At 42.1% G+C, this 144179-nt stretch overlaps 1 protein-coding gene across 1 annotated transcript; it reads right to left on the bottom strand.

The window, feature by feature from the left end:
• Nucleotides 1–97577: 97577 nt before the first annotated feature.
• Nucleotides 97578–99047, bottom strand: LOC142427515 (lysine-specific demethylase 4D-like). Its single transcript, XM_075532752.1, is given in 1 exon segment — nt 97578–99047. A coding segment is annotated over 1 exon segment (1470 nt).
• Nucleotides 99048–144179: the final 45132 nt, after the last annotated feature.

The raw sequence follows: 144179 nt of genomic DNA, 5'->3' as shown, positions 1-144179 counted from the left end.
AAGTGAGGTAAGGGTCTTGCTTCATTTTTCTGCAGGTAGATATCCATTTTTTCTGGTACCATTTATTAAAGATGGCATCTGCTTCCCATTTAATATTTTTTGGGACCTTATCAAAGATCAGTTGCTTGTATGCTGATGTTTTTACTTCTGGGTTTTTGGCTCTTTTCCATTGTTCTGAATATCTGTCATTATGCTAGTACCTCTCTGTTTTGACTACAGTGGCTGTAAAGTATGTGTAAAGTTAAGGTAGAGCAAGCCCTCCGAATAGCCTGATTTAAATACTTCCCCTTTCCTCTGTAAAGAATGCAGCCTAAACCCTGTGGAACATCTTTACTGTCTTTGAGCCAGATTTTTTTTACCAGTATTTTACTGTGGCATATATCTTAATATCAAAATCTATATAAATGCCTATATCTGTAGATTATACTTCCTTGAGCTTGTGCCCTTTCTGAAACTTTTTCCAAGTGCAGTGGACTTAGTGGTTAAAATCCTAATGTAGTTGACTGACACACTGAGGGAAACCAAGGAGGGTATTTGCAAAGTCACTATATAGCCAGAGCTTTCCTTCTGCGTGAGATCACTGGTATGTGATGTCACATGACTACCTGTGGAGAGTTTCCCATCTTGACTGAATTGAAGGCTTTTAAATTTTGTAGATTTATGTCAAGAAAACTTAGAAACACAGGTAAAAGTTTGTTACCCACACTCATTACAGCTACATGATAACTATCCTACAAGAAAGCATTAATGAGACACGGGCTCTTCATTTAAAAAAAAACTTTTTTATGATTTCAAACTTTAGAGTAAATTGTATTCCATTGAATTCATACATTGATTGCAATTCTCAAGACATACCAGCATTCTTCCCACTTCAGCCCTCCTTGTGTTTTTATATTAGTCCTCCTTCTTTCCTATTCCTTCTTGCTTTCAAAAGTTCTGATCCATAAGCAAAAGCTCTCCTTTTGATTTAGTATGGTTGATTTTTCTAAGGAGTGCATACCTCTCAGATGTAATTTTTCCCCTCTGAGCCTGTATATTGTTGGGCTGAAACCTGAGTCAGAGGAGTGAGTACAGTTCCAAGAGTGAAGAGTCACTAGAGGCCATAATCTGGGGATTCCAAGTCTACATCAGACCAGTAAGCCTGATCTATTTTATGATTTTGGTTTGTTCCACTTTCTTCTCCCACTCGAATCAGGACCCTCTTTTGTGATCCCTTTAGAGTAATTAGCAGTAGAAGCTGGGCACCATCTAGTTCTTATTGTCTCAGGGTTGTGGTGGTTGATGGTCCATTCATGCTCAGGATGAATTGTCCCACACACCTTCTATTTTCTTTATTTTTAATTTATTGTACTTCTGTGCTGTCACCTGGGGGAGGGGGAGGTAACAAAGAGAATGCAAGTGTGGCAGGCACAACTGGCAAGTAGGTGGGCACTCTACTGGTTGGAACATCTGTGATCCAGAAACAGGTTCAGCTCTCTTTCAGGCACTGAAAGCTGGAAGAGCATACACTCTGCGGAAGTCTGGAAGGTCATTTGCCCCCAAAATGGTGGGCCATGTCAGTAGAGGGACAGCAACACAGAACATGGGTACCCATATGGTAAGTCCCAACTGTCCTTTCCCACACTTGGCCCAGGCCAAACTCCAGCACCTCTTCATTTGTTTTGAAAGCGTTGTTAAACTAACTCCAATGAAAGGTTTCTTGTTGAAAATTTCTCATGTTTAACAAGATCTGACATCCAATATAAGATGTTCCACATTTAATTCATGCAAAGGGCTTCTTTCCTGTGTGAAATCTCTGATGTGCTGTAAAGCATTGCGTCTGGCTGAAAGCTTTACCACACTCACCACATACATAGGGTTTTTCTCCTGTGAATTTGTAGATGAATTTGAGATTTCCTTTAAGAATGAAGCTTTTGCCACATTCACTACATATATGGGGTTTCCCTCCAGTATGAGTTCGCTGATGAACAGTGAGAGAAGTCTTCTGGATAAAGCCTTTGCCACACTCACCACATACATAGGGGTTTTCTTCTGTGAATTTGTAGATGAGTTTTGAGATTTCCCTTACAAATGAAGCTTTTGCCACATTCACTACATTTATGTGGCTTCTCTCCAGTATGAGTTCGCTGATGAACAGTGAGAGAAGTCTTCTGGATAAAGGCTTTTCCACAGTCACCACATACATGGGGTTTCTCTCCAGTATGAGTTCGCTGATGAACAGTGAGAGCAGTCTTCGTGATAAAGGCTTTTCCACATTCATCACACACATGGGGTTTCTCTCCAGTATGAGTTCGCTGATGAACAGTGAGATCGTTCTTCATTAAAAAGGCTTTGCCACATTCACCACATACATGGGGTTTCTCTCCAGTATGAGTTCGCTGATGAACAGTGAGAGCATGCTTCCTGATAAAGGCTTTTCCACATTCACCACATACATGGGGTTTCTCCCCAGTATGAGTTCGCTGATGAACAGTGAGAGAAGACTTCTGGATAAAGCCTTTGCCACATTCACCACATACATGGGGTTTCTCTCCAGTATGAGTTCGCTGATGAACAGTGAGACCATCCTTCCTGAGAAAGGTTTTTCCACATTGACCACATACAAAGGATTTCTCTCCAGTATGAGTTCGCTGATGAACAGTAAGTTTACTCTTCCGGATAAAAGCTTTTCCACATTCAACACATACATGGGGTTTCTCTCCAGTATGAGTTTGCTGATGAACAATGAGAGCAGTCTTCGTGATAAAGGCTTTCCCACATTCACCACATACATAGGGTTTCTCTCCAGTATGAGTTCGCTGATGAACAGTGAGAGAAGTCTTCTGGATAAAGCCTTTTCCACATTCACCACATACATGGAGTTTCTCTCCAGTATGAGTTCGCTGATGACCAGTGAGAACATCCTTCCTGAGAAAGGCTTTTCCACATTCACCACATACATGGGATTTCTCACCAGTGTGAGTTCGCTGATGAACGGCAAGCTTATTCTTCCTGATAAAAGCTTTTCCACATTCACCACATATGTGGGGTTTTTCTCCAGTATGAGTTCGCTGGTGATCAGTAAGAGCAGTCTTCCTGATAGAGACTTTTCCACATTCACCACATATGTGGGGTTTCTCTCCAGTATGAGTTTGCTGATGAGCATTGAGATCACTCTTCCTGGTGAAGCCTTTCCCACATTCACTGCATATATAAGACATTCCTGCCACATGAGATTCCTGATGTTCCTTGAGGTATGACCCACTTTTGAAAGTTTTCCCACATTGCAAACATTTATATAGCTTTTGTCTTTCATGACTTTTTTGATAATGTTCATTGAGTTTGAACAGTTTCTTGAATTTTTGCCCACACTGACTGCATTCATAGGTCTTACCTAGTATATCAATAATCTGGTGCTCATAGAGCACAGAGTCCTCGATGAAGGTTGTTCCACATTTATTACCTGTGTGTGGTTTATCAATTTCATCAGACTCCTGATGTTGAATGCATTGTGACTTCATGAGCCTGGGTGGTTCACACTCAGGGAATTTCATTTCAGTAGAAAATCGCTCTTGTTCAATGTGGAGAAAAGTTTTCTCATCTTTACTGAGCACAACTGACTTCTGTATTTTGTTGCTTCTGTTCTGATTTAATTCTAGAATGATTAAATCTGATTTTACAATTTTTTCATCTAATCCAAACATCTCATAAGTTTTCTTTGGAGGAAAATTATTTTTATGCTGAGGATATGTATTAAATATAGAGCATTGTTCTATTCTGTCCATGCGTCTTTCACATTGCAAGTGCTCAAGCAAATGATCATCATCTTTCTGGATTTCTATAAAAGAACAGAACATTAACTCTTTTCAACATCTTGGTTTACAATGGACCCCTTAAAATACGCATTGATACAAAGTAGATCTTTAGTGACAATCCTCTTTTATGAATATAAATAAAACACTATCCTTAATGTTTATTGCCCATTGAATGAAATACAATCATGTAAACAATTCAAATGATAAAAAATAGTTTTTATAGAAATCAAGTTGGATATGAAAGTGATGAATAGACACAGATTTGATATTTGCTTAAAGAAGTACATGAAAACATAAAACAAACATAACAGAAGGAAGACATTGAGACCAATAGACCACAGGAGTGATAAGACTTGCTAATTCCAGTGATTAGAGGTTAGATGTATTCATTTCATCCATCTTTACTGAAAGACAACTAAGTACTAGACAAAGTTGGAAATGTAAAACATGCCAAATGTTCTACTTGGGAGAAAACCATTTTTTACAGGTATATATGAAAGGGACTAGGGTACAGAAACACATTCTTTATGTTAATGGAGCCTGTATTCTAGCTCACAGCTCTCATCTTACAGTGTTGTCCTTGGTGGCGTGTAGGTGGCTATGATGCCAGAAGCACTGCCACCCAGTGTTTAAAATACAAACAGGATCACCCATGGTGTACAGGTCTTAGTGGAATCTCCAGAAACAAGGACTGGGAGGAAGACCTGGTGATCAACTTCTGGAACATGAACTCCTCAGGTTTAATGGCAATGAAGTAACACTGAGGAAGTACTAAATCCTTAAAGTACAGTCAACAGTAATGATGTGGATGGAGGAAGAGCTTTGGGGACCTTCAATGCTTGACATGGCATGATTAAAAATGAGAAAAAATAGCTGCTAACATCCTCTAATCATTGGAAAATGGCACACATGCAATATTATCATGAAAAATTTGCAAGTTGTCAAAACAAAACGGAACGGTAAAAAATTGATAGTGTATGCATTATTCAACTGTAATAGACTGATACTGGCTATTTTTAATTAGGTAATCAAGTGGTTTATAAGGCTGAGATTGACAAATTCAAGAAGATTGGCATCATATTCATTATCCAAAAGCACACTTCAGTGTCTTCCCTGATGTATAATCTTGTCAGTGGTAGGCTAATATTCATATGCCTGCAAGCAAGACCAGTTAGTACAAGTGTTATTTAGTTTTGTGCGCCAATTAAAGCAAATATAGAAGCATTCACTAAGTTGGAGAAGAGTCCCAATCACATTCTCTTAATTAAAAATCATGGCCACAATATCCTCTCATTATAGTGCTACCTTAATGATACCTCATACAAGCACAGGGCTAATTACTATCTGCCAGCAGCTTTAACTACAAAAGCAGACATGTTGTTATTGTTCTCCCCGCTCAGGAGACAGTTACTCCACTCCACCTACCCTCAGCACTGGTCTTAAGTTGGTCATCCAATTATTTCAGGGAACCCCAAGGTAAAGATCCTGCCTACCTTGTTAGGTAGGTAGGTGTCTGCCTGTGCATGTGGGGGGGGGGTGGTGTAGCAGGGGGAGCTGCATGCCATGAGATTATATAAATTGGAGAAAGAATGCAAAGCCTTTTTATTTTTGCTCTTCAATTACACAACTCTCCTTTAGGAACCATCCAGAGGGCATTTAAGAGACAAAGTGATAGTTGATTCCTTTAGTGACAGCAACAAAGAGAACCTAATTGCTTTTAAAGCTAGGCATCTTTCAGCTGAGTAGCAAGAAGTCAGGCGCCTGAAGCAGCTGTACACTAACATCTTCCTGGAGGGCAGTTGTGGGGAAAACTCTATCTGGAGATTGCGCATTAGCAATTCTACCTTTGGAGCTTGTGGAGGTTTTCTTCCAACACTAGTACTGGTCTTCCAAGCCCTGTGGTCAGAAGTATAGAGATAAGGCTGCTCACACTTTCATCTAGGTTCTGTTTTCCACAATAAAGAAATTGATGGGAGAGGGGATAAAGGAGAGCTGATATCAAGGAATTCAAGAAGAAAATGTTTTCAAACTGTGGTAGCAATTGTACAGTACTGCTCCATGTAATTGAACTATGGGATGTAATGATATCTGTAAGAGCACCCCCAAAAATATATTTTTAAAATATGTATTGAAAATTTCACATGAATTTTTCAGCCTGACATTGATCAATCATACAATGATGTACACTGATGAATGTAAAATTTGGGGAAAGTATCAGTAGTTGGAAAATGTGACCTTAGTAATAGAAATGACATGCAAGTTTACTGATAAAATTTTGGTACTAATGATGAATTCATAGCAAATTCCTTATTAAACACCAGAAATGGAAACTACATATATGGATCTTTCGGAATGGAACAAATGGAAATCATATCAACCACATCTATAGAAAGAAATGGTGGAGAAGCTCATTAGTCAAAACACGCCTAGGGGTTAACTGTGGAACAGATCATAAATCGCTAAAATCCAAGTAGAAGCTAGCCAAAGTAGCTAGAGCACAAGCTTAGAGACTATGTAAAGAATAAACTTGAGGAATAAAAAATTGACTGAGGACTAATGACAGAGACCAGATGGGATGTGGGATGACATGAAAGCCAACTTACACATGGAAATCAAAAGGCTACTCAAAATACAGAAAAGAAAAGAGAGCAATATTGAATATACTATGCATTGTTTGAGTAACAGCAATAAAATCTATTGGAATATACTGCAAAAATATTCTTTAGAAGCAGCAACGGACATCGTTCGTGTATTGGAACCTGTTAAGAAATAGTGGGTCTAAGGAAGGCACACTGTAAACTAAGGAATACACAGCAGACATGTGCGTAATGAAGAAAGCAAGAATATAAGATGCTAAAAATGCCCTTTCCACCTAGAAAATGATTGGAGGAACAGAAAACTTCAAATAAAAATCTTCCAGGTAAAAAAATATTGAAGGTACAGTGCTAAAGTATGTTCTAAGCTGATAACAATTTTCTTGCTAGGAAGATGATTTTAGATACCTAAAAATAACAGAAGTCATAAATGTGTTTCACCAAAAGGAGTAAAATATGGAGAAACATGTCTGTTAAAGAATTCCAACAGAGAAAGCAATTTGGCCATCTCTCTAAGAAAACAGAATAACTTATGTCACCTGCATGAAGAAAACTTTAAAGGAACAGGACAACAAACAAGAAAATGGACACCAAAACCTTTAGAGAAACTCCGAGGGGGGAAGTTAAGGAAGCCCAAAGGAGACCTGCTTATGGTGGGGGCTCAAGATCCAAGATGGTGCTGCACAATACAAATGGCAATCCACTCTTACTCAGTAGGGGATGAATGTGCTGAATTCAGAGGACAGTTATAAATTAAGAGTTCTCTGTTTGGAGAGAGGCTTGCAAGATAGATTTTCATAGTAAAGTGGAAACATAAAAGAAGGGAATATTTCAGAATGTTAAAGAAAATTATGGCAGCAAACATATAATAGTGTAAAACAAGAAAATAGAAATCTAATCTCATAAGAGCTACAGGTGCACTTCCCTCAACATCTAAGACAAGTGAACTCTCACATTCAAAGTAGCACACACTTTTATGCAATTTTGGACACGTATCATAGATATGAGGCCTTCTCCTTGTTGAATCAACTACCCCAGCCAACTCCCCTTAAGGTATTTTGACCATGCATCTGAAAAAATTCCACTATAGCTTGCTTCTACTACCAAACACAGTTCTCTTGTTCCAACTGAGAGAAAGCTTCTGGGGTGACAACTAGATAACCTGTTTATGAGAAATTACAGACTCTTAGACACCAACATTAACGTAACGTTTGTAAAGCCTGTAGAATTTTGTATTTCTAGGAAAATAATGTTCAAAGGAACAAAGTAAATAGTGTTCTCTCAAGGGTAAAAGACCTAACCCACTAACCTAGGATGAGACAATGCAATGAGAATCGACCTCTTTGAGAATACCACAAACACCGCAAAGTTTTTAACACATAAGACAGGAAAAGCCAGTGACGAGGTCAATGACTTGAGAATTCTCCTCACCAATGGAAACCAGGTTGCGATAGTTCTCCAACATCACATCCTGATATAGGGTCTTCTGAGCAGGGTTCAGGAGCTGCCATTCCTCCCGGGTGAACTTTACAGCCACATCGTTGAATGTCAGTGGTTCCTGTAGTAAGAGGAGTCTACTAAATGAAGTATTTTCCATTTGAAAATTTAAAAAAACTCTTACAGTAAAGAAAACAAAACAGTAATAAAAACTACAGTGGTAGTTCATTCCATAATGTGCCATTAACCAAGGACAGGGTAGAAAATATCTGACCTTATTTCTTCATTCGCGACCATCGGCCCAGAAAACTAGCCCTATTTTCAGAAAGAGCTCCAGTGTTCTGAGAAATAAATGTTTTCAAATACGCATTCTCCAGGTCAAATAATGTGACCCCCACAATAGCTAGCTCTCCATTAAGGAGCAGACTTAAAGGAGCTCTCATAGTAGATGAATCATTTCTGTGCCTGGCTACTTCACTGTGCTTGAAAGTTATCTGGAGGTCAGAGCAATCAGGTTCTAGAGCCAGCCCAACATAAATGTAGCAAATGCCTGGGGAGGGCACAGGGCCGGTTTGAAGTCAACTAACACTAGGTCAAGATGGTAACTCAGCATCTTGCTTGTTTACAATTTTACCCGCTTATGATATGACCCATTAACTATGTACATGCTACCTGCATGACATGAACGCCTTATGGAAAGATGTGTAAGCTCCATTATATATCCCCATTGGAAAATATATTCACTCTCTCAGTCCTGACATGGGAAGAGAGCCCCTGTGTCCGGCTGTCTGCTCTCTGTCTTTTAATATTTGCCACAATTGCAATGTCACTCCTGAGGATCACTTTTGGAGTGTTGGGGACCCTAGTGCCCGAAAATAATGCACCCACTCATAAAATTAGAATTTTGAGGTCCAGTAACATTATCTGAATGTTCTAGAAATAGCTCAGCTTTACACTCACACAAAGTAGATAAACACCTATTTGTTATAAAATGGAATTAGGGTTTCTACCGGCATCACCATTATAAGAGGCTCGGTACCTTCAGTGACAAGAAGTATTAGGAACAGTGCAGATGGGGGAGGTCAAACATACCTCAACTCTCCAACATTTCTTGTCAACTCTAAAACAAGTCAGTCCTTCCACACCACTCTAACTTCTGGGTTTGATAATCTGTTGCTGTGGTCACACAACACTCAATAGATCAAACTGGTCTATTAATGAACAAGGTACAACTCGGGATCAGGAACAAGAAGCTATAACTCAGAACCAAGATCAGAATGTTCACAGACATTATCTCCCTTCCTGAGTGCAGAACAACTTTCTAAGCTCTTAATGGCCACCTTAGGACAAGGTCCTCTTGACAACCTTAAGACAAATTCTCCTCAGCCACCTTTGGACAGAATTACCTTTACGTTAATTGCTAGGTCCTCTTGAACCTGCCATCTTTCACCACATGCTCTCCAAGGGGCCCTCGTAGTTCTGTTGGGTGGACCTCTGGAGCCCTCCTAACCTTGCCTAGGCAGGGAAGGTGCTAGGTTGACCCAAGAAGCCATCATATCAAGAGGGAGAGAGAGAACTGCCTGCAGGCATGGTTTGAGAAGAGACAGTAAGAAATTAGCCTGTCATCTGAACTGTTGATTTGGTTTTGTTAGCCCCTGCAGCCACACAGTCCAGAATGAACCCACGGATTAGGGATTTGCAGCTTCCAGAAATTCATGAGCCATTTCTTTGAATGACAACTCTGAGCCACCTGTGTGAACTTACTTGAGAGCTTGCTCCACTCCATGAGCCAACAGCGTGCTGTCTGACCTTCCCAATTGGGTTCCTCAGCCCCTGCAACCTATTATGTGACCAGATTCAACAACTTCACCTTGTGGACTACTGTCCTGGTGATCTGGTTCATCAGCCTTTGCAAACACATCAATGAGGAGAACCCTTCAGACCAGCGGTTCTCAATCTATGGGTCTCAACCCCTTTGGGGGTCGAATGACACTTTCACAGGGCTTGCCTAAGATCATCAGAAAAGACATATTTCCAATGGTCTTAGGAACCAAGATACCGCTCCTCTATCTGTATCCAGGAAGTCCACCCACATGCAGATACGCCCATATTCTAGTACCGGGCGTGAAGACTATTACCCATGCTATACATGCTTCAAAACAAAATTTCATTTTTTTGTCATTAGAAAGAAATATTTCACAATATATAATTACATATTGTTTTCTGATTACTCACTATGTTTTAATTATGGTCAATTTGTAACAATGAAAACACATCCTGCTTACATTATGATTCCTAACAGTAGCAAAATTACTACAAATTAGGAACGAGAATAATTTTATGATTGGGGGTCACAACGTTAGGAACTGTATTAAAAGGTGCGGCATTAGAAAGGTTGAGAACCACTGCTCCAGAGTGATACCTGACCTATGGACTTGGGACTCACCAGCTTCCACATCTTGAAGAGTTATTGACTTGATGGCTGTTTACTTTTGTGAGATACAGCAGGGCAGATCATGGACATCCTGAAGCTCTACCTCATAGTGAAGGTCTACTGCTGGTCCTGCAAAATGAACTGTAAGATTCTTGCATCAAGAGCTGTCCAATGAAGATGACGACCAGGGCAAAGGGGACACAGTGACAGGTCCACACAGAGCTTTCCAGCCAAGATCGCAGAACAGGCCGGCAAGATCAAGAGGACAGTATCACTAAGGAGCTGATATAGATGAATTGAAAAAGATGGAACCAAGAAATGAGCTTATATTCAGAAGGCACAATGTCTGAGAGGGACAGAGAGAACAAGCCTGCTCTGAAGAAGAGCAAATCTGCCTACATGTTTCCTTAATATGAATCCCAATGTGTACCCTATTGATTCTGTTAGCAAGTTATATTTTGTTACTTAATAAAACTTGTACCTGTGATTCTGGACTATAATTTCTATGTGGCCACTGAAAAAAAATGAATGATCTGAGAAGGAGAGAACTGTAAAAATAACTGCTGTCAGAACTGGAAAACCATTGGAGGGTAGATTTATGTTTAAGTTCTGCCTCATATGAATCAGGGCTAATGCTGATGGTTGGTTCTCTCTCCTACATCTATAATTAGAGGAAGTGAGAAGCCATCAACCATTTTTAAATTAGTATTGCTACAAGGCCCATTTCAGATGCATTAAAGAGAATGCTGCAGTTTGGGAGATTATTCAACACCACCTTCAGAAAGAAACATTACGGAAACTTACTCAGACAAAAAACCCATGGAATAATGGACTCTCCTAAAGAAGTGATCTTATTTCTCCTTAAAAACTGAGCATAGTGTTAAATTTGAATGATTCTCATGGGTTGGCCATAGAATAATGAATTATTAGTTGAAAGCTAATATCATCCAAAGAATCCTTAGTGATGTATTATGTTCAATGTCAGTAGTTTAGTGTTATTCCTGTGATCAACATATTCTTAATCTTCTCCATCTCAATGTTGAAGTCAGAGTCAAAGTTTATCTCTAACTTCTGCTATTTCAAATTTCCACTTTCCAAGGAACCAAATCAGTATTATACAGGCTTCTGCACTTCCAGTAGGAAATACAAAAAAGAAGAAAATGCAGCAGAATTACCTGAGCCTTGGTCATTTTCTTTGGTCCTTATAACACGGCCAGCAACTGGGATGCTCTATGCTTGTCTTAACTCTATCAGCTCCAATGATGCTCACAAATTTCAGTCTCTCATGAGGACATCCCAGAAATAATAATACCCAAACCAGGCACTTCTTCCTTCTTCCTCTAAGCTGCTGGTTGGTGAAAATCTGCAAGCTGCTACAATGCGAGAAATTTAGTTCCAGATGCTGTAAGGGTTCCTGTCCATCTTCTTAACACAGTCCCCAATACTGTTAACGGTCTCCTTATTGAGTGACAGAAAGCATGTTAATACCATGAGCAATAAAAGTGAAAACTCAATTTTCAGATCTGAGTAAAAGATGACTTTACAATAAATAGGGATTGGATAATCAAATATACATGTCAAAAAGAAGAAACAATAAATCTGGACCACTACCTCAAAGCACACAGAGTATTAATTCCTTACTGTGTGACTCTCAAGGAGAATGACAAATCAATGAACCTTTATGATGATTATGTTAATTAAAGCATCTGGAAAATTTGAAATGAGCTATATAATGAACTATTATAAACTGAAGATTATTTTGCTGGAGGAACTGTAAATTGTACAATCACTTTAGAAACACTTTAAAAATCACCATCAAGTAGAGTTACACATATAAGCACCCGATAGGACAAAGGAGAACGGTTCTACAGTGTTTCCAAGACTACAGAGCCACGACAGGCAGCTAATGGGTTAGCAGTCCAACACTTACCACTTGTCAAAACCACAGCTCCATATTAAACACATATATCACCTATTAGTTTGAAATTTAAATATGTATATATGAAGTAAGAAGTATACATCCCCCATAGTGAGTGCACTTTTGAACTCCAAGACAAATAACATTTTTAATGTAGCATTATTTACAATAACCCAATGCACTTAGTTTGCCTGTACGCCTTTCTAGCGATGGCCGCATACCTCCTTCCAAATGTTTAGGTGGGTGTGTCGTTCGACAATGTGAATGAGGAAAAGGAGATCTGGTGGCATAGTGGTTACTGTTGGGCTTCTAACAGCAAGGTCAGCAGTTGGAAACCACCAATTTCTCCTAGAAAGAAAGATGGGGCTTTCCCCTTTCTCGAGTGACATGGCTTTCTAGTCCACTAAAGAGTGACACTCTTGGAAACCCACATGGGGCAGTTGTACCCTGTCATATAGGTTTGCTATGAGTCAGTGTTAACTTGATGGCAGTGAGTTTGGTTTTTTGGTTTAAGAGAATTGTGAAAATTGCCAAACAATAGATTGGTACCCTTGAGACTTGGAGTTATGCAAATAAGCTGCCTGACAACCTAACCTGGAGCTGAGTCACACTGGACATCCTGTTAGGTTTAACTGAGACATTTCTGAGACACAAATTGGGATCTCACTACCATCCAAAAAAAAAAGAGAGAGAGAGCCAGGAGTAGGGGCCTTTGGATCCCAGATTCTTGCATTGAAACTCTTCAATGTAGAAGACAGAGAGCTGTGCCACAAGAGAAGAAGTGATGGGGAGAAGCAGCAACACAGACATGGTGGCAGCAGAACCAAGAGACTGAGACAGAGCAGTGCAATTCCCAGGCCACAGAACAAGAGAGCTGAGTGCCTCTGGGCAGGAGGTTAATACATGAAGTGGTATACATCTGAGTATTTATCTGGGGAACCAGATCTGCCAACCTACACAGAGTTCCATGAGGCTAAGGGACAGAGTGGGCACTTATCTGCAGAACTAAAAGACCTTTGAAACACTTGCCCATTCAGGACAGAAGCCAAAGGGCTGCAGGGCCTGACTTTAGCTGCAGGTATGGCTGTCAAGATGCTGTCCCAAAGTAGAAGTGTATCTTGAGTCATTTAGGATCCAAATTGTGTGTTAGGGTACAAAAGTTACCCCTATGCCAAATATAACTTAAGGAGAACATTTATTGAACTTTAAGAGAAAACAAAAGACAAACACACACCGTATGGATAAGTGAGACCATTAGCACGAGGTCAAAATAACAACTGAGTATTCACAGCCTGGGCCCTGGGTAACAGGGCAGAGAAGAAAAGGCATGTCCCAGATCATGACTGGTGGCAGATCAATACATCACAGGTACAGGTGGGACTTCAGCAGCAGGAAAGGGACCATAATTAGGACGTGCACCTTATTCAATAGAAGAGCTTACAAGACTGGTCCAGGACCTTCATACACAAGCAATCAAGGCAAGACTCATGACAATGTCCCTTGTTCCGTCCTCAGTAAGGTGACCTCCATCAAGCATACACCTAGGCAGGCCCATGGAGAGGGCTGGCTGCAAAAGAGTGCAGGCAATCTACTTTCTCATGCATTCTCCCGGAGGGGGAGATGCTCTGTATCATTGGTTAATGATCAGAGAGAATTTAATGGCGGCTTAATCAAAGTGGGGACGCAGCAAATGGACACTGAGGTATCACTGTCGTCAGTAACCCAAACCTAAAACCCCACTCACTGCCATCGAGTGGATTCCGATTACAGCGCCCCTTTAGGAGAAGTTGGAACTGCCCCAGGTGGGTTCCCGAAAGTGTAACTCTTTACAAGGGTAGAAACCCTGCTTTTCTGTCCAGGTGTGACTTGTAATTCCGAACTGCTGACCTTGCAGTTAGCAGCCCAATCTGTAACCACTTAGGCCACCACTTTTTGCAAATTGGAGGGCTCAGAACTTAAGAAGCTCTAATACAATTATAAACGGTTGTCCATCCAGTGAATTCTGTCATTCAGGGAGAGGCGCAAAGCCCTCTGGCCCTGACGGGCAGGGCACCCCGGGTGATTGTGTGTGGGCGCTCTCCCCGTCGGACCCCAGAAAGCATGGCTCCCGCCTGCTGCACTCCGCCCCCCCCCCCCTCCCCCCGCCAGCTCCTCTGCCCGGCCTTGCCCTCAGGAGCCCGGGTCCTGACGCCGCACGTCCGCGCGTCGCTCGCCCTGTTTCAGAGGCAGACACGCACTTGTTCTCCTCACTCACCGTCGTCCCGACAACTTACACTACTTCCCAAAGGCTCCACCGCGCCGCCGGTGCGCAGGATCCTCCTCAAACTCCCGCCGCAACTCCCGGCGCGACGGGGACGCTGTGCGTGACTATGGCGGCCGCCAAAGGCCAAAATACACGCCAGATGCTGGCGACACGCACTTCCGGCCCCGCCCTTCACAGACTTGGTGGAGGGCGCCATGCTTAGATACTTGCTGTACAAGAGGAAAGAGTGAGTGAGTGAGTGAGTGAGTGAGTGAGTGAGTGAGTGAGTGAGTGAGTGAGTAAGTGAGTGTGTGTGTCCCACTTGTTCTAATTTCATACACCTTATTTGCAGGGCCTTACCCATTCTTTGGTTGGGAAGGACAAAGCAGTGGACAGAAAGGCCATATAAAAGCAATCCATCACTCCACTCTGGTTCATGAGGTTAGTCACTCACTTTCAAATACATATATATTTTTTCTGCTGTGAAATATCAACTAGTTTTGGAATTTTATTGTTTGGGATCATTTAAATGATGTTTTCACTGACTTTCATATATTTTTTCAATATATATATGTACATATATATACACACTATACTTTACATTTCTCATTATACAGTCATAGCTATAAAACAGGAAGTCTTGGTCATTATCTCTGATGTTCAATTTGGTAGGGTGGTAACACATGTCTAGCTAACACATGAAATGTGATCAATATAAATAAAAAACTGGATTGTAAATTTTAAGGTTTGTTTTTTGAATCGTCACAAAGTAGTGCCATCAAGTTATTGCTAATTTATTTATGAATTAAAAACTCATAAAAATGTAAGGAATGTTTAATAACCTGTGGGGAGATATGCGTTTATGGTGTAGTTTAATTATTTGAGTAATTCACAGTGGAATAGATTTGCAATCAGCATAAAGGTGAGTACTATAAGCTGGAGGTCAGATATACCACTACCGTTCTCCAACTCCTTCACCATTTCTAAACCCATCAGTTCTCTGTGCTTCACTCCCTGCTCAGCTGGGTTTGACAAATCCATACACTAGCTGCACAGACTCACACCACACTCACAGGTATGTAGTTAATTGGAGGTTGGAAACAGGTTATACATTGGGATGAAAATTAATTTGAAATCAGGGGCTCGAGTGGGAAAAGAATACTTTGAAAATGATGATGGTGGCATATGTGTAAATGTGCTTGACACATGTGAGGAACATATGGATTGTGATAAGAGATGTAAGAGCCCCCGAAAAAGGTATTTTTTAAAGAAAAATAATCATTTGAAAGTAACAAGATACAAATTGTATGTAGTTGGCTAACCAGGGGAGCTTTCAAAGCAGATAAACCTTGGAACAAAAATATTCCCTGTTGATACAATTCTTGATCAGAGCATTGGACAGTTCTCTACCAGTGGGGTCTCTGCTGCTCACTGGTCTAACTCCAGGTCAGTACAGAAGTTCTGCATTCGGTCTCTGCACTAGCAACCTCTCTACTGCTATGTGACCTAGCTCACAGGCAGTGGATAGCAGGTTTCTCAGCCCTTTCCTGATATCTACATTGGGTAGCTCAGGTGCCAGAATCCCTGCCATCAGATTCTCTGCTACTAACTGACCTGGAAGATCTTCTAGTCAGACCTCTCCACTGTACTGCCACTTGACTCACTACCTTCCTGCAATCACGGGATCACATCTTAAACAATTAAGTTTACAGACACGGTATCACATTTGTGACCATTCTACTTACACATGGCTCTGCATTATGGTCAACGTACTTCCCAGCCAGTATGCTTTCTGTCATCCAAATGACTCAACCACAACCATCACCCATTTGTTGTTGTTACCTGCCATCCAGTTGGTTACAACCCCATAGGGAACTGTACACAACAGAACAAAACACAGCACGGTCCTGCGCTTTCTTTACAATTGTTCCCATGCTTCAGCCCATTGTTGTAGACACTGTCAGTCCAGTTCCTTGAAGGCCTTCTTCTTTCCATACCCCTTCACTTCACTCCAAGTTAGTTTGTCCTTTGAGCAATCCCAGGTTCTTTCAACTGTCTTCTTCAGGACCACAGTTCAAATGGATAGATTTTTTTGGTCTTACTTTTTCAACGCCAAACTTTTAAAACTCACATGCAAATCATTTTTCAGGCACTAAGTTAAAATTTCACTTTTGGGCACTGAAGGTTGTCAGTTCTCAGCAGAACTCTAGGTCTCTTGGCAAAGCAGAGCTGTGGTCTAAAGATGCTTTTGCTCTGTGTTCTCCTGTGCCAAGTGACAGTTCCCTAAGGTGGGAGATTCAGATATCTGACCTGGGTCTACAGGGATGGTTGTAACTGCAAGTGATTGACAGAGACCAATTATCTTTATTTACAGGAGTGCAGCCTCAGCAGTCGAGAACAGGACTGGTGAAGCCCTCCCAGAAGCAGTCCCTCACCTGCACTGTCTCAGTTTTCTCCATCACCAGAATTTCCTGCTGGAACTGGATCTGCCAGACCTCAAAAAAGGGACTGCAGTGGATGTGAGTGATATGCTATGGTGTAGTACAAGTTATAACCCATCCTTCCAAAGCCAGAGACACACTAGGAATCAGTTCTTCCTGCAGTTGAACTCCATAAACACTCAGGACACGGCCATGGGTTACTGTGCAAGGAGCACAGTGAGGGGATGTCAGTGTGAGCTCAGACACAAACCTCCCCTGCAGGGGAGACATGGGCAGCAGGGGGCACACAGGACCCACTGAGCACAGACGTGTTAGAATGAGCACTTCCTCTCTTAGCTCTCAGCATCCCCCGGATAGTTTTTCTCTAAATTTCTCCTCACTGCAGGCTTAATAGGAGAAACTAGCATTCTCTGTTTGTAGTCCAAATATTAAAAGTGACCCCGACCCTTCACTGGCATCCCATATGATCAATTTTCCTTCTTGGCATACAGATTATCATGGTTATTATCATTTATCTGTTCGTCAAAACTTGTTGAAGGGTCAGGTGTCTGACTGCTTTGCTCCCTCTGCAATGTGAGTAGTGACTGGCTGATTTTCTATGTCTGAGATAATTACTGTGGGGACACCTGGGGCTGAACTTGTGACATGTCATTAGTGATGCTTGCTACTCATTGTCTCGGTTTATGCAGACACAAGTGTTCCAGGCAGAGAGAGATCTCTAACATAGGAAACAGGGGAACTGGAATGACCCGTCTGGTTGGAGGTGTCATTTTTGAGATTACTCTTTGGAGCATAATGAAGCAAACATTCAATGGAAGGAAACTTTAATTTTAAAAATAGCAAATTTGCCACAAGAGGAAGAAATTGCAGACTAACATCTCAGAATGCTCTTTAGAATTGAGAATAGTGGGACTTCTCACATATTTTGAACCTGCGATCAGAGAATCCAGTTCCTAGAGAAGGACATCCTGCTTGACAGAGTGTCAGCAAAATAGGGGAAAATGCTTAATTAGATATACAGAGAGTGGCTACAAAATTGTTCTCTAGGAATAAGTGGGGACAGTCCAAGATGTGGCAGTTTATGTTTTTTTTCTGATGTACATAGAACCATGATGATCAAAGCTGACACCAAAGCACCCAACAACATCTCTGATGAAGTGTGGTGCAGAATGTTTAGATTAATGCTGTTTAGTCAAGTAATTACCTAAATTAAGAATATATTATAGTTTTTTACATTCACAAAGTGTTAAATTATTTAATGTTTAACATTCAGTACACATACCACTCCTTATTCAGTTTACCTGTATGGCTATTAATCAGGAAAACAATGTGCAATACATACATAATAAATGTGATATACAAATGAATACAATTGGGGACTCCACTATCATCCACAGTTTCCTGCAAAACAGAATCTCACCATTTAGACAAATGCAGTCCCTCCTCCTCTTACTTTCCAGGCATCTTTGGGAAATGATTCACTAGACCTTACTCTCAGGTATCTCTGGGTGAGTGTGAATCACCTGTTATATGGTGAGCAGAATAGAGTGTAATCCTTCACAGAGGGACTCCACATAGACCAATGGAGTAAATCTGTCCGCCAACACCTGAATCTCAAATCATCACAACTGACTCCTAATTCTATTGCTGGATTCTTGTTCTTGAGCCAGGAACACTGATTAATCTCAGGACTTGGCTTCTGATCTTAAGTACCGACTCTGCCTCTAGCACACTACAACCCTAAGCTAAGCACTGAACTTAACACACTGAAAAACTCATGCTGCTAATTACGTGTGTGGATCTGTTTCCTCTCGCAGATTTTACCTAAATGTAAGGGACTGCGAGAGGTAGACACGCAAAATTAGGAAACACCAACACATCCTCTGTTTTCAGTTAACTTTTACAAATGGTTCATGAAATTTGGCAAAATGAAGGGATATATAAATGTTTAAATATGACATAAAGCATTATGACCAAGGTCTATCACAGGACTCTTGTGGTCCTCAGCTCTACCGTGTCCTACACTCAAGGAGCCTTCTCTGCTGTTAAACAAATGCAGGGATGTGTTGCCAAATAACCAAGGTGACCAAGAGCTCAATTGTACTTACTCACTAAGTTGTAGGTCACAATTTCACCTGGTTTCTCCCTCAAAGATGTAGTGAAACCGTGTTTAATGAAACAAATAAATAACTGGTTATTCTACCTTTGATCCCCTCCATTCCCTCTTTCCCAGGGACCCTTATGTCACTAGAGATCAAGGTGGTATCAAATTAAAAGTTCCTTTATTGGAACCATGATCTCCATTTTTCATAACATTGGACTTTTTCCTCAGACTTAAGGGCTGTGAGGAAGATGTAGTACACCCTTCTGACCCTAAATTATTTGGTTCTGTGACTACTTGAGTTTCCAGTAACCTTACAAGACATACTTCAAGTAGGAGCTGTAGCTTCACCCCTTAAGTGTAAAGATGTTCATCCCAGGGACATCCTGTGGGTCCAGTGCCAGGAGCTCCCTCTCAGCGCACACTGGGCTCTCCACTCATGGAGAAGTAAGTCCTCAAAGAATCACTTGTGATAACAATAGGCCAACCCAGTGCTGACTTAATCGGTTAAATCCTGACCAGGCCCCCTGGGTACACGGATATCTAAATATACCCTGGAATGAAAGTGAGACCCGGATGTGGACAAATCAGCAACCAAGAAGCCATTAGTGGAGGTTTCAGAGTCAGCGTGTTAGCACAGGCTGAATATCTTTGAGCTCAACTCTGGGGCTTCTGGAGGCAAGAGGCTATGTTCCTCCCTGAGCCTGTGTTACATACCTACTAGCTGAGGGTACCTGGCCTGGAATAGGTCCCCATGCCCAGGTTCCAGGTACTTTTACCTTCCAGGAAGCACAAAACAAACATCCAAGCAAGGATGATCCACTGTCTTTCCACACACAGCCTGATCTGAAATCCAAATCTGCCCCAATTTCAGCACCTTGAATTATCTGCGTCCAGGTTCACCTGGATCCTGAGCAGGAGCTGGAAATAAAGGAGGGAATGTGAGAGGCGGATTAAAGGGTAATCACCTGTAATTACTTCAGCATCATTATTAAATTGACGTAATTTATACTCTAGGAGTCTTCCTCATTGGAATATCCATCCTTTGGTGAGTCCAGAAAATCAGGGGTTCTGAACCTTCCTAAGGCCATGATCCTTTAATACGGTGCCTCATGTTGTGGTGATGCCCAAACATAAAATTATTTTAATTACTACTTCATAGGTATCATTTTGCTACTGTTATGCATGAGGAGAACCATGTGAAAGGGTCGTTTGACCCCTAAAGGGGTCGCGGCCCACAGGTTGAGAACCGCTGGTCCAGATGAAAACAGAATAAACCCGGGGTGGATTGGGTGAAGTTGCTGTGGGAGGTGTTTTTAGGAAACACATGGCAGTTCTGGGAACACCTTGCACACACAGACACACATGCACACAGGTGAACACATGAAAATATTAGCAAACAAGACACTGGGTAGGGCAAGATATGACAAAATAATAATTTATAAATTATCGAGGGCTCACGAGGGAGGGGGAGCAGGGAGAGAGGGGAAAAAAAAGGACTTGATGCAAAGGGCTTAAGTGGAGAGCAAATGCTTTGAAAATGACAAGCAAGCACAACGGTTTGTTTGAAGATCTCCAAGCAACTTTGGCTACAGACCTAGGAAGAGACAAGGGTCTTTTCCTGGAATTATATGGTATGTGAAATGTATTTCAATAAATATTTTAAAGTTAAAAAAAGATATGAAAATTATAATTTATCAAGGTTCATGAGGGAAGAAGAGTGGGAGAGGGAGGGGAAAATGAGGAGCTGATATCAAGGGCTCAAGTAGAAAGAATACACTTTGAAAATGATGATGGCAGCATATGTACAAATGTGCTTGACAATGGGTGAATGTACAGATTATGATAAGAGCCATAAGAGCCCCTAATAAAAGTATTTAATAAAAAATAAAACATTAGTATCGTAAAGCATAATACCTAGATTTGGAGAGCAAAATCAACTCCTCAAACATGGGAGACTTCCTCTAGTTTTGGAAGATGCCCTGGAACCATCCCGATGTGTTATGCAAATTCACAAACAGCATTGACTTCTCTGGAGGATGCAGAGAGCTTCAGCATCTATAGAACTTCTAAGGCTAACTCCGTACCTTCAAATGCTTGGAGTGCAGAGGCCTTGTGAAAGTACAACATACCTGCAGGGAAGGAGCGAGGCTCAGGAGCCACTGTCATATCCAGCTGAAGGGAACAATTAAAGGCAGGTTCTGAGGGGGCTGGGTGGGTTTTCCTTTTTGGTATGTGGCATTCCCTTTTCCAAAATGTAATTTAAAACAGAATTTGACAAGGGATGCTTGTGTCAATTTAAATATCGAATTCTACAGGGAATATTTAACTGGTTTAATAAAAGAATGAGGACCACACTAAAAGCGGTGAAGATGGGGCCCGCATTTTTAGGGAGTGTCTCTAACTGTGGTTGACATTTACATTAAGCCATTTCTTTCTCATCACAACCCTATAGGACAGAGTAGGACTGCTCTTGGAGGATTCTGATTCTGTAAACCTTCATGGGAGTGGAGAGCATTCTCTTTCACCTGCAGAGCCATTGTTGATTTAGAATGACTGACCTAGCATTTAGCAGTCCACTGCATAATATACCCCACATGCAGGGCTCTCCAAGATATCTAGAACATCCTTATCTAATCTTGGAGTAACTGTCTTAGAAGTCATTCAACACCACTTATGGCTATATAAGTAAAAGGTATGCAAATAGACCCCTCTCCTGCGGATGAAAACCATCCCAGTCCCAACTCTGAAGCTCTTGGAGAGGTGCTCCAGCTCTGGAATTCCCAAGTGCCCCCATTCAGGACTGAACACATCTAGTCACCATGGAATCTGCATTGAGCTCAATTTTCATTTTTAGAATTTCAAATGGTACTTTGATGGAGAGCAAGTGTGTATGTGGGGGCGTGAGTGAGAGCCAGTGAATATATTATGATTTTCATGATCAGGATGTTTGTGTGTTTGCAGGTGTCCATTGTGAGGTGTACCTATGTAATCTGAGGGAGACGAGGCAGCCTGAGGCTTCTCTGAGACTCTACCCTGCAGTCTCTGCATTCCCTTTCTGTATGTATAATATTTACTGGGTCTGCCAAGCTCCAGCGAAGGGACGGAAGTGGGTTTCGTACATTAATACTGTTGGTAGGACATGCCACACAGACTCTCTGAAGGGCCAATTCACCATCTCCAGAGACAATGGTAAGAACATACTATATCTTCAAATGGACAACCTGAAATTCAAGGACACAGCTGGGTATTTCTGTGCACAAGACGCACAGTGTTGTAGTTACATAATCTGGTATAAATGTGGGACTTGAGAGGATAAAGACTGAAGGGGTGGAGTCTAGTCTGTCAATCGGAGCATGGCCAATGAGGCTTCTGTGTGGGCATGGTCTTCTGTGAATTCTGGGGAATCCAATATTCCTTTCTTGGAGGTAGAAGACACTCTCTATACTCCCTAGGAGACTCCCTTCTGACAAGGCTGACTCCCTGTGAGACATCCCTGAGAAGAAGCCACATGGACCTACCCCGATGCAGCCCTGGGTGCTGGAGAATCCATGTAGAGACCCCTGCCAGCACTTAGAAGTTTACAGTGCTACTGGATCCAAAGACTTTCTACCCACTGGCCTGTGATCATCTTGCATTTGGGATCATGGCATGTATTTCATGAGTCTGAAGAGGACTATATAGATTGGATAACTGGACTAATACTGGAGTTACAGTCTTGGACCTGACTGGGGTGAGATGCTCTCTTAATGTACAATTGCCCTTTATATAAAAATCTCTCTTATACACAATATGCGTATGTCTATGGATTTGTTTCTCTAGTTTACCCAGACCAACACACACAGTGAGGGGAAATCAGAGTTAACCCAGACATGAACGTACCCTAGTAGAAGAGGTTAGGTTGCAGGGTCCCTCAGGACCCACAGAGCACAGGACCCAGACCCAAGAGCAGGTGCAGGTGGAGCTGACCACTGGCTTCCTGTTGTGTCTGGGGATTCTTCTCCTTCTCAGCACCCCTCAGGGAATCGGTGCATCTCCTCACTTCTTTCTGAAACACTCACCCAATCTCCCTGTGATGGTAGGATGATTTTGAACTTAGCTTCTGTTCTGTTCCCCCCTCTAATTCCCCCCAAATGTCCCGTATTAATTGGAAATTCCTACATCTAGGATGAATTCTCTTCACATCATCTGCTTCCTCAAACACTTTACACGATGCTTTCAATACCCTTCCTGTGTTCCCTCCTACCTCGGGATAACAGGCCTTGCTGTGCACAGGATCTCACTTTATTATATTTATATATATTTAAGACAAAATAATATAAGAACTTAACAACAGTAGCCAAATCCTAGATCAAGTCACCTGTCTCCATTCATCCAGATATTTTCTTCTCTGAGTTCATTCGTTTTATTAATTCACAGCTCCTGTCTGCCCTTTTCCCCACAGACTAATTTGAAAGTCAGTTTTTTCTACAAATGCAGTCTGTTGTTTGTTTAATTTAGTAGTTTTGAATATTGATACAAGCGTGCGAAAAGAGAGACAAAACACCTTTTATGCTTAGGGTCAATGTGCCTCCACATAACTCACCTTCCTTCCTTCCCTATGTCCCCTTGTCCATGGGCTGTACAAGTCCTATTCTGTACAGGGCACCCACAGCTTCCCTATGAGTTCTGTGGGTGGCTATGCCTCCATGTATTATTGAGATCAGAGTATCCTTCTCTAGAGATGTGCACAGGGATGGATTTTCCCTCAACTGGCACTGTGGCTGCTGTAGTTATGATTGCATATTTCTGAGTCAGACACACACAGAGGGAAAGGCTGTGGAACCAAGACACAAACACCCATGCAGGGAGAGGGTGGGGCTCAGGGATCACTCAAAGCCCACAGATAACAGGGGTCTTTGCGGGTAAAATGCAGAGGAGCCTAAGCAGGATTAAATTCTCAACCTATTTACTCTACCTGCACAGAAAACGTCTCTGCCACAGACCTCCACATTCTTGTAGCTCAGTGTCTGTATGTTCTTGTATGTACTTTATATGTTTGTTTATGTGTGTGCTAATATACATGAACTACTATGTGATATACTATGTGATAGAATTTGTAGTCTGTTCTGCATTTATTTTATTATTATAATTCTAGTATATTTTAGTGTGTCTTTGTGTTTTTTTAAGTAAATGCATGTGTATTTATTAATCTGAGGATATTGTATGAAGAATTGTTAGTTCTACTATATGTGCTCATTTGTTCATAGTATGCATATGTATGTTAATATGGCTATTAGAATACAAATGTCATTATGTGAGTTTCCTGTTAGCGTGTGTTCACATTTCGCCTGTATGTGAGTATGTGATTGATAATATATATGCATTAATATGTGTGTATTTGCTGCAGATATTTTATCCACTCAAACAGGAAGATTCTGGAAAAGACAGATAGGTGCAGGGGCTACAACTTAAGGCTAAAATATAAGAACAATTGTGAGATTGCCTCAGGAATGGGTGGTGTTTCATTTTGTTGTATTTGGGATCACTATAAGTCATAATTGACTCATCAGCTAACAATATTTTATCCTATGTTTTCTCTGGGGACCTTAATAAAGAAATATCCTTAGTGTTTTCCAATTTATTTTACAATTCACAATGTAAATTCTCAGGTGTTCCCTTTGAGAACACCACAGACACTGCAAAGATTTTAACACATAAGACAGGAAGAGCCAATGACGAGGCCAATGACTTCAGAATTCTCCTCACCAATGGAAACCCGGTTGTGATAGTTCTCCAACATCACATTCTGATATAGAGCCTTCTGAGCAGGGTTCAGGAGCTGCCATTCCTCCCAGGTGAACTTTACAGTCACATCATTGAATGTCAGTGATTCCTGTAGTAAGAGGAGTCAATTTAATGGCGTATTTTACACTTGAAGATTTAAAAAATATATTTTATAGTAAAGAAAACAAAACAGTAATAAAAACTATTGTGATAGTGCATTCCATGTGTGGTAAACTTAACTAGGTGGTGACTCCAATTGCAGCTGCTGTCCCAGATGTGATTACATTGCTTGAGCAAATTAATACTTCTCCTGGTACATGGTATGCAGCTATTGATCTGGCTAATGCCTTCTTCTCAATACCAGTCTCAAAGGACCACCAGAAGCAGCTTGCGTTCACCTGGCAGGGGCAACAATATACTTTCACAACTCTCCCCCACAGGTACATCAACTCTTCTGCCCTGTGCCATAATTTAGTCTGAAGGGACCTTGACCATCTGTCAATTCCACAAAATGTCACACTGATCCATTACATTGATGACATTATGGTGATTGGACCCACTAAGCAGGATGGATCAAAGACTCTAGATTCATTGGTACAATATATGCGTACAAGGGGTTGGGAAATTAACCCAACAAAGATTCACATCAGTAAAATTTCTAGGGGTCCAGTGGTGTGGGGCATGTCAAGATATTCCTACTAAAGTGAAGGATAAGCTATTACATTTAGCTCCCCCAACGACTAAAAAGGAGGCACAATGCCTAGTGGGCCTCTTTGGACTTTGGAGGCAACATATTCCTCACTTGGGTGTTCTACTTTGACCTATTTATCAAGTGACATGAAAAGCCTCCATGTTTGAGTGGGGCCCAGAACAAGAGAAGGCTCTTCAACAAGTTCAGGCTGCTGTGCAAGCTGCTTTGCCACTGGGACCATATGATTTAGCTGATCCAATGGTGCTAGAGGTGTCAGTTGTAGATAAAGATGCAGTGTGGAGTCTTTGGCAGACCCCTATGGTGAATTACAGCGTAGACCATTGGGATTTTGGAGTAAAGTCTTGCCATCCTCTGCAAACAACTACTCCCCCCCCCTTTGAAAAAGAGCTGTTGGCCTGTTACTGAGCCTTGGTGGAGACTGAACGCCTCACCATGGGCCACCAAGTCACCATGAGGCCTGAATTACCTATCATGAACAGGGTATTGTCTGACCCACATAATCATAAAGTTGGACGTGCGCAGCAACACTCCCTTGTCAAATGGAAGTGGTATATATGAGATTGGGCCAAAGCAGGACAGGAAGGAACAAGTTGCATGAAGAAGTGCCCCAAATGCCCACAGTCTCTACTCCTGTCACATTGCCTCCTTTCTCTCAGTCTGCACCTATGGCCTCCTGGGGAGTTCCTTACCATACTTTAAGTGAAGACCAAAAATGTCATGCTTGGTTTACAGATGGCTCTGCACGATATGCAGGTGCCACTCATAAGTGGACAGCAGCAGTACTACAGCCCCTTTCTGGGATCTCCCTAAAGGACAGTGGTGAAGGGAAATCTTCCCAATGGGCAGAACTTTGAACAGTGCACCTGGCCGTTCAGTTTGCATATAAGGAAAAATGGCAAGATGTGAGACTGTATACAGATTCATGGGCTGTGGCTAATGGCTTGGCTGGATGGTCAGGGAATTGGAAGGACCATGATTGGAAAATTGGTGACAAGGAGGTGTGGGAAAGAGGTATGTGGATAGACCTCTCTGAATGGGCCAAGAAAGTAAAGTTAATTGTATCTCACGTGAACGCTCACCAAAGGATTACCTCTGAAGAGTAGGACTTCAATAATCAAGTGGATAAGATGACATGCGCTGTAGAGATTGGTCCTCCTCTTTCCTCTACTACTCCTGTTATCGCCCAATGGGCACATGAACAAAGTGGACATGGTGGCAGAGATGGAGGTTATGCATGGGCACAGCACCATGGACTTCCACTCACCAAGGCTGACTTGGCCACTGCCACTGCTGAGTGTCCCATTTGCCCGCAACAGAAACCAACATTAAGTCCAAGATATGGGACAATTCCTGGGGGAGATCAACCAGCAACTTGGTGGCAGGTTGATTACATAGAACCACTTCCATCATGGAGGGGACAGCATTTTGTTCTTACTGGAATAGACACCTACTCTGGATATGGATTTGCCTTCCCTGCACGTGATGCTTCTGCCAAAACTACTATTCGTGGACTTACACAATGCCTCATCCACCGGCATGGCATCCCACATAGCATTGCTTCAGGTCAAGGAACTCACTTTACAGCAAATACATTGCGGCAATGGGCCCACTCACACGGAATCCACGGGTCGTATCATGTTTCTCATCATCCTGAAGCTACCGGCTTGATAGAATGATGGAATGGGCTCCTAAAGACACAATTACGGTGCCAACTAGTTGGCAACAACTTGCGGGGCTGGAGCAATGTTCTCCAGGAAGCTGTACATGCTCTAAACCAATGGCCAATCTATGGTGCTGTGCCTCCAAGAGCCAGAATTCATGGGTCCAGGAACCAAGGGTTGGAAACTGGAGTGGCACCACTCACTATTACTCCTAGTGATCCTCTTGCAGCATTTTTGCTTCCTGTCCCGGCAACTCTGTGTTCCTCAGGCCTGGAGGTCCTGGTCCTGAAGAAAGGAACTCTCCCACCTGGAAACACAGCATGGATTCCACTGAACTGGCAGCTGAGAATGTCCCCTGGGCACTTTCGACTTCTCATGCTTTTGGATCAACAGGGCAGGAAGAGTGTCACCGTACTTAGTGGTGTGATTGATCCTGACTACCAAGGAGAAATTGGACTGGTACTACATAATGGAGGTAAAGAAGAATATGTCTGGAATCCAGGAGATCCCATAGGCCGACTCTGAGTGTTACCATGCTCTGTTATTAAAGTAAATGGTAAGTTACAGCAAACCAATCCTAACAGGACTTATAATGACCCAGACTCCTCAGGAATGAAGGTCTGGGTCACCCAACCAGGCCAAAATCCACAGCCAGCTGAGGTGCTTGCTGAGGGCAATGGTAATGCAGAATGGGTAGCAGTAAAAGGTACTTCTACCTATCAATTACGACCACATGATCAATTGCAAAAGCGAGGCTTGTAATTGTCAATGTATTTTCTTTGTATGTGATTATTGCATATATTTCCTTTGTTCAAGTATGATATATCAGATATAATTTGACTCAGTGTGTTTTATTTACATGTATGATAGATGATTGATGATAAGTATAAGTGTGATTTCATTAATATCTGGAAATTATATACGTATGAATGGGTAAAGAGTTGTATACAGGTGCCAGGTTGGCAAGGGGTGGATTGCGATAGTTTATCGTGCCAGCCTGGCTGATAAACACAAGTAGGATTAATTGAAGGTCAGAGGGATAAGTGGCTCTGTGAGCCTCACCTTGCTTGTTCTGTGCCTCAGTTTAAAGGGTACACTACCTGTGGGATGCCTAGCCTGTGGGCTGTGTTGCTGTAAGTTGAGGTCCCTTTAAGCCCACACGATTGGAATGTTCGTCTCTGGAGCTGGGGACCGACAGTTGATGACAGTTGGGGACCTGCCCTGCTGTTTGCTGCCTGGGTATATATAGCCCAGCTCTCTCTACAGAAAGGGACTGGCAACTGGCGGCTCTCAATCCTTAAGGGACTGCTAGTGTCTTACTGCTTTATAATTTAACTGTTAATTTCTTGTATTATCTATCTGTATATAACTTAATGGTTCATTTCTTGTATTACATATCTATCTTTATAAATATATTTATATATATTTACTAGCAATCTGGTTTGTCTCTCTAGAGAACCCTGTCTAACACATGCTCTCCAAGGGGCCCCTCCTAGTTCTGTTGGGTGGATTCCTGGATCCCTTCTAACCTTGCCTAGGCAGGGAAGGTGCTAGGTTGGCCCAAGAAGCCATCATAAGAAGAGGGAGAGAGAGAATGCCTGCAGGCATGGTTTGAGAAGGGACAGTGAGACATTGGCCTGTCATCTGACCTGTTGATTTGGTTTTGTTAGCCTCTGCAGCCACATGGTTCAGGATGACCCAATGGATTAGGGATTTTCCAGCTTCCAAAAATTTATGAGCCATTTCCTTGAACAACTGCAAGCCACTGTGTGACCTGCCTTGAGAGATACTTCCACTCTATGAGTCAACAGCTTGCTCTCTGACCTTCCCATTTGGATTCCTCAGCTCCTGCAACTTATTATCTGACCATATTAAGCAATTTCACTTTGTGAGTCAGTGGACTGTTGTCTGATCTGATGATCTGGTTCATCAGCCTTTGCAAACACATTAATGAGGTGAACCCTTCAGACTGACCCCTGACCTCTATACGGATTTGGGACTCACCAGCTTCCACATCTTGAGGAGGTATTTATTTACTTGATAGCTATTTAGTTTTATGAGATGCTGCAGAGCAAATCATGGAACATCTTGAACCTCTACCTCCTAGGTACTTGTCTACTACTGGTCCTGCAAAATGAACTTTAACATTTATGATTCAAGAACTAAACCAATGGAGATAATGACCAGGGCAGAAGGGACAGAGTGACAGAGCTAGTGGTTATAAGTCCAGAAAAGACTTTTCAGCCAAGATAGTGGGACAGGAAAGCAAGATAAAGAGGAGGATATCCCCCAAGGAGATGAGAGGAGGCTATGCAGATGGAACTATGAATAAGCCTAACTTCAGGGGGCAAAATGTTTGAGAGGGACTGAGAGAAGAGGCCTTCCCTGAAGAAGATCAAATTAGCCTACGCGGATTTTAAACATGAATCCCAATGTACAGCCTATTGATTCTGATACAAAATTATATGCTGGTACTTAATAAAACTTATACCTGTGACTCTGGACTGTAAGTTGTACATGACCACGACAAAGAAATTAATGAGCTGAATAGGAGAGGCCTGTGGGAATAATAACTGGTGCCATGACTGAAAAGTATTGGAGAGTACAGGTATGCTTAAGCTCTACCTCATATGAATCAGACCTGATGTTGACGGTTGAATCTGTTTCCTGCATCTATAGTTAGAGGAGGTGAGAAGCTGTCAACCATTTTTAAACCACTATTGGCTGAGGTTAAAAATTTGCGTTTTAAATTTTATATGCACTAATGAAAATGCTGCTGTTTGGGAGATTATGTAACACATCACCTTCAGAAAGAAGCATTAAAGAAATTTAATCAAACAAAAATCCCATGGAATACTGAACTCTTCTTATGAAATGATCTTATTTCCCCGTAAAAACTAGGCATAACATATAATTTGAATGATTGTCATGGGTTGGCCACAAAATAATGAATTAAGAATTGGATGATAATGTCATCCAAAGAATCCTCAAGGACGCAATGTAAAAAGTTTAGTTTTAATCCTATGATCAGTATATTACGAATCTTCTCCAGCCCAATGTGGAAATTAGTGTCAAAGTGTATCTCTAACTTCTACTATTTCAAATTTCCACATTTCCAATGCACTGCATCAGTATTATGCAGGCTTATACAATTCCAGTAGGAAATACAGAAGAGGATAAAACACATCAGAATCACCTGAGCATTGGTCATTTTTTTGGTCCTTAGGACATTGCCAACAACTGGGGTACTCTATGTTTGTCTTATCTGGATCAGCTCTAATGATGTTCACAAATTTCAATCTCTTATGAGGATATCCCAGAAATAATAATACCCAAACCAGGCACTTCTTCTTCCTTCCTGTATGCCGCTGCTGGTGATGCACAATCTGTAGGCTGATGGGAGAATACATTGTGAGTAACACACAACCTGTAGGTCTAGATGCGGTTACAGTTCTGTTCCTCTTCTTACACAAAGTCCCCAATACTGTTAATGGTGCCCTTATTGAGTGATGGAAAACATGCTTTTAACACGAGCAATAAAATCTAAAACTCTTAATTTTCAGACACGTGAGTAAAAGATGGCTTTCAAATAAATAGATTAGACACTCAAATATACATTGCACAACGTCAAATAAGCTATCAAAAAGAAGAAACAAAAAAGCCAGATCCCTACCTCACCGCATACAGAACTATCAATTCCATACGGTGTGATTCTCAAGAATAATGATAAATCAGTGAACCTTGAAGATGGTTATGTTAATTAAGACAGCTGGAAACATTATAAATGGGCTATATGAAAAGCTATTGTAAACTGAAGATTACTTTCTAGATGGAACTATAAATCATAAAATCACTTCAGAAACACTGTAAAACTCACTATCAAGTATAGTTAGATGCGTAAGCTGCTGATAGGACACAGGAGAACTTCCCTACAGAGTTTCGAAGACTGTAAAGCCATGACAACCAGTTAATTGGTTTGTACCTCTGACCTGGAGATTAGCAGTCCAACTCTAAACACATGTCAAAACCAGGGCTCCATATAAACACATATATCATCTATCAGACTGAAATTTATATGGAGATTTTGGAAAGAAGTAAGAAGTATACATCACCCATAGTGAGTGCACTTTTGAATCCAAAGATAAATAATGTTTTAAATGTAGTATTATTTGTTGTAACCTAATGCAGTTTGATAGTTGACCTAGGCAGGCCCATGGTGAGGAATTGGCTGGAAAGGAGTGCAGGCAATCTATTTCTAAGGCATTCTCCCTGAGGGGAAAAAGATCTCCATCTTTGGTTAATTATCAGAAAGGATTCAATGGAGACCTAATCAAAGTGGGGTTGCAGCAAACAGACACTGAGTTATCACTGTAATCAGCAACCCAAACCTAAAACCCAACTCACTGCCATCGAGTGGATTCCAATTACAGCAACCTTTTAGGAGAAGGTGGAACTGCCTGCCCCTTGTGGGTTTCTGAGACTGTAACTCTTTATAAGAGTAGATACCCTGTCTTTCTCCCCAGGTGTTACTTGTAATTCTGAACTGCTTACCTTGTAGGTAGCAGCCCTATCTGTATCCACTAAGCAGCCACCAGGCCTTTTGCAAATTGATTACTTATCCAGTGAATTCTATCATTCAGGGAGATGCGAAAAGATCTAGGACCCTGATGGGCAGGACAGCCTGGGCCCTTGTACACTGGCACTCTCCTGGGGTCAGATCCCAGGAAGCATGGATCCCTCTCCAGCTCTGCCCCCCTAGAGCCCCAGGGTTGCTAAACTTGTTTGGAGTCAGGTGAATGGACTTGGTTCACAACCCAGTCAGAAGTTGAAATCTTTTCTTGTGATGCTTCAATGTACAAGACAATAGTAACAGATTTCTAACTCCCTAGACTGGACTGTATTTCTCTGTGGCAAATCTTTTTTGAAAAGCAGACAATGTTGAGAAAGGCATGACAGGTTCTTGGCCTGTACTTCTCGTGCTAAATAGTGACCACCCCCAACCCCTAGGATCAAAATCATGTTCTAAACTGAGGGAGTCTGGATTAAAAACAAAACCCACTCTACATTTACAGAGCAATTTTACTAATTTCTCAAATATCATGATCAACTTTAGATCCACATTTATATATTCAATATTTATTTTCAGCATAAAGTGGAAGTTTTAAAGGCCTCAAAACTCGCAAACTCTATAAAAGGTAAACATATTTTCACCAGGATTCTAACTGGAAAAAAAGGTTTATTTTACGAAGAACGTTCTTTTTCAGCCTGCATTGCACCTCAGACCATAACCCTTGACTTATTTGGCTACTGTGATCATGTTGAATAATGCTCATAAATGCCATTCAGACAATGCTGAGCTTTTCATCAAGTTTAACCTGCTCCAATCCCCTTGCCTCCTGGGTACTCTTCAGAATATCTATTGTATGTGAAGAAATGCCTATGGTTGGGTAGCCCATTTATGCACAGTAGATTGTGGTAACTAGAGAAACTTGCTGTAGAGGTGGACAATGAGACAGAGGGACACCAATTGGACAAGACAGAGATATCCTAACCAAGAAAACCAGCCAGGGGAATCCTTATCTGCTCCTCTCTTAAGTTCTTGGGTTTATGGTTGTCCAATTTTAAAGCCTTTGTGAAAACTGAAGCCTACACTAAAGGAATGGCAAGGGATAGGTAGATTGGTGATGCCATGAGCCAAAGTGATGGCAGAAGCTTAAAAATACAAGATGTATCCAGGAAAGAGATGACTTATCAACATGTCTGTGCCTAGATTCTGGACTCCAATCATTCTAGGTAATGCTGACAGATAGCAAACAACACAAACTGTAGGAGAGGGGTTATTGGTTTTGGTTTAAGGATAGCCAATCCATAGTCTTGGTCTACTAGGGAGAAGGGGAAAAACTAGTGCCAAGGCTTGATCATGTAAAACATGCTCCACCAGGAACATAGTTTGGCAAGAAAACAAAATGAATGTGCTGGGAAGAGGCTATGCTGTGATTAAATAGGGAGGCAGTAGCCTGAGTGGCTAGTTGGACATTATTGGCACTGCCCTTTTGCAACCCCCGGGGTGTCTCTGAAGGGAGAGATGTGTGAGGTTGCAGTTATAGGATAAAGGGTGTAGACTAGTGTTCCTCTGAAACTAATCAGCAAGTCAGGCCACTAGAGAAAAACACAATTTGTTTAATGCCCAGTCATCAAGCATACCTTAAATATAAGGCTCACCATACCACCAAGTCTTAAGAACAGGTTTCAACTCAGGGGTGTTATTTTCGTCGGTTACAGAGAACAGTTGACTTCCAGACCCCTCCGTGAGCAACAATCTTAATCTAAGCTTGACTAAGTTCTAACTCCTTCCAGAAAACTGTTAGTCTATGCAAAACATACAAACAACAGAATGGTGATAGTCATTCTGTCACCAGTCAAGAGATCAATAGATACATTGTATTGGATGAATAAACCTTATTTGGCTTTATAGAGTGTTGAAGAGCAGGGATCTTACTTTAAGGAGTAGGTTCACCTCACCCAAACCACTGTATTGTCAAAGGCCTCATATATGGAAGTTGATCACTGAATAAGGAAGACTGAAGAAGAATAGGTTTGACTGAATTGTAGTGATGGCCAAGAATACTGAAATAACATTGTTCTCCAAAAGCACAAACAAGTCTGTCTTCGAATAAATGAGCTCAGAATGCTAGTTAGAGGTAAAGAGAGTGAGAGCCCATATTACATACTTTGGACAGTGTTGTCAGAAGGGAGCAGTCCCTGGAGAAGGAGAGTATGTCCGGTAAAGTAGAGGGGCAGTGAAAAATAGGAACCCCTCAACTAAATGGGTTGACACAGTGACGGCAACAATGGGTTCATCCTAAATTGAGAGTCTGTTAAAGGAGAACGCAGTGTTTCCTTCTGTTGTGTACTGGGTCCCTGCTATGTGGAATCAACTCAATGACACCTAACATTGACAACCTCAGAGACCACTAATCAATACACAAGACAGGCACAAAATACTAGTGTGATAGTTATATTTACAAAAGTTATTTCCATGATAACAGATGCCACACCTTTCATGTGAAGTTTGCCGCAACATAAACTCTCTTATTAAAAAGAAAGAATGGGTTTCCTTCGCTATAAAAAAATAGAACAAGGTGATGATAAAATCATTGAGGAATTCCTGTCCCTTATTGATTTACACCATTCTCCTGGAGGTGGGCTGAAAGAAATTCTCTAAGATCCACCCAGCATGTCTTATGGCAGAGTATTTCCCATCTTGGGCCCAAGTGTGAGGGTAGCACACAGTCTCTCAGGTGTGAGTGACTATTTGTCCATCAAGAGTACTGTAAATCATTTATACCTCTACGCACGTGGTTCTCAACACGTTGGTCACAACCCCTTTGGGGGTTGAACGACCCTTTCACAGGGGACGCCTAAGACCATCGGAAAACACATATTTCTGATGGTCGTAGGAACAGAGACCTTATCCATCTCCAGGCAGGTCTGCCAACATGCAGGTACACCCACATGAATCCCTGACGTGAAGACTGTTACCCATGCTACAACAGGCTTCAAGACAAATTTTCATTTATTTATAATTAGAAATATTTCACAATATATAATTACATGTTGTTTTTGTGATTAATCACTAGGCTTTATTTATGCTCAATTTGTAACAATAGAAATACATTCTGCATATGAGATATTTACATTAGGATTCATAACAGTAGAAAAATTATTGTCATGAAGTAGCAACAAAAATAATTTTATGGTTGGGGGGGTCACCACAACATAAGGAACTGTATTAAAGGGTCACAGCATTAGGAATTTTGAGAAACACTGTTCTACACTGAGGGGTCAGCTGCAAGACGTGAGGATTCCTCCAGAACAAGTGATCTATGAGTTGAGTGGGTTTCAAGATTCTCAGAGGGTCCAGAATCAACTGAATCACAATTAAATTCCATGAGAAACTTCAAGGCTAAATCTAAAATAGATTAAAGACCAGAGGATTCACACAGTATGGATAAACTCTTTTTTTCCTTAAGTTCAAGTTATTGGGTGAAAACATAACAATAGTTGTAAGAGTACACTTACTAACATTTTCTATGAGACCAGGAATAAACTGTTAACAAGGTCAGATAATGATACTTCAAGAAAACTGTAGACCAATATTTGTAATGGATCCACATGAAGAAGTGCTTGAAAATATTGGGAACTGAGTCAGAAAACACACTGAAATAATTATATACCATGATTAATTGGAATCTTCCCCAGAGTTTATTTAACATAAGAAAATAAGCTCTGTAATATAGCAATTAATGCAAAAAAGGATTAACTATCTAAATAGACACATTAAAAGTACTAAAAAAAAATCAGAGGTTTTCATGTTAAAAAAAAACACCTCTGCAAATCTAACAAGAAAAAATATAGTTCAATATGTGAATATGATAAGACACATTCTTATTTTAAAAAAATGAAAATGTCATACTTAGAGGAAAGAGAAAAACATCACCTCATCTCAGAAAAGGACAAACATAAATGTGCACTTTCACTACTGATATTAAAAATTGACTGTATGTTCTAACTAGAGCAATCAAAATGCGATTTATTAAGGAAGAAAAGAGACTTCCAAAATGAAATTGCCTCTAATCATAAATTAATGTTCATATCCATAAAATATTCAAAATATGCCATAAATAGCTAATAAATATAAAAACGTTGTAGGCTACATTTCAACACACCAAAATAACTTTTGAAACTTAACCCAATAACTATTAATTTTTAATCAACAACTCCCAAACCATTAACCCTTATACCTTAAGACGCTAAGCATCCTTACAGCACACTGATAATATCCTAAAACACCGAACCCCTAACCACCTGAAAAGCTCTTTACATCCACAATGTCTATTTGCATCCTGAGCATTCCCTGATACCCACAGCCAAGTGGGAAAAAAATTGGATTTCCTTAAGAAATGCTAACACCATACACCAGGGGTCCTCAAACTAGGCCCGCGGGCCACATATGGCCTGCCGAGGATATTTAACAGGCCCGCCAGTTGTTTTTGCTGCCGCTGCCTGTCCTGCTTAGCAGCTGACCCGTCCAGTGTGCATATGAATTTGTTCATAGTTAAAAAAAAAACAACAAACCTATAGTCTGGACCTCCAACGGCCTGAGGGACAGTGAACGGTCCCCCTGCATAAAAAGTTTGAAGACCCCTGCCATACACGCTCAAACTAACCTAATTCAATTATCCCAATTGCTTGAATCAGGAACACAATTTTGAATATATTCTATAACTTTAATGTTAACTTTATGACACAATGTCTCAATATCAGAAACCACCTTCCAAAACTATACTGTTTAAACCCTAACTCAATATCTTTATACCATAACACATAAGCCCCTAAGCAACTCCAAACATAAGCTGTAGACACAACACATTCTAAACATAAAGCCCTTTAATCCGTCCACCAACATCTGACTCTCCACTCATGACACTTAAATTCTAGTTCTATCCTTTGACTGTTGTTCTTGAACCGGGCACATTAATCCCATGACCTAGATTCCAATCATAAGTACAGACTCTGACTCTAGCACTCTACAACCCTACACTGAACCCAAATCTAACCCATCAAGAAACCCACATTGCTAATTATGTATGTGGAACTGTCTGCTCTCTCAGACTTTACCTAAATGTAAGGAACTAAGGTAGGTAGACAGGCAAAACCAGGAATCACAGCAAATTTTCAGTAAACTTTTAAGGCATTTGCATCTGATTCATGGAAGGTGGCAAAATAAAGTGGTTCATACATGTTTGTATATGAATATTCTATATACATGAAATGAAAAGCTCATTAGCAATAAGTACACATGGGAATCCCCACACTGGAAAAATAAATGGATCATGAAGAAACACTAGTAAAAAAGTAAAACAAAAGGGGCAATAGTTAGAAGAAATGCAAATGAGGACTTTCAGGTTTATGACCAATATGTGAAGAGCCCAACGTCACCATTCCAATCCCCAAGAAAAAAAGGTGACCAGATTGAACTCAGAATACTGAGGTCACAGGGCATGGTTTTGTTCTGTTGTGCATTAAAAAAAAAAAAACTCTCATTGAGTCAATTCTGACTTATAAAGTCTCTACAGGGCAGAGTACAAAAGAACCTGTGTGTTTCTGAAACTGCAACTCTTTAAGGGACTAGAAAACGTCACCAGTTAATGGTTTTGAATTGCTGAATGTGTGGTTAGCAATCCATCACAAAACCCGCTACATCCCCATGGGTTCATTGTGTTCTTATAAACTGGAGAAAACTAGATGGCAGCTAACCACAAGGAAGGTATTCTTTTCAATGTCTCTAATTAATTGATCTAGTTAGGACCCAGACCAAACATCGGTCCTCAAAAGAGGGGGTAGGTACACATAGGTAGGTACGCTCTCAGTTGATCGCTACTGTGAAATCATTCTATGTCCCTGCCTATGGGACCATTTTGTTTAGTGGTGGCTTTCACCCTATGCCCTCAATAGTCTAATTAATTGAATTCATTGAAAACTGTGATTTGAAGGATGTGATGGGATTAACTAAGAGACAGACCAAAAGAATTTGTTCCAGGAGAAAATACCTTCGGAAGTTATCCATTAAAAATCTTACGGAGTATAGATTTACTCTGAAACCACAATGGTCACCATACAGAATCAAATGGTGGGCCAAATGATCGCTAATTATTGAATTATTATCTAATTTAAATACAAGGAGCTCATAGGTAGCGAATCTTTCATGCCATCAATGCACAAGTGGGTTTCAAAAAGATCATGGAAAAATGGAATAAATATAGTGAAATTTATCCATGATCCTTTTGAATCCTCTGCATGTCTGTCCCTAATAAATAATGCTAAAGAGTGTAGTATTATTGTTAAACAGAATAATGTAATAAATCTTTTATAATTCCTCAATTATACATCTTAAAAATCTTTAAGAAACCTGTTCATTTTCCATAAAAACTCAGAAAGAATACTAAGAAATTTACATAGAGTATCTTTCTTGAAGATCTATTAAAATTGGTATTAATTCTATTCTCTAGCTATGGTAAAGAGACCAGTTAGGTTACAGTATATCTGTACAATTCACAAAGAAACTTGTGAGAGCTGAAAATTAACAAAATGGCTTAATTTTTCTGAGTCCTGCAAATTTTGCATATTCCAAAAGGTGGTTTCTCATGTTATAGTTAAAAATCCAACCTCATTATATAGTTTTGAGTTTTCCTTCTTTGAAAGAATGCCAGGTCCCATAGGTTCTGGCATGTGTGCACGTGCACGAATGTGTGCCTGGCTTAGTTTTTGATGTCCTTGAACATTATAATGGTTACCATGGATAGGTGTTCATGGAGAGATTCAAAGTTTCTGTCTACTCAGAGTCTCCGGGAAGAAAGCCTGGCTGATGCATTTTGAGAAACCAGCCACTGAAACCCCTCTGCAACATCCCGGAGCTCTGACACACATGGAGTCTGAAGGAGTTGGTGTGGGTTTGATGGCATCTATTTGGCCGGGTTAATTTCTAGGGGTGTGGGAGAATCCTGGCTTCATTTGCTACCCTCAAGGCTGTCAGTTAAACTCCACCAGCAGATCTTTAAAGGAAAAACGAGGCTGGTGGTTCCTGTACAGATTTTGAATATCAGAAACCTACATAGGAACACTATAAGTGAGAATTGACGTTGTGGCAGTGAGTTTACTTTTTGGGGTTAAGGACAATGAAGGTTTGTAGGTGGCACAAACAGCTTGAGCTAGACTGTTCCACTGAGGGTTGATGGGTTAAATTCATCCAGCATTGCTGTGGAAGAGAGGACTGGAGATCTGTTTCCCCAAATGATACTCCAGAAACGCTATGGTATTGTTCTACTACATAACACATGAGGTTGCTCTGAGATGGAATTAACATGACATGACACCTAACCAAAGGTAAAACAAACATGATGAAAGCATATTCATATCTATGGACACACATTGGTTTTATGTTGAAAACATGACTAAATCAGAAACACAAAAACAATTTTCATTAAGAATCACCATGCCCATAGTGAAAAACATGTAAGCCTACTGAGAATTTGGCATATCTAAATTACTTAGTGAACTAGTCCTACTGCTACAGTAAATGTATGGCAGCACCACGAAATGTAAGCAGTTGTATCCCATGATGTGGCAATCTGGTCACATATTAATTGTAGCCCAGAAACCACAAGGAAGAATTTAAGGTCCTATGGCATCACAGAGTGCACCTGAGAACTATAAAGCAGTGAAGAAAGCAAGCCTTTTATCAAGAATACTTGGATAAAAGGTTAGAAAAATTAAGTATGCCCATGCAGTGGGAGATAGAAAATGGTAACTTTATTTTAAATAAGATGATATCTTACTCTATATAAGAATTATATATCTGAATGTTACCTTGTATTAGGAATAATTGTGACCCACTTTTTAAAAATGAGGAGCTAACCTTAGTAGGACACAGTTCTTACACAGTCAAATCAAACAAATTGAAGAAGAAACAGCTAACAAATGAAATCATCAAAAGGATTACATGAATTTGCATAATTAGAATTGGGTTCTATGAAACATTGTATCCACTAGGATAACTGATAAATGAGCACTTTAAATACTGTCACGGTGAAAATAACTCAAAACAACCAAAAAACTGCTTACCTTGAAGTCATGTGTCACTGAAAGATAATATTAATGCACAAAACCAAAATTCACTGCCATCGAGTCAATTCTGACTGATAGTGATGTTATAGGGCAGGATAGAACTGCTTCCTAGATTTTCAAAACTGAACCTCTTTAGTTGGAGAAACGTTATTCTTTCTCCAGCTTGATACACGAAGGAACCTGAAAACAAATAAAATATTTGCTGGATTCTGCAAATCAAAAGGATGATAAAGGAAACCAAAATTCCCTATTAATAAAATGAGTGGACATTAAATCTGGGCCAGCAATGCTCTATGAGTCACGAGGGAAGATAAGGGGGTGGTGGCATGGGTAGAAGAGCGCAGTGATAAAGAGATGAGCCATTAACACAACCAATGTCTGAGCTGAGGTGCTCTTCACACTCCAAGTGGAAAGGTACAGCATCAGCAGAGATAAAACCCAGGAGCTGTAGTAGAGATTTAAGTCAGCACCCCAAGTTAGTAAAGGGCTGTGGAAGGCAGTGCATGCCTAAAGTCCATTTGAAGGGTATCCCCAGGGATTAAATCCTCCACCAAACTATTGCTGATAATTAATAAGTGTTCTCCTTAAATTCTATTTGAGATTGGAGTACCTTTTGCAGTCCGAAACAGAGCACAAGCTAGTTTCCGATGGGCAGACATGACTAAGGAAGCACATGCAGTCAAGATCTGTTTTGGAGTAAAAAGGAGACCCCATTTTAAACATAGTTCAAAAAGAATATTAGTTAAACCATAAGAGAGAAAGACAAAGTAAAGACACAAATCATCTATCTGGATGAGGGAAGCCACTAACAGGAGGTGGAAATGGCTTCCCAGGTTCACATTTGAAATGTGAATTAAAGGGTGTGTAGGGGTGGGGCAGGGCATATGAAACTGCCACGAAAGCATGATTGGTGGTCAATGAATACATCACAATGACAGACTCTTCTATCCTTAGATAGCAGGCTTACAAGATGGGTCCAGGGCCTCCTGACCAATGCAGTAAGGGCAAGGCTGATAGGACATGGCTCCTGTCTAGGAGACCCCTATACCGTTTGGTGACCTCCATCAAGGACACACATGCAGGCAAACATCCAAGAGACACTGCCCCTCCCTGGGCTGCCTGGAGAGGTGAAGGTAATCCACTCTCCCAAGCCCTCTGCCTGAGGGCCAGATTACCTACAGCCTTGCTTCCTGGGCAGAACGAACTCAATGGAGGTTTACTCTATGCGAGGACTTAAAGTGTGCGGGGTTTGGGGCTGTGACTGCTATGGCACCCTTTTGCAAAGCAAGGTGCTGGGAAGTTAAACTCTAATACAGACCGCAGTCATCATGGGGTGGCCTGATGACTGCAAGGCTGGCCGCTCCTTTCGGTAAAGGCCACTTGCTCTCATGCCTGACACCTGACATGGAGGGAACGACACCAGACAAGAACCTACCCCCAATCGGGCCTTTCTGGCTTGAGGGGTGAGGGTGCATGAGGGGTTCTGGGCAGGATAAAGGAGACAGAGTATTCCCATGCGTGAATGCTCAGAGAACTGTACCCAGCTCAGAAAGGATTTAAATGGAAACGCCCCAGGGGATCATGGCATCCTGGAACAGGGGCGGACAGGGTGCGGGAATTGTAATGTCCTCAGGAACCAAGACACAGCTGGGGATGTCACCCTGCAGGGGTCTCCACTCATGGAATCCACATGGAAACATAGAGACTCACCTACACTTGTGGGAAGCTCACTCTGAACCTTCTCAGTCAGAGGAAGTAGGTTCAATAGGAAATTGCATCACCTAGGTAGGGGTTGGGATGGAGTCTGTCCTAAGGGGTGTGACTTGGAGGAGATAGGGAGGGAGGGGCCGAGACGTGAGCTTCAGTTCCTGGAGTGGCAACTGATTCATTCTTAGTTGCATAGTCTGGAAGCCCTGCTGAAACCTGTTCATTTTGGGTGACCCTGCCTGCATTTGAAACACAACAACACACAAGCCATGACTGAAAGGTAAGCTGACAGAAAGTGGTGGGTGGAGAGCAGGCATCTCAACTGGGAATATCCCTAGGAGACACTCTCATTGTATGGATTACAGAGACATACCTGACAGCACCTGATGCCATCTGCTCCACTTGACCGTGCCTCTCCTGGCACCATATGACTTTCTCATGAACTCCTCCAATCACGCAAGTCAAAGAGGCCTAAGCCTAGTAGACTCAAGAGCCACAACAGAAAGACCCTATACAAAACTTGATCCTCAGACACTGATTTCAGGCTCTGCTCCCTATGCTAGACCACCCAGACTCCAGCCTCCTTTTCCCAGGTGCATGCTCAGGTTAGCATCTAGATTAGAGATTCCTGAAAATGCCACAGTTGTCTTCTGCTCCTCCTTGTCCCCTCCCCCTCGGTCTCCATCTCCTCATTGCTAAAGACATATACCCCCCCCCCATCTGTGGGTTCTGTATTACTCTTTTGATGAAACCTTTCTGTGTGCGTAAGTGTCTTACTTCCAGCAAGTTCCAGTCATCTCATTGTCCTTCACCAACAGTGTTTCCTTTAATACATTTGTTGTGTTGAGGTCTCTCCCTTCCGTTTCCATATTATTGAGTGTTTTTATCAGGAATGGGTGTTGGATATTGTCATATATCTTTTCTGAATCTATTAACATGATCAGAGGGCTCTTATTCTTTTTCCTGTTTATGTAGTCGGTTACATTAATATTTTTCTAATGTTGAAACATCCCAGCATCCCTGGTAATAATCCTACTCATTAAAGGTGAAATATGAACTCAAGGTGCTCTCTAACTCAATCCATCCCATTTCCACAAATCTGTACATAAACTGTTAGGGTTTATGATGTAATCATTCTCCTCAAATAATTAGAGTCATGTAATCATCAAATTTGTTACTGTGTTGTTAAAACACCAATATAATATATCCCATTGTAGAGTGTGTTTTTAAATGCTTTTACCTTACATTCTCTGCAGTTGTAAAATTGTGTATTAAAATAAAAAAATAAAGTTCTCATGCAGATCTACAGTTGTTCAATATTGTCCATAACTCATGATTAATCTTGCAGTTATATATTTTAAAACCATGATTATATGGTTTCAACAACTGTTCTGAATTATTATTACATTCATGCTTATTTTTAAAAGAAATACTCAACATTTTATTACTTATTGTACTTAGAGCCAGTGTATAATGGAAATTGTTATACTTTGGTGTCATTAAGTGAGTTCTAAATCATAGTGACCCTGTGTACCACAGGAAGAAACACTGGTCTGTCCTATGCCATCTTCTTAATTGTTCGTATATTTGAGCCCGTTGTTCCAGCCTTTGTCAATCTAAAAAGTTTTCTTCTTGTTTGCTGCCCCTCTACTTTACCAAGCACCAGTTTCAATGTGATGTTACTATTGTATTTACCTCCAGTTTTCAAATACACAAACACACTAAGGTTTTACGTATATGAATAAGAACATATACTTAAAATAACAATAAAGTCAGACCTGTCATATGAATTCTAGACTCATAGAACCATAGAGAGCAGAGTAAAAGCTCCTTAGGCTTTTGTTTTTTTCCATTTTATAGAACATACTGTTTCATCTTTACCATAGCAGGTAGTGTTCTTATAAACAAGAGTCCAAAACTAGACCGATGATGTAGTGTTTTTTTTTCTCAGTCTCAGACATGCATAAGCACCACATGGAAGTTAAAGTGTACTTCAATATCTTAAGAGATGAAAAAAATATTCAGTTTGTACAACAGAAAAGGGGGTAAAGGGAGACTTTGGACAGGGAAAGATATGACAAAATAATAATTTATAAATTATTGAAGGCTCATGAGGCAAGGGGGAGCGTAGAGGCAGGGGAAAAAAAAGAAGACCTGATGCAAAGGGCTTAAGTGGAGAGCAAATGCTTTGAAAATGATGAGGGCAAAGAATGTACAGATGTGCTTTACACAATTGATGTATGGATTGTGATAAGAGTTGTTGAGTCCCTAATAATATTTTTAAAAAGAAAAAAAGAAAATATTCAGTTTGTTTTGTGTAACATTAAAATGTGTTGCGGTGGTAGAAGTATATTGCTTATTCTTTTATGTGGCCCTGAGCACACCTTTTACCATGTGGATATTCAGTGTCCCATAGGGAAGTTGGTGCCTTTAGCTCAGTCAGTGATGTCTGTGAGGTATGTGACTTTGATCATACATCTGATAATAATCTATCCGTTTGTCAGGATAAGAATCTGAGTGTTTGCGGTTTTTTGCCCACTAAGACCTCCATATTTTATTATTTCCAATTCACCGCAATCCCTTCCTGTATGGTCAGTGTAATGAAGAACAAACTTTCAAATAATGTTGGTGGGAATGATGACATATTAATCTCTGCCGTATCAAGTAAGATTCTTATTTTCCTGAATGTCTATGCAGCTTAATGAAGCCTTAACTCCTGCCTGCTTTTTCACTTATGTGTTACCGGATCACACCCATGACTACTCTCCTCCCATTCCTGGTCACGCTGAGACGGGCCGGAAGTGGCGGTGTCCTAACCGGAAGTGAGGTTCCTACCGTGGGTCCTACTTGCTGTGCCTGGGGCGTGGAGCCAGAGAAGCGCCTGCAGCCTAAGCACTGTGTAGTGGGCACGCCCAGGTGAGGGGTCGCGCGGTGACCAGTTTGGGGTGACCCTGGTGCACACAGCAGCCTGGCTGGGTGCAAGCGCCCTGCTTCCCCCTCCCCCGCTCCGTCAGCGCCCCTCGCGTGGTGAGATGTGGGAGGGTGTCCCAGGGGCTACTTCCATCCCCCAGTTTTGGGATTGGTTGGGGTTCCTGGGGAGAATTCCTGTTGGAGAAAGGAGGATCCCAGACTGGGGCTTTAGGCGTCGGGGTTCCCGATTCATTGCGGGAACTTTGCGTGTCTCCCCCCTCCATTGTTTCCTTTCACACAGCGGTGGCTCCTCCCTGAAACTCCTAGAACGTCTTCCGCTCACAGGTGAGCCCCGGGTCTGTGGCTTCTCTCACCACGAAGTGACTGCTGTTCAGGAAGCGAGTGGCTGCAGCTGGAGCACAAAACGTTATGGCTTCCTCCGGAGGTTTGCCCAGTCTGGTCCCCTGGGCGGTTCCGTCTCCGGGAACGGGGAAGGGGAGGGGGAGGGGAGCACCAGGTAGTCCGGAAACGCCCTGGCTCATTCTTGACAGCCGGGAGGGCGGCAGTGGGGAGCGTGCTCAGTCATGAGGGTGTTGAAGTGATAATCCAGCGCACCAACCGCGCATTGAGGTATGATTGGCATTCCCAGGTTGCTGGGGTTAAGTCCAGGACTGGGACCTCAAGGGAGGTGACCCAGGTTGGTGGCTACCAGTCAACGGTATGGCAGGTGGTAAGTAAAAGGAGAAAGAGACAGGCCCAGCTGTACAAAGATGGGGTCCAGTGAGCAGGAACTCAGCCAAAAAGAGGGCCAGTCTTTCTTTGGGAATGCATATAAGTCTCCAAAGAAGGGCAAGACCCCTCAAGTACGGAAGATCCCCCATTCCCACATACACTCTTCAAAAATTTTGCCTGTTATTTCTTTAATTTTTACAAAACCCTGTTTGTTTTTAACAGTAGAAAGAAGCTGGAGGAAAGCTTCTTAGTGGAGGACAGACAGCTGGAGGGGAGGTTTCTTTAACAGGGACAGGAGAAACTTGCCATCAGTAATTAATTGCTTTTCATGCAGAGAAAGTAGCCAGTAGAAGACATCCAGGCAATTGAACTGGATCCATTATTTCTGCAAATGTGCTAGTGTGGGGGAGTGTGGGAGCTGCTCCTGGTTATTGCCCAAAGGGATATTTCTGTTGCCTCTGAAGAAGTAGCTTGGCCAATGTTTAGATTTATGCCGACTCCATTTTAACTGTGTATTCCCACCTGGAGTCATTTTATCCCTGTTCTAATGAAAATTCCCTGAGTGTGTTGCTTGGTTTGTAGGGTACTTTTGGTTTGGTTTTAGTTTTCAATAAGCACTTTTAGGAAAATTTCTAGCTTTACCGAAGCCATGAGCCAGATCCGGGAGTTGAAGGAGGCTATAGAGTTGCTCAAGGAGACCATCCAGGTGGGGTGTGCCTCTGCCAGTGAGGGACTGAGGGGCTGGCCTGGTGCTCCACACTACTCCTTGAACACATACATGCTGGCATGACAAGAGGCAGCGCTCCCATGAAAACTCACTGGCAGCGATTCTGACCCAGTGACCCTATGGACAGGGTAGAACTTCCCGTGGGGGTTTCCCAGACTGTAACTCTTCACAGGAGTAGGAAGCCTCATCTTTTTCCAGCCAGTGGTTTCCAGCTGATGGCTTTGTGGTTAGAAGTCCAGCATGTAACCCATCAGACACCGGGACACCTGGTCTCTACTGTAGTCTTAATTCTCCACCCAATCTAGCTGTTCTAGGAAAACTCATCCCCATGCCACATGGGACTTCCTACAGTCCCCTGGCCAGGGGGATGTTCTGTTCAAGTCCCTGCCTGAGTTTGGAGGGTGATTCATTTGCAGAGAACAGCTCTTGTTCATTCTGTGAAGGTTCACACTGTACTTTCTAGATCCCAGCTCCTGTGTAGAGACAAAAGCCCTCCAGCATGTCTGTGTAGGCTGATAGGCACCTACCTTCAGAATTGAGATCAAATTCTAGTGCTTCTATTCATTAGCTGATTTCCTTGGGAAAGTCTTTGAGCCTCTAGTGGTTCGTCTCTGAAGTGGGACAGATATTTGTGGGTTAAGCGACTCAGTGCAGGTCTGGCATGCCGTCAGTGGCTGCTGATGTGATCTGTGCCTCAGAGAGACATGCACACACATCCTAATGATGCTGGACCAATTGGAAAGGAGGCCACGGGACACTTACAGCTGAGGATGAAAGTCCAGGAACATTGCTGGGGCCTGTCCTCCCTTTCAAATGCCTCAGGGGCACAGGCATTTGAAAGGACACGAAGAAAGAGCTGGACACAGGCCAGCCAGGTCCTGGTGCTAACCGGCCTTCCAGAACTCATCCTAGTTCTTGATCAGCACAGGGAACCTTTGGCGGGAGTTGAGCAGAGCAGTGACATGGCCATGGCAGCATGAGGTATATCACTGGGGCTTCAGTGTGGAGCCTGGTGCAGGGACTTGGAGAAAGGGTGCAGGTGTGGCTGCAGGAAGAGTGGGTCAGAGGTTGGGATATTTCAGAAAGGAGGTGTGGCTGTGACATAGGGATTGTGGTGGGGGCTGACGGGAAATATCGGAGCTATTGTGCGTTGGGGCAGATGATAGAGGGGGGTGGCTGGCAGGATTTGGTAGCATACAGGGTCAAGAAATAAAGCTGATCCTCAGCTTTGTGATGTAGGCAAAGTTTGGGGGCCTCCTGGATGAGGATCAGGAGGCAGGATGTGGCCATCTTATGCAGGCATTTGCATTCCTTACCTGAGTCAGGACCCCAGGAATAACTTGCTACGTTGACTGGCAGTTACTGAACTGGCTGGGTCTTTTCCCTCTGTTTTGCAGCAAGGGCCAACCTGATAAGCTCTCCCGAGATGTCCAAGCAGCCAGACTACAACCCGGGGAAAATTGAGAACAAAGCAGAACCCGCTGTAGACCTGCTTCTCAATTACCTGCAAGGTGAGGCTGGTTGCAAGGGGGTGTGGGGTGTCGGGGCTGGGGAGTGGGCGAGGGTTCTGCTGGCTCCTGAACAACTACAGGTGTTGACAGCTGTGCCTTGAGTGAGTATGGGACCTGGGGGACACCACTCACCCCAGTGGACCATGTCATTCCAGCTTTCAAGAAGGCCCTGGACCTGGTTATGCAGGTGCAAAAGCAGACCAACAAAGGAACCAGAAGCAAGAAAAAGCCCCAGTGATGACTCTAACAAATCTGCAAAGAATGGAAGTTTCCCACAAAATTTTTGAAGCCCCCTTGTACCTATCTCACAACTTTTTCCTCTTCAGTATTTACAGGTTTAAGCCTTATTGACAGCTATTATAAAAATCTGTTTGCAAGCTAACATTCCATGATCCTTGTAGTTTTTCCATCACCTCTACCCTCCACCCCCCACTTTCTGCTTACTGACCCTGTTCACTACCAGTAAACTTTGCTATCTCACTCGGGGGAAGTTCTGTTCCAGCCCCTGCCTGAGTGTGGAGGGGGATTCCTGTCCAGAGACCTGCTCTTGTTCATTCCGTGAAGATTCACACTGTACTTTCTAGATCCCAGCTCCTGTGTAGAGGCAAAAGCCCTCCAGCATGTCTGTGTAGGCTGATAGGCCCTACCGTCCGAATTGAGATCAAATTCTAGTGCTTCTATTCATTAGCTGATTTCCTTGGGAAAGTCTTTGAGCCTCATTGAGCCCCTAGTGATTCGTCTCTAAAGTGGGCCAGATGTTTGTGGATTAAGTGACTCAGTGCAGGTTTGGCAGGCAGTCAGTGGCTGCTGATGTGATCCGTGCTGCAGAGACATGCACACACATCCTAATGATGCTAGACTGAGTGGAAGTGAGGACATGGGACACTTACAGCTGAGGGTGAAGGTCAAGGAAAATTGTGGGGGCCTGTCCTCCCTTTCAAATGCCTCAGGGACACAGGCATTTGAAAGGACAAGAAGAAGGAGCTGGGCACAGGTCAGCCAGGTCCTGGTGCTAACCGGCCTCCCAGAACTCATATCCGGCTTCCTGATGAGGGCAGGGAACCTTGGGAGGGAGTTGAGTGGAGCAGTGACATGGACAGGGCAATATTAGGTATATCACTGGGGCTTCAGTGTGGAGCCTGGTGCAGGTACTTGGAGAAAGGATATAGGTGTGGATGCAGGGAGAGCAGTGGGGATGTTGTGGGGATAGTTCAAGAATGTGGCTGTGCATAGGGATTGTAGTGGAGGCTGATGGGTGATATCAGAGACATTTTGGGTTGGGGCAGATGGGGGTGGAGGTGGCTGGCAGGACTTGGTAGCATATAAGGTGAAAAAATGATGAAATTTTAATACTGTGTCTTCCTGAGGTACCCTTTGAAATTATCTGTTCAACTCTATAACTCCATCATTTCTTCCATTTGCAATGAGCAATTTCAATGTCTCTTCTGATATCCACTTTGATTTTTTTCTTGCTTTTCTGTCTTTAATGACCTTTTGCTTCCTTCACATATGATGTTCTTTATATCGCCCCTCCCCTCCCCCAGGTCATTAGTGTTCATTTCATTAAGTCTCTTCTTTAAACGTTACCTAAATTCAGATTGGATAGCCTCAAAATATTATTTTAGCTCTTGTAGACTTGTTTTAATATTTTTCAGTTTCAATTTACAGAAATTTCAGAGTAAATCTATAGTAGAGTTATGTAGTTTATGTTTAGCATACTTTTATCTTTAGAGTAGTGACTAACTTCTTGACTAATTTTTAATTTGTGGAGTTTTAGTTGCTGACATAACATTTATATAGTCTGAATATTAGATTATTAGCTATCTCATGAATAGTTACAGATGTAGGTTGCCTTTTTCAAATTCTTGATTGTGTCCAATTATAAGGGACTTTAATTTTGATGAAGTTCAACTTATGTTGAACTTGGGCTGCTTATGTTTAAGATGTCATAATTGCTTAAAATGCAAGATATCTTAAGAACCCATTCCCTTATCCAGGGTCACAGACATTTATGTATATGTTTTCTATTAAGGGTTTTAGGATTTGGCTCTTACATTTAGGTCTTAAGATCTATTTTGAGTTAGTGTTTGCATATGGTGCAAGGTGGGAGTCAAAACCCATTCTTTTTTCCTGTAATCTAGTTGTTTCGACAGCATTTGCTGAAATCACAGGAACTTCTCTGTGCACTCTTTTTGAATCATTTAGCTATGTATGTATGAGGTTGAATTTTTAGACTCTCAATTATATTACATCAGTACGTCTGCCTTTATGTCAGTACTACACAGTATAATTACTATAACTTTTGAGTAAGTTTTCATATCAGGCAATGAGCATTCTCCACCTAGATTTTATTGTTTCTCAAGATTATTTTGGCTATACTAAAACTGTCACATGTCCATAGAAATTTTAGAATCAGCTTGTCATTTTCTGGAAAAGCAAACCTTGAGAGGAATGAGGTTGAATCTGTAGATGAGTTGTAGAATATTGCCTCTGGATAACAATCAGTCTATCAAGCCATGAAAACATCAGCTTTGTACATGGCTCATTATTTGCTCAGGTGTCAGTTGAAATGTTTAGCCTTCTCACATCTTATGCAAAGTTCACTCCTCTGCTCCACTATAGTACATTATTTATAAACTTGACATTTATTAGTCTAAATAGTTTGTCTTGCTCAGTAGAGTTTATGCTTCAAGTAAGTCTTTTATTATAAAGATTCTCTGGGGCCAAACACAATGCCTACTAAAAAGAATTGTTCTTAATTTTTGTTGGCCCCAGTCTGTGCTGAGAGTGGGTGGATGGAGTGTTGTGGAGCAGAAATACCGCAAGAAATGTGCTTGAGGGAAGGGGGTTTTCGGCACCCCCATAGAAGCATGCAATTAATGGATGATGGTTCCGGAGGGGTCCGGTCCCCCAGAGCATCTCTCTGCTGGGAGAGCAACTTTCTGGAGAGGTCTCAGATACACCAGAAAATTTTTCTGGCAGGTCCCGGACTCAGAGAATCGTTCTCTTTTGGTCTGGACCCCAAACAGCATCATTCTGGCAGGGTCATGGATCCCTCAGAGCATCATTCCAGCAGGATCCCAGAACCCCAAAACATCATTCCACCGATGCTTCCAGTGCTTCATCAATTTGTTGAAACTTTTGAAATTGAATTCAGTCAATGCTTGGCAACTGGTTTTGGCGAATTCCGTCAGTGCAGCTTGAATGTCTTCCATTAGTACTATTGGTGCTTGTTTATATGCTTCCCCTTGAAATGGTGGAATGCCAACTAGTTCTTCTTGGGAGAGTAATGTGTATTCTTTCCATCTTCACTTGATGCTTCCTGGATCGTTCAATATTTTCCCCATAGAATATTTCAATATAGCTCCTTAAAGCTTGGATTTGTTTTCTTCAGTTAATTGAAGATGTAGTGCATATGTTCTTTCATTTTGGTTTTCTCACTCTAGGTATCTGCACATTTCATTGTAATACTTCTCCAGATCCTTTCTGAAAGTTTCTGTTCAGCTCTTTGGCTTCATTTCATATGAAGTGCCTTAGCTACTCCATGATTGAAAGCACTTTTCAGAGTCTCTTCTGACATCCAGTTTGATCCTTTCTTTCCTGTCTCTTCAATGATCTTTTGCTTTCTTCATGTTCTCGGTGATATCCCATAGCTCATCAGGTGTCCTTTCCTTGTTTAGTGAGTCAAATCTGCTCCTGACACCTTAATATTCAGGTGGGATAAACTCAAGGTTGTATTTAGCTCCTGTGGGCTTGTTTTAATTTTCTTCAGCTTGAATGTGAACTTAGCTATGAGCAGTTGATGGCATGTTACACAGTTGACTCCCGGACTGAGTTTAGCTGCTGACATTTAGCTTCTCCATCTTCTCTTCCCACTGTTGTAGACAGTTGGATTCCTGTGTATGCCCACTCCAGGTATTTGCTATGAAGAAATTGTTAGTCTTGTAAAATTGTATCGTGATCTCCAGATTTATTTCTATCACCAAGACCATATTTTCCAATTATTGTTTCTTCCTCTTTGTTTCCAACTTTTGAATTCCAATCGCCAATAATTATCCATGAATTCAGATTGTGTTTGATCAATTGCAGACTGAAGATGATGGTAAAATTCATCACTTTCTTCATCAGCTGTAGTGGTTGGTGCATCAATTTAAATAACCGTATTGACTGGATTATCTTGTATGCAGATAGATAGTATTTTATCACAATAGCGTTGTACTTCAAGTAGATCTTGAAATGTTCTTTAGGAAGATGAATGTGATTCCTCTTGAATGTGTCATTCCCAACATAGCAAACTGTTTGACTGTCTGATTCAAAATGGCAGATATCAGTCTGTTTCAGCTCACTAATACCTAGCACATTGATCTTCATGAGTTCCATGTAATATTTTATGAGTTCTGTTTTTTCTGTATTAGTACTTCATAATTCTGAGTTTCAATGATTAGATCATTGTCACTCCTTCCTATTTTGAGACATCCACTATCAGCAAATGAAGGTCTCAACGGACTTACTCCATCCACGTCATTATGATCAACTCTGCTTTGAGCTGGCAGCTCTTCCCTGACCATATTTTGAGTGCCTTCTGTCCTGAGAAAGAGCCCTGGTGGCGTAGTAGTTATGCATTGGTCTATGAACTACTAATTAGCATTTCAAAACCACCACAGTTCCTTGGGAGAAAGACAGGGCTTTCTACTCCCTTAAAGAGTTACAGTCCAGGGCGTGATGCCCCAACAGACTGGACTGGGAAACGCTCCTAAGGGCCAGCAAATGATCCCTGAACTAACTACAAGCTTTTCTCTTGTGAACTGTTTTGTTCTGTTCTTTGTCAGTGGTTTGTTTTTGTTGTTTTGTTGTCTGGTTGTACACTGTTGCTTTGTTTTCCTCTGTCTAGTTTTCGTGCATGTTAGTGACTCCACAGGTCTGTCTGAATAGGACAGGCTGGATGAACTATCTGGAGGAAAAACAACGGGACCGACAGTTCTGGGGGGACTTGGGGTGGGGGGGTAGGGGGGGTAAGGAAGTGGTGTTAACAAACCCAGGGACAAGGGAAAAACATGGGACCCCAAATGGTAGAGAAGGGGGAGTGACAGGCCTGGTGGGAAATGATCAAGGGTAAGGTTGCTTAGAGAAGAGGTATACTCTAGCCCAGGTGGCGATGAAGCATGGTAGTAGGGCAGGAGGAAAGTCAAGTGAGATGGAGGAAAGAGCTAGGAGTCAAAGGGCATTCATGGAGGTCTAGACAAAGACATGTACATGCAAATATATATAGGAGGATGGAGAAATAGATCTATGTGTCTATATTTATAGGTCAAGTATTAAGGTGGCGGAAGGACCTTGGGCCTCTACTCAAACACTCCCTCAATGCATGAATACCTTCTTTTATTAAATTGGAACTCCATGATGCTCACTCTCCCGACACAACGGCTGGAGCCAAAGTGGGTGAACAAGTAAATGTGGTGAAGAAAGCTGATGGTGCCCGGCTATCAAAAGAGATATTGACTGGGGTCTTAAAGGCTTGAAGATAAACAAGCGGCCATCTAGCTCAGAAGCAAATAAGCCCACATGGAAGAAGCACACCGGCCAGTGCGATCACGAGGTGCCCAAGGGACCAGGTATAAGGCATCATGCAAAAAAAAAAGATATAAGTGTGTGTATGTATGTGTATATATGTGTATATGTATATATGTATGTGTATATATGTATATATATCATATTAAATGAAGGGGGAAGTGCAGAGTGGAGACCCAAGGCCCAAGTGTCGACCAATGGAGATCCCCTCATAGAGGGGTTTAGGAGAGGAGATGGGTTAATTAGTGTGTGAGGTAGTATCGATGAAGAACACAGCTTTCCCCCAGATCCTGGATGCTTCCTCCCCCCAACTACCATGATCCGAATTCTACCTTGCAGGGCTGGATAGGACAGAGTCTGTACACTGGTGCATATGAGGGTTGGAGGTACAGGGAATCCAGGGTGGATGATACCTTCAGGACCAAGGGTGTGAGGGACGATGCTGGGAGAGTGGAGGGTGAGTGGGTTGGAAAGGGGGAACTGATTACAAGGATCCACATGTGACCTCTTCCCTGGTAGAGGGCCAGCAGAGAAGGGGGGAAGGGAGACTCCGGATAGGGCAAGATATGACAAAATAACGATGTATAAATTCCCAAGGGCATATGAGGGAGGGGGGAATGGGGAGGGAGGGGGAAAAAAAGAGGACCTGATGCAAGGGGCTTAAGTGGAGAGCAAATGCTTTGAGAATGATTGGGGCAGGGAATGTATGGATGTGCTTTATACAATTGATGTATGTATATGTATGGATTGTGGTAAGAGTTGTATGAGTCCCTAATAAAATGTAAAAGAAGAAAAAAAAAAAGAGTTACAGTCTGGGAAACACAGAGGGACATTTCTATCCTGTCCTGTAGGGTCACTAAGAGTTGACATCAAGTGACTGGCAATGAGTTGAGTTCTGAACTGAGGTCTTATTTTTGGCACTATATATGACAGAGTTCTCTTGCTATTCGTGAGGTTGCAGTGACTAATTCTCCACAAGTGGACAGCTTACTTCTTCTTCATATGGACTGCTTTCAGGAATCACCTAGCTCTCACGTTAGAAGTTTAATTGATTTGGACTGTGGTATGGTCCACTGGGTTTTTTTTTAAAGCTCCGTTATAAGTGATTATACTGGTTAACCAGGCTTGAGAACCACTCCAATATGAGTCAGTTCTCCCAACCCCAATATTCACCAAAATCAAAGAGAACATATCACATGCACCCAAATATTCAAACAGGAGACGGCATTACCTCCCTTAGAAGCCCACTCTGGTGGCTAAATGGTCTCATTTCCAGACTCCCCCCGACCCACCCACATACAAAAAAGTATTTCATAAGCCCCTTCTTTGCCAAAATGACCTTTGTTGGATCATTTCTCTATATTTGAATAGAGACCAAGATCATTCACCTTCTTATTTGTTAGACGTCCAGGAAACACAAGACTTCTGTTACAATTCCTGGAGATAGCTCTCACAGAGGCAAGAATGAAACATTGTGCATGTGTTCCCATGTTTTAAAGACTGTGTATCAGGACACGATGACACACTTAGCACTGCAATTTCAGACTACAGTACATTATTCCATTAAAAATAAAAAACCACAATCATATTGTGTCAGTCTGGGTACATTGGAGAAACAAGTTCACAGAAACATGTATAAGAGAGTTTTATTTAAAAGGTAAATGCACATCAAGAAAACATCCCAACCCAGTGCTGCCCAAGCCAACAAGTCCAATATTAGCCCTACGTCGACACCAATCCCTAAAATCCTCCTCCATCTCACAAAACACACGCAATAACGCTGACTGCAGGAGGAAAGCAGAATCAGTGAGCTAGTAAGCATCTCGGCGCTGGCAGGGGTCTCCACATGGCTTCTTCAGCACACAGGGCTGCATCAGGGTAGATATATGTGGTTTCTTCTCGGGGATGTCTTTCAGAAATGAGACTTGCCAGTTGAAGAAGGGAACTGGCTAAGGCAACTGCATCCTGGTCCAACCATCAGAAAGCAAGAAACCCGAGAATTAGAATGGTGAGGCTCACCGAGCCATTTATCCCTCCGTGCTTCAATTAACCCCACATGTGTCAGCCAGGTTATCTCATGCCAACTAGAAATTTTTCAGAAGCAATTTTTATGTGAGGTAAAACCTTGTGGACACCAGCAAGGGATTCTTTTTTTATAACTTAACTATCAATAAAATAAGTCAAAACCTATATGCTTTTCCTAAGACAGGATTTCAAAAGAAGAATGAAGCATATGTGGGAACTGGCCACGTGTTAGGAGAGCTTGAAAGGGACAGAATGCTTTAATCATAACAGTAAGGACACTTAGGTGAACTTGCCCGGACTTACACAGTCAATAAGTACCAAGGCTGAGATTTCATCCTCATTGTGACTCCAGATAAACCAACCTTGCCGCTGATACCTGCAGGAGTGGGAGTTAAAACCACACCACCATCAGCAAGTCAGTTCTAACTATCTGGACCCTGTAAGACAGACTTAGAAGTGACCCCTGGTGTTTCCGGAGCTTGCAAGTCAGTGTTCCCCAAAGTGAGTAAAAGCATTCCTCTGAGGTGGAGGTTGGGGTCACTGGAATGATGTAGGGAGGTTGCAACAGCAGATACCTACACTTTATCCCAGGTTATGGGCGATACTACATAAGTTTTCTATTACCAGAGAAGTGCTGAGTGATTATTCTTTTTCTGTAAAGGGCTAATTAGCCAAACAAGTTTGTGAACCTATGAAATTCTTTTTGTCAAAAGATAGTCTCATTGTTCTCCCACAGAGCAGCTGGTGGCATTGAACTTGTGACCTTGTGCTTATCAGCCCAATATACTACACCATCTGGGTTCCTTAAGTAGCAGCTAGTTAGCCCAAAGTCAAACAACCAATTGCCGTCCAGGGGATTCCAAATCTCAGAGACCCACGTGTGAGAGAGGAAAGATACCCTTCTTGGGGTTTTCAATGGTCAATATATTTTTGAAGTACGATGCCAGGACTTTCTTCACGGTGGTGTTGCTTGTGAATTTAAACTGTCAGTCTCTTGATCAGTCACGGGCATGGACTGTTCCATCCAAGGACTTGAGTTAGGAGAAAAATAAGAACAAAACTCAAACAACTCACTGCCCTGGACTCAAGGCTGACTCACAGCAACCCTTTAGGACAGGCTAGAACTTCCCCTGTGGGTTTCTGGGACTGTGATTATTCACTGGATTAGAAAGCCTCGTCTTTCTCCTGAGGAGCAGCTGATGATTTTGAACTGCTGACCTGTAGTTAGCAGCACAACACAGAGCCACTCTGCCACCAAGGATAATTAGGATGATTATGAGGTAAGCGAGAGCCTGGCAATTTTCAGGGAATTTAAGAGATCATTGTGACTGGAGCTTTGATTCTGAGATGGAGAGGGAAGACTTTGACATAAAATGGTTTTCTCTTTCAAATGAATGTTCTAGTTATAACATGGGAAGTAGGTCATGGGAAGCCAGAGTATGTGTGGAGGACTCTCTGATGGCACTACATTAAGTAGTTCTCAGCCGCTAACTGAAAGCAGTGCTGTGGAAGAAAGACCTGGCCATTCGTTCCTGCAGAGACAATAGCCTGAGAAACCCTGTGGGGCAGCTTTGCCCTGCCACATTGGCTCTACCGTGAGTTGGAATCTGACTGATGCACTACATCAAGACTGTGCATGGAGGAGAGGTAATAGCTTGAGCTTTTACTTTGTGTTTTAACTGTTTTATTGATATATAATTCACATATCATACACACACACTCCTTTATTGTACTCATATTTTTAGCTCCCTATTTCCCCCAAACCTCCCTGTCATGGTGTGAATAACCAGCATTCCAAATGTATGATGAAGTTTTGAACACAAGGATGTGTCTCATTGTACCCTAGAACAGCTAAAGACATAGAGTCTCCATAATTCTATGTCTCCATTTATTTATGTTTTCTCTGTTTCTTCTACTTATGTCTTGTCTGGTGCAGACCAACTACTGCACTGTTCTCAGAGTCCTAGTTATCAGAGTTCTGTGGTAAAAGTGTTTTTAATAGGTTATATGACTAAGGAAAAACCTGATCCCGTTGAGTACACCTGTCCCCCTGGGATGTTATTCCCCAAGCCTCACTGGCCTTCCTGAGGGCAGGCAAGCTAGGACGCAGCCAGGAAGGTGGTTTCCTGGCTTGTTTACCATCAGCATGGAGGCAGCCACTGGAAAAGCAGAGCGAGGCTCACAGTGTGTGATGTGAATGGCCAATAGGTCAGTCACAGAGAAATCATGAAGAGGGATATTTCCACACTCAGCGCCCCAAACATGTTACTCCTGTGTAACCCTGTAAATTCCACATGTTGCCTAATGAACCAAGCCAAAGGATATGAGACATGTTTAAATTTACATATACAGCATGCATTGCCTAAAATTAAACCGTAGTTTATTTCCTGCATTCTGTTTGTTTAGTGGTTTACGTATATGTTTCTAACTACAGGGTTGACAGTCCACATCAACCAGTCATTTCTTTGGATAAAGATGAGGCTTCCTACTCTTTTAAGGATTTACTGGTTGGGAGCCTGGGGGAGTATGTCTGAAACAAACACACAAAAGTGCTCCACAATCTGCCTTATCTATTTAAATTAGGTTATGCAGTCAACTTGATTTGGACAGTCTGTCCCCAACTAAAACAGTAAAAAAAAACAGAGAACAAATATTTATTTAATAGTAGAACTCAGGATGACATTGTTCATCAAAATCTCTCTCCCTGAGCAACACGGCTGGGGTGTTTATAGACAGTGCTTACGGATGATGATGCTCTAGCAAGCCAACTTGAAATGGAGTTTTTGTATTCAGGTTTTTCTCCTTGTTCGTAAGGGTCTATCCACATCCCAGCTAAAAAAGTTAGCAACTTTGTCCTTCAAATAGAAGCGGGCTTAAGTTTTTATTTCAAAGGAGGAGTAGCACCGGTGCGTCAACACATCGTGTACTCTTTAACAAATTTTCAAATTTGAAATGAGAAAAGGGAAGTGCATGAAGCCCCAGTGAGGTCCTGTGATGTGTTGCAGCATCAGGAGTACATGCTGCGGACGGCAAATTAAGAAACGGGTACTTTGTATTCTTGCATTAACTTATAATAAGCTGCTATTAAATTGAGTTTAACTTAGGGATTGAATTCTGAGGCCTACGTTTGTGGAAGTCTGAGGTTTGCACAAGTTGTTGTTGTTAGTTGCTTGTGATAGTTCAGGTTTATTGTGCTAACCTGGCTGATAAATACATGGGATTAATTTAAGGGCAGAGAGATAAATGGCTTGGTGAGCCTCGCCTTTCTTATTCTCTGGTCTCTTGTTCTCTGATGGTCTGACCAGTGTTTGGCTGCCTTAGCTAGTTCTTTGCCTCAGCTAGCAAAGCTCACTTCCTGGGAGACATCCCTGAGGAGAAGCCACATGGACCTGCCAAGATGCAGACCTGGGTCTAGAGAACAGCGTGGAGACTCCTGCCAGGGCTGAGATGCTTAAACACTCACTGATTTGACTTTCCTCCTGCATTTGGCATTATTGCATATGTTTTGTGAGTTTGAGGAGGACTTTGTAGATCTGTGTTGGATATATGGGCTAATGTCAGATTTATGGGTTTGGACTGGCCTGGGTTGGGATGGTTTCTTAATGTACACGTAACTCTTACATAAAACTCTCTCTTATATACATATGAATTTCTGTGGATTTGTTTCTCTAATCTACCCAGACCAACACAGTGCTCTCCTGTCAGGTCTGAATCCCTGACCTTATGCTCAGAGATTGAAACACTGCCAAGTCCTGCATCATCCTGAACATTGTGGCTCAGTCTGAGCCTATTGTTGTAGCCAATGTGTCCATTCATCTTCTTGAGAATTTTACTGTTTGAGTTGCTGTACATTTCCATCCATGTTGTCCTTTCCCAGGGACTCTCTCTCCTGATAACATGTCCAAGATACATGAGACAAAGTCTGTGCCATCCTTGAACCCAAAGAGCATCTGGCTGTACTTTTGTCAAGGCAGATTGGTTTGTTCTTCTGGCAATCCATAGTACTAGCAGCACCCTTTCCTAGTACCTTCATTCAAATGAGCATAATGAGACCACCAAATTCAGTTTGAATCTCACATACTGTCAGCCTCAATTGCTTATTTCTGACCACTCACCTGCAATGTCAAAAAAGGTAATGTAAAGGAACTCTGAAGAGTGTTGGCAAGCCTCTTCTGGATAGGAGAGGAGAGACTTACTCACTTTAGCACTTTCTCAGGAGCTTACGTATCCTGGATTTCCTTTGACAAGTATGGGAGTATTAGGCTAATATTTTGTGAATCACACCTGGAAAACAGAGGGCTGTTATCCAATCTTGTAAGGTTTTAAAATGTCATTGCTGTCCCTATCCTAATCATGGTCCTTCTCTTCCTCCTGAAGTCAGAACTGAGGCTGTGTTTACTCAATCTTTCACCAGCCATGATTTTGTGAATCTCGCCCCCCCCCCCCACCTTATTTTTCCCCGGTGAAGAGGACAAAAGAGCTCTCTTCAAACAAGGATGGGCGTCTACAAGAGATGCAGGCCAGATTCCAAATTTTTTTAGTTGTATATGATTACTGTTTATTTTGAACTGACTTTTAAAATCAGCAAAGCTCAGGAAATCTTCAGGCATCCTTCTTCCTTCTTCCCAGTGACTCTCAGAACAGCTGTGAGGGAGAGCATTCATTCTCACCCCCAATATTTAAAAACAAACAAATAAGACACTTTTAAATTACTCAGTCTTTACAAAGTGACTTCAATATTTCCTTGTCTATTTGAGACAAAAGTAATAAAGATCAAATAAGTGGAATTTTCTTGTATGTTCCAGGATCTTCTTGAAGTCATATCTGAAAATGTCCTTCACTGCAGTACTCTGCATCCTTACAATTATCATTGTCCATTCCAGAACTGCTTGGTTCATCAATAAACCCTTTGATTATTAACTCAGATTTCATTTTGGTCTTTGGAAGGAGGAGGAGAAAAAGGAAATACTATGTACATTTCTTGAGAAATGATGTCTACCAATCACTTCCAAATTCCTTAAAAAAAAGAGAGATAGAAAAAACAAACAATTCTTAACAATAGACTCACTATCTCTGGGAAACGTTATCTTTATGCCTTCAATAACTAATCTTTTGTGGCAAGATTCTATTTGTTGTAAGTATAATAAATATATAGAATCTGACAACAGAATAAGAACAACCAAGTGGTGTTTACAAACACAGGGACAAGGGAACAACATGGGACCCAAAATGGTAGTGAGGGGGTGGGGGAGTGACAGGCCTGGTGGGGAATGATCAAGGGTAGGGTTATGTAGAGAAGAGGTATAGCTGTAGGTCAGGTGGGGACGGAGCATGGTAGAACAGGAGGAAAGTCAAGGGAGATGGAGGAAAGAGCTAGGAGTCAAGGAGCACTTATGGAGGTCTAAACAAAGACATGTACATGCAAATATATGTATGAGGATAGGGAAATAGATCTATGTGTCTATATTTATAGGTTTAGTATTAAAGTAGCAGAAGGACCGTGGGCTTCTACTCAAGCACTCCCTCAATGCATGAATACTTTCTTTTATTAAATTGACACTCTATGATGCTCACCCTCCCGACACAACTGCTGAAGCCAAAACGGGTGAACAAGTAAATGTGAAGAAAGCTGATGGTGCCCGGCTATCAAAAAAGATAGTGTCTGGGGTCTTAAAGGCTTGAAGATAAACAAGCGGCCATCTAGTTCAGAAGCAACAAAGCCCACATGGAAGAACACCCCAGCCTGTGTGACCTCTTGGTCCCGAAGGGATCAGTTATCAGGAATCAAAGAACAAAAAAATCATATCATTGGCTGCACACTTCCATGATACGATAGTCGAAGACAAATGGGTGCATAAGCAAATGTGGCGAAGAAAGCTGATGGTGGCTGGCTATCGAAATAGTGTCTGGGGTCTTAAATGCTTGAAGGTGAACAAGCAGCCATCTAGCTCAGAAGCAATAAAACCCACATAGAAGACGCACACCAGCCTGTGCGATCACAAGGTGCCAAAGGGACCAGGTATAAGGCATCATGCAGAAAAAAAAAGTTTATATATATATAAAATTTTTATATATATATCATAGTCAGTGAAGGGGGAAGTGCAGAGTAGAGACACAAGGCCCATTTGTTGGCCACTGGAGATCCCCTCATAGAGGGGTTTAGGAAAGGAGATGGGTCTGTCAGGGTGCGATGTAGTACCGATGAAGAACACAGCTTTCCCCCAGATCCTGTATGATTCCTCCCCCCCCATCTACCATGATCCGAATTCTACCTTTTAGGACTGGATAGGGCACAGGTTGTATACTGGTGCATATAGGAGCTGGAACCACAGGGAATCCAGGGTGAAAGATACCTTCAGGACCAGGGGTGTGAGGGGCGATACTGGGAGAGTAAAGGGTGAGTGGGTTGCAAAGGGGGAACTGATTACAAGGATCCACATGTGACCTCCTCTCTGGGAGATGGACGGCAGAAAAGGTGTGGAAGGGGGACTCCGGATAGGGTAAGATATGACAAAATAACAATCTGTAAATTATCAAGGGCTCATGAGGAGGGGGGAACGGGGAGGGAGGGGAAAAAAAGGAGGACCTGATGCAAAGAGCTTAAGTGGAGAGCAAATGCTTTGAAAATGATTAAGGCAAAGAATGTACACATGTGCTTTATACAATTGATGTATGTATATGTATGGACTGTGATAAGAGTTGTATGAGCCCCTAATAAATTGTTTAAAAAAAAGAATTACAACCCCACCCTAATTTATAATCATGACCATCCCTATGAAATGTGTTAAACATTCATCATCCTATACTTTGGTATACCAATTTATTGGACTAGTTGTCTACAAGTGTTAACATGGTCCACTGTCTTCTTCAGGAGCTTCCCTTGGGCAATCTTCCAGCTCAGTCCTTGTTTGCTCCAAGGAGATCGGTCCCCATTCACCATCATGCAGCTCCTGTCTTTGTTTCTCAGCAAGAGTCGTGTTGGTAACATGTCACACATTTCTTTTTGCTGAGTGTTTTTCAACATAAAATTATACTCTGTTTTCTAGAGTCACTATGAGTCAGAAGCAGCTCAATGGCAGTGAGTTTCACTTTGGTTTTATCCCAAAGAAGATGACGGGGTCATAATTTATTTTCAGCTTCTGAGAAAACTATGAACATCTCTATTTTATTCTGCAGGCTTCTAGTATGCAGAGCACCTCACCCATTTCCAGGTGAAATTTCAAATTAGTGAAAATGTTACATCATGGCCAGGGTTCTGTAGGATCCACAGACCTTGTCTATAAGTCATGAAATTCCTGTGGAGAGTCTTCTGGCTAGTGGGAACTTCTCACTAGTCATGTCAAGATTCCAAAAATAGTTTGACATAATTAGGGTTCCATTACTTGTCATCAGTGATTATTTTTCCTGTTCCCAGTTGCCCAAGGTTTGGGTCCAGGATTGATGAACCCTTCATAGATCCTCTCCCTAAGCTTCACTGTCTCTGAGGACTCCATATTGCCAGAGCTAGAACTGCCAATTTGCTATTGCTTGGTGTGCTCCTGTGCCTGGTGACAGTTCCCCAATGTGGAGATTCAGATATCTGACCTGGGTCTATGGGAATGGTTGTGACTACAAGTGACTGACACAGAGATCAGTGTCTTTATTTACACTTGTCCTATTCCAGGTGTAGTTTCAGGAGTCGGGTCCAGGATTGGTGAAACCTTCCCAGAGGCTGTCTCTCACCTGCACTGTCTCTCTGGTTTCTCCATCACAAGCAGTAGTTATCTCTGGAGCTGAATCCACCAGAGCTCGAGGAAGGAGTTGCAGTGGATAGGACACATATGGCCTGATGGTGGTACAGATTATAACCCTTCAAAGCCAACTCACCATCACCAGAGACACATAGAAGAATCAGTTCTCCCTGCTGCTTAGCTCCATGACTGCTGAGGACATGGCCATGTATTACTGTGCAAGGATCACAGTGAGGGGAAATCAGTGTGAGCCCAGACACAAACCTCCCCTGCAGGGAAGACAATGGGCAGCAGAGGATGCGCAGGACCCGCAGAGCACACACTCCCAGCCCTGGGCAGGCACAGATGAATGACAGGGAGTATTTCCTGTCAGCCATGTGTCCTCCACCAGCTCTCAACATCCCCAGGGCCATTTTTTCTTTTTCATTTTTCACCCTTCCCTCTAAATCAGTGGTTCTCAACCATCCTAATTCTGTGACCCTTTAATACAGTTCCTCATGTTGTGATGGCCACCCCACCATAAAATTACCGTATATACTCGAATATAAGCCGACCTGAGTTTAAGCCAAGGCACCTAATTATTACCTGGAAAACCAGAAAAACTGACTGACTCGAGTATAAACCTAGGGTGGAAAATGCAGAAGCCATCGGCGAGTTTCAATAATCAAAACAAATGAAAATAAAATTACTAAAAATGGAGACATTAGTGGAGTAATGTATTTAAATATTTATTTTATGTAAAAAACATAAATAAAAGGGCAACAAGTCACTTAACATTAGTAAACCAACACAGTAAGTGGAAAATAGGTTCAGCAAAATTAATAAGGTATGAACAATGATATACCTTAAGAGTACTATTCTCTGAGCTCAATCAGCGACCAAGCTAAAATGTAAAGAGTTAAAATCCTTCAAAACTGGATTCCTCATCATCATCCATATCCCAATGCAGAGCTTCAGCTGGTGTGTGGTCATCATAGACGCTGTACTCACTGAGATTGCCATCATCGCCATCACTGCTGTCATTTTCATACAAAGTGCAGTCTTCTCTGCCTTCCATAGCATTACTAATACTACATTTCTGGAAGGCACGTTGCACCATGTCTTCTGGAATGTCTTCCCATGCATCTCGAACCCACTTTTCTATTAATGCTATGTCAGGATTCATGAAATTTCCTCCTTTTGTTAGTCAGGCTTGACCAGATGACATCCATTCATGCCTCTGACCTGTGTATAACCCAAACCCCAGACTCTGAGACTCAGAAGAATCCCTTCTCAGTTCCATCGATGAGCAAGGCATTGCAGAGAGAACTGTAGAATCTGCAACAACATGTTTTGGAACTTGAGGTTCCAGTTCTACAGACCCATCTTCTGCCTGGGCGGTCTCTTGTTCAGGTGAGTTGGGTGGCACTTCAGACTCCAGAAGGTACTGGACTTTCCTCTACTGCCTCCTCCATCTGCATTTCAGAATTGAGTTATTACATCGTGGGGCAGGGTCCAGGGAAATACATCAATATCAATGATGCAACAGGAAAGCCACCTGCTCTTCGATGTGGCACCACACGACCTCACCTGCTCAGAACACCCCTTTGGGCTAAGAACTGTCTCCCTGGTCCTAATTCTCTTGATCACACCAGGGACTGGACTCAGAGGTCAACTCTGCCTCCTCTTCATCTGCAGAAGACCCTGTAGTGAGGCAGGAATGCTGTCGAAACCCTGCCAAGGCCAAAGCAAATCCTGACACCTCCCCAGATTCCACTACCACAAAATCTCTTGACCCATCCACACCACCCTGAGAAATGTTCGTCAGAAATTTTCTTCTTGCTTGGACCCACAAGCAATGCTCATGGAATCAGCAGTTGAAAGACCAAAAGATATATTACATTAGACAAATCTTCTGTACAAGATCTCTTCAGAGTATTGAAGTGCAAGGATCTCACTTTAAGGACTTAGGTGTACTTGATTACCCGCACTCCCTCAGAAATAGAAAACATAACTAACTCAGCATTATATTGAAATTCAAGTACACTTGATCATTCTTCATATATCCCCAGTGAGTGTTATTCATGGTGAACCAAAGACATACCTTCCACAAAGACGTGATAGGTTTATAGGGAGTTCTTAGGATACTTGAAGCAAAGGAACCCACCTAGCCTCAGGTGCAGTGGATAGGATAATTACTGATTGCTCTTTGAAACTCATGATTAGCCTGTCAGATAGCAAGGGTTGACCTAGAGCAGTGATCCAATTCAATCGCTCCCCCAGGACTCTATAACTGAATCTTGACTTTTCTCAACCTATCTACCAATAACCTTGCACTACAGTTTTATTGAATAGGAAATCATGCTTCCTCAATGCAAATACTATTATTATTGTCACTTTCATTGATTTGGTTGCAATCTTAGTGTCTCCATGTACGATAGAATGAAATCCTGTCCTGTCCTGTGTCATCCTCACAGTCCTTGGTATACTCGATTTCATTGCTGCAATCACGGTGACAAGCCATCTAACAGTTAGAATCTGTACGCTACACAGCATGCTGTGTTTTTCTGTGTGCATTCGTCTATTGGTGTTAGAGCCTCCCTGTGGGTTTCTCAAAATAGCCTGTTATGAATGGGTGTCTACTATTTGTCCTCACTGCCTGTTTACTATTCCCCTGTCCCTAGTTGTTCTGCTCCATTCCAGCTGCAGGAAGCCCTCTGAGGAGTGGTGAAACCTCCCAGATCCTCTCCCTAACCTGTGCCGACTTCTCCACACACACCATGATCACTTAGTATTACTGGAGCTGGACCAGCCGATACCTTTGGAAGGAGTCAGAGTGACTGTTAAAAACAGGCTTGGGTTGTCGGGAAAAAAACTGCACTGGAGTTCTGAAGAACTGACCTTCAATCTCCAGAAGTGCCCACAAACTCCTTCTATCTATAGTTCCTTTCTGTGACCACTGAAGACAAGACACTTTTACTGTATGGAACAGTGGAAGTCAGTGGGCCCAGACACAAACTACTATACAGGAATAAGGCAGGGCTATACCAGAAAGGTGGGTGCACAGGGCACAGGACAAGTGACTCCCGCATGGCAGAATTAAGAGGGGAGGCATCAGTTTGTAGTGGCTGGGTTCTAAAAGATAAAATGGGCATGCTTTATGAACAATTTTATGTAAAAAAAACCTTCAATGTCAAAGCAAGGAGGAAATATCTTGGAAGACATTGATAAGGATAATAATGTTCACCAACAAGAAACAGATACCAGAGCTATCTGTCATCGTGTTCACATGAGGAGTAACCATCTGTGCATCCACCCTGAGGAGGAAGGATACATTCTGAACTCTCATGCCACAGAGGTTCTCTTTTATGTATGATAGTGTTTATCAATTTAAAATGCCATTAAGTATTGCTAGCTTTTAACTACAGCAGCAGCAGTGCTTCAGTACCATGTGTATAAGCAGCTTTTATAAAAGCCTCCATTCTCCTGTGAGGGTGCTTCGGTTTCTTGGGTCACAAGGAGAACTCCAACACAGGTAGTCCACTCCTCTGCTTCTGAGTGGAGGGTCACATGCAAATGCAGCTCTCTCCGTGTGCCAGTGAAACCTGTATAGCTTCTTACCTGGGATCTCTGGGCAGGAAGCCTCATTACAAAGGGCCTCTGCTCTTTCCATTTTCAGCTAACTCAGAGGACACATCATGAATTTTGGACGGGGTTGGGTTTACATTTAGGCCATTCTACATGGTAATAATTGACGACAATGCTGTGTGGTTGTATGTAGAATTGTGGGGTGGGGAGAGGGAAGTGGTCTTATCAGAGTGTCTCTGTGTTTACAGGTATCAAGTGTGAGGTGCCGCGGGTGGAATCTGGAGACGGCCTGAAAAAGCCGGGAAGGTGGGGGTTCTCTGAGACTCTCCTGTGCAACTTCTGGATTCACCTTCAGTGACTATTATATTAATTTGATCCGGCGGTTTCCAGGATAGAGACTGGAGTGGGTTGGTTTTATTAGAAATGCAGCAAAAGGTCAATCAACAGCGTATGCTTCATCCATGAAAGGCAGATTCACCATTTCAAGAGATAATGCCAAAAGCATCACCTATTTGCAAGTAAATGTACTGAAATCTGAGGACACAGACGTGTTTTACTGTGCAACACACACACTGAAGTCTATTAAGTGTAAACCAAGACACAAATCTCACTTACAGTGAAGGATGGAGCAACAGGGGGTGCTCATGCCCTACTAAACCATCCCCAGGAGCAGACACGTGTGTGGTGAGGTGTTTCCTGCCAGAGGCTGTGGTTTTCCTCCCACTTGAGCCGGAGAATTATTAAGCTGTACATTCAAGACTGTAAGCAGTGTAGCTTGTGACACTTCATTCTTGTTTCTTTGTGAAACAGGTTTTGATGTAGGGTAGAAAGGGGGAACTGATTACAAGAATCTGCGTATAGCCTCCTCCCTGGGAGAGGGACAGCAGAGAAGAGGGCGGGGGGAGGCATCAGACAGTGTAATATATGACGAAATAATAATAATAATAATAATATATGAATGATGAAGGGTTCATGAGGTAGGGGGGAGTAGGGAGGGAGTGGGGAAATGAACAGCAGATATTAAGGGTTCAAGCAGAAGGCACATGTTTTGAGAATGATGATGGCAACAAATGTACATATGTTCTTGACACAATAGATGGATGTATGGATTGAGATAAGAATTGTAAGAGCCCAAAATAAAATGATTTAAAAAATAAAAGAAAAAAAGAATTTTAAATAAATAAAATGAAAAAGCAATAAAAATCGAACAACCATACTTCAAGACCCAAACCCTGGATTCTGAGAAGGATGTCTATCTTTGAAGAACCATCCCTTGTGGATGATTCTTATGAAATAATCAAATCTCCATAAACTGGATATCTGGATAAGAATTTAATCTCAGATTTTTTGTTATCCCCAAACCCTCACAGGCTGCTTTTTTTAATGAATCTGAATTCCTTCTATGTTCCAGGCAGTGCCATGAAGCCTGGGATCAGTCGTCTGTGTCCTGTGCCTAAGTAAAGGGTCTTTTCCCCACTGTCTTCTCAATCAATATCCGTAACCTGGAGCACAGCTATGAAACCCTGATTTCTTCAGTAGGAGATTCTATGGCCAATGCTAGATACTGTGACGGGTCTCCTGTCATGATTTGAATAACTAATATCCCATTTGTAGAATCCTTGAAAAGGAAGTGCTATCTATTAAATGATGTGCCTCGCTGAACCCCAGCACAGCTAAAGACACACAGACTCCAGAATTTATTTTCAACATCTCCATCTATCCATCCATCCTCTGTTTTTTTGTACTTATGTCTGTCTGGACCAGAGCTACAACTTCTCTGTTCCTATAGCACAAGTTTTCAGAGTTTTTGAGGTAAAAGTATTCTTAATAAGTTATCTGCCCAAGGAAACACCTTTCCTGATTTCACTGAATACACCTCTCCCCCAAGGACGTTATGTGGATGTGGACCTCCTGAGGGCAGGCAAGCGAGGATGCAGTCAGGAATGTGGTTTCCTGGCTTGTTCACCATCAGCGTGGAGGCAGCCACTGGAAAAGCAGGGCGAGAATCTCAATGTGTGGGGTGAGTGGCCAATGAGCCAATCACAGAGAAAATTATTTAAAGGATCACTTCCAGACTCACTTCATATAAATGTAGATAACTTCCCAAACACATTAGCCCTGTGTACACCTGTAAATTCCACAGCATGTCCAAGGAACAAAGGCAGAGGACATAAGGGATGTGTAAATTTACACATATAGCACGCACTGCTCATTATTAAACTGTAGTTTACTTCCTAAGTCCTGGCTGTTGAGTGATTTCCATGTATGTTTCTAACCACCAGGTTGGCAGTCCACATCAACTGATTACTTCTTTGGAGAAAGATGAGGCTTTCTGCTCTTTTAAGAATTTACTGTCTTGGTAACCCACAGGACTATGAAAAATAAAAGCACACAAAACTCTTATTTATTTAAATTTATTTATACAATCCAGGTGATTTGGGAACCCTGACCCCAGATAAACCATTAACAAAACAAAGATGGGAGGGAGAACACAAATATTTACTGAATATTAGTAGCCAAGGGGGACATAATTCATCTTGTCCATCAAAATCTGTCTCCCTGGGCAATATGTCAACGGGTGCTTTATACACAGTGTTGGAAGGTGTTGGAGGGTCTTTTGTTTCCAGGGTTTTCTCTTTGTAGGGGCATATCCACATCACAGATAAAATTGTTAGTACTCTGTACTCAACTAGAAGTGCACTTTATATTTTAATACATTTTTATATCAAAGAAGAAACACAATAATTTGTCAACACACTATGTACTCTAACAGCATTGTGAATTTGAAGCAACAAAAAGGAAAGTTCATGAAGCTCCAGTGGGTCCTGTGGTGTGTTGCAGCATCAGGAGTACACACCGTGGACAGCAAATTAAGCAACATGTAACTTATGTTGCATTCATTTATAATAAAATGGTGAATCTCTAATAAAATGCAAAATCTGTCAGAAGATGTAAAACTGTGAAATCTGTTCCACGTCCATAATCCGATACATTTACTTATGGGTGTGCTTGCCTACAACTTTAAACCACACCCACCATCGTTTCCTCTGGAGCGCACCTTGGGGAATCTTCTGGCTCAGTCCTTGCTTGATGTAAGTAAAGCGGTCCCCTTTCACTGTCATGCAGCCCTGTCTTTGTTTCTCAGACAGAGTGGTGTTGGTAACATGCCACACATTTCCTTTTGCCGAGTGTGTTTTTCAACCTAAAACTCTACCTGGTCATACAGAGTCACTATGAGTTGCAAGCAACTCAGTGGCAGTGAGTGTGGTGTGGGTGTTATCACAAAGAAGATGGGGTCAGACTATCCCATGTCAGCTTCTGAGAAGTCTGGAAATGTCTCGATTTTATTTCTGGGGCTTCTAATATGCAGAGCATTTTATACATATCCATGTAAAATCTCAAACCGGGTGAAAAACATTATGTTGTGAACAGGGTTCTCTAGGATCCACAGGCCTTGTCCATAAGTCATGTATTTCCTGTGAATATTCTTCTGACTAGCAGTTTCTTCTCTCTGGTAGGGTTGAGATTCCAAAAAAGTGGCTTGTCATAATGAGGTGTCCCTTACTTGTCACTAGTGATTATTTTCCCTGTTCCTAGTTGTCCATGATTGGGCCCAGGAGTGATGAATCCCTCACAGGTCCTCTCCCTAAGCTTAGTTAGGTATGATGAGCCCATTTTGCCAGAGCTGGATCTTCCAAGGCCTACAGAAGAGTTTGGAGTAGGTGTTACCAATATTTTTAATAGAAAAAACAACCACTCATATCTAAGGAGCTGATGCTCAAACTCCAGAACAATGTCTACCAAACAGTTCTCCCTGCAGCTGAGCTCAATGACCCTGAGGGGACAGCTGTCCATTACTGTGTGAGAGGAACAGTGAGAGGACTCAGTGTTGTCGCAAACACAATGTCCTGCCATAATGACATAGTTCTATAGGGATAATGGTGTAGTGGAAAGCACAGAGGCACGACTTTTGAGACCAGTGCAATGTGGGAGGCATGGGAACAAGGACCACCCTGTTAGCATCTAGGATTTCTGTTTCCTCCAAGAATTCTTTCTTCCTTAAAATTTGTTTCAAAACCCCATAGATATTTCAATATTCTTATGGAAATAGATCTGGTGATATCTAAAACAGATGGAAATCGAGTTACCATACAACCCAGCAATCCCCATACTGGGCATATACCCAGAAGAGGCAAGAAACAAACCAAGGCCAGATATCTGTGCTCCAATGCTCATTACAGCACAGTTCACAATTGCAAGGAGTTGGAAACAACCCAAATTTCCACCAAATGACGAGTGGATTAAAAATCTGTGGTACACAATTCTACCTTGCAAACCTTGTTAGACCAGAGGATGCACAGCAGTACAGATGGGATCAGGAAACACAGGGACTCTAGGACAGATGGACCCCTCAAGAGCAACAGTGAGAGTGGTGATATCGGGAGGGAAGGGGACAGGGGGTAGAAAGGGGGAATCAATCACGGGATCTACATATAACCTCCTCTCTGTGGGATGGGCAAAAGAAAAGTGAGTGAAGGGAGATGCCATGCAGTGTAAGATAAGATAAAATAATAATTTATAAATTATTATGGGTTTATGAGGGAGGGGGGTGCAGGGAGGGCAGGGCATGGAAAAAAGGAAAATGAGGAGCTGATTCCAGGAACCCAAGCGGAAGGCGAATTTTGAGAATGATGAGGGCAATGAATATATGTGTGTTTTACACAATTGATGTATGTAGGATTGTGATAAGAGTTGTATGAGCCCCAATAAAATGATATTTTAATTTACATATACAGCATGCACTGCCCATAATTTAATTATCATTTATTTCCTGAAAAAAAAAAAGCTGTGGTACATACATACAATGGAGTAGTATGCATCACTGAAAAGCAGTGATGAATGTATGAAGCATATTGCTACATGGGAAGAACTGGAGGAAATCATGCTAAGCGAAGTAAGCCAAGCACAAAAGGACAAGTACAACATGAGTCCGCTGAAGTAAGTTTAAAAAAATGCAAAAGAGACATAGGGAAAAACTACTGTATACAAACATTCCTTGAGTAAGGACCAGGTAGTATGGCAGGGGCCAGAGCAAATCTTGGGATACATATGGTAGCCAATTAAAAGGATGTGGGGAAATAGAAAAAAAAAGGGTAGCGGGAACACAGGGCACTAACCCACCCAAGGGGAGGGTATTGTGTATATCTCCACAGGGAAAGAGGGACCAGACTTCAACCCAGTGTTCCAAGATGTGTATGCAACTTGCTGGCATGGAGTTGGGAACCAGTGGAGAGGTCTGAGGGGCGAGCCCCAATCCCAACTACATGGACACCTTCCCCTCCCCTCATAATAGTTTATTTCAGAGGACAGCACTGAATCTGAAGCTCCAGGAGAGGGACATGTCTGATCAGAGCACAAGGGAGCAAATGGGTAAGAGGAAGAGAGAGTGGAGCACATCCTGGCCCACCAAGCCTTGGGGACAATATTCACGCCCAGAGCAACCAATCAAGAGAAGACCACATGGCCAGCCCCACTATGAGACGTGACATCCCTCACTGACCCATAGCGCTACAGGAGACAACACTGGAGACACAGTGTGGGAATTCTACCCGATCTGATCCTACCACACTGAGGCAAAACACTAAGGGTGTGCAACAGAACAGCAAGGAAACAGAGCAAAGAAGTCCCCAGGGAATACCAAAAATAGACTTTGGGGCTAGAGTTTGGCACCCCAACAGACTCCACTGAAAAACCCTCCTAAAGGCCAACAAACAGTCCTTGACCTAACTACAAGATTTTCTTTCTTGTTGCATTTTTTTTTTGGGTCATTGGGTTGTTGCTGTTGTTGCTTTGTTTTCTTTGGTTGCTTGGTTTTGCTCTGTCTTGTTTTTGTGCATGTTATTATCACCACAGGTCTGTCTAAATAAGATAGGCTGAATGAACAATATGGAGGAGAAAACAATGGGACCTACAATTCCAGGGGGACATGAGAGAGGAGGAGGCAGGGGGGGGGGGGAGAGAGTGATGTTAACAAGCTCAGGGACAAGGGAACAACAAGTGATCCAAATCGGTGGTGAGGAGGGTGTAGGAGGCCTGGTAGGGCATGATCAAGGGTAATGGATCCAAGAGGAATTACTGAAACCCAAAAGAAGACTGATCATGATAGTAGGCCAAGAGGAAAGTCAAAGGAAATAGAGAAAAGAGCTACGAGGCAAAGGGCATTTATAGAGGTCTAAATAAAGGCATGTACATATGTAAACATATTTATATATGAGGATGGGGAAATAGACCTATGTGCATATATTTATAGCTTTAGTATTAAGGTAGCAGATGGACATTGGGCCTCCACTCAAGAACTCTGTCAATGCAAGAATACTTTGTTCTATTAAACTGGCATTCTATGTTGTTCACCTTCCCAATGCAATAGCTGAAGACAAAGCGGGTGCATACACAAATGTGGTGAAGAAAACTGATGGTGCCCAGCTATCAAAAGATATAGTGTCTGGGGTATTAAAGGCTTGAAGGTAAACAGGCAACCATCTAGCACAGAATCAACAAAGCCCACATGGAAGAAGCACTCGAGCCTGTTTGATCACGAGGTGTCAAAGGGATCAGGTATCATCAGAACAAAAAAATCAGATCATTGTGAATGAGGGGAAGAGTGTGGGCTGGAGACCAAAAGCCCATTTGTAGGTCACTGGATATCCGCTTACAGAAGGGTCTCGGGGAGGAGACGAGCCAGTCAGGGTGCAATGTAGCAAGGATGAAACATACCACTTTCCTCTAGTTCCTAAATGCTTCCTCCCCACCCACTATCATGATCCCAATTGTGCCGTAAAAATCTGTCTAGACCAGAGGATGTATACTGGTACAGTTAGAAGCTGGAAAAACAAGGAATTAGGGTGGATAATCCCTTCAGGACCAGTGGTGAGAGTGGCAGTACTGGGAGGGTAGAGGGATGGTGGGTTGGAAAGGGGGAACCAGTTTCAAGGATCTACATATGACCTCCTCCATGGGGGACAGACAACAGAAAAGTGGGCAAAGGGAGACATCAGACAGGGCAAGATATGACAAAACAATAACTTATCAATTATTAAGCATTCTTGAGGGAGGGGGGAGCGGGGAGCGGGGAGGGAGAGGGGAAAATGAGGAGCTGATGCCAGAGGCTTAAGTGGAGAGCAAATGTTTTGAGAATGATGAGGGCAATGAATGTCCAAATGTGCTTTACACAATTGGTGTATGAATGGATTGTGATAAGGCTTCTATGAGCCTGTAATAAAATGATGTTTAAAAAAGAAAACAAATGAAAAATACCTGGATTTAGCTTTTACCTTGAAAAACATATTGCAATATTCATTGCTTTATAGAGTTTCTACATGTAAATGTATTGGACTGAATGACAATGAAAGCACAAAATAACACACTATATGGGCTTCAACAGAAGTGGGCTTTTTGTAGCAACATATACCAGGATAATGCAGAAATACAACTCTGTGTTAATCTGGGTACTTTACAGAAACAAATTCACAGAAACTGATGTATAAGAGAGAGTTTTATATAAAGGTTAAGTGTGCACCAAGGAAACATCCCAACCCAATGCTGCCCAAGCCCATAAGTCCAACATTAACCCACATGTCCAACACCAATCCACAAAATCCTCCTCCATCTCAGAAAACAGACGCAATGATGCCGATTGCAGAAGGAAAGCTGAATCAGTGAATGTGTAAACATCTCAGCAGTGCAGGGGTCTCCACACGGGTGCTCCAGCACCGAGGGCTGCATCGGGGTAGGTTCTTGTGGCTTCTCCTTGGGATGTCTTGCAGGAAGTTAGCCTTGAAAGCTGAAGCAGGGAACTGCTAAGGCAGCTGCACCCTGGTGCGACTATCACACAGCAAGAGACCCGAGAACTAGAAAGGCGAGGCTCACCGAGCCATTTATCCCTCCACCCTTCAATTAATCTCTCATGTATTTATCAGCCAGGTTGGTACAATAAACTAACTCAAAGTCTAAAATTAATTACCTCAGTTTCTATCTAACAGAACTAGAAAATGATGAGCATGCCATCTCATAGGCTAGTAGGGGAAAGTAATAAATAAGGGAACTCAAATAAATTAAATACCAGGAAATATAAGCAACCCAATTATATGGAAACAGACTGTTGGAAGGACACAAACACAGAGGAAGCACAAATTGATAAGTGGAATATACTGAAGATAAAACACCTGTGTACAACAAAATGCTTCACCAAGAGAGTAGTAAGAGAGCCCACAGACTGGGAAAACATCTTTAACTAGGACATATCAGGCAAAGGCCTTATACCTAAAATACAATACTCAGTCTACAAAAAGAAAAAAACAACAAATAGCTCTATGCTGAGGAGGGCAAAGGACCTGAAGAGAAGTTTCACAGGGGTGGAAATCCTAGTGGCCAATAAACATATGAGGAAAATGTCCCAGATAATTAGCTATAAGGGAAAACAAATGAAAACAAGTGTGAGATATTACATAACAAATTCAAAGATGGTCCAATTAAAAAAATCAGACTTCAACAAGTGTTGGAGTGGGTGTGCTGAGATAAGAAATCTCATCCACTGCTGGTGGACTTGTAGGTATGTGGAGTCATTATGGTAATCGATTTGGCAATACCTAAAACAAACGGAAATCATGCTATCATGTGACCTAGCAATCTCCCTACTTGGCATATACCCAGAAGAGGTAAGAGATAGACCATTGTCAGACATCTGCGCTCCAGTGTTCATTGCGGCACAGTTCAAGAAGACCTTGGAGCAACCTAAATTTCCATCAACACATGAAGGTATTATAAAACCGTGGTACATACATACAATGGAGTACTACACATCCTTTTAAAACCATTGATGAATGTGCATGAAGCATATCATCGCATGGGAATAGTTGGAGGAAATTAAGCTAAGCAAAGTGAACCAAGCAGAAATGGACAAGTACAACATGAGCCCACTGAGGTAAGCTTAACAAGCACAAGGGGCATAGGGGGCAAGTCACTAAAGGCATAAACTCCCGGGATGAGGCCCGGGCACTCTGGGAGGGGTCAAACCCACCCAGGGATGAAGGTACCAGCTGACTAAAAAGGAGGGGGAAAGAAGAAGAAGCAGAAGACATGGATATTGGGGGAACAGGGCACTAACCTACCTGGGGGGGAAGGTACTGTTTGTCTCCACAGGAACGGGAGAGAGGGACCAGACCTCAACCTGGTACACCACGCCTTGAGGACAGCATAGCGGTATGAAGCAGCAAACTAACAGGGAGGTCTGTGGGGTCCGCCCCAAACCCATCTTCCATGACACCCTCCTCAGAAGAGTGCACGACAGAGGACAGCACTGAAGATACAGCTCTGGGAGAGTGGCAGGGCTGCCCAGACCACCCAGAAACAAACTCAGAGGGAGAATGAGCGAGGGAGCAAGAGAGAAATGCATCCTGATCCAGCAAGACGTGAGGATGACACTCCTGCCCACAGCAGTCAAGGCACAGAGAAAACCATGGGGCCGGCCCCACCACGTGAGACATGATAGCCCTTCATTGACCCACAGCGCTGCAGGGACCACACTGGAGATGCAATGCGACAATTGTGCCAGGTCTGACCAGCCAACACCTGGTCAAACACAAAGGAGCACAATAGAGCAGCAAGGGGAGCAAAGAACAAAGTCCCCAAGGAATCCAGAAAATAGACTAAAGATTTGGAGGGCATCAGACTCCATAGGAAAACATTCATTCAGATCAGAAGGCAGACTTGTTTGCTACTTTTGGCTGCCCTCTTCCCCCAACCCAGACTTCTTTTCTTTTCATGTCTCTCTCTGTATGGTAAGCAAGATAAACAATCTGGAGGAGAAAACAATGGGACTGACAGTTCCTGGGGGACAGGGGAAATGTAGAGGAAAGGGAGAGGGAGAGTCAAACCCGAAACAAGGGAACAGCAAGAGATCTAAAAAACCGATGATGAGGAGGGCGAAAATGCCTGGTGGGGGTTAATCAAGTGCAATATAACTGAGAGGAATTACTGAGAGCCAAATAAAGGTTGAATACGAGACTGGGAAAAGAGTAAAGTATAAGGAAATAGAGGAGAGAACTAGGAGGACAAAGACAATTATATAGGTTAAATATAGGCATGTATATATGTAAACATATTAACCTATAACGATTTCTATGCAACATATATTTATATGTTAAGTATTAAGGTGGCAGACAGACAATGGGCCTTTACTCAAGTCCTTCCTCAAGAACACTTTGTTCTAATAACCTGGCATTCTGCAATGCTCACCTTCCTGAATCAATCGCTGAAGACAAAATGGGTGCATAAGCTAATGTGATGAACAAAGCTAATGGTATCTGGCTATTAGAAATATAACACCTGGGGTCATAAAGGTCTGAATTAAACAAGCGGCTATTTAGCAGGGAAGCAACAAAGCCCACATGGAGGAAGCATACCAGCATGTGTGGTTATGAAGTGGTGATAGCATCAAATATCAGACACCAAAAGATCCAAAACAATCACATAGATGCAAGCAAGGGGGGTCGGAGCGAAGACCCAAAGCCCATCTGCAGACTATTAGACATCCCCTCACAGCAAAGTTACAAGGAAGGGATGAGTCAGCCAGGGGGCAGTATAGCACCAATGAAGTACACAACATTCCTCTAGTTCTTTAATGTTTCTCCTCTCCACTATCATGACCCTAGTTCTACCTTACTAACTGGCTTAGACAGGAGCATGTACACTGGTACAGATAAGAGCTCTCGACACACAGAATACAGGACAGATAAACCCCTCGGGAACAATAATTGGAATAGTGATACCATAAGGGTAGAGGGTAGAGGGTTGGTAGGGGGAGAAGGGAGAGAAAGGGAGAACCTATCACAATGATTGATGTATATATAACATACACACACAAACAGCATAAACCTGTGTGAGGGGAGACAGCGGACATTGTAAGATATGAAAATAATAATTTATAATTTATCAAGGGTCATGAGGATGGGAGGTTGGAGGAGGGAGGGTAAACAGAGGAGCTGATACCAAAGGCTTCAGCAAAAGAAAATTTTTTGAAAAGGATGATGGCAACATATATACAAATGTGCTTGATACAATTGATGTGTGTATTGTTATAGGAGCTGTAAGAGGCTCCAATAAAATGATTAATATATATATATATTTAAAAAGAACTTAAAGATACACACCTGAAATTGAAACAGGTGAAGAGTAGGTTAGAAGTATTTAAAATATTTTAAACAAGTATAAGTTTATCTTTAAAAAGAGTAAAGAAAACGGACGGTTTTGGAAGATTAAGTCAGGTGGTAAATATCCAGATTTCGTGATCATGACAAAAGAAGGAGGACCAGAATCCCCCAAAACAGAAACCAGGTAGGAAGCACCATTCCACATGTTTCTGGGCAAGTTTTATGATCAACTTCATGCACACTGTTTAAAAATACCACTGAAATGTGGAAATTCCTTGGAGAACAACCATGAAATCTAATAATGTACCCACATAAGAAACAGATAAGAGAGCCGTCTACTATCACCATGTGTATTTACATCTTCAGGGAAATGAGAGAGGATGCACTGTGAACTCTCATACCACAGTTTGTTGTGTATATAATATAAAGTTTATAAATTAAAAAACTACTTTAAAATATTGATAATATGTAACAATTAAAGCAATACTTGATAATAACTTGTTTAAGAGCTATGTTTTCCTTTGCAAATGCTTGTGTTTCTCTGATTCTGAGGGAGAACTCTTGCCCATATTCTCTACTTAACTGCTTCTAAATATCAGGGAACATGCAAATGCAGCTCTCTGCCACTGATAAACCAGTCACAGCCCCTGATGTGAGAGATTTCAGAGGATAGTCCTGTCCCTGGGGTCTCTGCTGTTTCCATTTGTGCCCAGGAGCTAGTCCAGAGGACACATCGTGAACTTTGCAACAACCTTGGCTTTCATTTTGTCCATTTTACATGGGAATCATTGTAGATCCTTCTGTGTCTAGGTAATTGTGAGTGCATGTGTTTGTATTTGTGTCATCTAATCACAGTGCCTCTGTGTTTGCAGGTGTCCAGGGTGAGGTGCAGCTGGTGGAGTCTGGGGGCAACCTAAGAAAGCCTGGGGTTCTCTGAAACTCTCCTGTTCAGCCTCTGGATTCACTGTCAGTAGCTACTGGATGAACTGGGTTCGCCAGCCTCCGGGGAAGGGACTTCAGTGGGTCTCAGCTATTAATCCTGGTGGTGATGCATACTACACAGGCTCAGTAAAGGGCAGATTCACCCTATCTAGAGACAACTAGAAACCTGATAAGACTTGAAATCGTGTATTACTGTGCAAGAGACACAGTGAGGAAAAGTCAGTGAGAGCTCAGACACAAACCTCCCCTGCAGAGAGGAGACTGGTCTCCAGGGGGCGCTCAGGATCCACAGAGCATAGGACTCAGACCCAGGAGCAGGTGCAGCTGAAGCTTCAAGACTGGTTTCCTGTGATGATCTGAGGTTGCTTCTAAATCTCAGTTTCCCTAAGGAATCTCTCCCTAATTTAAAAAAACAATTCTGAGCCAACTCTTGATATCTGCGAATTCAAAAGTTATATTGTAACAGAAGAATATAGTCTGTATTACAGCAACAAACAGACTGTGCCTTAAGGACAAGAGGTAATTCTGGTAATTCTTCCAGGGGTCCCTGTATCAGAGTTCCCATGATGCTCACATAAATACTTTCCAATCAGACTCAGGGGAAATGGGGGTAAATATGACTATGAAGTGTTTGACTCTTGGCTCAAGGTTTGAGAGTGTATTCTTCTACCACATGTTGTTAGACTTCCTGACAATGGTTCAGTCACAGTATAGCCAGTCAACGTATTTTTTATTGAATTGTTTCTTCAAATGACAGATATTTTGTTTTTGTTGTTGTCTGTTGTTTTTGCTTTTCTTAACCATAGTGGCCTATGATTGTATCTGTCTATGTTCCAGAAACTGTTGCCCATGATTGTCAAGGCAGACACAAACTTATCTGTGTGAATTCAGGGTTCAGGGAGATCTCTAGGGCCAAACAGGATAATTCCGTTATTCGTGTCAGATGTTGAAGCTTCACCTTCACAATCCCACAGAATGTTATCCCACTGATTTCACCCAGGGGTCCACATTTGTCCTGTTTACCAGATTATTTGTTCGGATTACCTCACACTACTTCTGGTGGTTTGCTACTAATTTATTGTATGATATTGGTAACATTTCCAGTATCTAGGGACACAAAACCTTAGGTGAACAATTTCAGATATTTCGGTATAATTTTGGGTGTGAATGACATTATTATCGACTACTTTCTAGATAAGAAATATCTTTGTGTCAAGGGTAATTTGCTTCAGTGTGACATGTACTCTTTCCACACTAGAATGACTCTTGAGTAGACACAGCAGTGTAGCGGTTGAAGAAAAGTTCTTCCTTTATATTGACTCACAAAAGCTATTCCTATTTACAACAAACATTGAATTGGAGTCACTTTTGGCTGAATTCAGTGAGATTGCTAGATTTAGCTGATCTTCAAAATTTTGAATATTTTATATTACCATTATCTAATGCAGAAGAGTAAATGCATATCTGACATTTTAAATATCCTTGGATTTGTTGTATTTTATAAATGTGTAAATCCATGAGAGTACATGATCACTGCCTTTATTTCTGAAGTCATCCTCCATCCTAATCCATGTCTACCTCCTCAACCATCTTCCTCGTCACTTTCTGTGGCCTAGGAAAACTGGACCTTGGGCTTGATGAATGGAGAAGTCATGGACAGGATTGTGTTCTCAGAGGAAATAGTCAACATTCTCATCCCAAATGATCCCCCTTTTAACTTTATTACAAAAGTACGACTCACATCCATCCTCCACATAGTCCATCAGATAGTGTCTCATGATGTATTTGTTTAAATTTAGGTCTTACTCACTCTGGATAATACACCTGGGAATCATGGGCTTCGTTCCTACAGCATGTCAGTTTCTTCCTCTTCTTGGGGGTAGTTCTCAGAGGTGAGCAGCTCAGGGATGAAACGTGAAATTTTGGTAATGCTTTATCTGAGCACCTGCCTTACTGTCTCCACGTGCAGCTTGCAGGGGTTGGTCAAGGACTTGTAGGACTCACAGACATCGTGCCTCACCGGTTCTGTCTCTAGATTCTCTTAAACCAGTGGTGGGTCTGTATACTATGGAGTGGTGAGAGCACAGCCTACACTCCTACTCTGATGTCCTGAGTACACATCCTCCATGACCCCTTTCATTGAACGCTGAGCTCCATTGTTGCGCAGGCCATTGCTATGCATCACTGTGAAAGGACGTGTGGAGAAGGCAGTGTGACTCCAGAACTCCAGGTAAAGACAGGATTCTGAGCTGCACTCTGCTCCTTTATCTTCTCTTCAGTGTATTTTTTGTTTTCCTTACACCTATTTGACACGGAGACGGGTGCCATAAAGTTAAATATGAAACTCAAACTAAATAGTGTGATATGATAAAAAAATATAAAGGAAACTGTCAATAAATGTATTCTAAATCATATCATAAACAAGGTCACAAAGATGACATAATGAAAACAAAAACATAAAGTGGGTATTTATTTGTGGGAGACAATTATAATAGAAAAATAAAGAACACTTCTAGAAAATTTACATAGTTAATTGTGTTGTGTTGTGCAATTTGGACTCATGCAGTTATGTAAGGTACATAAGCATGCATTGTACATATAAAGAATTCTCAAAGCATTTATGAATAAATGTACTAAATAAATAAATATACGTTTTGCATTTTTGTGGTTGGTAGAGCATTTTGACTTGATCATTTTATAAGTAGCTCGCATGCTGAAAAAGTGTGAGTGCCCCTGATCTACACATTAAGGGAATGTTCTGCTATAAAGCACGTATTGTCTGAAGTCTGTGTGCTCCTGGGGATCCTAATCACTTTAACACTAGAAACTTTTGGCTATTTATTAAATGTTTCAGGCTAACCTTTATACAACTTAAGTAATCATCCAAGACATCTTCTCCAGCGAAGGTAAGGAATTGCTCTTTTTTCTTCCTAATAACAACCCTCTCTCTTAAAATACAATGTTTATTGTTTTAAATGTTACTAAGTTTACAATTGTGGTTAAGAAAAGTTTACAGAATGACCATGCTTGTTATGGTGATTTGTGAGAATAAGAATGTGAATGCCTTCCACTCCCCCTCCTCTCCATTTTTGTTTTCAACTTGAAATGAGAAACAACCTAAATGACCCCAAACAGATGAATATAATAAATAAATTGTGGCATACACGTGTTCATGCTCTAAGATATTTACCATTAAAATAAATTCATGCTGGATAGCTATAAAGTTATGGGTCTATTCCCACGTAAAGTATATAAATTTAGTGACATAAGCTAAGCAATAAGAAAATGATTTATATATTAATAACTATGGTATTTGGAATAATGTGAACATGACTACGTTCTGTGTTTCACTATCACATAACAAATCGTTCCCAAATATTATTCTCATCAAATCCTTCTAGGGCATTCATTTATGTGTATGCTCTACATGTCTAAAAACACTGGAGAAACCAGAGAGCTTGTCGTGACATAGATAGACCTAGAGAACTTTATGCTGAGTGAAAGTATTCAGTCTCTAGAGGGCATATATTTTATGACACCAGTATTAGCTAAAATGCAAAGACAGAGCTTGACACCTGTTCTGAAATTATGAAATCATTTAATATGATATCCTAGGTACTGTTTATCACTTCCTCACTTGTACATCTTAAACGAAATAACATTCCTTTAGTGAAGATTCCACCCCAGATGTGGACAATTTGTCACTTAGCAGGAAATGCAAAAGACAAAATGCCTCTTGTCATTCAGTAACATCTCAGGGTGACCCCAATTTAATAGTATCCTACAAGAGTATCATTAAAGAAACTGAACTATTCCCTCGACATTAAAGCTGAAACAACTTGGTGTGGGAAGCACAAAGGACTGTTATGCCAAAGCTTTGGGCTTCAGAGCATGGTCCAAGGATTTCAAATGGTAATGCCAAAATCAGAGGCAGGAATGATATTAGAGGTTCAGTTCCATGGATATCAGTGTTGAAGTTTTCTCTTTGCTGCTCCTGGCTTTAGACTTTCCAGACCTCATCCCAATCCCAAAATAATTCACCTGATGTTTCAGCAATCTCAGGTGAATTCTAGGGATTATTATGTTTTACTACTTTTTGTTTGGGGGATGGGACTTTGCTAAAGGGAGAAGTGAATAATTTAATCTGACCGTGCCTCCTTCTTAAATGGGCATTTTGAACCTATTTCTGGGGTGTGGCCTTAAAAGGACCCTTGGTCTCCCTGAGGGGCAAGCATGAACCCAGGTGAAATGCCTCACCCTCTTCTGGGATATAGCTTTTCTCTCTCTCTCTTGTTACAATTTTAACCCTCATCTGTTTCCCCCTTAACTGCAGTAGTTAGCCACATGTGCCCATAACTTCCCATTTGGGTGTCATTCACTTGTACACTTAGGCATTTACATGTTGTGGATGAGAGTGGTTATATTCTAGTAGAAATCTTTATGGTTTCCTCTGTTCTTCTTGGTCTCAATGGAGTTCCAACAGTTGAGTAAACTTGTATGATAAGAAATCATGTATATTTTTCAGATATCATAATTTCCACATACTTCTCCTAAGACACTCATATATATCCCTCATATAGCTTTAAAATAGATGGACACACGAGAGGGACATTACTCTTCTGTTGATAAAACCAGCCTAGCCCAAGCCTTCCACTTGAGGATAGAAGACACAGCCATGGCATGCCCTGGTCTGCCCATTCACTGAGCAGGTATAAACAATGGCTAGATAAACAATGGATATGTGTGAGAGTTTCCTGGACAGGAAATCTTTGCGTTTGCAAAAGTCCACGGAAAAGTGCAGCCAGTAGAGTTTGGGGGAAACTTGAGTCAGTCAAGAACATTTCTCAGGCTCTCTTGTCCAGTCTCTCCATTCACCATGAAAGCAGCTCCAGGGGAGGGTCTGCAGTGGGTCTCAGGTACTGGTAATAAGGTTGCTGTGTGAAGAAGAAAAGGCGTTTTGGAGAGTGTGGGGTAGTGGAGATACCCTGGTGTCCACCTGATGCGTTCACTAAACTCTATCCCGTCCACCCTCTGGGGCATAGGGCATATAGGCGCCCAAGGCAGGGCAGGGGCTGAGGGGCTGAAGAGAGAGAACACTGAGCTCAGAAATCACTGGCTTTCCTTTGAACTTTCCCCCCACACATCTTTGGCCAAGTGCCTCCTCATCTGACACTAATATGCATATAAGTTCAAAGAGTTACCCTACAATATGATCAAAAGTTAGAGGGGAGTCTGGTCGCTATCATTCTCTGATAATAAAGACAGTATTCCCTCACATGCAGATTATTCTTTAGATACTAAGGTAAAAATCACCCTTGGGCCGGAAAGCTACCAGTTCTCTTCAGACAGGACTATAGGTCCCTTTGGAAAGAAAGGTGGGTGATTGCGATATCTGACCTAGGTCTACGGGGACGGCTGTGACTTCAAGTGACTGACAGCGATCATCCGTTTTTATTTGTAGACATCCTGTCCCAGGTGCAGCTTCAGGAGTCAGGTCCAGGACTGGTGAAACCCTCCCAGAAGCTGTCCCTCACCTGCACTGTCTCTGGTTTCTCCATCACCAGCAGTGGTTACTAATGGAGCTGGATCCGCCAGACCTCAGGGAAAGGGCTGCAGTGGAGGGGATACATAGATTATGATGGTAATACATGTTATAACCCGTCCTTCCAAAGCTGACTCTCCATCACCAGAGACACATTGAAGAATCAGTTCTTCCTGCAGCTGAGTTCTGTGACTGCTGAGGAGGACATGGCCCTGTATTACTGTGCAAGGAGCCCAGTAAGGGAAAGTTAGTGCGATCCCATACACAAACCTCCCCTCCAGGGGATACATTGGGCCGCAGGGAGCGTGCAGGACCCCCAGAGCACAGACACCCAGCCCTAGACAGGCACAGAAGGATGACAGGGAGCATTTCCTGTTGGAATCACGGCTCCCTCTCTTAGCTCTCAGCATCTCCAGAGACAGGTTTTTCTTTCTTTCTTTTTTTTCTTTCTCAATATTGCCTCTTCACTGCAAGCTTGAGAGGAAGAACTGGCCTTCTCTGCAGTATAAACATCAAAAGTGACTCTGACCTTTCAGTATCATCCTATATGACCCATTTTCATTCGTGGGAAAGAGTTTATCATTGTCATATCATCTGTTACTCAAAATATGTTAACAATGAAATACAAGTATGGGCAGATTCATGAGTGAAATGCATGATTTTAAATGTCCCGAGGTCATGATCTATTACAGCTCACCGTCTGGTCTCTCAGGAGGTGTCTCTCTGCATTACTCCCTGTGCATTATGGGTAGTAATTGACTGATGTTCTCTAGGTACGATAACATAATGTGGAGACTTCTGGGGTTAACTTTGTGACGTGTCCTCAGTGATGCTTGCTACCCATCGTCTCCCTTGATGCAGAAACAAGGGTTCCAGGCATAGAGAGAGCCCGAACTCTGGAAGCACGTGAACTGGAATGACTGATCTGGTTGGAGGACTCATTTCTGAGATAATTGATTAGGTCACAGTGAAGGACACACTCAGTGGAAGGAGAACTCTGATTCTAAAATAAGCAAGTGGACCATAAGGGGAGGACACTGCAGGCTTGTATCTCTGAATGTTCTCTGGAATAGAGAACAGTAAATCTCTTCACATATTTTGAACAGGTTATCAGGGGCCAGTTTCTGGAGAAGTACATCCTGTTTGGTAAGTGTTAGCAAGAAAAAGGAATATGCTCAATTAGATGCACAGATAGAGTGGTGGCCTACATGGTCTCAAACAGAGGAGCAAGTGCAAGGATGGTTCAGGACTGAACCGTTTTTCTTTCTTTTCTTTTGTCTATAGTGTCATTATGAGTAAGAACTGAATCAAAGGCAACTAACAACATGTCTGGAATCAAAGGCTATTAACAACATATCTGGTGGAATGAGGTGCAGAAATGGAAATTAATTTTGTTTATCCAAATGCAATTTCCTAAAATAATAATATAGTACAACTTTTTCTAAGTTGAGGAAGTGTTAAAATTATTTAGCAATTTTAATTCAATAAATATATCAGCCCAAAGTGAGGTACAATTATATGGCTATCAAACAACCAGGAAAAGAAAGTGTAATAAATAAATAATAAAGACTATGTACAAATAAACACTATATACAAATTCACTATCCCTGGTGGCATGATGGATTTTACATTGGGCTTCTAAATGGAAGCTCAGGAGTTTGAAACCACCATTCACTCCAAGGGAGAAAGATGAGGCTGTTTGCTCCCCCCAAATTTTCAGTGTCTGAAACCCGAAGGAGCCGTTCTCCTCTGTCCTATGAGATGCAATTCACTTGGTACCATTGGGTTATGGTAACTGAGTTTCTCAATGTGTATCTTAATTTGCTTCCTTATCTTTATTACTTTGTTTTATTCTGTATTTTGTTTAATCATATTTAATATTATTGTCAGTATTTGTGCTATTTTCCCCTCATTATTCTGGTCCCCATATAATTTCCTACATCGTGTTTTAATTATGCAACCTTTTTCTGTGCAAGATTTATGATACAATTAATAGTATATTTGTTAACACACTAATACTAATATATCAATTATTTTTTTTACCTTGGGTTTCTCCCTACATTTGTAGTCCACCACATAGCAATCCCGGGTGCCACTTGTTTTAGACCCTGCATGCTATTTGAAGAATGAGCAGTTATCACCCACCAGCTTGTCCCTGGGCAAACACAAAAACTAACAATCTGGGTCCACAAAGGTCACAGTCTAGGGAACCCTATCGGGGCAGTTCCAGTCTGTATTATTACCTGAATATAAGTCACTCACAATTATGTCTAGATGTTTCCAGAAGAGTCGGGCCTTGTAGCAAGGACGATTCTCAGTCACTCTCAAGTACGATGCTGTCTGGATTCTCCGTAAAATATATCACCCTCATGTCTCCTTCCTGGTGTTCTGGATTCTAGTCCTAGTCAACCTTTTAGGATAACAATAAGTTTGCTCTCTCTGATACTATTTATGTATCATAAATAATTTTCGTTTTGTCTTTAAAACTTGACAGATTTTACTGGGCCATTTGGTTTCAGGCATTACTTTCATAATGCGTTTGAAATTCATGAATTACTATTTATATTTGTTCACTGCTGCATTTGGCTTAGTCTTCATACTCTGTTTGCAGATTTCAATGTGCTCTGCAGAGCATTTTGTCCCACGGTCTCCTCTTCTATGAAGAATGATTCTGTTTCATACAGCACTCCATTCCCAGCACCATGTGTCCATACTGCTGTCGGAAAATGTACAGCAATTTTCTAAAGAATATTGACTGTTTTTGAGACTGAAAAGAATAGTCCATTTTTCAATATAAAATAAAATTTGAAAACCTTCAATAAGGCTAATGTGCAGTATAGCACTGAGAAAACAAACAACCTTCCTCTGGTTTTCTTTAATTCTTCCTCCACATCCCACCTTCCCCCACTTTCATGACCCCAATTTTATCTTAAATATCTGGCTAGACCAGAACTTGTATACTGGTACAGATAAGAACTCACAACGCAGGGAATCCAGAGCAGAGAAATCCTTCAGGACCAAAAAAGGGAGCAGTGATACTAGGAGGGTAAGGTAGGGGGTGGGGATTAAGGGGGATGCAAAGGTCGATGTATGGCCCCTCTCCCAGGGTGACGGACAGCAGAAAAGTTGGTGAAATGAGAGAGCGCTCAGTGTAAGACATGAATAAAACAATAATTTCTAAATTCTCAAGGGTTCATGGGGGTAGGAGGGAATGAGGAGCTGATGCCAGGGGCTCCAGTAGAAAGAAAATGTTTTGGAAAAGATAATAACAACAGATGTGTCTGACACAATGGATATATGTATGGATGGATGGTGATAAGAATTGTAAGAGCGCCCAAAATTTTTTTTTAAATAAGGCTTATGTGTTAATTGAGGTGTCACAATTTCATAGACTAAATAATAACCACTGAAAATAATGTTCAAGTGAGAATGACATATTCTGATCAATGAAAATTTGATCTATTCCCTCAAGGTGGAAACATTTATCACCCTATTCTCAGAGCTTAGTGTTGTGAGGATCTTGGCAAATCTGGCAGGAGTGAGACAGTAGGAATGTTTGTTGCATCTCGTTTGTTTTTCCTCCTCAGAGGAGAACACAGTTGCCTTTGTAAATTGTAACCCGCGGTCATTATGCTGGGCACCTGGATGGTGATGAAGTGAGTGCTCTGTGTGAACTTCTGATTGAGCCTGAAAGTTGCTTAGGACCTGGTGGTGGGGCTCTGACCTTCAGGCCTGTGCTGTGGTTTATATTTCCCCCGTTCGTGTTCGGTTTCTTTAGTGCAGTCTCCCCTTTCTTTACCTTTGAAATGTTTATACCTGCTGAGTATGGCCCCCCACCCTTAGGTGTCATGGGTAGGAAATGAGGTGTGTGGCTGATAGTGGAAACATTTCACCACCAACTATGAAATGTCAATGAAATGGACCTTCCTCTGGTGAGAAATCTTTTGAATTGAGAATGGCCCTCCTCTCCAGTGGCAGAAACCCGAGGGCTTGTTTTGAATGTTCCCTTGAGAACCCAGAGGGGTTTAAAGTCAAAGCCCATAGAATGCGGGGCTCCAGTAATTAGTGATCCCAGTAGTTTCCCCCTGTCACAGGAATCAATACTCAGTCTCTAGAAATCTACCACATTTTAATTGATGTATTTGGTCAACTACAGGGCTTCAGAGGCTTCTGATCCAGATAAGATCGCTGCTGTGCCTCTCTTAATGTACCCATTTTTAGATTTTGAATGGCATTTCGATATGCTAATTCACCTCAGCTCTCTGTTTGGGTGCGTGCAGTGAATCCCAGGATCAGTGCACCCATGGCTCACATTGCAGAATAAGGAGCGCGTCAGAGGAGGAGGAGACAGGTTAAGAGAGTCAGAGCAGGGGTCCTAAGTGGAACTGGAGTGGTAGGAGTCCTGAGTGGGCCCAGGGTGGGTATGTTAGAGAGAGTCGAGGTAATCTCCATGTGAATGGATATTATAGGGGTGCCTCTTAGCCCAGCATCAAGAAACTGTGATCTACAGTATATCAACACTTATACTTTGTTCTTGTAGCTTAAAACTGTTAAACCATTGTCCTGGCCTTTAAATGAAGAACATCCAATGGTTAGTTGGTTCTCACAAGCCTTAATCATGAGCTTTAATCACTTGAGTTGTTTTAGGACCATTTACAATAGGACGTATTTTCTTTGAAAATGTGTACTATACAATTGAAGTTTTTCTGAGTTTGTAGTGATATATCCTGATTTATGGGCTCTCTTTCTTTTTTTTACAGCACTGTTATTATATTTTGAAATTAAAACTAACAACTTCTGTTAATCTTATTAATGCATCTTTAATATATCTTCCAAACGAATTTTATTTATTTGGGAAATAATATCAAATAATGTGGTGATAAATAAAATATTTCCTATATTTTAAAGATTGTATTGCTTGGCTTTGTATGGTTTTTGAAGAGTTTACATATTTTTAAAATATTTCTTACTTTTTGTTTTGTGGACTGGTTTTTATGTGAGGAGAGGAAATGAGCAAAACGTAAACCCATTAAAATGACGTTTTTGTTTAAATTATTTTAAATGAATAAGAAAATGTAAGCTTGTTGAGGATATAGCTGACTATTAATGAAAAACCATTCATTCCGTAAAGCATAATAGTGAGGAAGATATAGTAAAGTGAGTAAGACCCCCCCCTACACACACACACACACACACACACATATATACACACGCACATAGTGAGAAATCATTATATCTCATGACAGACACAGAGAATTGGCCCCCTTGAATGTTCAGTATTAGTTCTTCAGACTTTGTTTTGTCAGATCTCATCTATGAAGTCGTTTGTAAGTGAATACATCTGCATCAGTCATGACTAGCTGCTAGCCCGCTTGGTGAGATATACCCACCATTAAGCATCAGGCTCCAGACCACATTTCAGATGTGCAGCTCTGCTTTCCCCATGTGTTGTTCTTTAGTGTTAAATAGGTTTCCTATTAGTTGTACCTGTTGCAGACCAGAAGTACATTCATGAATGTGAATTGTGTGCACATACAAGTGCCCTTTAGAGTTGAAAGCTGAAGCCATCTCCCCTGGCACAACATCAAACAAGGACATTGCCATATAGGTTGCACCTAAACCACTGAGACCAAAGAGCACTCAACATGGGGTGACTGTGGAGCTTCATTTTCCTATTGGCTGTTGTAAATGGTATTATTTTCTTGATTCCCTTTTCAGAGCTTTCTATACTACTACACAGGATTCAAACTCTTTTTCTACATTGACTTCTACACATGAGATTGCTGAACCTTTCAATTAGATGCAATATGTTTCTCATAGGTTCTTTGGGGCTTTTAATATTTCAAGTGACATCAACAGCAATTATAGAGCTTTATTTCTTTGCTGCCATTTTGGATGCCTTAATTTTATCTGTTGATTGATAGCTGCAGTTAACACTTTCAGCACACTATTAAATAAACCTTTTCAGGTTCCCATCTGTAAAAGTAATGATTTCATTAGCTCACAATTGAGCAAAATGCTTGTAATAGGCATCACATTTTGCTAGGTCAGTCCTTTCAAATTATTGAGACACGCAGCCACATTAGATAAAACAGAATGAAACACATATGAGTCTTGCTTCATCCTCACAGTTGCCCAATTGAGCTCTTTTTTGCAGTTACTATGATGTTCTATCTTGTCGAAGTTCATCCTTTTGTTTGTTTGTTTGTTCTTAGTGACCTTATACTTTAACCATCATGATGTCTTTTTCCAAGGATTGATCTTTCTGATGTACAACATGCTTAAGATGAAATACTCATATTTCCATTATAAGAAGCATTATAACTGTACATTTCCAAGATATAATTGACACTCTACCACACTATCAAATTATTCACCAGCACTATAATTCAAATACATCATTTCTCCTTTAAACTTTCTCATTCGTTGTCCAACATTCAGGGGCATATGAGATAGTTGAAAGTAAAATAACTTGGGCCTAGTACATATTAGTCATCAAAGAAACATTGTTTTTAACCTTTGGAGAGATCATGTTCATAAGATTTGTCCAATGAAATGCATCATATGTCTATGTCTTCTATGACCACTGATTGTAGATCGTGGGCAGGTGAAATCCTTGACAGCTTCAATCTTATCTCCACTTTTCGTGGTATTTTCTATTGATCCCATGGTAAGGATTTGGGCTTTCTCTACATTAAGATGTAGTTCACATTGATACTGAAGTTATTCACAGGTGTAGGGAGAAGCCAAAAATGTAATTAAACCAGAAATTATTAAGAGCAGTAATTGGGGTCCACTACATAAGAGAACTATAGGATGTGTGTTAGGAAGGTCCAACCTAAATTCTCATGCAGTTCAGATTGTTACTGAAAGTATTGATCAGGATTATGAAGAAGAAATTAGGGCAGTAATAAAATCTGATATACCATGGTTAATAAATAAGCCAGTTTAAGCCAATTCCTGCTTCTTTGAATTTCTAGAGTTAAAGTGTATACCTATCAGGAAAGAGCATCTGAGAAGTCTGACCACCCTGTGGATCAAGGGGTCTTTTGGAATGCTGTTGTGGGGAAACAACAGCACCCTCACATGGAATTAGAAATTGGAGGAAAATGTTTTTGTTTTTTTTTTCCAATTCGGTATATGGGGTCTCTTCCTTAGGGCATTCCTGAGAGTCTAAGACCCACCTACTAACCCCACCTAAATCCAACATGGAATGAGCGAACTTAATCAAGACAGAATATTGCAAGATTGTAAAATCCTACGATATAAAACTCCTGAAGGTCCATACGTCTTCATTGAGCCTGTAACCTTACTGAGAAACTTAAAGGAAACATGTCTGTTTGGTAACTTAGTTCAAAAACAGTTGTGCAAATTTATTAAGATTTTATCAGTCTTTAAAATTATCCTGTGTTTAAGAAGTTCTAAGTACAACTAGTGAGCGCTCTTGATTTTCTGAGAGCTAACAGCTGAAATTTACATAATATGATGAGGGCAACAAATGTACAAGTATTCTTTACACATTTGACGTATGTGTGGATTGTGATAAGAGTTGTATGTGCTCCCAATAAAATGACTTTTTAAAGTTTCACTGGTTTGGAACCTGGCAAGTTCCCTGAGATTGGTTACAATGTCTTAGAGTCTCCATTGTTAAAACAGACGGAAGAGATGAAAGGAAATTCTATGTCTAATAAATTTCATTTAGTCATTTGAACTAAAACAATTTTCTCCTTCCTAAAAGCTTGTAACAAAATTAGGGCAGATAGACACATTTTCACCTCTATAGAAATTAGCTGATCATAAGAAGTCCCAGGAAGATGGAAATCCCCTTTGGGATCCCAGTCCACTAATCACGTGTAGGAAGGACGATTCATTTATATTTTTGCAGAAGAAAGCTGATGGACTCCCCTTAGAAAAGCAGTTCTCAACCTGTGGGTTGCGAACCCCTTGGAGGGGGGCGCGTTGAATGACCCTTTCACAGAGTCATTCGCACTGTTCATAACAGTAGTAAAAAGGATGCAAAAACATTTGGAGAAAGATGAAGGACAAGGAAAATATGAAGAAAGCACCCAAGGTTTTTTTTTTGGTTTTCAAATAATTTATTGATGGTATATAGAAACATAATGAATTTTTTTCTTTAACTTTTTTTGTAATTTGGATAAAAGTTACCAAAGCAGACTGGTTTTATGCTGGAGAATTCATACATACTTTGATTTGTGACATTGATTGCATTCCACACAATGTAACTGCATCTTCCCTGTGTTTGCCTTTCCATTTGCCCTTGTTTCTTTTTAAATATTTAATTAGGGGCTCATACAACTCTTATCACAATCCATACATATACATACATTAATTGTATTAAGCACATCTGTACATTCTTTGCCCTAATCATTTTCAAAGCATTTGCTCTCCACTTAAGCCCTTTGCATCAGGTCCTCTTTTTCTTTGCCCTCCCTCCCCGGTCCCCCCTCCCTCATGAGCCCTTGATAATTTATAGATTATTATGTTGTCATATCTTGTCCTATCTGGCATCTCCCTTCACCCCCTTCTCTGTTGTCCATCCCCCAGGGAGAACGTCAAATGTAGATCCTTGTATTCCGTTCCCCCTTACCAACCCACTCACCCTCTACTCTCCCAGTGTCGCCCCTCATACCCCTGGTCCTGAAGGTATCATCCACCCTGGATTCCCTGTGCCTCCAGCTCCTATATGCACCAGTGTACAACCTCTGCTCTACCCAGTCTTGCAAGGTAGAATTCGGATCATGGTCGTTGGGGGGGTAGGAAGCATCCAGGATCTGGGGGAAAGCTGTATTCTTCATCGGTACTACATCACACACTGACCGACTCATCTCCTCCCCTAGACACCTCTGTGAGGGGATATCCAGTGGACGACAAATGGGTTTTGGGTCTCCACTGTGCACTTCCCCCTTCATTCACTATGGTATTTTTTTGATGATGCCTTATACCTGATCTTGTCGACACCTCGTGATTGCACAGGCTGGTGTGCTTCTTCCATGTGGGTTTTGTTGCTTCTGAGCTAGATGGCCGCTTGTTTACCTTCAAGCCTTTAAGACCCCCAGACACTATCTCTTTTGATAGCCGGGCACCATCAGCTTTCTTCGCCACATTTGCTTATGCACCCGTTTGTTTTTGGTGATCGTATCATGGAGGTGTGCACCCAATGATATGATTTTTTGTTCTTTGATGCCTGATAACTGATCCCTTCAGAACCTCATGATCACACAGGCTGGTGTGTTCTTCCACCAGCATTTGTTGTGGGCTTTGTTGCTTCTGAGCTAGATGGCCCCTTGTTTATCTTCAAGCCTTTAAGACCCCAGATGCTATATCTTTTGATAGCCGTGCACCATCAGCTTTCTTCACCACATTTGCTTGTTCACCCACTTTGTCTTCAGCGGTTGTGTTGGGAGGGTGAGCATTATAGAACGCCAATTTGATAGAAGGAAGTATTCCTGCATTGAAGGAGGAAAACACCCAATCTAAACCACGATTCTGTTTCCATGCTGTTAATTGCCCAAAAGGAGGGGCTATTTGTTTACCTTTTCAGAGGCAAAGGAGATAGATAGATTTCTCTTCAGCCAGCAAGTCCCAGAAGAAAGGCAGTTGATGATGTGACCTGAGAGTTAAGAAAACAGCCCAAAGACCTCTGTCCTGTTACTGGTTACCCAAAGCATCAACGCCTCACAGACTCGTGAGAATAGCAATTGCTGCCTACTGAGACACTTCTACCATTGCTGATGCTGCCTAAGGAACAATCTGGGATGCTATTATCACTGAACATTTTATACACTAGTGAAGGACTATTGAAACAGTCTAAAGGGTCAAGATTTTGTACATATCAATTAATGCTAAAGTGATTGGAATGTAACTGATTTCTGTGTAACCCTTGATATAGTTAAATTTCATTGTGAAAACCTGGCCAATAAACACATGTGGCATTAATGAAAGGCTGAGAGATAAATGGCTCTGTGAACCTTGCCTTTATAGTTCTCTGGTCTGTTTCTTTGTGATGGTTGGATCAGAGTGCAATTGCCTTAGCCAGTTTCCTGCTTTGTGAGGGAAACCAGCCCCTAACACATCACCACGGGTCCAGTAGGTGCAACTGTACAGTGATAATAAGTAAAGATTATAGTAAAGTTATAGAGAGCATGAGAGATAGAACAGAGATTGAAATAATGGAGTCAGACACATTTCATGGTGGCATGCTCACATGCTCACCTCAGCCTCAGTTGGTGATCCATGTGGAGAGAGAGAAATATTTATTGCTACCGAGGCATTTATATTCTCTTGGGACACGTGAGAACCCTAATTACAGGTGAAGACATATATCACAGGAAGGGTTGTGCTATAGGTAATACAGTAATGGGATGGGGGTGTTTTAGGGGTATCCATGCAATAGGAAGAGGAGGGACTAGGAATATACATGTGACAATGTGGGCAGATCCTAGCTTCAGCGTGGCAGACTAACTTTGGATGTCACTGATCTGGTTTGACCTCTTCCTGTATCACTATAGAAACCATTATGAGTAGGTTGTAAACCCGCCCTGAAGGGACTAAACTGATAGCCACAAGCCTTTAGGGAGAAGAAGCCCACTCTCCTTAACAGCAGGGAGTGGGTTCTACTTGTGGTGGGACCAGACAGTAGTCTGGCAACTGACTGCCTTCAGGGAGGTACCTGGCCAATCATTTACCATTAGCTGCAAGCAGTGTCCTAAGTCTAACATATATTTGAGGGAGGCTTGAGAGACATCTTTCTGTTTCCCACAATTCCCCCTTTTGTTTTATAATACAATTCAAAAGAGCCACATGGGCGACATGGTTATTCTCTATACATTGAAAGCTGTCGATGTGAAACTTCATGATCCAATTAAGATAGCCAAAAATTCAGGTTTATGGAAAACATTTTTAATTCAGGCATGGGGGATAAAATCCCCGTAGGCCCATCTGGTACTGGAGGAAGGTATGAGAGGGATTGGATGCTGCAGCGGGAAGAAATAGAGCCAATAGGAATGTCTGCTTCTATAGGTGTGTTTATACCTTGCTTAAATACCCTCAAGCTTGTCCCTAAATTTCATTGTTTGGTTGTGTGGTCGAGGATTAGTATGTAGGTGTTGGATCTATATTGAGTTCATTTTTGTATATGATGTGAGGTATGGACCTTGTTCCATTCTTTTGCAGATGGAAATCCAGTTTTTCCAACACCATTTGTTGAAATGGGTATCCCCTCTCCACTTAATGGGTTTTAGTCCTTTGTGAAAGATTAGGTGTCAAAAAAAAAAGATTAAGTGCCTATAGGTACTTGGTTGTATTTCTAGGTTCTCAATTCTACTCCTTTGGTATTCAGATATACCATTGTACCAGGCTGTTTTAAGTATCATGGCTAATTATACATTTTTAAAGTTTTGTTTCATGTTTAAATAGTATTTTATTTATCCTGTTTCTCTTTCCTTTCTGTACTAACCTTACTAATTTCAGAGGTTGATGTTTATTCCCCAGGGATACTGTAGCAGAAAACCACAAACATCTTGAAGGAAGCCTGGCTAGAATAGTTTCCCGAGAGCGGTGTCAGCAACGCAGGTGGAGGGCACAATAAACAGTTTTGGGGCTTATTGGTCAATCTAAAATCTAGATCTTTCAAAGGATAAGTGTTTGTTCTAAATGCAACACGAACATATCTGAATTTCTTCTATGTCTCATAGTTCCATGCAGCGTTGACTATGGTAAATTATAAATACTTGGGCCTAAAACTGATGTTTGTTCAAAAAAAATTAAATAAAAACGAATCCATATCTGTTTCAGTTTTACTTTTTCACCTCTTATAATCACTCAGATTAATGGTTAGATCTGATGAATAAGAAATTTGGGGAGTTTCTAAAGTGAGTTTTCTGTTACCTCTTTTGATTAAGCAATTGGGTGGGGGCAGGGGATGGGTTCCTGTAGAGAAAAAAAATTTTTAAGAGTCTTTCAAGAAAGAGAGAAAATTTGCCACACTACCCTCCATGACAGGCTCTCTGATGCTTATTTTTCTGGCTGCAGACCTGAAAACAGGCTTTTAAATACATGAGTTGAAGAGACAATGCCAACAGGGGTATCAAGAGTTTCTGGGAAATGGAGTCCCAAGTCAATGCCAATGTGTGATTTTATGAAAAAGTGACTCCAGGAGTAATTTCAGCTCAATGATTAGATGGGAACTCTGGGCAGTAGCTCTCCCCATCATTTGACTTGTTGTTTTGCTGTGGTGGTGTTTTGTTGTACAATTTTCTTCCATTCCCTCATGGACTACTCTAGGTACAAGGACAGACTGTTTGGTGAATTCATTGGGACCTAGCTACTTCTTTCTCTCTGGCTATGTGATGAGTCACTTTGTTTTTCACATACCTCTCATAGTCAAACTTTCCGAATGTGTTTTAAGGTATTTTATTTCCTTTCAGATACACACTAAGAACAATGAAATTAATAATCACAAATAGGTATCCTTGATCCCCAAACGGCAACAGACATCATTCATTCAAAGGTGCAGTTTCTACGTGAGCAATTGCTTGGTTGGTGGGTTGAAGGGTGGCCACGTCAGAATTATTGGAGTGTGTTAAAGGCTTGAATTTCATTAGAAGGTCTAGTTGTGACCACCGGTAGAAGACCGGGTCAGCGCTTCGGAAGTGCAGATGGATTGAGCCTCAGATTCTGAGCATCGTCCAATGTTGGCTCCAATTTTTGTGAGGACTAGGTTAGCAGTTTGAACCCACCTCCTGCATTATCAAAGAAAGACTTGGCAATGGGCCTCCTTAAATATTAGCCCCAAGTCCAACTTTGAAACAGTGGGTCTTGATCACTGAGATTGCCATGTGGAGAGACACGCTGGAAAGCAATGGGTTTAATGATTTCTGCACAGGGAGTTCTTTTCAAGGACAACTCCCAAACCTAGGAAGAATCAAGGGACACACATATATCCAGTTGGTCTGTGAGTCCTTAGAACACATTTTAGTGGAGTCCATAGTCTGAGCAAATATTAGGCAACCTATCAACATGGCACTGAGAGGTCAAGGATCACCACAGATTACAATTACAATTAAATCACCACAGATTACAATTCCCATGTTGAAGATTGGCTGGGTGTGTCTCTGTTTCATGAAGGTGAGAGATAGTCCAAGGGACAATCACATTTGACAAAAACTTCAGTTTAGCTAAACTCACAACAAGATCTTTGCTGGTGACAACCTTTCAGGATTTAGGAAGTGAAGTTCCATCGAGTCTGTCTCCAAGGATCTATGTAAGTAGATTTGCAGAACCTCATCTGAGGGCAGGATTATAGAAGGTTAAGGGGGTCCATAGCAATAGCACCGAGGGGGGTCCAGAGGTGCCATACTGTGCATAGAGGCATAGCTGGAGAATATTTTAGAAGTCAAAAACTCATTAGGAGGACTCAGCACAAGCATGTCCGGGAGATTCACTGAGATGTTGTCCAGTGACTTCAGGCAGGGGCCAGGGTGCATCAGAGAATCAGGATTCAGTGGGGGTCCCAAGGGCTGAAGATCGGGGTCACAGCAGCACCCAGAAGCTTTAACAGCATGCTGGATCTCAAATCTCCGAGGGCCAGAGTCATCTGTTGATTATTGATTCTCATGCAATGCCTGAGTGGGCAGGTGTACAAATGTGCTTGCTGTGTGGCTCTTGGCCCTGGACTTCACAGACTGCTGGTGGGCATCGGAGTCCCGAGGACGCCTAGTGCGAGTACCCTTTAGTGAAGCCTGGAGATACTGGGCAGATGGAACTGAGGTGGGAAGTAGGGAGACACTGGATCCTGTAGGACTGCTACCCATGAAGGTAGGGTCCTCAGGCTGCACAGTAGAGCTGTCTGCCCAGGAGTGGGTTGTGGGACGAGGACATACCAGTGCACAGCCCCCAAGCCCACTGTCTGCAGCCAGAGTCAGAGAGCGACGCCTGGCCCTGCGTGGCTTAAAGGACCGCAGACGCCCCTTGACCATCGCACGAGTCCTGGCTCCCTTCCAGGCCGTCCACTCCGGGCTGGTCAGTGCTGTGTGTTCCACGTGGTCCACGGAGGTGCGGTCCCTGCCCTGTTTCCACAGCTCATAGCGCTCGGGTTGCAGAATGCGCACGAAGGCGTCCATGGGAAATGTGACCCTGGCTTCCCCACAGCTGCACTGAGAAGCAGCTTTACCGTAATTAACCCAGCGCAGGGTGGCAAAGTTGATGGATTCCGCACAGTTGAAACCGTGATTGAAGCCAGCGTGGTAGCCGTAGGGGAATGTGACCATGAACTCGCCTGCTCCCTGGGTGATCCGACCAACAGGAATGCCGTTCTCCCTGAGGACTCTGGGTGAGATGAGGGCCACCTTGTGCCGCAGGAAGTTCGCGCAGCCAGTGGAACTGCCAGGGAAAAGCTCCCTGGCCAGTCTCTCCAGGCGGGCTCCATGCTCAGGGGGCACCGCATACCACGTTTTGGGCTCCCCGAAGTGCAGGTAGTTGATGCTGTACAGGTCCATGTCCTCCGTGTGCCAAGTGAAGGTGGTCTGTCACAGGCCAAAGTACAGGTAGGGGGTATTGACACCTTTGATGACAACTCCACACTCCTGCTCCAGCAGATCCTGGATCGTCCCCAGGTGTCTGAGGTTCCAATGCTCAGTGTTTTCACCAAAAAAGGAGCCACATACTCCAGCCCCATAAATGGGAGAATTGTACAGGCGGCTCTTCCAATAGGTCCGCTCCAAATCGTCAACATCCCGGTGTGTGGGAGTGCGGTATCTGTCAGTGTTGGCCAAGTGGCGATACTCCTCCACGGTCATGGATTTCTTCTTTTTATGGTATTGCAAAAAGACACCTGTTTGCCCAGTAGTTACCTGCTGCACAGGACTGGCTATGAGGATGTCATCCACATCGTCATAGTTCTCTCTGGCTGTCCACTGTTTGGGTGGGATTATCTTAGCCAGGCCTGCACGATGGGCACCTTTGGATTCCATGTAAGCAATGTATTTGTTGAAATCCTTAAATTCTTCCATGGTAGGCCGGAAAGTCATGATTTTAAGACTTGAGTTCTGGCTTCGATAGTTCTGGGAATTCATGGCTGCAAAATAAAGTCAGAAAACCCGGTTCTTATGGATGTTCTGTGTATTTGGGATGCTGTGCTTTTGTTTCTTTTTCTGTCTGAAAATCTCTTGCAGTGTATTGATGGCTCTGTGAGAGCAAATGCACTCTCCCCAGGCATGCTGATTGACCAAGGGAATTCTACTATGATGGACAACTATTGTTTCCCTCAAAGAGACAGGATTTGTGCACATGGAGTGGGTTTTCCCAGATTGCTCCTGGCTCATTATGCTGCTCTGGAAGTTTATTCAGTTGGAAGGGTGTCTCTATCTGTTGATACTTAGCTTCTGTTGCAATCCTGGGAAATTTCTAATTCCACTAACAAGGAGTGTCTCAAGGGATTTTTAAAAAGTAAATCTAAAGACAGTAATTCAGTAACATTCAACAGAAGTCAGGGGTGTCAAACTCAATTAAAATGCTTGCCATGTGGTGCAACAGGCAAGATTAAAGTGGGCCACATCACATTTACAAATTTTGTTGAATTTTTATTTTGAAGTGAGGATTCAGAAATATGGATAGGATAATTAAAACCCTATATAATTGTTTTTATTTAAACATTTGTTTTATTTATAAAACTAAAATTATGCTTTTAACCGGAAATTTGCCAGCGCTTTCCTTCTACTAGCTTTCCCTTGCCTCTTATGGTGTGACCGGAAAATATAACACAGTAATAAAAAACACAAAATGTTGGACAGCTGACAAATGTGATGCACAATCTTAATGGCTTCCCTTTAAAAATGTTAACTAGCATTGCCGCTAGGTATGACTCCTAACAGCATATCCTCGAATCCTGTTTTTAACCTTTTCACTGTTAGGATCTGTTTTTATTATGCAATGAGAGTGGCAGACATCGCTTTAAAACGTTACCGGAAATGATCGTGTCTAGAAACGTCCACAGGCCTCCAGAAAAGGCTTTGGGCCACCTGTATAGTGGTCTTCTGTAGTTAAAGGGTTAAAGAGGGAATTGTGTGTACAGTATTGCCTCCATCTCCCCTAAGGGCTATTTTCTTTATAACAATTTTTTTCTATTTTCATTTTATTTCAGAGAATTTGGGGTCACAAAAAATTACCTGAGCAGTCGCAGGCAGCCGGAAGGCCACCAGTTTGACACCCCTGACATAAGTGAATGTTATGAGAAGTGCTAGTAAAAAATCAGGTGAATAAATATAGCCTGAAGATGCTAATATCAAAAATCACACTTCATGTAAAATATGAACCAAGACAACTAACCAAACAAACTCACTGACATCAGTTTCACCCTGTAACACATGGAGGAGATGTGCTTGTGTTTTCCTCAGGCTGTAACTCTTGACAAGCGTTAAAAGCCTTGTCTTTCTCCATGGAGCGACTGGTCCTTGGAACTGCTGGGTTGGCAGCCCAATGGGGCTCCAAGAGGGCTCCAATACAGGACAGAAAAAGTGAACATTTCAGTGAACTTCATAGGAAAAATAAAATTTATGTAAAATGACTTCAACAGTCAACTTTAAACTGGATGAATTATCTTTAAAAATTAAGCAACAGAAATATAATTCATCAAGCACTTTCAGAGAAACATGCAATAGCTATCCTGATTAACACTAAAAGCTGAACCTTGGAAAAACAAGTAGAAATACAGAAAACTTTAGCTATGAAAGATATTTGTATAACCCTATGTGTTATACGGAGACCTGAATGTAGTGAAAGTTCTCAAATATTGTGTTACCATTGGGATGATTGCCTCTTAAGTACATAGTATTTAGAAATAATGACCAGCAAATTTGAAACTCAGTATTGACCATAATGGGCAGTCCAATCTAGTCTTGGCTTTCTCATCCTACTCCCGCCCCCACCACCCCACCCATGCCCTGGCTATACACTCAAAAGTAACAAAAAAAATGGGCAAAACAAAGCAATTTAGAAGTTGTTAAATATGTGTTATATAATAATTTTAGTCTAATTCCTAAGTTATATTATCTTTAGAGACATTTTAGGATTAAAATTAGATATACAATTATCTTTAAAAAAGTGAAAGCATAGCTTAAGGAGCCCTGAGTGGGATGGAGGTCAATGATCCACAGCTTTGTCTCTAACACAGAGCCTGGCAGTTCAAACTCAACTTACGTCAGATCATTGAAAAATACACCCACCTCATTTTACTAAGACAAGAAAGGTAACCCTATCACAGAATAAACACCCCGTAGAATATAGTAGCACTGCACCAGGGCATTAGCTTTAAGGCTGTAAACTTTATGGAGTCTGTGCCATTTCTCTCTAGGCATCCTTTCTTTCTCTCTTTTTTAAAAAACATTTTATTAGGGGCTCATACAATTCTTATCACAATCCATACATATACATACATCAATTGTATAAAGAGCACATCTGTACATTCTTTGCCCTAATCATTTTCAAATAGACACCCCTCTCTCCTGTTTCTCCAAGAAACAGTTGATCAGCTTGAACCAATGACTAGTATTTTGCATCGAAGAGCTTAAAATCATTGCCTCTCCTGATTCCATGTGCATGAGAAGCATCAAATTGAAACAGAAAACAAAACATGTCTATGTCACAAATAATCTGCATCATTGGATGCATTTATCCTCAGTAGGTGAACATTAGAGAGAGTCAAATTAAAATCAAATTATGACTCGCAATCAGAAACAAAGTGTATTTCATTGAACTCAAACAGAAAGCTCTTCTTAAAGAAAACAAACAAAAAATCTGAATTCTGATACGAATTTATATTGTTTCAATATTTTATGATTTGAAGGAAAAAATATCAAGGAAATGGCATTGACCTTTACTAGATTAACATTTTAGTCCGTGGAAAATTGCAGGCTTGTTGAATAAAAGGTTCAGCGAAAATATAGGAAGATGTTCGTTGAGATGAAATGACATGGTAACTGCAGCAATCAGCTCCAGCATAACAATTGTAAGGATGGCCATGTTTTGGGCAGAATTGATTCCATCTTGACATAGGCTAACTATGAGTAAGACTTGAGGGTAAGTATGAATCAGGACCAATTCCATAGCCCAGAACAACAATAACAGCCTAAAACATCCAGTCAAAGACATGTATTTTAGGATCCATAAATAAAATGTAATTTATGAATTATGCATCTAAAAGAAATATTCTCACCACAGGAATGAAAATCTCCCAGGACAATTTTCATTGGATTAGACCCACCCAGATTCCAATGTGAAAATCCTATCAGTCTTTTATTAGGCCTGTGTTATCTCCACCCACCTTGTCATTGATCCACTCTTATGCCACACCTAGTAATCATCTGAGAAACATCAGCAAAAACAAACTAAATGCAATGTCTTTTTCCTAAAGCCTTAGAGAATTTCACTAGAAAATGGAACAAAACATATTTAATTGCAAACCCAAAAATCTTAAAAGGAAGAATTTAATTAGAAAAAAGTTCTTTAAAATCTCCAAAATACGTATGTCATTTTTTGTTGAATAAATGTGAAAATCATAGTTCACTTCTTTAAATTTGAAACCCCTAATAATGAAAACAGTTAGAATGTTTAGAAGCTAACTTAGAAGATGATTGGTTTTGGTTTCTCTTCTAAAGTACTTTCAGAGAGGCCTGGTGACATATTTTGAAAAAAAAAAACAAAAAAAACTTTGAAGACACTATGAGGCACGGTTCTCCTTTTACAAACATGTGACACCGTAAGTTAAAAACAACCGGATATCAAATTATCTAAAAACTCTTGACACTGCGAATATGAAGACAACTATCACAAGCTTTAAAAGATGTCCTCTGAAATTGTCACTGGAACAACCAGGGGCAGTGAGATGAAGGACCAGCCTGCCACCATGACTTTCACGGTCTCCCTATTTCCAGACAACAGCTGCCGTGAACAAGGGTGGGAAAATTCTATGGACAGCCACTCCAGAGAGGGAATGAGTGAAATGTTGCAACATAACTCTGGATGGCAAGCTCCAAGATGCTGAGTGGGTCCCTGTGCTCATTCTGACCAATCTGCTCCTAAAGGAATCCTGACCTGTGAAGGTTAAACTGCATCTGCTCAGACCTCAGGGAGAGCCAAGTGGGTGAGCCTAGCCCTCTGCAATCTAGGCTCCAGGACCCTTAGTCACTGAAAGACATTGAGTCAATGCTGACTCATAGAGACCCTATAGGACAGGGTAGAACTTCTCTTGTGAGTTTCTGAGTCTGTACCTTTTACCAGAGTATAAAGCCAAGTTTTTCTCCCACCCCTCCAACCTGTCAGAAATAGTTAGGAAAAAGTTCTAGTCACACTACTTACCTTTTCAGTGTACAGTGGTAGAGGCTGGCAAGTCTCAGATATCACTCTGGAGCCTTCTCTTGATTCAAGTAGGTTGAGGGCCTGATGAATTCCAGATGGGCAGGTTAGATGGTAGGCTGATTCCTCACAGGCTGTGCAAACGATGAATCCAAGCTATGTAGGAAATATGGCAAGATGCTGTCTCACGTCTGGAGATCCACATCTGGTGAGTTTCTGGACCTGGCCAAAAGCTGCACAGCTTTCAGAGAGAATCCACTTATATTTATACTGGGGGAACCACACCCACCAGGATACCACCTCCCACTCCTGGCTGCTGACAGAAAATCTCTTCATGGAAGTGATGGCATTATGTCAAACATTGTTATGTAGGCTGACATCATGGCCGAGCCAAGTCGACACAGAAACTCAGTCCTTACACATGACCCACTGTGCCATTAACCCAAGTGATTTCAATAACATAAAAACTGTAAAAGGGAACGAGGGAGGAGCAATAACCTTCCAGAAATAGCTTTATGAAACTGAATCTCATGTACACCCTATGGCTTTGTCATTTTGAATATTTATCAAGCTGGCTCCTGCACTTAGTTCCAATTCACTGTCATTATGTCGAGTGCTACTCAGAGCCGCTTTCTAGAAAATAGGAGAAGTGCCCCTTTGGGTTTCTTTCTTTCTTTCTTTTTAACATTTTAGGAGGGACTCATACAACACTTATCACAATCCACGCACACATCAATTGTGCAAAGCGCATCTGCACATTCTTTGCCCTCATCATCTTCAAAGCATCTGCTCTCCACTTAAGCCTTTTATATCAGATCTTCTTTTTTCCCCCTCCCTCCCCACTCCTCCCTCCTTCATGAGCCCTGGATAATTTATAAATTATTATTTTGTCATATCTTGCCCTGTCCGGCATCTCCCTTCACCCCCTTTTCTGTTGTCCGTCCCCCAGGGAGGAGGCCACACGTAGATCCTGGTAATCGGTTCCCTCTTTCCAAACCACTCACCCTCTACCCTCCCAGTATCGCCCTTCACACCCCTGGTCCTGAAGGGATCATCCTCCCTGGATTCCCTGTGCCTCCAGGTCCTATCTACACCAGTGTACATCCTCTGCTCTATCCAGTCTTGCAAGGCAGGGTTCGGATCATGATAGTTGAGGGGGGAAGGAAGCATTCAGGAACTGGAGGAATGCTGTATTCTTCATCAGTGCTACATGGCACCCTAACTGACTCATCTCCTCCCCTAGACCCCTCTGCAAGGGCATATCCAGTGGCCAACAAATGGGATTTGGGTCTCTACTCTGTACTTGCCCCTTCATTCACAATGGTAAGATTTTTTTTTCGTCTGATGATGCCATATACCTGATCCCTTCGACACCTCATGATCGCACAGGCTGGCATGCTTCTTCCATGTGGGCTTTGTTGCTTCTTAGCTAGCCCCTTTCGGTTTCGCAAACACTGAGACTCACTGCCATCCAGGAGAGAGTAAAACGGCCCTACAGGAGAGAGTAAAACGGCCCTGTCCTTTTCTGAGTCTGTAATTTTTGCAAGTGTAGAAAGACCTGTCTTTTGCCCCCGGAACAATTGGCTGTTTGAAAGTGCAGACCTTGGGGATCACAGGCCAACTCTTAACCACTACACCACCTGAGATAACATTGTGTTTATGATACTGTAACTCATTTCAAGAATAGATGGCCTCGTATCTCTCCCCAGTGATGGGTTGGTAAATTCAAACCACTGATCTTATGGTTAGTAGTCAAGACCTAATCAACTATGTTTCCAGAGCTTCATTTCTCTATAGTACAGGAACAGTCATTCATCCCACTGAATGTGTTTAGAGGATTGCCATCTAGAGAAAAGTCCAGCACCTTTTTGTAATTCTTAAATGTGTTTAAGGAAGCATCATTAATTGTGGGTTTTTCCATCCAACACTCATTTTTTTACAGATTAGGTGCATAGAATTCAAATTAAGGGCATCAGCCATAGGATAAAGCCGTCATCTTTGTTAACTCTGAGGCAAGGTCCTTGTCTGCTGACAACATCTGTGGGCCTGACCTGCCTTAGACAGCAATCTGTATGTTGGCATCAGTGTTACTTTGGGTTTAAGAGGTTCACTGGGTAGGGTCTTCTGGTGCACAGAAGAACTCTGATACAGCTCTCCTTTCTTGCTGTAGTCATGTCCTGCCTTCTCAATTCTCTATAATGCTTTCAGAGAGGAAAGGTTGTGGAGTCACACCTCAGGAAAATCCCCTTACCTTTCTTTATCTCAGAAAGATTGTGAAGAAATAAAGGATTTACTGCCACACTCTGAATCCTTGTACCATGGAATTCTTTCTTACATGATTCCATTATACCTGATCCATTCTGCAGTGCCACATTTTATCATAAAAACCAAATAAACCAAGTCCAGTGCCATTGTGTCCATTGCCCCTCATAGCCGACCTATGGACAAATTAGAACTGCTCCCTAGTTTCCAAATGCTACCAATCACAGGCTCCCAAAATAATTGGTCCTATTGCATACCCTCTTCTCAGGAAAAAAGAAAATCACCCACCACCTAGCTGCCAATTGAAAACGTTTGTATTATAGCCCATAATTCAGAATAAAATGAAAATAACTCTCACTTCCGTTGAGTATGAGCAGATTAATAGCGACTATGTAGTAAAGGGCAGAATTTACCCTGTGGTTTCTCAGACTGTAGCTATAGGAGTAGAAAGCCACATCTTTCTCCCATAGAATAAAGTACAGTTATCTGCTTTCTACCACAGGACCATTCCATTTCCCTCAAGGAGCAGTATCAGTTACTTTGGTAAACACTGTAATAAGTCTTTATGGGAGCAGAATTCTCATCTTTCTCAATTGGAGACCTGGTGCATATGAAGCCTCCAACTCTTGATTAATAGACCAAGACCGCCTACTATTCGACCAGAGATCCAAATCTGACACTACTAAATAACTGCCACACTACTGAGAATTATGATCCCAAGAAGTCAAGTCAATACAGGCAATGAACCACTGCACACAACGAAAATATTAAGACATGTCCTGAAGGCCCTGAACAGATAATGAGGCGTGAAAGAGATAGTGAAGAGTACACGCAAATCTGTTTGCTCTGTTTATACTAAGTAGAGCAAGTAAACACATATATTTCAGAATCCAATAGAATACACTCAATTCCCCCCCCCCAAAGACACCAGAATATGTTACATAAGCTCATTATATAAGAAAGTAATTCAACTTATGTAAGACTTTCACAAACAGAAATTTATTCTCTCCCAGTTTGTGTCGATAGAAAGATAAATGTAGGTGACTGGTTATAAGGGATGGCTTTAACTACAGTTGACCCTGAGGCAAGGTCCTTGTCTCTATTAAGATTTAGGGTCCTGGCATTCCACCTCCTGGTCCCTAGGAATGTGTCAAGTCCAGGGTGTTTGCAGAGAGTCTGAGACTTCTCAGATGAACCATCTGACCCAAATAGGGAGCAAAGCAGTTCAGATTGAGGAGATTCCAGCTGTAACCCACCACCTATTTTTGGATATAATCTGGCTGCACCATTTTGAGGATATCCACATCAATGGGAAGTCACAGCACAATAAATTCCAGCTTCCTACAACGCAGGAATTGTGTGCATCACTACAAACTGTGGGTATCCTTGAGAAGAATGGGCATTCCAGAACACTACACTGTGCTTATCTACAACCTTTACATGGATTAAGAAGCAGATGTGGGAACAGAACAACTCAATATTGCATGGTTTTAAATCAAGAAAAGTGTGCCAAAAGGACAAACATATCAGTTTTGAAAGGAGTGTGACCATCATTCTTCTTAAAGGTGTGGATGGTGACACTTCCTCTTACATACTTTCAATCTATTTTAAGAAAAGACCTGTCCTTGGAGAAGGACCCTGAAAAGAGCAAGGCCCTTTACATGAGATATTGACACAGTGGCTCCAACATGGAACACTCACTCGTCTATGCCAGGAAATGTGCAGGACAGTTCACTGGCCAACTGACTGGAAGAGATCCATTCTTGTACCCGCTCCAAAGAAACGTGGCCAGACAGAATGCTCACCTTGTAAAACGATAACATTGATGTCACATTGAAGTAAAATTTTGCTGTAAATTATGCAATGACTGCAGCAGGACATTGACAGAGAGCTGCTGGAGCTTTATGCTGCATTTAGAAGAGGATGTAGAACAAGGGCTCACCACTACTGAGGTGAGATGGATCTTGGCTGAAAGCAGAGGACCCCAGACTGTAAAGACATTTGACTGTGTTGATTTTAATTTACTATGGGTAGCCTTGAGAAGAATGGGAATTCCAGAACACTTCATGGTGCTCCTGTAGACCCTGTACATAGATCAAGAAGCTCTTTTGGAAACAGAACAAGGGAATACTGCATGTTTTAAAATCAGGAATGTTATGTGACCTCTCCCTATAGTTATTTATCTATATTCTGAAAAAATAATCAGAGAAGCTAGATGGGGTTTTTTGCCCTCAACAATAATTTTTATTAAAAATGTTATTGGGGGCTCTTAAATTCCTTATAACAATCCATACATCAATTTTAGCAAGAATATTTGTACATATGTTGCACCATTATTTTCTAAACATTTACCTTCTGCTGAGGCTTGTGAGGCAGACTAGCAAAAGAAACTCCATTTTTGTAAGTTGCTAAGAAATTTGCCTGTTCCTCCCTCCCTTCTCAGAAAATTGACCGAGTTGACCCACCCATTTTCCCTCTCTTTATGGGAAAGTGTCTGCTGGTGGTTAACTTTAGAATGCACTCCCATGTTACCAGGTTCTGGACAAATCAATTAGTTTTGATTAATCTTCATTATAGCCTTAGTTCTAATTCCATATTGTTCCCTTGGATGTTATAATCTGAATGGTGTAGTTTGTTTTATTATGGTAACTAGGATGTTGTAATCAAGTTTAGTAATTTTTTAAATTAATAAATCTTTTTATTGGGGCTCATATAACTCTTATCACAATCCATACATACATCAATTGAGCAAAGCACCCTTATACATTCATTGCCCTCGTCATTCTCAAAATTCTCCTTCTACTTGGGTTCCTGGAATCAGCTCCGTTTCCTTTTTTTTCCCCCTCTCTCTCCTTCTCCCTCTCCCTCCCCGCTCCCCCCTTCCCCTAGCTCCCTTTATATTTTATAAATAATTATTTTATCTTATCTTACACTGCCCGGCATCTCCCCTCACCCACCTTCCCATTGCCCATCTCCCCGAGAGGGAAGTTACACATAGATCTCCAAGATCGGTTCTCCCTTTCTACAACCACTTCCCTCCCAGTGTTGCCACTACCACCGCTGGTGTTGAGGGGTTCATCCGTCCTAGATTCCCTCTATTTCCAGATCTCTACTGCACCGCTGTACATCATCTGGTATAACTAGGTCTGCAAGGTAGAATTGGGGTCATGGTAATTGAGAGGGGAGGAAGCATTCAAGAACTAGAGGAAGGTTTGAGTTTCATTGTTGCTACACTGAACCCTGAGTAACTAATCTCCTCCCCACTACCCATCTGCAAGGGATGTTCAGCTGTCTACAGATGGGCATTGGGTCCCCATCACGCACTCCCCCTCATTCACGGTGAAGTGATTCCCCCCATCCCCCGCCTTTGTTGTTTGAGACCTGGTCTCCTCTGCCCTTCACGATCACCCATGTTGGTGTGCTGCTTCCATGTGGGCTTTGTTGCTTCTGGGGTAGATAGCCGCTTGTTTGCTTTCAAGCCTTTAAGTCCCCAGATGCTATATCTCTCAGTAGCCGGGCACCATCAGCCTTCTTCACCACACTTACTTATGCACATTTCGTATTCAGTGTTTATGTGAGGAAGGTGATCACACAATGATTGTTTTTGTTCCTTGGTGTCTGCTACCTGGTCCAATCAATACCTTGTATTCACTTAGGCCATGTGCTTTTTCTCTGTGGGCTTTGTTGCTTCTGAGCTAGATGGCTGCTTGTTTGCCTTCAAGCCTTTAAAACCCCAGGCTCTATATCTTTCTGATAGCCGGGCACCATCAGCTTTCTTCACCACGTTTGCTTACACACATGTCTGTTTTCAGTGATCATGTCGGGAAGGTGGATATCATGCAATGACCATTTAGCTGGGCGAGGTGCTATTGTATTGAGGGAGTGTGCGCGAGGAGACCCAATGTCCATCTGCTACCCTACTACTGAACCTATAAATATATGCACATGTCTATTTCCCCTGTAATCATAAATATATTTACATATGTACATGTCTGTATTTAGGCTTCTCTGGATGCACTTTGCCTCCTATTCCTTTCCTCTATTTCCTTAGCTTTCTGCCCATCCCACTACCATGTTCAGCCTTCATTCTGGTTTCAGTAATTCCTCTCAGTTACCTTGCCCTTGGTCACTACTTACCAGTCCTCCCATCCCCTCCCTCCTCTGGTTTTGAACCACTCCCTTGTCCCTGTGTTGGCCAACACCTCCTCCCTTCCCCTACCTCCCACGCTCTCATGTCCTTCCAGGACCGTTGGGCCTGTTATATTCTCCTCTCATTGTTTGTCCAGCCTTTCTTCTCTAGGTGCACTGCTGATATAGTAATATGTGCATACAAATGCAGATGACTTTTACAGCGCCCAAGTTGCACATATGAACATGGCTTCGACAGCAGCAACACCAACACGCTGATAAGCAGAAAAGCCACTAACATACAAATTTACAAGGTTAAAAAAAAGGACAAAACAAAAAGATAGCGAAAAAAGAAAAAAAATGCTAGTAGTTCAAGGTCTGTTTGTTGGCCTTTAGGAGTGTTTTCCAGATAAAACTTGTGTGGTGCCACGTTCTGGCCCCAAAGCCCATCCTTTATACTCCCTCGGGATCTCTTTGTTCTGCTTCCCCCGCTACTCCATTGCACGCCCCCAGTGTTTTCCTCAGTGTGGTGGGTTCAGCTTAGTCGCACATCCCCCACTGTGTCTCAAGTGCTGTCTCATGTAGGGCCATGTGTTGGTGCAGGATTTCGCATCTTGCAGTGTGGCCAGCTCTATGGTCCTCTCTGTACGATGGGCCCTTCGAGCTGGGCTATCAATCTGTGGGCTTGGTGGGCCCAGGTGTACTCCACTATATCCTTTCTCCTTCCTTTGTTTCAGCTTCATTCTGGATGTGTTGTGGTGCGTCAGTTCCTTTCCCACACCAGATCATCTATTTTCATTTTCTGTGGTACTCCCTTCGAATGTGGGGGTCGGGCCAATTCTGGAATGGGCCAGCGTATGGTCCAGCCTCTTTGTGTAGTCCTCCATATTTTACATTGCCCTCCTTGTTTGGTGTGTCATGGTGGGGTCCGCATGCATGTTCCAGTTCTGTGGGGACACAACCAATACTCTCCCCGGGTGGGTTAGTGCCCTGTTCCTCCCCATACCATCCACTCAGATTCTCCCCATCCTGGTTTTCCCTCCCCCTGCCCCACTTCTCCTTCTTTATGCTAGACTCTCATGTACCTCCCTAAGTGTGGCCTGCCCTCCCTCCAACTATCTATGCTTCCCCCCATTTATTGTGAGATGGATGTTTATTCTTCTATTTCTGTCATGCTGATTGCACTTACCTCAGGGGACTCATGTTGTACCTGTTCCTTTGAGTCTGGCCTTACCTCGCTTAACATAATGCCTTCCAGCTCTTCCCATGAAATAACGTGTTTCATGTGCTCATCCATGCTTTTCAGTGCTGCATAGTACTCCATTGTGTGTATGTGCCAAAGTTTATTAATCCACTCGTCTATTGATGGAAACTTGGGCTGTTTCCAAGTCTTTGCGATTGTGAATTGTGCCACAATAAGCATTGCAGCGCATATGACTGGTCGTATTTTATTTGCTGCTTCCACCGGGTATACGTCCAGTAGAGGGATTGCTGGGTCATAAGGTAGATCAATTTCCATTTTCTTTAAGTATTGCCAGATTGCTTTCCACAGTGGCTGTACAAATCTACACGACCACCAGCAGTGGAGGAGGGTTCCTATTTCACCACAGCCCCTCTAACAGTTGTTGTTCTCTGATTTGCTGATCTGGGCTAGCCTCAGGGGTGTTAGGTGGTATCTCACGGTTGTTTTGATTTGCATTTCTCTTATGGCTAGGGACTTCGAGCACTTTCTCATATGCTTATTGGCCATATGAGTCTCCTCTAGTGAAAGTTATTTTCAGTTCTTTTGCCCACTTCCTTAGGGGGTTAACTGTTTTCCTCTTTTTGCAGGTCACGATGGTGTTGTAGATTTTGGTAATGAGCCCTTTGTCTGATGTGTCATTACTAAAAATCTTCTCCCAGTCTGTGGGTTGTCTTGTCACCCTCTTGGTGAAGTCTTTCGAGGTGCACAGGTGCTTTATTCGAATTAGATCCCATTTGTCGATTTCCAGTTCACTTGTGTGTGTACCCTTCCCTGTTGCAGTAAGCCAAGAGCTCCCCGGGCCAGTTCTCTGAGATTAGTCCTGATTCCCTCCTTAATGGTCCTGATGGTTTGGGATTTAACTTCTAGGTCTGTGATCCACCTTGAGTGTATTCTTGTGCATGGGGTGAGGTAAACATCTTGTTTCATCTTTCTACAGGTGGATATCCATTGTTTCCACACCACTTATTAAAGAGGGCATCCGCTTCCCACTTGATGTTTTTGGGACCCTTGTCGAAGATCAGTTGTCTATATGCTGATGATTTTACTCCTGGGCTTTCTATTCTTTTCCACTGGTCTGAGTGTCTATCGTTGTGCCAGTACAATGCTGTTTTGACCACTGTAGCTGTGTAATAGGCATTAAAATCAGGTAGGGCGAGTCCTCCAATTGTGTCCTTCTTCTTGAGGAGCTCTCTGCTAATTCTGGGGTTCTTCCCTCTCCATATGAAGTTGGTGGACAGTTTTTCTGATTCTTTGAAGAAGGTTGATGGTATTTGAATTGGTATAGCATTGAATTTGTAAAGTGCTTTAGGAAGAACTGTCATCTTTACTATGTTAAGCCTACCTATCCATGAGCAGGGGAGGGTCATCCATTTGTGGAGGTTGCTTTTGGTTTCCTGTAATAGGGTTATATAATTATGCTTATATAGTTCCTTAGTATTTTTTGTTAAATATATTCCTAGGTATTTCAGTTTGTTCTTAGCTACTGTGAAGGGCACTTCCCTCTTAATTGCCTCTTCCATGGCCCTGTCCGATGTGTATAGAAAACCTACCGATTTCTGTTTATTGATCTTGTATCCTGCTACTCTTCCGTATTCCTCTATCGCTGTAAGTACCCCAGCTGTGGATCTTTTGGGGTCTTCAATGTATAGGATCATGTCCTCTGCAAATAGCGATAGTTGCACCTCCTCCTCTCCCAATTGGATCCCTTTGATGTCCTTCCGCTGTCTTATGTTGTTAGCCAGAACCTCCAAAATGACAATGAGTAGAAGTGGGGACAGGAGCATCCTTGTCTTGTACCCTTTTTCAGTGGGAATGTTCTTGTCTTTTCTCCATTGACTATGATCTTGGCCGTTGGTCTTTCATAAATAGCTTGTATGAGCTTGAGGAACTTACCTTCCAATCCTATCTTCCTGAGTGTCTTGATTAGGAATGGGTGTTGGATGTTGTCAAATGCCGTTTCTGCATCTACGGATATTATCATACGGTTTTTATCCTTTTTCTTCTTGATGTGGTGTACGATGTTGATGGGTTTTCGGATGTTAAACCATCCCTGCATCCCTGGGATGAATCCACCTGGTCGTGGTGGATGATATATTTTATATACCGCTGTATTCTATTGGCCAGTATTTTGTTAAGGATTTTTGCATCTATGTCCATTAGAGATATTGGTGTATATTCTCTATACCTGTGGGGTCTTTGCCCTGTTTGGGTATCAAAGTAATGCTGGCTTCATAAAATGAGTTTGGGAGCTTGCCGTTCTCTTCTATGTTATGGAATACTTTGTGGAGGATCGGTATGAGCTCTTCCCTGAACGCTTGGTAAAATTCTGTTGTGTAGCCATCTGATCCTGGGTCCGTTTTCCTTGGTAGGTTTTTTATGACCGTCTCTATTTCTTCCTTCGCTATGAGTTTGTTGAGGTTCTTGATCGCTGTCTGAGATAATCAAGGGAGAGATTGTTTTTTCTAAATATTTATCCATGTCTTCCAGGTTTCTGAATTCATTAGAATACAAACCTTCATAGTACTTTGTGATTATACTTTTTATCTCATTGGGGTCTGTTGTTATTGCCCCCATTTCATCCCTCATCCTGCCTATTGATGTTTGCTCCTTTCTATCCTTGGTAAGCTTTCCCAGAGGGCTGTCAATTTTGTTGATTCTTTCATAGAACCAGTCTTCTAGTTGCGTTAATCTTTTGCATTGTTCTTTTGTCTTCCCACTGGTTTAACTCCGCCCTGATTTTTATTATTTATTTTCTCTTGCTATTGGAGGGGTTGTTCTGTTGACTCTGTTCTAGTTTTTGGAGGTTTTGTGTTAACGTATCTGTCATACGCCTTTCTTCTTTTTTCATATATGCATTTAATGATATCAAGTTACATCTAATAACTGCCTTTGCAGTGTCCCATAAGTTTTGATACGTTGTATGCTCATTCTTGTTAGTTTCTAGAAACTTCCTAATATCCTCTCTGATCTGGGCCTGTACCCACTCATGTCGCAGGAGATCCTTGTTTATTCTCTAATTGGTTGCCCTTGCTTTTCTGGATGCCCTCTTATTAATCACCAGCTTTATGGCATGGTGGTCTGAGAAAGATGTTTGGATAATATCTATGTGTTTGAATTTACTCAGGCTGGACTTGTGTCCCAGCATGTGGTCTATTCTTGAAAAAGAACCATGTGGATTGGAGAAGAATGTGAAACCTTTTGCTTTTGGATGAAAAGCTCTATAGATGTCTATCAGGCCCTGATGCCTAAGTACATTGTTTAGCGCTCTGGTCTCTTTGCTGAGCTTCTTTCCCAGTGACCTGTCTTTCTGTGATAGTGGAGTGTTAAAGTCCCCCACTAGTATTGTTGATTCCGTGATTTCTTCTGTCATCTTTTTAATTGTTTGACGAAATTTGCCACACCATTATTAGGTGTGTCAATATTCAATATGCAACGTGCTTCCTGGTTTACTGAGCCTTTGAGCATTATGTAGTGTCCCTCTTTGTCTTTTTTTATGGTTTGGATCTTGACGTCCATTTTGTCAGAGATTAAGATAGCCACTCCTGCCTTCTTGGAATTACCATTCTATTGGTAAACTTTCTGCCAGCCCTTTATTCTTAGCATATTCTTTTCTGCTCGCTTAAGATGTGTCTCTTGCAGGCAGCAGATTGATGGGTTATGTTTTCTAAGCCAGTCCTCCAGCCTCTTTCTTTAAATGTACGAATTGAGTCCATTGGTATTCAGAGTAATTATTACTATCTCTGGATTCATAGTTGCGATACTCTGTTTTATGTTTTGGGTCTTTACGTATCTCCCTTCATATCATTGTGCTGTGTTTGAGTGGAGCGTTTCTATCATGTCCTCTTTTCCATCTGAGACCCTGTTGTCCTGGTACTTGTTGCTGGCATGTTGTTGGCTTCTAGATGGAGATGGGCTATATGGTGGTCTCCTGATTGTTCTAGGTGGAACTTGATCCTCTGGCCATAGGGATTCAACCAGTATGTTCCGCAGGGTCGGATGACTTGCAGCATATATTTTGAGTTCTTCCTTGTTCTGGAAGACCCTTATCTTACCCTCTATCTTAATGGATAACTTGGCAGTGTACAGGATTCTGGGGGAGGCATTTTTATCTTTCAGCTTTTGGAAGATGTTGCTCCATTCTCTCCTCCTCTTCTTGGTATCTGCTGATAAGTCTGAGCATATTCTTATCTGTTCTCCTTTGTACGTGACTGTCTTCCTTTCTCTTGCTGCTCATAAAATTTTCTGTTTTCCCTCTAAGGTGGATATTTTACTATTATATGTCTTGGCGTGTTCTTCTTGGGATTTAGCTTAGCCGGCGTCCTTTCTGCTTCCTGTATGAGTGGCTGTATCTCCCTTGTTAGGTTGGGAAAATTTTCTTCCAGAAATTCCTTTGCTATCTTGGCTGTCGACTTGTGTGTTTTGTTGTGTTCCAGTAAACTGATTATTCGAATATTATTCCTCTTCATAGCATCTGTCATTGATCTCAGGCTGTCTTCTGTTTCTTTAATTTTCCTATCTGATTGTTTTTCTCGCTTGCTTCATTCTGTTTGAGTGTCCTCGAGTTCACTGATATGATCCTCTGCCTCCTCAAGCCTAAACGTAGCTTCTGTGACCTTTTGTGTGGCTTCTGATACCTCCTCTGTTAGTTTCTGAAGTTCCCTTTCATGGGTAGAATTCATCCCCTCTATTGTGCATTTCACCCCCTCTAACATTGCATCCTTATTCTGGGTAGCTTCTCTTAGCTCCTTTATTACTGCAAGCAGAGTTCTGAAGATTTCCTTTTGTGGCTGATCTATATCTGTTTCTTCTATTAGCAATGTTAGGTCTGTTACTGTTCTCGTTTCTCTGTTTTTTGTTTTTTTGTTGGGAGTGATGTGGTCTGTGATTTTTCCTTGATTCTTTCATGGGCCCCATGCTTCTGGGAGACCGGGGTAACCTTATCTATGTTATTGTTAAGGATTCTTTCAGGCAATTGCCTATGACCTACTCTAAGGGTGGGTCAGGCTGTTGTGTAGGCCGAGTTCTCCGACGGCTTGGTGACCCGCAGTGGTGAGGTGTTTCAGCATCTGGAGTGGGGTCTGGAACCTCAGTGAGTGCCCTCACGGTGCTTTGACCTCATTTGACAGGGTACCCTTAGCAGCTCCCTCTTTTTTGGGGGAGGGGGGATAGTAATAAAAAAGGATTTAAAAGGTTAACGATTTAAAAATAGTTTTTAACAAAATATTGGGCAGAGGAAGAAAAAATTGGAGTGAGAGGAAGAAAATAATCTTTAAAAGAGGAGGGACAAGCTCTGATAATAATAGATGTGGAAGGAGAAGGAAAAAGAGAGAAAAGGAGAATCTATAGAAAAGGGACAGAAGAGAAGTACTAGTAATAATGAAAAAAGTAGGAAGGAAGGAGAGAGAGGATACAGCACAGAAAGTAAAAGAAAGGAAAGATAAAAAACAATGCTAGATGGAATATATGTAGATGTGTGTATGTAAAAATTTCCTCTTTTTCCCTCTAAGCTCTAGTGATGCCTAATAGAACGCGCAGGTGCTTGAGTTCGCATTGTCCCAAGACGTGGTGCTGCTCTGGGCTCCGGAGCGGGGCTATGTGGTGGTGGTGGGGAGGTGGTGGGAGTGCTCGTCAGCTCAGCAAGCCCTCCCAGGTCCCTGCAGGCCTATAGAGTTGAGCCTGTGGTCAGAGGCTACACAGGTGGGAACCGCTCCCCACTGGCGGTCCTGCACTAGCTGGAAAGTGCTTGGGCAGCTAAGGATACTGAGAGGAGGCACAGGGCACAGTGTTTGCCTCCTGTGGTGGCTGGGGAGGGCTCCAGCAGGCTTAGAAGCTGGCACTGGGGACCCCACTGGGCCCCTATGTGGTGTGAGTCAGCTGGAGCACACAGACAGCTCTGCAGTTAATGCAAAGCCGAGTCCCAGGTTCCCCAGCAGGCAGAATGTTTATTGTTTAATCTGCCCTGGCAAAACTGCAGAGAGAAATGGCGCCCTTCCTCCGCCCAGGCTCAGAGCTCAGAGCCGCGGCCGCTGGCATCCCTGCAGCTCACGGGGGGGGGGGGGGAGTGTGTGCTATGCCAGTCCACTGGAGTGCAGAGCTCTGTCACTCATGCTCTCTTGGCAGTGGCACCCACTCCAGCACCAGGCGCTGGGAGGGGCCCTCAGCGGGCAGACTCAGTGGCCTGGGCCGCGGTACTCCGTGGAAATGCAGGGTCGTGGGTAGGTGTGGGTTGGGCTATGGCTCGTGCCAGCAGGAAGTGCTCAGCGCAGGATACCGGCTGGGAGTGTAGCGGGGGCTAGGCTTCCGGGGGTGGGAGGCCGGGGACACGGAGGGCCAGTGGAGAGATCCGCGGCAGCAGTGTGGGTGGATGATCCCTCGTGGGGGTCGCCAGACAACCCGCAGGTTTGTTACGCGGAGCTTGGATGAATGGAGGGAGGGACGCGGGCCCGAAGGAAGATGGCTACCATGAAGGAGAGGAAAGCTTCTCTCCTAGTGGGGTCCTGCGAGTGGGCAGCTGGTGTAGGGGATCATGCGACCTGCTGTGATTGTCCAGGCAGGGCAGGCAAGTGACTCTGGGCTGGGGTCCGGTCTGGGGATGGAGCTTAGGCTAGTGGCCAGTGTGATGGCGGCAGCCTAGCGACCTGAGATGTCCCAAGAGTCCTGTTTCACCGAGACCCCTGCTTCGGAGAAATGCATGGGGTGGGGCTGGGGTGCTGTCCCTGGGGGGATATTTCACTCACCAGATTCCTACCATTAAGCTACCTGGACACCAAACTCGGAGGAGCTCTCAGAATATGTGGGTACTCCGGTCGGCCATCTTCTTTTTTCCTGTTTAATCATTTTTTTGAGCTCTTACAAATATCATAACATTTCATAATTCAATCACATGGAGCAGTACTGTACAATTGCTACCACAGTTTCAAAACATTTTCTTCTTGACTTCCTTGATATCAGCTCCCCTTTATCCCCTCCCTTCCCCGTCCTCAATTTCTTTATTTTGGAAAACAGAACCTGGATGAAAGCAGCCTTATCTCTATGCTCCTGATCACAGGGCTTGGAAGACAGTACTAGTGTTAGAAGAAAACCTCCACAAGCTCCAAGGATAAAGCTAGAGCCGAAATGCACAATCTCCAGATAGAGTTTTGTCCACAGCTGCCCTATACTAAGATGTTAGTATACAGCTCCTACAGGCGCCTGACTTCTTGCTACTCAGCGAAGAGATGCCTAGCTTTAAAAGCAATCAGCTTCCCTTTATCACTTCGTCTCCCAAATGCCCTCTGGATGGGTCCTATGGGACGGTTGTATAATTGAAGGGCAGAAAGAAAAAGGCTTTATATTCTTTCATTTATTTATGGATAGCAATAACCCCCACCCCCAACACACACACACACACAAACACACAAACACACACACACCTACCAACCTAACAACGTAGAGACAACTTTTACCCTGGGGGGTTCTTGAAATAATTGGGTGAGCAACTTAAGACCAGTGCTGAGGGCAGGTGAATTGAAGTAACTGTCTCCTGAGTGGAGAGAACAATGACATGTCTGCTCTTGTAGTTAAAACTGCTGGCAGATAGGAATAAGCCATGTGCTTGTATGAGGTATCATTAAGGTAACACTAGAATGAGAGGATATCATGAGGATAATTTTTAATTAGGAGAATGTGACGGGGACTCTTCTTCAACTTAAAAATGTGAATTCCTCTCTCCATCCAAATACTTGGCCTTGCAATCTTCTTTAATTTTGAGAAAAAATAATTAGTCTGTATCCTCTCTTCATGGTCTTCAGTTTCCCACAGCCTAAAACTTATCATGGAGTGTTTTAAAAGAATTCAGGATATTTCAACATTCACATTTGTCCATTCTGTTTGTGTCTGTGCCTTCTGGAGTCTTGCATGACTCGCTTCTATATAAATTCACTGTTAAATGACCTTGCTATCTTATTCCGGTATTGGAGATGAGGCCACTCTACTCGGTTTTGCTGTCTGCTTTATCTTCCTTAATTGCACCCACTATTCCTAAGGGCCCATTTGATTGTGGGGCTGGATCTCATGGTTTACGTTTGCTTAAACAGTTGGTGTACAAATCTAAATATCACTTGTAACTGGTCTTACTTACAGGCATATGCATATTAACCTTCCTCTGACAGAATTATTCTTCAAGGAAGATCTTCCCATGTACTGTGTGATGATGAATACGATGCCAAGCTTCTTTTATTTGTCAATCTCAGCCTTATAAACTACTTGATTATCTAAGTATAAATAGACAATACCACACTAAGTTTTATAATTCATAAACAATTGATTTTTAAACATTCCATTTTATTTGGACAACTTGCAGATTTTTCTTGATAGCACTTCTTATATACCATCTTCACATTTTGATAATATGTGTGCAGCTATTTTTTTCTCATTTTCAGTGTTTTCCTCCATGCACGTCATTAATGTTGACTTTACTTTGAGGATTTAGTACTTCGTCAGTATTATTTCCTTGTCATTAAACCTAAAGGGTTCATGTTCCAGAAGTAAATCACCAGGTCTTCCTCCCCATCCTTATTTCTGGAGATTCCACTGAGACCTCTCTACCATGGGTGATCCTGCTTCTATTTGAAATACTGGGTGGCACTGCTTATGGCATCACAGTAACATGCAAGCCACCGCAGGACAACACTGAGAGACAAGTGGTGTAAGCTAGAATACAGGTTCCCTAAACATGCTGGCTCATCCATACCCGAAGATATTAGACCACCACGTTTGCCCATCAGAGCTCAGGTTTAGAAACTTCCTCACTGTTATCCTTTATCTGAGCAGTGTCAGTGTTGGATTATGAATTTCCTGAGGAAGCAATAAGGCTCAATTCTGTGCATAATGCTGAGTCAGTCTCGCTGTTATTTCCCCGGTGTAAACCACCATTTGGTTTAAAATGACATTTTTGGTGCCATGAACTAAAATTTCAAGTGAGAAAATTTCCCCAATGACATTACCTTGTCAGGCAGGCACTGGAGACTGCTGTAGGAACAAATCTGAGGTGTTTGCTTGGATACAACGTGATCATCAAGGGTTACACACTACCACTCTATGTGTGTGTATATTTCTTTAACATTTTCCCTTTTCAATTTCTTTCCCATTTCTGCCTCCCTGTGGCTATGCTCCACTGAGAGAACAACAGTGGAAAGGGGAGCAGTTAATCTCCCTGGCTGTCTAATTATGTCCATAATTTTGTAACCAAATTTTTCTTTATTTTTGAAGTGAAAAAATTTCATAATAAATGAATATCAGTATTCTAACATGAAGGTTCCCAAAAATGGAGTTGAAAGTAATTTATTTGTGGTCCAATAACATTTCTGCATGCGTTGCGCCACCAGTCCCTGGAGTAGGATCAGGCCCAGAAATTCGCAAATGATGTATTTGTTCACAGGATAGTTCTTTCTGCTTCTAGTAAACTTGTGAAGCATAGTAGCGGATTGTTGCTCTTCAACCGGTTTGTCTCCATAATAATTTTTTCAATGACCTCATCAATCAAAATAATTGTTACGCCAAAGGGTTGTAGTGGTCATCCTCTACTTGCATACCTGGTGTATGGGAATCTTGGTGGAGCTGGCTCTTCCACACCTGAAGACAATAGAGCACCACGTTTGCCCATCACAGAGCTCAGGTGTAGAATCCGCCTCACTGTCATCCTTTCTCTGAGGACTGTCATTGTTGGCTTATGAATTTCCTGAGGAACCACTGTCGCGCTATTCTGTGCATAATGCTGAGTCACTGTTGCTGTTATTTCTCTGGTCTAAAACCCCTGTTGGCTTAAAATGAAACGTTTTTGATGCCATGGACAAAAATTTCCAGTCAGAAGATTTTCCCAATGACATTAAAAGGCAAGCGGATACTGGAGAGTGGTCTATGGATAAATCTGAGGTGCTTTGCTTGGGTACAATATAATCCTCAAAAATTACACATTAGCACTCTCTGTGTGTATGTCTCTAAAATGTACCCTATTGAATTTCCCGCTCAGTCTCGCCCCCCTGTGGCTATACTCCACTGGGAGAACAACATTGGAAAGGGGAGCAGTTAACCTCCCTGGCTGTACAATATCAGTAATTTTGTACCCAAATACTTAATTATTTGTGAAGTCAAAAAAATTCATAATTAACTAATATCGGTATTCTAACATGACGGCTTCCCAAAACCAAGTGGCAAGTTATTTATTCCTGGTCTAATACTATTTCTGCAGGTGTTGCACCCTCCACTCCCTGAAGTAATGATCAGGCCCAGAAATTTCTAAAGGTTATTTTGTTCACTGGATCCCTCTCACTGCTTCTAGAAATCTTATAAAACCGAGGAGCGGATTGTTGCTCTTTGACCGCGGTTCCTCCACGTAATCATTTTTTTCGATGACCTCATCGGTCAGAAATAATTGTAAGTACGTCAAAGCTTTCTTCTGTTCAACGTCTACATACATAACAGGTGCTCCAGAAAATGGGAATCTTAGTGGAGCTGGCTCATCCATACCTGAAGACAATAGAGTATCTCATTTGCCCATCACAGAGCAGGTGTAGAATCTTCCTAACTGTCATCCTTTCTCTGAGTAGTGTCGTTTTCGGATTGTGAATTTCCTGAGCAACCACTATCCCGCAATTATGTGCATAATGCTGAGTCAAGGTCACTGTACTTCTCTGGTCTAAAACCCCTTTTGGGTTAAAATGACACTCTTTTGAAACCATGGACTATAATTTCCAGTCAGAAGATTTTCTCAATGACTTAAAAGGGCAAGCAAGCACTGGAGAGTGGTCCATGGATAAATCTGTGGTATTTTGCTTGGATACAATATAATCCTGAAAGATTACACTGTACCAATCTTTGTTTGTATGACTATTTAAAACGTGCCCCATTGAATTTCCCACCCAGTCTCGCCCGCCGGTGGCTATCCTCCCCTGGGAGAACAACACTGAAAAGGGGAGCAGTTAACCCCCTGGCTGTCTAATTATGTCTGTACTTTTATACCCAAATTCTTCTTTATTTTTAATTGAAAAAATTCCATAATCAACAAATATCAGTATTCTAACATGAAGGTTCCCAAAAATTGAGTTGCAAATAATTTATTCATGGTCCAATGCCATTTCTTTCTTTTAAAAAAAACAAACATTTTATTAGGGGCACATACAACTCTTATCACAATCCATACATATGCATACATCAATTGTATAAAGCACATCTGTACATTGTTTGCCCTAATCATTTTCTTTTTTTACATTTTATTAGGGGCTCATACAACTCTTATCACAATCCATACATCATTTGTATAAACACATCCGCACATTCCCTGCCCCAATCATTCTCAAAGCATTTGCTCTCCACTTAAGCCCTTTGCATCAGGTCCTCTTTTTTTTTTACCCTCCCTCCCCGCTCCCCCCTCCCTCATGTGCCCTTGGTAATTTATACATTGTTATTTTGTCATATCTTGCCCTATCCGGAGTCTCCCTTCCCCCCTTCTTTGCCGCCCATGTTCCAGGGAGGAGGTCACATGTGGATCCTTGTAATCAGTTCCCCCTTTCCAACCCACTCACCCTCCACTCTCCCTACATTGCCTCTCACACCCTTGGTTCTGAAGGTATCATCCACCCTGGATTCCCTGTGCCTCCAGCCCCCATATGCACCAGTGTACAACCTCTGCCCTATCCAGCCCTGCAAGGTAGAATTCGGATCATGGTAGTTGGGGGGAGGAAGCATTCAGGATCTGGGGGAAAGCTGTGTTCTTCATCGGTACTACCTCACACCCTGACTGACCCATCTCTGTTTTGTTCTTTGTCAGTGGTTTGTTTTTTTGTTGTCTGGTTGTATACTGTTCCTTTGTTTTCCTCTGTCTTGTTTTCATGCATGTTAGTGTCTCCACATGTCTGTCTGAGTAGGACAAGCTGAATGAGCTATCTGGAGGAAAAAAATGGGACCGACAGTTCCGGGGGATTTGGGGTAGGGGGCTAGGGGGGTACGGAAGTGGTGTTAACAAACACAGGGACAAGGGAACAACATGGGACCCAAAATGGTAGAGAGGGGGGAGTGGCAGGCCTGATGGGGAATGATCAAGGGTAAGGTTGCATAGCTGTAGCCCAGGTGGTGATGGAGCATGGTAGTAGGGCAGGAGGAAAGTCAAGGGAGATGGAGGAAAGAGCTAGGAGTCAAAGGGCATTTATGGAGGTCTAGACAAAGTATGTACATGCAAATATATATATGAGGATGGGGGAAATAGATCTATGTGTCTATATTTATAGGTTAAGTATTAAGGTGGTGGAAGGACCTTGGGCCTCTACTCAAACACTCCCTCAATGCATGAATACTTTCTTTTATTAAATTGGAACTCTATGATGCTCACTCTCCCGACACAACTGCTGAATCCAAAGTGGGTGAACAAGTAAATGTGGTGAAGAAAGCTGATGGTGCCCGGCTATCAAAAGAGATAGTGACTGGGGTCTTAAAGGCTTGAAGATAAACAGGGGGCCATCTAGCTCAGAAGCAACAAAGCCCACATGGAAGTACACACCAGCCGGTGTGATCGAGTGGTCCCGAAGGGATCAGTTATCAGGCATCAAACAACTAAAAATCATATCATTGGCTGCACAGCTCCATGATAGGATCGCTGAAGAAAAAAGGGTGCATAAGCAAATGTGGCGAAGAAAGCTGATGGTGCCCGGCTATCAAAAGAGATAGTGTCTGGCTTCTTAAAGGCTTGAAGGTGAACAAGCGGCCATCTAGCTCAAAAGCAACAAAGCCCACATAGAAGAAGCACACCAGCCAGTGGGATCATGAGGTGCCAAAGGGGCCAGGTGTAAGGCAACATGCAAAAAAAAAGGGATATATATATATTTATGTGTATATATGTGTATATATATATATATATATATATATATATATATATATATATATATATATATATATATATATATATATATCATATTGAATCAAGGGGGAAGTGCAGAGTGGAGACCCAAGGCCCAAGTGTCGGCCACAGGTCCAATGCCATTTCTGCAGGTGTTGAAGCACCAATTCCTAGAATAGGATCAGACCCAGAAATTTCCAATTGTCATAATTATTCATGGATAGTTCTTTCTGCTTCTTGTAAACTTGTTAAGCAGTGTAGCGGATTTTTGTTCTTCAACCAGTGTGTCTCTGTAATAATTTTTCTTTAAAAAAAATTATTAGGGACTCATACAATTCTTATCACAATCCATAAAAACATCAATTGTATAAAACACATCCGTACATTCTTTGCCCTCCTCATTTTCAAAGCATTTACTCTCCACTTAAGTCCTTTGCATCAAGCCCTCTTTTTTCCTCTCCTTCCCCGCTCCTCCCTCCCTCATGAGGCCTTGATAATTTATAAATATTATTTTGTCATACCTTTCCCTGTCTGGCGTCTCCCTTCACACCCTTTTCTGTTGTCCGTCCCCCAGGGAGGAGGTCACTTGTAGATCCTTGTAATCAGTTCCCTCTTTCCAACCCACTCATCCTCTACCCTTCCAGTATCGCCCCTCACACCCCTGGTCCTGAATGTATCATCCGCCTTGGATTCCCTGTGCCTCCAGGTCATATCTGCACCAGTGTACATCCTCTGCTCTAACCAGAGTTGCAAGGCAGAATTCGGGTCATGGTTGTTTGTGGGGAGGAAGCATTTAGGAACTGGAGGAAAGCTGTATTCTTCATTGGTGTTACATCAGACCCTGACTGACTCATCTCTTCCCCTAGACCCCTCTGAGAGGGGATCTCCAGTGTCCAACAAATGGGATTTGGGTCTCCACTCTGCACTCCCCCCTTCATTCGCTATGGTAAGATTGTTTTGTGTGTGGATGATTTCTTATACCTGATCCCTTCGACCCCTCGTGATCACACAGGCTGGTGTGCTTCTTCCATGTGGGCTTTGTTGCTTCTGAGCTAGACGGCCGCTTGTTCACCTTCAAGCCTTTAAGACCCCAGACACTATCTCTTTTGTTAGCCGGGCACCATCAGCTTTCTTCACCACATTTGCTTATGAACCGGTCTGTCCTTGGCGATCGTATCATGAAGGTGTGCACCCAATGATATGATTTTTTGTTTTTTGATGCCTGATAACTGATCCATTTGGAACCAAGTGATCACAAAGGCTGGTGTGTTCTTCCCTGTGGGCTTTGTTGCTTCTGAGCTAGATGGCCGCTTGTTTATCTTCAAGGCTTTAAGACCCCAGACACTATCTCTTTTGATAGCCGGGCACCATCAGCTTTCTTCTCCACATTTGCTTTTTTACCTGCTTTGGCTTCAGCGGTTTTGTCGGAGGGTGAGCCTCATAGAATGCCTATTTAATAGAAGAAAGCATTCATGTATTGAGGGAGTATTTGAGTAGAGGCCCAAGGTCCTTCCGCCACCTTAATACTAAACCTATAAATATAGGCACATAGATCTATTTCCCCATCCATATATATATATTTGCATATGTATATCTTTGTCTAGACCTCTATAAATGCCCTTTGCCTCCTAGCTCTTTCCTCTCTTTCCCTTGACTTTCCTACTGTCTCACTATCATGCTCCGTCCCCACCTGGGTTTCAGCTATACCTTTTCGTTACCTTACTCTTGATCATTCCCTATCAGGCCTGCCACATCCACCTGGCTATCAATTTGGATCCCTTGTTGTTCCCTTGTCCCTGGGTTTGTTAACAACACTTCCTTACCCCCCACCTCCCCCTATCCCATGTCACTCTGGAACTGTCGGTCCCGTTGTTCTCCCTCCAGATAGTTAATCCACTCCATCTTATTTAGGCAGACCTGTGGAGATAATAACATGCACAAAAACAAGACATATCAAAACCAAGAAACACTATACAACAAAACAACAACAACCAACCATTGACAAAGAACAAAAGAAACACAGCAAGAAAGAAATGCTTGCAGTTATTTCAAAGATCATTTGTTGGCCTTTAGGAGTCTTTTCCAGTCCAGTCTGTTGTGGCACCACGCCCTGCCGCAAAGTCCACTTAAAGCATTCCCTGGGGACCTTGCTGCTCCATTCCCTTGCTGTTCCACTGCACTCCCCCAGTGCTTTGCCTCGGTGTGGTGGGATCAGTTTGGGCGCAATTCTCACACTGTGTCTCCGATGCTGTCCCCTGCAGGGCCATGGGTCAGTGAGGGACATCATATCTCATAGTGGGACTGGCAATGTGGTTGTTCAGTTCTTTTACTTCATTGTTTCTCTACCACTTTAGTTTTTTTTTTGTTCTAAAGCAAGTGTCAGAGCTTCTTCTGACATCTGCTTTGGTCTTTTCTTTCTTTTTAATGACCTTTCAAGTTCTGTATGTATGATGTCCTTGATGCCATCTCACAAGTTGTGTGGTCTTCTGTCATTAGTATCCAATGTCTTGAATTCATTCTTGAAATAGTCTTTAATTTAGATAGAATGGATTCAAGACTGTAATTTGGCTTCCCTGGACTTGTTTTGATTTTGTTTAAGTTCAGTGTAAACTTCCATGAATTGATCATATGGAAGTTCAAACCTAAATTTAGACTATTTCAAGAATAAGTTTGATGTAGTTGGCCCCTGATTTTATTCAGACAGATGATATTGAGCCCTTCCATTGTCTCTTTCCACAGATGTAGTCTACTTGATTCTTGTTTATTCCATCTGACAGGACCTGCATGCATAGCTGTCATTTATGTTGTTGAAAAAAAAAGTAATTGCAGTGAATAAGTGATTGATCTTATAAAGTTTTATTATGTGCTCTCTGGCATAATTTCTATCATCAAGGACTTATTTTTAAACCAGACTTGGTGGTGTAGTGGTTATGTGTTGCGGTGCAGTCCACCAGGTTAGGAGTTCAAAACCACTAGTTGTGCCAAACAGCAGCTTTAGGCCTTTCTCTTCTTGTAGAAAGAGTTACAGTCTCAGAAACCCACAAGGAGAGTTCTACCCTATCCTAAGGGTCACTATGAGTTGGCATTGACTAGATAGAAGTGAGTTTTGAGTTATCCTTCATCTCTGTTTGCCACTTTTACATCCCAATAATCAATAATTATCAACACATCTTGATTGCAACTTGGATTAATGTCAGATTTATTAAACCCTTCAGGTAAACTTCCTGATTTCCTGGAGCCCAAACCCCAGTGCTTCCTGAATGCCTGCAGAGTAAGTTAAAAGTTACGTAGCACTTTTACAAATGGAAGCGCACATAAATTCACCAATCCCTAGTCTTACCTCACCATCTTTTGTGAGTATGTATAAATTACCTCTCTATTTCCCTGTACTTCTGAAAATCTCTAGATATTTGAGAACCCAGGAATCTTCTTGGATCCTTGCTCAGGGCTTCTCAGCAAATTAATTTTCTTTCTTTCTTAAGAAAAAAAAAGCTATGTCTAGAGATTGGATTTCTGTGCACATTACACGTAGGGACACTTTTTGGTTAATTTACAGCTCAGTGATACCAACTGACAGACAAGTAGTCTAGTGAGGGTGATAGTGTTGTTATTTTTGGTAGGTACCATTGAATTGGCTCCTACCCATAGTGACCCTATTTAAAACAGACTCAAATGCTGCATGGTCCTGTGTTGTCCTCACAATTGATCTTTAATGCCTGAGTGCATTGAGACAACTACTGTGACAATCCCTCTCCTTGAGGACCTTGCTCTTTTTTGCCATCCCTCCACTTCACTCAACATGATGTCCTTCTCTAGAGCCTGGTCTCTCCTGACAATATGTCCAAAATATGTAAGATGAAGTCATGCTATCCTTGCTTCTAATGAGCACTCTGGCCTTATTTCTAAGACAGGCCCGGTTTTCCCTTTTTTGTCCATAGTACTTTCAATATTCTTTTGCAGCACCACAGTTAAAGTTCATCTATTCTTCTTAGTCCTTCCTTTTTCAATGTCCAACTTTCACATGTATATGATGCAATGGAGGGTACCATGGCTTGGGTCAGGCACCTTAGTCCTTAAAGAAACATCTTTGCTCTTCAATACTCTAATGAGGTTTTGTGCAGCTGATTTAACTACTGTAATGCATCATTTTTATCTCTTGCTGCTGCTTCCACGAGCATTTATTGTTGTTCCAAGTAAGACAAAATCCTTGACAATTTCAACCTTTACTCCATTTATCAAGATGTTACCTATTGGTACAGTTGTGAGGATTTTGGCCTTCTTTACACTGAATTGTAATCCATACTGAAGGCTACTATCCTTGATCTTCATCAGCAAGTACTTCAGTTCCTCCTCACTTTCAGCACGTAAACTTTTGTCATCTGCTTATACAGGTTCTTAATAAGCCTTCTCCCAATTCTGATGCTGCACTCTTCTTAATAGAGTTCAGCTCTCCTGATATTTGCTCGGTATGTAGATTGAACAAGTATGGTGAGAAGAGGCAACCCTGCTGAACAACTTTCCTGATTTTAAACCATGCAATATCCCCTTGACCTCTTTGCCCACTGCCGCTTGATCCACGTACAAGTTCCACATGAGCACAATGAAGTGTTTTAGAATGCCCATTCTTTTCAAGGTTTTCTGAAGCTTATTACAATCCACAGAGTCAAATGCCTTTTCAAAGTCAATGAAACACATGTAAGTATCTTTCTGGTATTCTCTGCTTTGAGCCAAGATGACCTGACATCAGCAATGTGATCAGTGTAGAATAAGAGTGTACTGAAAATTAAGAAGGATGTCCATGCATTACATTGAATAATGTTATGTAAATGAACATGCTCAGTAAGTATAAAATAATATTTAGGGGCAATACAAAGGCTGAACAAATGAATTTATTCTACGTTTGACACTGTTCTTTTAAAAACAAATGTCACAGGTTGGTGGTCAGCTAGATAAAAATCTAGTGTCAACTGACATGCTTTATTTGATCCAAATATTTGGACCAGGCACATTTATTTGATCTCAACAATAAAATAAAATATAATCCAGGCCAGTCTTGATTTTCAATTTAAAATTGTTGGAGAGTAGACATGAGCTGTGACAATGCTAGACTGGAGCTGAGCAGTTATGAACGAATCTACATGCCACAGCCCTTGCACTTGTCATGGCCGTCTCTGAGCGCGTGTCGCTATTTATGCTACTGGTCTGGCCCCTGTGGGCTTTGTGGTTTACAACCTCTGTCTCAAAGCACTGTGTCTAGTTTGTACCTGGGATGTAAAGGAGTTGGAATAGGCCGTCAAGAAGCAAAGACTAAAGGGATAGATACATTTAAATTTAATGGCCTGTTTTAAGGAACACTTTTTATTGTTATCAGAGAGAAGTAAATGTGGTCACTGGGCTTTGGTTGTGTGCTTTGCTTTTGGCTGGAGCAACCCTGGAAATAGCTCAGGCTATAAGTGTGCTCACAAAGCCCTGGCTCCTGCTCCTGCTCCCACTGTCAGCTCTGCAGGCCAAGGAGTCCCTTCACATGGCAGGGAGAGAAGGAGGGCTGGCTGCTCCTGTGCACCACGTGGGCCTGATCATGGAAGACGCCCTGGCTTTTCCAGGGGCTGCCCAAGGAGTTGGGTAGCATGAGCTGCACCTGTGGGGCAGTTAGCAAGCCAATAAGAGAGACAAAGGCACCAGCAAGTGACATCGTTCCTGGTGGCCATTCTGGATATGTTCCAAGTCAAAGCTTAAGCTGTGGGCTGCAACCCCATCTGGGGTCACCTAACTGAATGTGGGGTTGTGAACAATTTGGCCACAGTAAAAGGTTTCTGAATATGCCACGACCAAAAATTAATTCAAAATCAAACTTGTAATGAATGTGAGGGGTTTCTGGCAGTGCGTGGCAGCCAGCGTTGCAAATTTCTCGGGTGAGAAGCGGTTAAGAGTGAGGAAAGTGTGCGAAGCCCTGTCGAAGTGACTGAGAAATCAGGCACGTTTTCTGGTGAAGCTGGGAACAACTTGCACCATTTGGGATATGTTTATGGGGCCATGGCGGTGCAGCTACGCTGTAGGAGAATGATGTGCTGTTTGCTTTTGTAAACATGGTGGTCTGGAAAGCCCTGTGGGGAAGGTCTATTGTCTAGGGTCTCTACGAGCTGATCAATTTTTTAACAGTTTATTGGCAAATAATTCAAATATCACACAATTCAATAATTTACTCATATCAAGAAGTTGTGCAATCATCACTACAGTCAGTTCTAGAACATTTTCTTCATTTAAAAATTCATTTTATTTGGGCTCATACAACTCATCATAATCCATACATCCATTGTGTAAAGCACATTTGTACATTCATTGCCCTCATCATTCTCAAAACGTTTGCTCTCCATGTAAGGCCCTGGCATCAGCTCCTCATTTTTCCTTCTCCCTCCTCGCTCCCCACTCCCTCATGAACCCTTGATAATTTATTATTTCGTCATATCTTACATTTTCCAACGTTGCCCTTTACCCACTTTTCTGTTGTCCGTCCCCCAGGGAGGAGGTTATATGTAGATCCTTGTAATCAGTTCCCCCCTTTCCACCCCACCTTCGCTCCACCCTCCTGGTATCACCACTCTCACCACTGATCCTGAGGGGTCCAGAGTGCCCTGGATTCCCTGTGTTTTCAGTTGCTATCTGTACCAGTGTACATGCTTTGGTCTGACCGGATTTGTAAGATAGAACTGGGATCATGATAGTTTGGGGAGAGGTGCATTTTCTTCATTCTGGCACTCACTGTTATTAGCTTTCCATTTCCAGCCAACCTTCCCTGCCACAGCCTCCAACTGATGGCAATGGGTCTAGATTTCTAGATGCACTTTCACATTCCCGAGAATGCTCCTCCAGTCAAGTGTGAAGAAACAAATTTTATCGCACTCCTTTTTCCTAGGGACACTGACCAAGCACATATCTTCACTGACAACAAGTGGTAAGATCCCAAAAAACAGAGAACCCAATAAAATAAGATCACACACACTCCTACCACACAGGGCTCACCACTGAGATTACACGGGAGTGTTTGCTGATGCGGCTGATGCTCCCTTGCTGTCCTGTCTCCTCTCTTCCATTCTCACCGCAGCCTTCTTTGCAGGGGAAGGATTGGGCAAACTGCAACTGAGAAGTCACTTGGGAAGATATGACTGAAAGATGGCTGAAAAGAAGGAGCTTTTGTAATGAAGATGTGGAGTAAGAGGAAAACAAATTAAACTGCACTAGCACAGGAGAAGTTAGGTACACGAAGAGTTTCAAGATTGCCTGGAGGGGTCTGCCCTGAAGGGCGTCCCACTGGCCTGCAGAAAGCTTGGGCGGAGGGCGGGAAGAACAAGGACCACCGTGGAAGGCCCATTTCTGGTGAAAGAGACATTAGCTAGGAAATGCAAAGTACCTGAACATCCTCTCACAGAGAGGTCCCAGGGAAGACATGAGCCAGTATAGCACTGGTGAAATACAAACTTTCCTCTGGCTCTTTAATGCTTTCTCCCCCCACTATCATAACGTCAATTCTATGTTACAAATCAGATTAGACCAGAGCATGCACACTGCTACAGATAAGAGCCAGCAACACAGGGAATCCAGGACAGATACACCCCTCAGGGCCAACAAGGAGAGCAGAGATACCAGGAGGATTAGGGGAGGGTGGGGGCAGAAAGGGGGAATTGATCACAAGGATCAACTAGGACCCCCTCCCAGGGGGATGAATAACACAAAAGTAGATGAGGGGCTATGGAGGACGATGTAAGACATGAAAATAATAATCTATAACTCATCAAGGGTTTGTGAGGGAGTGTGGGTCGGGTAGGGAGAGGGAAGAAATGGGGGGAGGGGCTGATATCAAGGGCTCAAGTGGGAAGAGAATGCTTTGAAAATGATGATGGCGGCATATATGCAAATATGTTTGACAAGCTGGATGAATGTATGGATTGCCATAAGAGGTCTAAGAGCCCGTAATAAAAGTATTAATAAAAGAAGAGGGAGAAATGAAAGGGGAGAGAATGCAAATTGAATTTACTGTGTTTACAAAAATTCCTATAGAGTTAATTTTACTTTCTGTTTTCATAAGAAGTGGTTTGACAGTGGAAGGAAAGGAATTGTAAATAAATATGAATAATATGTACATGCATTTGCAATAATACACCTGTGAGTGTCAAATGATGCCACTGGTCTGAGGGCATAAGTGCTCTATAAGGGGTTAGTAATAATAGCAAGACAATTCACTGCTAGGCTAAACACTAACTTGTTGGTATGGTTTGTTAATTATTTCTGGATGTGACTTCGGATGAATGGCAATAAAAGTTTGGGGGAATGAGTTTTTGATTGACCCCAAAATGATTTTGCTGCAAAATTCAAATATGGTGAGCATAATGTGGAGTTTATCCTCCTCTAGAGAACTCTATAGGTTTTCATATCCCATTCTCATCAATAGCAAAATAATTTATCTTGATTACAAGGAGTCCTGAAGGAAGTAATTGTCATGTGCTGCTTATTATAGTGCTTCTAAATAAATTAAAAACTCCAAAGATACAGAGGTTTGAAAGCCAGCCATAGGAGAGTTGTATGAGTCCCTAATAAAATGTAAAAAAAGAAAAGAGGAGAAAAAAATGATTAGGGCAAAGACTGTACAGATGTGCTTTATACAATTGATGTATGTATATGTATGAACTGTGATAAGAATTGTATGAGCCCCAATAAATTGTTAAAAAAAAAAAAAAAGAAAGCCAGCCATAGGGCATGCACAGTTGCATGTGTTTCGATGACCAATAGTAAATGATCCATGGACTAGCAATGCTTTCTTAGAGTGACTGTAATCGTTTTAATTCCTTTCTTTTCCAGCTCATTTACAATCAGCTTTTAAAAACAATTCTGAACCTGGGCGCCTTTTCCCCAAAACGAGGCTCTGGATCCTGACACTGGGCCCAAGGTACAAGGAATCCCTTTGGGGATGAACCCAGTCTCACCAGTGACCCCAGGGTGGCCTCTACATCCAGCTCTCAGGTGCAAACACATAAACCTTGCATAGGGTTTGTTTGTTTTATAATTGGATTTTAGTGTCAGCATTCAAAAACCAGAAGCTATCACACGAATGAACAGACCTCTCAGGTCTCTTTAAAAATCAGAAAACTGGTCACATTGGGTCTTCCCTGCCACGTATAGGTAGGAGAGAATAAGAAGCAGAAAGGAGGACAGGCGCCCTCTCTTTCAGTTTGGAGGGCGGGGTCTCTCCCTTAGGCGAGGCCTCCATACACGCCCTCTCCCCCTATTCGGTTCCACAGCTTGCTCTCTTTCTGCAGGCACTCTCCTTGGGTCCCAGCACTTCTCACTGCGTTTCTGGGCCTCCTCTTAACCAGCCATTTTCCCAGGTGGTTTTTTGAACTCCTCCAAAGTGGCCATTTTCAGTTGTGAGCCCTCCCCGCACACCATGAGGCCTTACACACTTTCTAGAGATAGCATGTGCTATCTGCATGTAGCACATTCGGATTGTAGTGTATTACCTGAAACTTTCCTTTCCCTCCTAAAAGTTACTAGATTTACAAAAAAAAAATGCTCCTGCCCCATGAATTCTTTCAGCATTGAGAAGCAGGAACAAGGGGAACCCATCCAAGAAACCTACACCATGACCGTCTCTCCTAAATGGGGTGGGTTCCACAGGCATATTGGTCCCCTCCCTTCTGTCTCATCTCTTCTATCTTCCAGGACATGTAGCAGTTCAACTTGGGACCATTACTCTGTCCTCCATCATCTTTAGTTCCTTGCACTTGCACCTGTCACTATGCTCAGAAAAAATGAAGGCACCTCTTCATGACCCAGTCATCTAGGAAAGGGCAAGATTGTCACAAACTGTCATCAGAGTCCTCATCCTCATCTAGCCATTGTCTCCCAACCTGTGGCCCTTCCTAAATATGCTGATGTACTTTTTGACAAACTAGCCACTGAACAACTTGGTATCTTCATCAGCTCTGTTCAACAGGTAGAAAACTTGGAGGGCTTGGGTTCGGATGTCTGCTTTCTGCAGCACTGCCTCTTCTGTTGTGTCCCTCTGGTTGAGAAGAGAGGCTAGAATAAGATACGGGTAGTTAGTGTCAGATACTAAAAGCAGAAACATCCACAGGGCCTCTTGTCCTCTGATTCAACCCTCCCAGGAGATCAAACGCAGCCCTCTGGAGGGTCATGAGGCCTGCTGCACATGAGACGATGCATTTTCTAAGTTTATAGGCATGGTAACTACCTTCTTGAGACTCTGTTTCCTGATCTGTTTGGGTGGGCAAAGCTTTCCGTGGCGTTTTCATTGATGTCCGCATCAGAAGGAAGACCGAAAGAATGTGCAGTAGAGACCAAGGTGTCTATAATACTTCCACCATATGAACAAGCAATTGGATCACTCTCTAGTTCTCTGTTCCAACTTTCTCTGCATGGTCTAGTGGAAAGGAGTAGCCTGGAGTCCCGTTCCAGGAATCTTGATATGGCTTGAGGGTTCAGGCAGGGCTATAGGCCTAGATGCAAAACTGTTCCAAGCAGCAACCTGTGTACGCATTTGCTTCAGTTACTTTGGGGGAACTTTACCGCACTCAGTACAGGAGCAGTAGTAAGAGGTGGTACCAAGAAAGCACCTGCTGTGTAGACTTACAGTTGATGCATCTGCTGTGTTGGATACCTCTGGATCCCCTGTGGATCCAAGCATCACTCCCACCTTTCTAGAGACTTTGACCTGTGTCATATGATAATACCTTTTCTTGAACAGCTCCTCTTCAATGAACCTTAAGAGAGACATTGTCTGGGGCTTGTAAAGGCTCTGCAGTCCCCTGGTGACCCTGCTCAATTGCCCCTTATTCCTCCACCAATCCAGGATTCTCATTCAGACTCTTTTGTTTTGGCTCCCTTCCAAATCTCATTTTCTTTAGCAGAGCACATTGCCTCACCTCCTATGTCTGGCCATGAATAGTATCTGACAGGGATCCACATTCATGCTTTCACTTTTGGTGTCCGAGATCTTGGAGACAATTCAATTTCTTCATGTCTTTCTTTAGCGCCCCACTACAGAAAGGATATGGGTGCGATTATGGTCATCGTGCTACTTTCAAAGTAGTTGTGGGTGTAAATGATACAGCACTACATTTGCAACAACTGTAATGCGACTTGAAAACACCTGTAGTTCCTATTGATGGCAAAGTCACAGAGACAACTACATTTCAGTTAGAGGCTAGAGAACATCTTGACCATTTTCTTCAGCATAGTGAATTATTTAACATGGCATTTCTAGCCATGGTCTTTGTTATTCCCAACAAACATCTTCCTTATGGATCTCAGTCAGGGTAGAGACCAAGGGACCATGTGTGGTGAGATGCTGATAGGATTCAGTTAAGAGTGACTGCTGATTGTGACTGTCATCTTGTTGGGTATAAAATGAACCATCTCAGAAGAAGAGGGTGGAGGAGGATCTTATTAACCTCTGTCAATTGAAAAGAGCCAGAAATGAGTCCTTTGAACCTTGAGATCCCTGTGTATTGAAACTCCTTGATCCAGGAGGGGCAATCAATGAGGGACAGAGGAGTGATACAGCAGAATCAAGAGTCAAAGAATGAGACATGGCAGTTGGCTTCCCAGCCCATGGAGGAAATCAAGCTGATTACCGTTGGTTGCCTAGTGGAATGAGATTTCTCCAAGCATATAATTAAAAGAACTGGGTTTGCTGATCCACAGAGCTAGAGCTGAGTGTCTTGAAACTGAGGCTTACAGTGGAGTGGCATGCACTTTTGCATTTATTGTCATCCCTAAAGAATTTTGTCACATTGCATGAGCAGGGTAGAGTCCAAGGGACCCTGTAGCTGAGAGAGCAAAGACCAGAGAGAGGCTTGCCTGCACGCAGTCACTGCTAAATAATTGTATCCTGAGCATTTGTAGCTTGTTAACAACTCCCATAATCTTGAATGTTGTCTGTGTGGCCATTACAGGAAGTGGCCAGCACAGGTGCTAGAGAGTGCTGTGGGAGGGATGACTGATATTCGAAATGACAAGGACAGCTGGAGGGTGGAGGCATGTCAGACCCCAGCCTCCTAGAAGCCGGCTTATAGCAGGTGATGCGGATGGCGGTGATTTTCCTTCCCCTCTGTGAAGCCACCAGAGAAGGATGAAACTTTCTACTTCCATAAAGATGTACAGTCTCAGAAATGAGCAGGGGGCAGTTCTACTTTGTCCCACAGTTTTGCCTTCAGTCGGAATTGACAGGATGGCAGTGAGTTGTGAAGCCAGAGGAGCCCTGGTGGTGTAGTGGGTTATATTTTGGGCTGCTAAACACAAGATCAGCAGTTCAAACCCACCAGCTAGTCCAAGGGAAAATCATGAGGCTTTTTACTCCTATGAAGATTTATAGCCTTGAAGTACAGAGAGCAGAATAAAGGTCGAACATGATAGTGGGACAGGAGGAAAGTAAAAGGAAATAGAGGAAAGAACTAGCAGTCAAAAGACATGTATAGAGGTATAAACATAGGCATGTATGTGTATAAATTTATTACTATATAACGATAGGCATATAGGTCTATATACATATATTTATAGGTTAAGTATTAGGGTAGCAGACAGACACCAGGCCTCTACTCAAGTCCTCCCTGAATGCAAGAACACTTTGTCCTAATCACCTGGCATTCTGTGATGCTCACCTTTCCAACATGATTGATGAAGACAAAATGGGGGTATAAGCTAATGTGGTGAAGAAAGTTATGGTGCTATTACAAGATATAGCATTGGGGTCTTAAAGGCTTGAAGTTAAACAAGCAGCCATCTATCAGGGAATCAACAAAGCCACATGGAAGAAGCACATCAGCCTGTTTGATCACAAGGTGTTGATGGTATTAGGTATCAGGCATTAGAAGACCCCAAATAAACAGCCATTTCTATGTGAATGAGGGGAGGTGGAATGGAGATTCAAAGCCCATCTCTAGACAATTGGACATCCTCTTACAGAAGGGTCACAAAGAAGGGACAAGCCAGCCAGGGTGCACTAAAGCACCAACAAAATATACAACATTCCTTTAAATCTTTAATGCTTCCTCCCCGCACTGTCATGACCCCAGTTCTACCTTACAAATCTGGCTAGACCAGAGACTGTACACGGGTACAGATAAGAGCTCTGAACACACAGAATCCAGGACAGATAAATCGCTCAGGTCCAAAAATAAAAGTAGCGATACCATGAGGGCAGGGGGAAGTTGGGAGAGAAGGGGAGAAAGGAGGAATTGTTCACAATGATGGACATACAACTGTCCCCTGCCCCACCCAGCAGGATGAACAACAGAAACATGGGTGAAGGGAGACAGTGATGGTATAAAATATGAAGATGAAAATAATTTGTAAGTTATCAAGGATTCAAGAGGGTGGGAGGGATGGAGTGGGGATGAAGCAGTCTAAAAAGAAGTTGATACCAAGGGCTCAAGTAGAAAGAAAATGTTTGGAAATGATGATGGCGACATATGTACAAATGTGCTTGATACAATTGATGTATGGATTGTCATAAGAGCTGTAAAAGCCCTCAATAAAATGATTTATTAAAATTTAAGAAAATAATAAAAATAAAATATTTACATCCTCAGAAATAGAGAGAAGTTCTACAGGGTTGCTATGGTTGGAATCAACTTGATGGCAATGAGTTGACACTTGAGTTGTGAAGCCAGAGAACTGACACATCACTTCTTAAAAATTCCCATGAAAGCCATTCTTGGTGGGGGTCTTTGAATTCCGGCTTACCTTCCTTAGTCAAGCTCTACCACCTTCCCATTCCATCTCTTGCCACCCTTCCTCATGGCCTCTGTCCCAGCAGAGGCCTTCTGGCACTGCCTCCTTGAACATGTCAAACTCTTGCTATGCCAAAGTCTTTATACCTTTTTCCCTACTGCGTAGATGTTTGCCCCACTCTTCACATCTCAGTTCAAATGTCACTTCTTCATAGTGACCTTTTCTGATGTTTCAGGCCAGATCAGAACTTTCCTGTTACCCTTGCTGTGAAATATAGTTCCTTGATTTGATGATAATACTTAGCACAATTTTTAATTAGTCACAAAACAAATAAAAACACAATCACACATCTACCCACACAAACTTTCAGCATAAAAGGGATAGGTCCACATCTGGTTTGTTCTTCACTGTAAACCCAGAGCATGGCAGTGTTTGTCACCCTGGAGGAGACCAGTAAATTAATGATTGTAAATCAATGTCTCACAGGCTGACAGATCGTCTAATTCATCTTTGTTTGCCAGTGCTTAGGGCCATGCTTGGTAGATAGTCTGCTCATCTAATGAGAACCGAATGAATTCAAGGCTACCTGATGGGGTAGAAGTTTTTCAGAAGACAGTGATGGAGCTATCAGGGCCTAGCCTAGCCCTGGACCATCTCCCAGAGTTCAACGGCTTAATTTCCTTAATATTCCCTTTTCTTTTTAAAATTAGGTCTCCTTTTCTATCTGTTGAAAGTGTCTGATTTAGGCAGAAGTTTTGAGCATCTGTCAGATGTAAAAAAAACATTCTTGGAGCCATGTTGGTGACAGAAACATCTCTCAGTGGGTTTGGCCTCTTGAGGAACTGCAGCTGGGCTGCCATGCAGTGCCCATTGGACAATGCACAAGCATCACCCAACAACTTCCTTATAGTTTTTATTCTCCAATCATCGTGCCATTGACACATCTTTGCTGTGTCGTTTAGTAAGAATCACTTACTGCTCTATGAGTGGGGCAAAGAGCCCTGAACTGCTCACTACGCTGTCAGTAATTTGCACCAACGAGTTGCTCTGTGGGAAAAAAAAAATTAGGCTGTCTGTTCATGGAAAGATATAAAGTCTTGGAAATCCCAAAGGGCAGTTCTACTCAGACCTACAGAGTTGCTATGAGTCAGAATGTACTCCATGGCGATGAGTTTGTTAGTGTATCTTACAGTTGCGGCAAAAAGCACTCGGCTGTTAATGGAAAGTGTGATTTGAGTCCATCCAGAGACTCCTGGGGAGAAAGGGCTGGTGATCTACTTTTAAAAGAAGCTGCCAAAGAAAACCCTATGGAGCACAGGCCTACTTCGACACTCAATGGAGCCACCAGGACTTGAGGTTGACTTGGTAGCTTTTTGGCTTGGACAATGAGGCAAGGTGTTAGCGAATTTCATTGAGAACTTAGGAGACTGTCAGGGTAAAGAGGTAGATGAAAGATCTAATTCAACTCTTGCATGATAACATCTTTCTGCCCGGGACAGGAGTTTGTCCTGCTGCTTGCTAGTGGCATGAACATGATTGAGTCCTGACTTTTCCCTTCCAAGAAAAAAGTAATGATAGTGAAATTGAGACAGAAATCTAATATTCATGAAGTACTGATTACCCACAAATAGGATAGTGTCTTAAAGTATATGGTGTCAGATTTGAAAGGGGTTGAGATAAATATGTATGTTTATGTGCCCAAACAGCATAAAGTCTACTTACTGAATAATTCCACACGAAGATCAGAAATAGAGCCTACCACAGCCCATTCATCATCAGGCATGGAGCTTGAGTGAGCTGTGATTATTCAAGATAATTACACATGGCATGCAACGTTCATGAAACCCAGCAGACATCCTTGCCAACTAGGAATAGGGAAGGGCTTTGCTTTGAAGCATTGCAAATCTCCCAATTATTATTTCACTTTTTGTAGTTCACGTTTGAGCCACTTTTCATAGGTGCTAATTAAGGTGTTCAGAGTACCTTCTGAGGGATTATTGGGAGTACTGCTGGAATGAAAAGTTTTCCACCCAAAGGGCAAATGAACTAAGTATTGTTCAATAAAACATTGCAGCCTGGTTGTCAGTTAACACTCACACTTAACTAGCTTTGAGCTTCTCATCTTACTTAGGTCTTTTGCACCAAGCAAATACTCACATCTTGAACAAGTCTTCCAGACTCAAATATTTTCCCCTAGTGAAACCAAAGGTATTCTACCCATCTTTTCCATTAATTAAAATTAAATCTTCTATGACTGATGGGGAATTCAATCCACAAACATTGGATGAATTTCCTCTTCAGACACCTGTGTGTGATATTTTTTAAAGCAGCCATCTCATCTGTTCTCAAACACTTTCCTTTGTGTGCTTTCGGCCATGGGCAAGGAGATTCGTAGTTCCATTCTGAGCCCCACAAACCAATCTGGAAACTGGTGATGTTTAGATTCTTTCACTATTGCTGAAAGGGAGCACGTTAAATTTGCAGAAATTGAAGGCGAAAACACCTCTCTATCACCCAAGCCCTGCTACCTACAGTCCAGCAGGGAACTGAAGTGGCCGGGCCATTCCAATTTAATCCCTTCTCACAGACTCCAAAATATCTCTCCCTTCTATCCTCCACAGAGTTGCTAGATGGAATTCTTTCTTTCTTTTTAAAAAAGTATTTTTTTTAAAGAAAGCTTTTGCTGTGTCATTTTCCCTGCTTAAAATAAAATCCTTCCAAGAGACTGAAGTCTAAAAGTTAGCAACCCTTTCTTTATGTTCCTCTGGAAAATCCCAGTGCTTTCCTCTACAGAAATAGGCCCAGGACCTTGAACTTTCATGGTTCTGCTAAGATCCCCTCACTGACAGGAGTGGAAGGGCACTGCATCTGTCCAGTCCTAGAGGGTCCACCCCATGGATGGAGCCCTGCTATGGAATTCATCCCTTATTTATTGTAGTACCTTCCATTCAAAGACCACCAGAGACAACCACCACGGATACTGGGTTGTTGTCGGCTGCCTTCAGGTTGCCCGGCTCTGGTGACCTTGGGTACAACAAAGAAATGCTGCTCAGTCTGTTATCATGTCCAGGTCATTGCTCTAGTTCTTTTGCTAATCCCCTCACAGGGAGTCTGCCCCTCTCCACACTGCCTCTGCTTTATCAGATGTGATACCTGATCCATGCAGCAATGGATCCATCTTAAAGGCTACTGGCTGTGCTCTGTGGGTGGTCCCCCTATAGCTCTCCCTCCAGGTTCCAGCATATGCTTCCTCTTCTCGTCTCTGTACTCTCTTACTGCCGTCCTACCATCTGTCCTTACTTATGTTGGCTTATATAGGGTTCTCGCAGGAGCGGATGACCTTTACTTTCTCCTGAGGAGTGGCTGGTGCGTTTGATCCAGCTACTAATGCTTATGTCTCTTAAATTCTCCTTGAGAACCTTATCTGCTTCCTGTCTGATTCCAGGTTGTACCAGCATGGATGGAAGTGATCAGGGTTTCAGGGAGGAGAAGCCACTGAATTGAGGTCTTGCTGCCAGGAAGCAGGGATGCTGGGGCTGGAGTCTCGATTCTTAGTTCTGTGACCTTTTCTCTGAACCTCTGATTTAGAGTTGGGTCAGCGTACCTAGCAATCAGGATGGTTTCTCGATCAGTGTTTTCAAACTATGGTGTCACGAAATTGATTTAGAAGGTCTTGAGCCATGGTAAAAAGAAAACAGGACAGAAACTATTTGCAGTCGTCCCACACAATAATGATAAGTATTGTTTCATTATACATTGGCTTTAGTGGTGTGATTTGCGTAGGACTGAATATGAAATGCCACAGTCAAATAAATTTGAAAGCAATTTTAAAAATCATTTTATTGGGGGCTCATACAACTCTTATCACTGTCCATACATACCTCAATTGTGTCAAGCACATTTGTACATTCGTTGCCCTCATCATTCTCAAAATATTTGCTCTCCACTTAAACCCTTGGTATCAGCTCCTCATTTTCCCCATTCCCTCACCGCTCCCCCCTCATAAACCCTTGATAATTTATAAATTATTATTATTTTGTCATGTCTTACACTCTCCAACGTCTCCCTTCACCCACTTTTCTGTTGTCTATCCCTCAGGGAGGAGGTTATATGTAGATCTGTGTTATCGGTTCCCCCTTTCCACACTAGCCTCCCAGTATCGCCACTCTCAGCACTGGTCCTGAAGGGATCATCTGTCCTGGGAAGTAATTGTTTTAAAGAGAGCAGTGAACCCTCTCAGGATGCAAGTTGGAAATGAGCTTGAGACTTCACAGGGGCCGGCCCAAGGGTAGTCGAAAACATCTCAACCTGTGGGTCATGAAAAATTTGGCAACAATATAAAGTTTCTGAATGCACCATGACCAAAACTTAATCCAAAATCAAATATGTAATGGATCTGAGCTGTTTTAGGCAGTGTTTATCCATATTGCATTGCTGCAGCCTTGGTTCTGAACACACAGCACGTTCACTTTGCATGTTTTGTGCCCTCACGCCAGGCAATGCCACCGAGTGCTGCTATAAGCACCTCGACTCAGAGTCGAGACAGTTTTGTGTTGTGGATTGCACGGTTTCTTGCAGAGACATAATAGTTTAATAACAGAAAGTAAAGACTTTTAATATTTTTCTACTGTCATTCCTCAGCATATAAATATCAAATTAGTAGAGTATATCCCTGGATTGTATCGTGCTGAAATGCAGCATCCTCTTTATATTCAGTTCTCAAAAATCACTTTGACAGAGGAGGCCTCACTTCAGCTGGGGTCAGATTTTCAAGATTGGGCGAGTGGGAGATGACCTTTAATTGCTGACAAACAAAATTATGCTAAGGTCACCCAAAACGAACAGACACTCCTACCAGAAAGATAAGCGATGCTGAAGGGAAAGTCAAGTCAAGATAGGGGAAAAGGGTATGCACATTTTGGAGTAGGCAAGTGCATGTCTGTTGGTAAGAAAGTATTATCAATATTTATCTATATTTTAAGATAAAAATATTTTTATTATGGATAAGTGACTAAATTTAGACGGATGATGTAAAAATACTGATGATACGGCAGCTAAGTCTTCACTAGTAGGTTGAGTGCACCTACATTAACAAGAGAAAGGAAACAGGTGGCAGCCTTTTTGCAATATGAATTTACTTCTAATGATGGTGATGGTGTGGAGAAGCCTCTTTGTTTAATTTGTAGTGAAATTTTAGCTGTGGAGAGCATGAAACCAGCAAAATGAAAATGACCTTTTAATAGCAATTATGCAGCATACTACAATAAACCAAAGGAATATTTTAAATGCCTTCAAAATTAAAGAAAAATAATTAATTGAAAATTTTGTTAATGTTAATGGAAACTCTTTACTTTCATCTAATGGAACTTCTTATTTAATTGCTATTTAAAAAAACTATGTGATAGAAGAAAATATTGTGTTACCTGCTGTAATTAAAATGTCAGAAATAGTTCATGGGATAAAGTATGGGAAGAAACTCATGAAATTCCTTTATTGAATGATACTATTTCCAAAAGGATTTCTGAAATTAGTAATGACCAATTGCATCAGCTTCTTATCAGGCTTAAGGGAAGCCAAAAGTTTGCAATTCAGTTAGATGAAACAACTAATATAGCACAGCTATTACTTTATGTAAGATATGTCTCTGAAGGAAGCATACATGAAGAATTACTGTCTGGCTGCCCTTTGAAAGGGCACACAAGGAAAGAATATATATAAATATATCTTAAAGTCAAGGAATTCTTCACAAATAAAGGGTTTACATTGGAAAAATTACATGGGTGTCTGTACAGTGCTGAAGCACGATGCATGAGAATGTTGGACGTGTAGCAACAGTTAAAGGTCGTGGCATTGAGCATACCACTTTTACTCACCACATGATCCAACAGGAGGCTTTTGAAATAAAAATTAATCACCAGACTTAGATGTTGTACTTCAAGCTACTATCAAAATTATTACCTTCATTAAGTATCCTTAACGGTTGTTTGTTTTTAAACTTATGCAAAGTCGTGGACTCCAATTACAAGTCTTCTTACTGCATGCAGAAGCAAGGTGGCTCTCAAGAGGGCAAAGGTTAAACAGATTAGAGAAACTATATTTTTGACGGAGCATAAATAAGAAATTTGTTAAATTTTTCATAATGAATTATGACTTTCAAAACTATGTTATCTGTCCATTATTTTTGAAGAACTCAATTACATGTTTCTTTTCTTTTATTTTTTTTGCTTGCTGAAACTTTTATCAACTCAGTGAGGTCACGTTATCACTCGCTGGTCAGAAGTTCTGATTGGCTGTTGATGACATCATAGGAAGCGTTGGGACAGTGACTTTATTTACACTCAGATATGGATGTCAGTTGTTAATTTGGAAAGGGGAATATGAACGGTTACTTTTGTCGGTACAGTCTGGCAGACAAAATGACGGTGGCAACAGGACGTGTCTGCAGCACAGGGGCCATGGAGACGGAAAGCTCTGGAATCACCTAGGGGAGAAAGGCCACGAGCGCCTCGGTTTCTGGGGAGGGAATCCTGGTGCCTTGGAGGCTGAGCCCATGGGTTTCAAGGCTGAACGAAGCCCCTCCCCCCTCTCTCTCTCACCCTCTGGGGTCTG

Source organism: Tenrec ecaudatus, chromosome 15 (genome assembly GCF_050624435.1).
Source record: "Tenrec ecaudatus isolate mTenEca1 chromosome 15, mTenEca1.hap1, whole genome shotgun sequence".
NCBI classification, from domain to species: domain Eukaryota; kingdom Metazoa; phylum Chordata; class Mammalia; order Afrosoricida; family Tenrecidae; genus Tenrec; species Tenrec ecaudatus.
Note: the sequence above shows the minus strand (reverse complement) of the source record. Positions and strands in the feature narration are given on the sequence as shown.